The 144,179-nt window shown below is 38.1% G+C and overlaps 1 protein-coding gene across 4 annotated transcripts; it reads left to right on the plus strand.

Moving 5' to 3' along the window:
• The first annotated feature begins 17,748 nt into the window (after positions 1 to 17,748).
• Positions 17,749 to 118,838, plus strand: PTPN3 (protein tyrosine phosphatase non-receptor type 3). Of its 4 annotated transcripts, none has more exons than XM_049830430.1 (26): positions 17,749 to 17,897; positions 28,337 to 28,444; positions 28,602 to 28,659; positions 29,757 to 29,835; positions 31,274 to 31,318; positions 32,240 to 32,292; positions 42,489 to 42,609; positions 46,711 to 46,798; positions 53,039 to 53,127; positions 58,490 to 58,553; positions 63,652 to 63,824; positions 68,809 to 68,943; positions 70,457 to 70,633; positions 81,642 to 81,665; positions 83,579 to 83,777; positions 84,769 to 84,846; positions 85,836 to 85,892; positions 90,783 to 90,939; positions 92,731 to 92,897; positions 95,732 to 95,822; positions 96,088 to 96,149; positions 97,003 to 97,149; positions 99,629 to 99,757; positions 108,052 to 108,197; positions 108,875 to 109,010; positions 112,931 to 118,838. In XM_049830430.1, the coding sequence occupies exons 1-26, from the start codon at positions 17,760 to 17,762 to the stop codon at positions 113,006 to 113,008; spliced, it is 2,799 nt and encodes a 932-aa protein (XP_049686387.1). In that variant the 5' UTR covers positions 17,749 to 17,759; the 3' UTR covers positions 113,009 to 118,838. The 4 variants fall into 4 exon arrangements, with proteins under 4 accessions (XP_049686387.1, XP_049686388.1, XP_049686389.1 ...); XM_049830431.1 differs by having other exon boundaries at positions 92,734 to 92,897; XM_049830432.1 differs by having other exon boundaries at positions 28,617 to 28,659.
• Positions 118,839 to 144,179: the final 25,341 nt, after the last annotated feature.

Genomic DNA, 144,179 nt, shown 5'->3' on the forward strand with positions numbered 1-144,179 from the left:
GCGTTGTTTGTGAACCTGCTTCTCATGCGCTGGCGGGGAATTCTGGCCATGTGGTTAACGAGTTGCTTGAACGTCCGTGTTCGGTTTTAGTGGCAGCAACATGGCACGGTTTGACAGCGTGGGCAGGGGTGTGCTGGGGTTTGGGACCCTGAAGCCACTCTCTTCAGGAAGTGTGGGGACACCCAGCAAAGCTAGGAATTGCTTCCAAACTCAATTTTGGAGCCTAGTTTGTGGTCCAGTTTTGGAGGTGTGCATGGCTGGAAACCAGAGGAAAGTGGCCATCTGAAACCTGTAGTTTGAGTTTTTGAAAAAGGTGTGTTTTACCCAGAAACAGACGCAGGGTTTTTTTTGTTTGGTTTTGAGTTTGGTGGGGTTTTGTTTTTTTGGTGTGGTTGGGGGTTTTTTTTTGGCTCTTAAGTAATGCTTCAAATGATGTCTTAGTTGGCTGTAATAAACCAAAATTAATTTTTATCATTTCTTCCTTTAATTTCCTTTATTTTGGCTTTCAGTATTATTCCACAAGATACATGACTCCTTTGCTCATAAACATTTTTAATCCTTTCTCTACTGCATTTGTAATGAGAGTTGTATTTTAATACTAAATTTCTTAGACTTGGTAACAGTAAAGTTGATGAAGAGGGAACTGGAATAAACTTATTCAGTAGTAGCTGGACTCATAAATTTAGGAAAAGGTGCTACAGCCTCATAAGGACTTAACTTTACTTCACCTGTTTTGATATCCTGCTCTTTACCTTCCGAATGTTTGATTGATTAATCAAAACAGTTAAATTAATATTGTTTTTCTTATGGAGCAAATTACAGTACGAGTCCTCTGATTTAACCTGCTCAAGTAAGAATGCACATAGTCCACATGTATCTACACCTTTCTTACAAGCTTACTACGCTACAGTGTACTAGTTTAATTTTGTATGTCTTTGACAATATTGCCGGTTTTTTTCCTTAATATTTTAATATTGGTGATTGAACATAAAGTCCTTGGAGGTAGGAGGAAAATAGTTTGCTCAACTGTTGTATACTGAAATATGGTTGGAGGCTTGGGGTGGAAGAAAGTAATTAGTATGGCCTGTGACGATGGTTGTGATGATGCTGCTGGACAGAGATGTCGTCTTTGTTCTTCTGAGGTTTTAATTTCCTTCTCTTTTCTTTCCTTCCTCTTCATCTTTCTGGGGATGGTAACAGAGTGAAGCTGAGGAATTGGTCTGGAAGCATTAAAAGTGAAAGCTGACAAAATATTTTATACTTCAGCAGGTCAAACCTTTATCTGTTTGGAAACCAAGAAGTTAACATCTGTATTTAAGTGTAGTAGTGCATGTCTGGCACAAAAGGTAAGGTGCATATGTGATGAGTGTTAGTCAGCTGTCTGTACTCTGTGTATTTGAGTAATGGTGGATAAAAAGAGGACAAATTCAGCAGGAAGAGAAGGCCAAACAGTTGAATGAGATGCATCTGAATCCTTACCCAACTGTGCAGATAACTTTGACTAGGACAAAAAAGCAGTGCTGTCAAGGAAACGTTTCAGGCTCAGCATGAAATCATACTATCTAATAGTTATAAAGGGAAACCCGCAAAAGATGCTGAAATGTCAAAGAGTATTTAAAAAAAAAACCCTAACAAATGCTAAAACCCCAACAAAAAAACCCCACCCCAATCCTGTCTGGTATTTCAGAGTAATTGATGGTCTAAACCCTCACATTTTTTTTAATGGTGCTAGTAGGAATTTTTTAGAAATGAGAACATCACCCATCCTAAATCCTTTTTTTTTTTTGCCTGGCTCTGATCTAGTTCCTTAGGAACAAACTTTTATTCATTATTTTAAAGGTACCAGATAAGTCCCCTCGACTCTCATATATAATTTCTTCTGCACTCTCTGCATTGCTGTCATGCTCGTTACTGTTTGCTTTGTTCCAACCTATCCTGTTATGCTTTTAACCTATCCCGTTATGCTTTTATTCATCCACTACTTGTTTTCATGTCTGATCTTCTACTTATTCTACTTGAAACTCCTTATACTCTTCAGAGCCTGCACTAATCATTGATTCAATTAGCCTTATCGGTTCTGATTTATTTTTTCATTTGAACATTATCTGATATAATAATTTGGAAATTTAGGGAAAGTGGAGTCCTTTCTTTGTGAACACAATAAGAACGAAACCAGGAGGCATTTCTTTTGTGGGTGGGTTGGTTTTTTTTGTGTGATTTTTTGGTGTTTTTTTTGTTTGTTTGCTTGTTTTTCCTCAAGGTTTTGAACTGCTTCCCAGCCAGAGCTCTGCTATGAAGTTCTCTTAGACTTCCCTTTCAAGCATGCTGCTGAGCTCCTCTTTGGCTGCTTTGCATTTGCTGGCTCAGAGTAGGCAACCAGCCTGTTGTTGCATTCAGTCCCCAACAAAACTGTTCTACCGCTTATTCTGTCTAGTCTTGCAAATTGCCTTTACTTTGAAAAGATTCCTGTTCTTGTCATATTGTTTCAAAAGGGGGACTGTACTACTGCATGAATTTACCCTGGTTGAAGGTTAGGTACCTTGCTTATCAGTTTTGGTGAAGTTTTGGCTAGATTTGGCAGTTAATTCCCATTATATGCTGAAGTTGAATCCTCACCCTGTTTTTGCAAGGGACAAACTTGTTTAGGTGAAATTCTAGGTTTTATTAATGGTAGGAAAGTGTATGTGGCATAGGCCAGAATTTGTACTTTGATTCCAAAGATCAGGTGGGGGTTGAGTGCATTCAGCATGTGTAAATATTGATGTCACGTTCAGAAAGCTCTTGTGGGCAAGCAGACCACTTACCTGGTCATGACAAGGTACATTTTGCACCAGGAAAGCAATTAAGATTAAATAAACTAAGCCAAGTATTTTTACACAGGTGTAATTTAGGGTAGGCAATCTGGAATAGGGGTCATTACCTTTGTTACTGATCACAGCACAAGCTTAAATATTAGAAATCTATATAAAGGTTTAGCTAATAGCTTTCAAAATCAAGTTGTTAATCTCCTTTATTCAGTTAATGAGGTAAAATAAGCTTGACAACATTGTTTGAAGAATTGATTTCAAATTAATTTCTCCTTTAAAGCTCTCATGACAATCAGTTCTTTCCAGGGAAATGAGCTGTATTGTTTATTGATTTGCTGTATTGCTTGCTTTTGGTCAATTGACTAGTCTTAAGCAAAACCAGAAACACAGTATTGTGTTTTCAAACAGTCCTTGTTTTGGTGCCTTTCCTTTTAAAATATAGTTTTGGTGTATTGCAGGGTTGTGAAAGAAACACTAAGGAAAGAAAGCATTAGTGGTTGTGGACTTCTGTCCTATTTCTCAGTCCAACTGTTCTGTGATCACAGCTCTGACCTGATAAGGTGCTGCAGTCAACTCCCTCTTTGCCTGTCCCAGCCTTCCCGCTTTAAGTTGGAGGAATTTGCCTGTCGGGAGGCATTCCTCATTATCACTGCCATGCGAAAGCGCCTAACGGTGGGGTAACTGGGAGAGAGATACCCGATCTCAGCACTGTAAGCAAAGCTCTCCCTTTTTTGCTTGTTTCAGTATAAACCACCAATGCTGGCCTAGTGCCTGCATTCCTCTGTAATCGGTTGCCACAGCATGCTAAGATTGCTTTGCAGGAAGTAGATACATATTCTACCTGCCAGCCAGGAATACAAAAGCTGGAATAGGAAGGATTGGGGAATGTCAGATCTACTTGGCAAACTTTGGTTTGTGTGTGTTTGAAAATGCCTGGCCTTGTCTCCTGTATTAAGTGATTTGAAATGTAAAAACTAAACTAGCCCCCAGGTTTAAAACTCTGAAAAATAGAAGCAGTTGCTCTATAGTGGATAATAGAGATGCATTCTCAAACAAGGAGGTTGTTTAATTCTGTAAATTGTGAGGCTGGCTATGCATGGGAGCTTTAGGAAGCTTGTAAATATGACATTCAAGAGACTTGCATTACTTCAGATAGCAACAGGAAGCTTTGTTATAAATGCTCATTTGTTGGATAGCTGTGTAAAAAATGAACAAAACCACCTAAGTGGGCTTGAATTACTTGTGAAGGCACTATATGTCAGTAGGAGAGTTGAAAAGACAACAACCAACCCAAGAAAACGCCAAAAATCCCTAAAACAAAACAAAAAAACAAACCCAAAGGAGTTGAGCAAGCAGCTCTTTACCAAGTCACCTTTCCAAAAATCCCACTCTACCCTGTTCCATTTTGCTTCCCCCTTACTCCAGTCGTGGCTTGCATGGTTCCTGCTCACTGTGAATGCAAGCCACCTTCCCTCGGCCTTCTCATGGGCATCCCCTTCACCGGCCTCAGGTTTCCAGGTTCCCAGTATGTTCCACTTGATTTGGAGTTGGCTGCCAGCTGTCAGAACAGAGCCTGAGCCTGTCCACATCAGTTGTAGCCAATGGAACAGGCAGACTTGTCTCTTTGCCAGTGCTGTGAATTAAAGGTCACATAACTGAGAAAAATAAGTGTATCATTTTGGTAGCTTCGTGGCAGAGGATTTAGAAGGTGTTTGCCTAAAAGTTGGCCAAATATTCTCGCCGACCCTGAGATGGTGGAAGGGTGCTCTGGCTGCCTGGGTCCAGGGAGGCATTTCGTGCTGCCTGGGACCCGGCTGCCCGGCCAGCCAGCAGCTTGTGGCTAAGCTTGGCACCAGAACCATGTTGCATGCTGACCGAGCGGCTGCTTTTTGACTATTTTGGGGCTTAAGTGAATGAATTTGTTGAAAGGGAGGAGCTAACCAAAAGATCATTGCATTTGTGATGGAGGGAAGACACGGGAGCATCTATTTTAGATGAATGTTTTTCAGAATGGTTTCCCTGTGGTGCGGTAAGCTGCGGTTAGTAGGTGCATGTTAATGCTGTAGGGTGATGAAAAAATTGCCTAACAGGGATGTAAAGATGTAAACGTTTAGATTTTGCTGGTCTAAAGCATACACTGTTTAAATGCTCATGGACAAACAGAAAGCACAGATTGTTTGCAAGCTAGGACGTGTCCTGTCCTATGTTTACTCTATTTTTTTCTTCACTGTGTGTAGGAATTGCTTTCTTCTTTTAAAGTGAGGACACCCAAGCATGTGCAGGGATTGGAAAAATGGCTAGCCATTTTGGGTGGCAGTGTTGCTCTTTTTTTGTTTACCTAATCTCTTCATGCAGGAGAATGACTTGTGCAAAAGCTATGTGCAGTCAGTGCCACTGCAGGTCCTGGCAAACAGTTTGATCTTATTAGATAGAAGATAACAAATTGATGTGATTGTAGATGTTTTGAAGTCTCTGCAATAAACCAAAGGGGGGAGAAAAAAAAGGTGTGCTTTGGTAAGCTTAAGATATAAATTTGTCAGCCAGTCATAAAAAGGGAGGAAGATGAGATGAAGATAAAGAGGAAAGAATAGCAGAAAACCGTTCTTCCATGACAGTTGTTTACAAAGTGCAGATGTTTGCAGGCTGGCTTTTCTCAGTATCTATTTGCTTTTTTTTTTCTTGAAGACTTACAAATCACCACATTTGTAAACTTTCTGGAGAATTTCTCCCCCAGTTCCCTCACATGGCAAATAATCTTCATACATGAACCCCTTCGGTTTTGCTAATCTGAATATGTAACAGTTACGATCAAAGTATCAGGAGGTGTTTTAATTTCATGATGTTGTTTAGGTTCTGGCTCTGAGTTGCAAGACTTTTGCAACACATTTTCAAGTTCTTTCCTGTAGTTAGAGAGGTAGAACTTTGTGTAATTCCTTCAAACAAATCAGTTTTGTGAGACTTAAGGATCTTCTGAACTTGTGTTGTTTTGAACGGTCCTGGAGGATAAATTGAATACAACTATAGTGTCTAAAAGAAATTTTTTCTGTCCTTATAGCTTGAAGTTAGGTTGTCAGTTTTAAATTCCCTTCATAACATAACTTTTAATTTTCTGACTGCTATTGTGTTCCTCCTTTTTTTTAAAGGAAGAATTGCTGTGGTTAAGTTATACTACCATTTTATCTTTTTTCAATAGTATTCTGTGGTGAACTGCATGATTTCCAGTGCTTTGTTCCAGATCCCTTTGGGGACCTTTTGTGACCATAAGCTTTATAGCGGAAGTCCTCTGTCATGCTTGAGAGAATATATTTTAAAAGCTCATGGCAGAACATGGATTATAAAATAGATGAAGCATGAATGTATAGAAAACAGTTCCATCATGTTTGAAAATTTAAGGTCTGAAAGAAAAGTCTGGGTGCAGAAAGATAGCTCATCTAAAGAGTGTTTTGTGTTCACTAACACAATTTACAAGATAGGCTTTCTTCTGACATCTGGATGTTTCTCCAACAGGGAAGTTTTCTTGCATAAAATATGGACTGTTTTTTTTTTCTGCCAGTGATGAAACTTTTTCTTCCCAAGTTTGAATGGCACACAGTCCTATGTTGTGTTGAGAAGCAGACTGATTAACAACCATCAATGGAAAACACTGGGTGACAGTGCAAAACTTTAATTTGGCTTTGTCTTGTATTGGATCAAGAGTTCTGATCAAAATCTAGCCTATAATTAAAAATTGCTTAAAATCTGTCTGAGTTTGTCAGCTGAGTACCATTTGCAGCAGAAAACTTTTGTCATTGGTCTCGGTAGCTGTTGCTTGCCTGCTGCTGAGGTTTGTGAAAGCAATAAAAACTGTTTTAGCTAATGTGTGGGCAGTATTAGAAATCTTTAACAGTAATGATGGGCAAATATGCAGTTTTCGTTTTGATGTAGGGAGACCTGATGTTGCATGTGTGTAAGCTTGTGAAGGCATCACTACTAATGGCTTTATTTTATATCTGAATGCTTCAAATAAACCTCAGGCAGCTGGAGATCCCAGCACTTCCAAACTTTTCACAACTTCATTGAATAAAAGTCTAGGTGAGGAGACTTTAATTGAAAACACAAAATTATTCTAAGGTGGCAACTTCACTAGTGCAGGCTTTGCATAGTGCTGTATGATGTTCTGAATTCGCTCCTCTTGCTCTTTATTTTCTATTTGCTTTTCATCCCCTTTTCAAGTGGCAGGTAGATTTCACAGTCTTGATCCACTACTCAACTGTGCCCACAACAAGAAAGAAACCTCAGTCATCTGTAAATTCAGGCTATTTCTCAGGTTTTGCAACAATAACAATGCATCGGTGAAATTCGTGTGGAATATCTGTTTTCTTTAAAAGTGGAGTTAGCTTTCTGTGGCATTAATACTGTCACGGCCATGATTAAGGTGTTTGTTCTCCTTCTCCTCCCCCCTTGGCAATGGAAATCGGTCATCACTGCCAGTAGCATCTGAGATGGCGGATTTAAGCTCCCTTTGGTTCTTTCATAGAAACTCTCTTCAGTCGTGCTATGGAAGTAGATAGCATTGTAACAACAAGTTCTTGAGTTTTTATTCACGATCCAGTTATCTACAGCATGCTGCCTGCTTTTTCCAAGTTTTTAAAAATTATGCTTTGGCAATTACTTCAGTCATGATCCTTGTTCAATTTGGAGAGGAGGAAAGTGACCTGTTCACAAAATGCTGTTAGTGACAACATCAGAAATAGAATATGGACACTTAGATTCACAGCCTTGTGTTGAGTCTATACTCTGTTCTGTCTCTATTCTGTTCTGTCTCTAAAAAACATCTTAAACTTCTTTTACTCTGAAGAAAGAGGATGAAATGTGAGGTACGATAACATTAATCTTGTTGAAAAGAATGAAATGTTTGGTAACTGTAGCTTTGACATAAAAAATGTAGTGTGTTAATCAGAGGCAAATATTATGGAAGGAGTTCTTTTATTGGACTGTCTAATATATAGAAAAAAATTACTTTGGACATGCTGTTGAGGTAAGAGGAGAGGCTTGTTTTTGAAAGCTTTTTTTTTAAACACACCTGTAGGATTTGACTCATAAGAGGTATTATTGCCTGCATACTGTGATTATTTTTTTTGTTTTTATTTATTTATAGGCCATCATGCTGCATTAGCAAATGAAATGTCGTTTCAGTGTAGATCAGTAGTCTTTTAACTTGCAGATAGTAACTTTGAACTGTTGTCCTCTATCAGAAAACAGCACGTCTCAGGTGGGGAACATGATATGGTGACTTGATGCTCTTCTGACATTCTCGGCAAAGTTTTGTCACTGTGATTTCTCAAAAGTGAAATTTCTATTTATTTATTTTACACTACAGGAGGTAGAGATTAGTATTGACCTGCAAGCCTAGTGGATAGTGTGTCATCTGTGAGGATAATCACTGGTTTACTTTAAGTTTTTTTTCTGTGTTTAAGATCAGTAGAAGTAGCACAGGTAGTTTCTAGACTGTTTGACTAGTATAATGCTATGGATATAGTAAACCAATAGAATTTCCCCTCTAAAAGTATGGTTTGGATATATCTGTTTTAATCCTTATAGAGAGCTTTTCCTATTTATTTTTCTGCATCCCTTCCTGAATCTGTAATGCAGATGATTTAAAATTCTGTTAAATTATCAGAACTTTACTTGGCAGTAAAATTGACATGATGGTTCTCATCTGTCATACAATAGTTTCATGAAATACAGTTTATTGCCTGCTAATGGAATGTAAGGTCTTTTTGTATTTAAATTTTGTTATGGTAATTAACTCGATACCTGAGGTTTCAGAATATTTTAGTAGCTTGCCTTTGTAAAATTCATGGTGAATGCTTACTTATTTGGTTTTGAAAATTTGAAGGCATAAATTATTTATTATATATCTAAACTAATGGCATTATTTGCTTACCCAAATACTGCGGGTGTGGACAGAGCTTCGTATTTGTTTATTTGATTTTACAACATGGCAGTTAGTTTTAAAGAAAACTACCTTTGTATACATCAGCCTATCCTGAACTATTTATGGGAAATGTTGGTAGTTGGGTACTGCAACGCTCAGCTTCCACTTTGACTTGGCTTTTCATGTTTTTCCACTCTTCTTCAGTGTTCTTAACATAAGACACTATCAAGCTGAGGAAGGTGAACTTTGACTTTCAATCTGCAGTTTCTAAATTGAGTTCACTCAATGTTGTTTGTAGCCCCCAAAAGGCATTATTTAGGAAATAAATTAGCGATAGCTCTTGCATTTTTTGGTGAGATGGTTTTCTATTGTGCCGAGGTGTGGTTTAAAGCTGAGGCAGGCGATAGAGGAAGCTGTAGAGTTCCTGAATTCTTCGATTGGCACAGTGCAGGAAATGGAGCAATGAGCTGTTACTGCCCTGAACGTGCTGGCTTAAGGTGTTTATTTTATAAATGGATTTATAAAAATAAACATCAAAAAGATCTCTTACATGAGCAATAAAAACTACTGAAAATGAGAAAGCATTACAAGTGTGTTTTGTTCTCATCTGTATTTTATAGTACTTGAACAGTGTAGGGAGCAGGTCTCTGCTATTACTTCAGTTGCTTTTTCCTCCCATTTTTTTTCTTCTCTCGCTCATTCTGCATGCAGTAGATGGTATCTCTGTACCAGTGCTAATCCAGTATCTAAGGTCTAACAGTAGTGCTTCATGCTGTGTAAGATGACACATTGGATGCTGCCATGACTTAGGTGCACGGCTTAATTCTATGTACGTAAAGTAGCATCAGTGAAGTTGGCATGACCAGATTCACACCCTTGAAGTTTGAAGGGTCATTCATACAATCTGGTTTGATCCTTTGCAAATGCAACCAGAGTATTTTCCTCAGAAGTTGGATTAAAGGATGTTAAGAACCCAAGTACTGAAATCGAAGATCAGTATTGTTTTTCTACCAGTAAACTCTTCTAGAATTTAATTACCTTTAGGTTATCTGATTTCAAGATTAAGTTTTCAGATAACCAGTCTTGCTGTCAAATGTGTTGCTGAGAGGCTGGGATGATTCTTTTTTCCCTCCACATGCAATGACTAGGACTATGTAAAGAATCACTATTTTGGCTAAATAATCTCTATTAGCCTGTAATAGGATCCTGTCCTGCTTTATTGCTAGCCAGTCTGTGTCCTCTTCAGTCTTAACAGCAAGAATTGTTGGTATGCAAACCTTTTGAAAAAAGGGGAGGGGGAAGAGGAAGAAGAGAAAAGTTGAAGTAGAGCCTTTGTCTCTAAAACTTGTCTTGGAATGAATATATATATAAAAAATATATGTACAGAACAAATATTTGACATGACTTTCCTTTTTTTTCAAGGATAATTCACTTAGTGTTGTTACACTGTCGTTTTAAGTGCAGGTCTGTTTTCTGTAACTTAACCAATATTAATGTATAGTAATGGTCTGAAGAGAGTAAAGCCTTTTCTGTTACACCTATACAGTATTTTGAGAGTACTGAGTCTGTCATCAAGGCCCTCTCTGCCACCCTCTGGGAGACTGGATGGTCCCCAATAGAAGTGTTGTCCCTAGTCCAGCTGCATGAGTGTATGTATGTACCAGGCAGCAGGATTGAATCGAGTGGGTGGCTTACTGTGCTGCATGGTTTATCTGCACAGGTATTTGCAGCTTCTCATAGTGCTTGCATTACCTTCAGTGTGTTATTGGCTTAGTGGGATCTTTGGGACATGTCAATCAAGATAAAGTGTAATGCTAGAACTAAAACTCCGGCTTATTTCTTCTCCTGCCCACCTCCTCCAGTCCATCTTTGACATTCATGTGTGTTCTTGCTGAATCCAGAGTTCAAAATACCTGGATTTCTCTTGAAAATACTTCACAATATGAGTTTACTAGAGATATATTATAATGGAAAGCTAAATGAAGTGCAGGGAAGGCTTGGAAAGCACTTAACTCAATCTTATACGCTAATTAAGCACCTAACCTCTTGTAGTGGTGTGGGGATTTTTTTAATTTATTCAACTGTATATATTGGATTTTCTTCTTAGAGGCAATGACTACTGAGAATTAGGTAGGTTCCTGATTTCTAGACATAGGAACAATCCAGTTTGTCCACTTACTAGCTTTTAAAAGTAAAATAAAAAGTTAGGTTCCAATTTTGTGGAGGTTAGCAAAGGAAAGAGTATTCACAATTACTTGTGGTTTGGTTTTTGGTTTTAAATCGAAACATTTCTCCTCCTAACTACCTTCGTTGAAACTAAAATGCTTTCAAGTACATTCTAAATAAGCAAATAGAGAGATCATCGTATATACGGTCTACCCTGAAGGTTTATTTGTGGATAAAGAACTGTCAGATGAAGAAGTATCATTATATTTTGCTATGGAAGAACTTTTTTCTTTACTCTGTCCTATACTAGTTCTCATAAATATTGATCTGGCAATACGTACAAGAATATATGTTAATACAGGTATTTTCATACCTATTTAAGGTATAACTTTAAAATGCCTATGCTTATAAATTTTTTTTTTCTTAATGGACTCATTTTCTGTAAAGAATCTCTGCCTGTAAGATCTGTTTTTCTGGAAAACTTAACATGATAACTAGAATGACTGAAACCTTTTTCATGCAATTTTTGATAAACTTCTCAGAATGCTTTGCTAGAGCTAGTCATTATTTATGTGACAGGTAAATAGTGTTACTGTGCTGGAATATATCATATCAATACATCTTATCAATATATGTTAGCCAGTGGAAGCAAATATAAGAAAACTGAATCTTTAATTTTTTTGAAGTTGATTTTAATTTGGGGCTGAAGAGCTACTATTATAATGATATTGCTGTCTATCTTAAGAGTAATGGTTGGAAAACTTGCAGTACTGCTTTGGAGGTTGCGTGTGTGTCTACAAGCATACAAACTTTCAGCATGGATGTTAACATTTATTCTGCTTCTAAGTAAGAAGATGCTGTAAGAGGTCTTTTATTCTTTGTATCTCAATTTGGAGGTATTTTTACACCATTTGGAGGTATTTTTACACCATACACCACTTAATTGATTTTTTTCAAGTGATATGAAGTTTCATCATGTTGTGATACTTCTGGCTTCCAAACTTACTTTCTATATAATTTATGATCAATATGTCAAGAAAAGTTTGTGGGAAATAACTACAGATACGGAGCAAGTGATAACCTGGACACATTGCTCAAAATGAAGTTTATCTTTTACTTTGGTTGTTGCTTTAGTAATGCCCTGTAATTTGTATAGAAACTTGCAAATATTGTATTGTGGTTAAATACCTCACGGGATTTTCCTGTGAAATATTAGAGTGGAATTTTATATTAATGGGAACACATCTAGTTTCTCATTGGGAATGTAGAATAGATGAAGCATTTCCTCCACAGAAGGTAAAAACAGAAGCTGGTTTTCATAGGTGTTGAGTTAAACTTCGGACTTATATTTGGAAAATCTGGCTGGATAATTTAATGCTCACTAAGATGCATTGATGGTAGATATGGCTTTGAGGTGTGTAAATAATTCTTAACTACATGGGAATAATGATCAGAATATAGATTACTACAAAAATTTCAGGTTCACTAGGGTTGTTTTTTTCTGATGATAATTTGGGAGATTATTTTAACCAGCAAATAGGGAAAGCTACTACATGCTAAAGAGCATTTGTGTTGGTCATCTTAGGGGTATACATTGATACAAAGACACTTCTAATTTGTTATACTTCTTTATATTCCTATTTACTTTATTTCATATCTTTTAAATTAAAGCAACAGGTAACCCTAAAATGTAACTGTTATTGAAAGGACATACAAGACTTGGCCGTGTCTTTAGTACTACAGCTTCTTACTTCCTTGTCGGGGTGGTTACTCAGACAATGAAAGTGGGTTAGAAGCACTATCCTTTTAAAAATTACATTTCCCCAGAATCTGCATTATTTATGATTTTCAAAAGCCCAACATGGAACTATATATTTTCAGTCATGACTATAAAGAAACTCTGAGAACTCTAAGAGTGTAGTAGTCCCCTTCTAGAAAAAACATGCATGCACCCACTTGCAGGAGTAGAAATAATCCCTATTTACCCAATGAAATGGTGGTAATGAATAATTTTTTTTTCCAAAACTATTCAGTTATACAGTGAGATTATATATAGAAGGTCCTCAGTATATACTCAGCAAATCTGCACTTGATTTAATTCCTTGGTAACAAACACATTAATGGTAGTTATACTGAGAATCAGGTCATAAGTTTCTTCACCAACAATTCCTAAGTGAGTTGGAAAGAAATTACATGCTGATTTGGAAAAAGTCTTTTTAAAAGTCAGTCTTCAATACAAAAGATGAGGAAAACATGTTATTTTTGTTCCGCTTGACTGCAGCGTTATTGTAGAAGAAGGCATGCATAACCAAACTTGTCCAGAAATGTGTTTAATGTACTTGGAAAACATTAACTTCTTTCTGTAGCTGTATTTGTTGCTCCTGTAAGCCTGTTGCATGGTTCGATTATGGGATAGAATTTCATGTGTTTGTTTTATACCTCAGGGTGAAAATAACTGTTTTGCAGGTGGTTTTGTTTGTTTTTTTAATTAAAATATAACTCTCAACTTTCTGGATTCAAGATGTTTGTTTTAGAGAAAGGGCAATAATTATTAAACTATTCACTTGTTGATAACATTCAAATTTGTCTTATGTTTTTTTGTTGCTTTGTTTTGTGAATTAGCCTCCTGCTCGAGGCTACAGAGCGGGAGCTGGGATTTGCATGTAATGGCTGGTCCTGGTTGCTGGTTGCCAGTGTTTAGAGCTGGCATTGGGGTCTTGCCTGAGATCTTGGTGACCCTCCGCCTATCCCAAAAGCAGTTGCCATTGCAGATTGCTTCATGTGCTTCCATGTACCCTTTTATATTGCACTGAGGTTGATCAGCCATTTCGGTAATCTGGGCCTATTTAAAATACAGATTTAAACGCAGGTCATATATGGAAGAAAAGTAGTAGATCAGGTGCTAATATCGCAGCTGCTCACATCTCTTCTTTTCTCCTTCCCCTGCCCTTTAGACTAGGGATTTGCAGTGTTGTTTCCTCACAGAGTTACTGAGCATATGGCACGTTAAGCTGGGACACGCAAAATGGTGTAGGCCTGTGGCGTGACGCCTGTAAACCAGCTCCTTCAGCAGCTTGCTGTGCGTTGGCAGAGTAATGTTGAAGGCCACGTAGGTGGGAAGTAGAGAGTCTGGCTTTCTCTGCTCGGGATTCCCAGCTGGTGGCAGTTCCCTGGGGCTCGATGAGGCTGTTTGAGCTCCAGTTGACTAATGGCTGTGGTGTCCAAACACTCAGCTGTTTATCCCGGCCTTGGCACAGTTTCCATGGTCAGCTGGCTCCGTCAAGGACAGCTTCAGCTGGGGCCCTTTGCGTGCTGTAAACACAAACCGTGAATTCCGGCTGTGTTACTGGTTTGATTTTACATAAAATTTTAGAAATCAAGGAATTTCAAGTTTTCATCTGTGAACTCAATGCAAATTGGTCACACTAGCAGGTTTGAATTTTTGTGATGGATTTCCGAATTACTGTTTCAGTTGGGGCATCCAGCATATAACCTGAAGATATTAAAATAAATGTAACTGTGAAGAACTAGCATAAAAAACAACCGTAACTTTAATCTAAAACGGACTACCTCTCTGATTTTATAAGGAACAGCAGTATGTAAGTACGTGTTACTGTTAGTTGTTGGATATCTTCTATGGATGTTAGGAGACATACTGTTAGCAGGTTTATGGGATAGAAAAGAGCTGAAGGACATGCAGAAGTTCAGCAATAACGATGCATATTATACGATCTCTGACAGCATCCACAATTCTTGCTATTTTGGGAAAAACTTCAAAATGAAATTTCACCCTTGTCACAGACAGCTTTAGGGTAACATTCCTGTCATCTCTTCTGTCTAGTTGACAGCATTCAATGGAGATCTGGGCTTGGGTTTAGAGAGTATAATATGGTTTATGGGGTCAATGGTTGAATTTCATGTAGAAATTGGTACATAAGAGGAGAAGAAGTGTTAGGGGTTTAAATTATGAAAAACATAGGCGACCATAACCTGAAAATTAAACTTGGCCTACTAAATCTACCTCAGGTATGGGCTGGGTTATCCCGGTGACATGCTAGGCTTTCTACAGAGAGGGACTTTGTTATGAAATGGACCTGTAATTGTTTGTGCTGCTATGGACAGTCAGTTAAATAAAAATCATTGATTTGTTTATTCAGGTTTATTTTTTCACAGTTATAAAAGAGTTAGGGTTTGGGGTTTTTTGTTGTTTTTTTTTTTTGTTTTTGTTTTTCTGGATAGCAAACATATATATAGATATATAAATGTTATTTGTGCTATTTTATCGTCTTTTATATTTGAAGCTTGAACAAGTGAGTAGCAAGACAGTTATATTGTAACACTTGAAAAAATAATGCTCTTCTGGAGGGTGATTAGGATTAGATATCAAAATTTCCGCAGGGTCTCCAAGCATGGCTCATCCTACAGCATGCTCTGTACTCGGAGTGCAGGGGCTGAGCGTGATTTTCTTGCTTTCTCCTGGCAGATCAGGAGCTGAGTACTGGACACTCCTGTGATTGTTGCTCTCTGCTGAAGCCTGGCTAAGGTGGAAGTGAAGTAGAACAATACTTGGAAAAAGGGAATGGTGGGAAGTGTAAGATGGGAAGCGTTGGGGGTGGCAAGTGAGAAAGGTTGGGGAGTGTGAGCAAAAGGGTCAAACAGCATTTTCCCAACAGTAGAGAAATCTACGCTCCAGGAGCATGAGGTGTCGCAGTGCAGACTGAGCCCCGAAGACTGGGCTGACGAAGGTTTGAATCTGGCTACCAAAACCCTTCTTTCTCATTTAGTGCCTGGCCCAAAGTTTAGAGTAACTTTATGTTTTTGCCCATCAGCGGACTAGTGGGTAGAGAGCTATTTCTGCAAGTGAAAAGTTTCTTTTTTGACCTCTCAGGGTGGAAAGGGGAGAAAAGACTTTGTAATATAATTCATGTAGTCACCTGGCTTTTTTGGTAAAAGATGAACACAGTGCTGAATAAATAGTTTAAAACTTAGCTGCTAGAAAATTAAAGAATGTGAGATTGACGGCTTTGTACACAGTCGTAATCTGTCTTCACCTTTTTGTTTGTCCTTGTTAATTAGACAACTGCATGTTTTATTCAGCAACAACCATTCCTGAATAAGAAAGCCCATTTTTGGTAGTAAAAAAAAAAAAAAAGAAAAAGAAAATTAACATACTGTGATTAACTGCAGACTGTATATCAAGAACAATTTCAAAGCAGTAGGGCTGTATAGTGGTTCATATGGAAATACTGTTCAGAATTCACCTAAAGATCACCTCTTCCTTTTTTTCCCCCTCTTTTATAAACAAAAGAAAACTAAAAGCCAAAGCAAACAAACCCCTAAACCCACACCTTTGGGAAAGAATAGGAAAATACTGCTGATCTCCTAGAAAAAAACAAAATGTGCTGGTGAAATAAATGAGTCTTGGCAAATTACAGTTTTGGTTTTAGAAAATATAAAATAGCAAACTATCAACTGGCTAACCAAAAAAAAAAAAAAAAGATACTTGTTGAATGCTTTTGTGTGTCTGACTTCTGAGTTTTCTGTGAGAAGGGAATTGTTATAGCTGCTTCTAAGTCTAGATTATGCATTGTTACATGAGGATGGATCACTGCACTGCTTTGTTGCCTTTGGTGCTCTATACAATTTTGCATCTCATGGCTCTTCATGCACTTCACATTTGCTTTTTGTAGTGATTTGTGAGTAGATATGATGTTTCAGACCTTTAAGTGATTTTATTCTGGATTGTTCAGTTTCTTTAGCTGCTTAAAAGAAAAGCCAGCCTGTGTTTTAAGGCAGATACACAAATAAGGGGAGAATGTAAAACAGTCCTAATGTTGGTCCTGTCTAGCTTGGCCAGCAGTCTAGGAAACACTCGTATTATGCAAGTCTCTTTGTAGCTAGCCTTTAAGTGAGGTATGATTTGGTAATTGGTATGGTAATTAACCTGGAAAACTATCCTCTGCTTCGCTTGCCAACTGGCTTTATGTGCTGTGATGTTAATTGGTAAACTGATCCAATGAAGAGAGGCTTGCAATGTTTACAGGCTTGACTGTATTTAATTCATCACTTTTTTCAATGAATGGCTTTTTTCTGTTTGGTGGGGTTTTTCTTGTTTTCATTTTAAACTGCTTTTCAGAATTTTGGTGTTCATGAAGATTTTTCCAAAAAAAGAAAAAAAAACGAACTCCAACAAAAGGGTGGGTTTTTTTTTGTGGGATGCTCTTCTCGGATATAAATTTCTGGCTTCATGAATTTATGTATGCTAGGCTGTAAAATATTGACATGCTTTTAATGTTAATTCTGGTTGCCTTACATATGGTGTTTGTGTATATATTCCTGAAACAAAATGCTATTTGACAAAACGTGATCTGCATTAACTCAAGACTGTTTTGTCAGTTGAGAGGAAACCAATTTGTTTTATTGTAGTCAATCTTGTATGGTAAATATAGAAATATGTAGGAAATGTATAAAGCGGTAAGGGATTTACTAGTTACAGATGATAAAAACTTGTCTTGACATGGTCTTCCTGCTTTAGAGTAGCTGTTTGGGTTTTTTACTGATTTAAACTAAGGCAATGGCCCATGCCTAGCCTAAGTATACATTGCAGGGGTTACCTGTGATTCTCTTCAGAATGTTCACATTTAGAACACAGAAGCCCCTCTGTATATGCATTTTATGTTCTTGTGCACAGCGTGCTAATTTTACAACTAATTCTTTTCTATAAGAAGGATTTGTTACTATAGGTATTTGGGGTGTAATGAGGTCTTCATGATGTTGTGGGTTTCTCTGAAAAAACAGAGATGAGACAGTGAATTATAAGAACTGTTATTAACCATAATTTTTGTTTTATAGGTTATTCAGCAATAGTTATGAACTCCCGTTTACGAGCCTTAGGTGGGAGGATAAATAACATACGAGCATCAGAACTACCAAAAGAGAAAACCCGATCAGAGATAATCTGTAACGTCCACTTTTTGGATGGCTCAGTACAAAGCTTCAAAGTCAACGTAAGTTTGGAAAACTACTTTTTTTTTTTTTTAATACATAGAAATTTGTTTGAAAGCAGAAGGTTGAATGTGGGACTCTGAGGCATGGGACTTCCAAAAGATGTTGAAGATGTAGCTTTGCCATTACAAATTGCACAATTACTGGTTATGAAATGGATTTATGAAGCGCTATTTTAATTTTATTTAAAGTCAACCAACTGAAATGTCATAAAATCGTGGCATGCAGATTGTATCTGGAAAAAGCTCTTCTGTATCATATGGGAATGATGAAGAAACAGATCTGGTGATCGTTATCAGCTATGAATAAGTAATTCATATTTAAAGGGAACTCCCAAATTTGAATGTGCTCCTCCTTTTCTCCCATCACTGGACTGGTAGTGTTAAAAGGAGGAGGCCTTGTAAATTCCTGTAGTGATGTCAATACATGTTTTCTGACGAGCAAAGATGATGTAAATAGTGAAGACATTGTGGCTTAGTAGGGTAGTCCTGTTCAGTCTTTTGTACTTCAATGTAGTGTCTTTATCTGGGAGCAGGGAGGGAAAGGGGATTAACAGAGGTTTATACCCTACTTTTTGGCTGTATTTTATTCTGTAAATATTTTGGCTTATACCCTTCAGTACTGATTAAAAGTATTTGTTCATTTTTAAATGAAAACAAAGGAAATACCTTCACTCCTCAGTCCATTTTCAGTAGAATTATCTGACCATGCAGAAAAACTGTGGATGAATTTAAGTATAACTGTGATTTTGTGTATATGATACTTGGTTTATCCAATTTACCCTATTTGCGAAGAAGCGTTTTGCTGCGGAAGCTGCGTTGTTGGGTATCTTAGATTATACAGTGCTTTCATATAGGGGATTCAAAACTTCACCTGAAAACTATATTTTCCTAAGTATTATTACAGTTCTTTTTGCAGACTGATTTTATTTTTGAAATTTGTTGGATATTTATTGAAATAGAAATTATTTGCTAGGTAAACAGATGATTTTCATTCTAATACATATGGAATTAGTCTCATATTTTAGTATATATTGATATACTATATATGTATATTTATATTCATATATATTGATATACTATATATGTATATTTATATACATATATATGTGCATATGTATCTATATATGAAATAGCTAAGATTGGTTAGTGGACTACAAGGAGAGTAGATATATAAGAGAAGAAGCAACAGATTAGTATACAACTTCCATTGTTTGTCTCCAGCATGTCCTATAGGATTGCCTTGTCTGTCAATGAGCTAACATAATTGCCCATCCCCTTGCACAAGGCTGCTCTTGAAAAATGAGGAATTTAAAACTTTTTGAAAACTGTGCGTAGTAATATATTCTTCCTTGTAAACAAGCGTTTATGCAGCTTTAGATTTAGCGCTTGGCCTGAAGTCCAGCACTGTACAAGTGAACTTTTGCTTCTCATTTCATCGTTTAAGCAGTGTGTGCCATATGGTAAATAGGAACCCCTTTGAAACTCCAGACCCAGCTGATTTCTCTCTCTGTCTGCAGCATATCCCCAGGCTATTCCTGCTGGCTACCTCCTTCATCCAGGAATTGGAAGGGCTTCCTTTCCTGCAGTTACAGTGCTGAACTGCCATAGGGGTAATGCAGGACCCATTATTGCTTTATTGAAAAGAAGCGGGGACAGTGGCTACCCTGCTATGTTATGGGCTAATGCAAGGAAGAGGTTTACCAGATTTATGTTGTTCAAGTACTGAGCTTTCGTACTTGTACTGAGGGAGCCTGCCCTTATCTGCCAGGATGGCCCTTACTGATTATCTAACCTTGATGTCTGCCTAAGAACAGGCTTTGCTGCACTCTGATTGTGTCGGAAGGTCCAGTTCTCAAAAGGGTTTGAAGCCAGCTGTAGAAAATTTGTATCCAAGTTCTGCTTATGTTAACAGAAAAATTTAGCTTCATGAAGTTTGTGCCTGACTGTGCACGTGCATTTGTTTTAATTGCCAACGTCATTCAGTTTTATCTCTGTGAGCAAAGAGTAACTCAGGTCTGTAGTCAGTCTAGGAATCAGCTAGGCACGTATTGAAGGAAAGTAAGTTTTGCTCTGAACAGATTTTTCCCCACTAGTGAAGTCTTTCTGTGTTGCTTTAGAGAAACTGTTTCTCACATCAAGACATTGATTTATAGATCTGATTTTGCTCCATACTTTATTCATTTCTGGATGCCAGCTCAACAGATAATTCTTTATTTTTAAGAAATTAAATATGCATATCACATGGCATGATTATCTATAAGACAAATTAACAACAATGTATTGATTAATGTAGTAATATGTTATTAAAATGAAGGTGCTTTCTGAAATGACTAGACATAGATAAGATATATGGGTAAAAAGGCATACTATGTCTTGTGAATGTTGTAAATACGTTTTTCTAGTTTTTTACTTTCTCAGTTTTTACTGTTATTGCTGAAATCTGTTGAATTTTTCTCTCCTGTCTGAGTTTGGAGAATTGGAACTGAACAGGATTACCTCTTTTAAAGCATAGGGTAGAGTGTTTTCTGCTTTTAAAGAACTTCAACATATCAGTGGAAAATTAAGGTTGGGAATTTTTCAGAGTTGTAAGTCTGTGGGCTAGTGGCACCTGCTTGTGATTTACGAAAGCTGTAAGTTTGGATATATGTTAGACTTTGAACTAATATTAGGCTAATATTCATGTATACATAAGTATACTTTCTGTTCATAGACAGGATTATACATTTCTACCACAAATAGTGGAAAGTGAATGGGGAAAAGCAGAATACTCAAAGCTTGGCCTTCATCCATTTGATAGCATAAATGGAATTGAAGACTCCTCCCATTCTAGTGACAACAGACTGAAAAATACTGAGCGTTGCTTTGTCATGCAGCAGCTATCTGAACACAGAATTCTTACTGCAAGGATGTCTTTCTTTCAAAGGCATAGAGGGATTATATAGAAAAATAACATCAAAGAAAAAAAATCCATGGCAGGAAGAACTTGAGAGAAATCCATTTGCTTTGGATTTAAGCAAATAGATATTCCTAAGTTGTCACTTCTAATATTTTATTGGCACTGCACAGATGCTCAAGACTAGGAAATTTGAGGTGGATTTAAATTTAATACAAAGATGATAGATTAAATAGTCTAAACTTACAACCTATTGACACACTGGAAAGAACAAAGTATGTATTTTGAAATTTTGAACTAGTACTGACATCTTTAAAATTATGGTAGAACATTCATGGTATCTCCAATTGGAGAACAGGGAGAATAGAGATATGACTTTTCTTTCTGTAGCAACAGGCTCTTTAAAGAGCCCATGCAGCTGATTTTCATCAAACTTTGTTAGCAAACTGCATGGGCTTATGAAACTTTCCAAGTTATAGCTATAGGTCTCTTTATCATTCTGCTAGATGGTACTTTCTTTTCCTAGTGATTGTACCTGTAGCAGTGTGAATGAAAACCAAGTATCTAAAACTGGGCAAAGGAAGAAGGAAGGTGGATTTTGCTTATGGAAATAGTCTGAGGGACTTTCTATCTATTGAGAAGCCTGAAGCTAGCTGCATAATTTGATTCTGAAAATCTGTTCTTCTAAAATGCTTATCTCAAAGAATATCAGTAGCCAGACCAACTGTAAATAAAGATTTAACTTCAAGAGAGTGGTGCCGTTTTTCTCACGGATTTTTGGCTTTGGCAGAATAGTGAAGTAATAGTCTTTGTTGTGCATTGTTTTTATTTAAAGGTGTTTATACTACAGTTTTGATGAATCTGGAATTTGTATTGATGGTATCACAAGGAGTTAATCAGTGTAACTTGTGGTATGTGCTGTTCTTAGGTCATCATTATCAAGAAAGCTCACATGGGAGTACAGACACATTCCACTACATTGCTTACAGTCCAAATTGAAATGTATGTTAACTCCGCAAGGCTGAAATGGCCTTTCTTGTCTTTCCCCTGTAATGTGTTTCAATGTTTAGATGGAACGTGTCCAAAGTCCAGGCAAAGGGTAGAAGGCACACATAGGCTAAGAGTTGGAAATGTTCCTTTTTCAAAAACACATTTGAGACAGACTTGACTGCACTTGGTATCTAGTGTTGCACTTGACTTTAATTATATCCAGGTTTTCTTGAAGCCTTCCAATAAATTTCAGGTGTTTGAATTTTGTGATAAGGTTAATTCACTTCTGTCTCTGATGTTACCTCTGTCATGTTACAGGCTGTAATACATAAGCTTTCCACATGGAGAAAAATGTTAGTTGTTGTTCTAATATATACAGAATGTGCTCACGTACCATGTTTGGGTGTATTTAATAGGTGTATATTGAGCAATAGTGCAAATTTATTTGTAACTTTTGATATAGACATGCAGGAATTTTCCAGTATTGCTTTACTTTGACTCAGTTACCAGGAATGACCACTTGGGAAGTATGCCTTTCAATTTCCAGTAAATTGACTTTTGTGAAGGGATAAAATTTACAGTGTCAGATCACTTCTGTATTGTGTGGTCTTTCTGAGTTGACACTTACGTCTTGGTACCTGTGATTTTTGCTTTTAGACTAGTTGGCTTTCAGTAATAGTGTTTCCATCTAGAAATGAAATTATTAAGTAGTAATAATGAGAAAAGTTGCACGACTTGAAATTCAAAATGTAAGGTATGTTTTTTCCTTCCCCATCGTCTCAGTTAAGCTCCTTCTTCCAGTATTTGAGAAGGAACATGATTGTTGCAACTAACACCAACAATTACTCTTGGTATGTTTAAAATAATGGGCAGGGATGCAAGTGTTAAAGGTTCTTTTTGTTTGTGGATGTGAGTTTTAAAATTTTAAACTGCTCACAGTAAAATGCAATGATGCAGAATTGTTGGATCTTTGTCACTAGGTTTTCCTAGTGGATACTGTTTGATAATACAAGACAGTTTAGTGCTAATCTGTGTCCTTGCATGTTGAAAGAATGGCTGTATGAAGTTTCAGGCTCGCAACAAATATTTAGTTTTATATTGAGGCAGATCAATATCCTCTATGACTAGAAAACAGTAAGGCAGTATGAAATTTGATGATGCCTTTGAGGACAGTGAGAAAGTGATCTGACCTACAGCAGGCTTGTTAGTCTTAGCCCTTTGTGGGGCCTGACTTCATAATAAATGCTGAAGGAAAGAATTAGTGGAGGGGAGATTTTTCCAAAGTTAGAATTGGAATGACTAACCTCGTGTATATGTTTGTTTTAAATCATTTTTGAGGCAGAGGAAATGCAGTGGGTCAAAACTCTGTGGGCTTGGATAAATATTTTGTATGACCTTTACATAGGAAAATACTGTGCTAGAGAGTATGGAATCTGGAAGAGTTACGGGATGGGTAGGGAGTTGGCTCAAGAGGTGACAGCAGATCCTGATGAAAAGGAGATGTTAAAGAGTGTAAGGACATTAATAGGGTTCTTGACTGAGACATGTCATTAGCATGTTGCTATTGAATCTTTTTCAGTAAATAAAAAAATGTAAGGTTTGAGGCATTATTAACAGTAAAAGAGATACAGGAATATGAGGTAGCGCATAGGTTATCTTGAACAAGGAGTAATTGCAGTGAGGGAAATCAGTAGTGTAAACTAATAGCTTTCATAAGATGAGGTAATGTTTTTTTTAAGCTCAATTTTCAGTTGCAAACAATAGAGGAGGAAAACACTGGTAGGCTGAGCTGCTCATGTGTTATCGTGCTGAAAAAGGTGAGCGCTATTATGCACCAGGCAGGAATCTTCAGCCAATGTCAAGGAAGTATTAACAGTGTTAGTCTTGGCATCGAGGCCCACCCTCTGGGGAATGTCATGTGTGGATCCTGGTTACTGGCAGACAAAAGAGGGAAGTTCCAGTAAGGCAGGCATACAAAGTACAACTTGGATGCTCTGCAAAAGTCTGGACCTAAGGAAAGAAAAGGCTGTTCTGTTTATTCTAGCTAAACAAAATCTTGCATGCTCTGAATAAGAGCATCAGGTGGGTAAATAAATTCCAGGAAGAGAAAAGGAGAGTTAGCAAAAGAGCAAATAAATTAGCTGCGTGTAAAATTAGTGTGGAAATTAAAAGAAAGTGTAGCACTTTGTTTCAAGCTCATAGGCATATTGGGACCAAAGGATGCAGGCTGTTTGGTGGTGGATAACTGCTACAGGCTAAGTTAGGAAAGGATGACCCCAAATAGCACATGAGGGCCAGTGGGTATCATGTCTGAAGTGAGACTGAATTTGCAAAAGCTCAGGTGGTGCTTAACTGTGAGGTTATCGTTGCCAGAAAGTGGGGGCAAAGCTCTTGCAGAGGAGAGGGACAGGGAGATGTGCTATATGTTGCACTGTTGTCTTAAAGTGTCACTTTGTACCACTTACCTCGTAGAAGTTAACAAACTGAAAAGGATTACTTGCATATTACCTCTCCTCTCCAAAGAACTAACAGTCTTCACTTATGTTTATGCACTTCTTAAGACAGTGGGTCTTCATCACCCCAGCTTCTAGGCAGTACTTAACATTAAAAATAATGAAGGGGTTCTTTCTCTTCAAAGTCGTGTAGCTTACTAGAAATTAAACTTGACTAATCTAAGTTCCCTAAATATAGCAGAAAATTGTTGTGGCACAGACAGAATGTAATAGATGTTAGTTATGACTGCTTTAAATATTAATTTTTGGCCTATCCCACATAAGGTGAAATATATTTCAAGGCAGATTTAAATGGAGGTGAATGGTGTGTGGTTATGAGGTGGTTGATGCAAAGCTTTTAAAACATCAGAATAAGGGTTGGTACATGTCAGGAAGATGAAGTAAATTCAAAGTCCTTTTCAGGGTGGAAACAAGCAAACCTCTTGGAAATGTTTCTTTTTAGTAGAAAAACTTTAAAATTCTTAAGATTATCTTAAAAGCTTGTGTCATTGTAACAGCATAAGCTAGTGTGGAAAGTGCATAATTATTTTTTTGTCTCGCTGTAGAAGGGCAAGAGCTTTATTAAGTCTTAACTACTTGCTGTAACAGTTATAGGGTTAAGGAGAACTTGGCTCTAATGCCCAGTTTAGCTGAGTGGTGTTCATGTTGTTTTGCCCCCTTCCTATGGCAAAGGGGAGTGAAAATATGATGTGTGTCATAAAGCACTTGACACTCTGTAGTATTAGAGTACACTGTGGCTATGGACTGTATTGGAAAGAATGTCAAAATTCAAAAGCGGTGATGTGACATGCTTAGCCGGCCTCACTTTACGCCTAGATCTCAAAACTGTTTATGTGCAAAATAGATTGAAGATTGTGCAGCTTGAGCTGTGTGGTATCTTTATTTTTAGGTGTATAGGCTGAAAAACAATGGACATGTTAAAACAAAGCCAAAGCCGAGTAAATATAGAGTTTTCTTGCGGAAAAACAACAAAAACCTTTAGCTTTAGGAATTTTAACAACTGAAGAAGACTTTAACAATTTAAAATGACATTTTCTACTTAGCTTAGATTTCTGGAGTGGGTGCTTGATCTAGGCACTGTGGAAGAAACTTTATGCTTTTAATACCCGAGAGCAAGAACTGGAGCCACAGAAAAGTAGTGTTGGAAATTGCTTTTGATAGCAAATGTAGAGAGGAGGAAGAGAAGGAAATAGTACATATGTAGGAAGAGGAGATTAGTACTGGCTGAGCAGCTGGGTTTAGGGTTGGGAAACCCATGGGAACATTGCAAAGAGAACTGCGACCGTTGAGCAAGAATATTGTAGGAGGGAGCTTGCTTGTCTTTACAGGGAAATGGTGAGAAGGCTTAGCAATTCATGTGTGCTGGGGACAAGGGGGATGCAGTTGTGAGAGGGTGGGGAGAGAGAAAGTGAAGGCATCTGAATTGGAATGAAGGACCAGAAGCATGAAAAATGAGAAGGTAATTAGGAGATAACACTGTTGCAAAGAAAGGAGACTGAAGGGAATCAGATGTGTTGAAATTGAGAGAAAATTAGCAGAAGCATCTGCCCTCTGTGATCTTCTCCTGCCCCATTTGTAATGAAACCTGAGATGTCCGAAGACCTTCAGTGAAGTGTATGTCTCATCCCCTGTAATTACTGCTTTTGGTCACAACGTGACTACAGTTGCTCATTTAGCTCGTGTCAGAAGCAAGCACCATAGATGTGCAATTACGCTTCTGAGTTGTGCAGGTGTCACATGCTGTCACTTGAAAGTGTTCTTAATATTCTGCTTACAAAAACACAACCCTGGGGAAACAAATATGATATGTATAGTAAGGCAGTGCTAAAGATGAACGTATTCACATCAGGAAATGCCCATAATTTCAGAGGGTTAAGGTGGCATCTGCTGTTTTCATAGGGCCCTCTTCTGTAGGTATATGCATAATCTCTGATGGCAAATCTCAGTCTTCATAGTGGAGCCCACCTCATTGATGGTGCTGGAGACAACTGCCTGGTAGCTGCACAGCACCGTGGCCGTGTGTGATGAGGAACGCATGGTCCTTATCTGTCACTGAGATTTCAGTTTCTAGGCTGGATCTAGGTCTACGCTATTTCAGAAAAAAAAATTGGTTTTGATCAGTGCCGCGGTTTGCATATCCCAAGGAGCAGTAGCCTGTTTGAAAGGAGGGGAGCAGGAATGTGCAGCTGGGGAGGAAGAAGGGGACAGAGCTGCTGCTTTTGGTGGCAGCACAGACTTACAGGCCTGAGTGGACTCGCATTTATTGCGAGACTTCAACTGTTCGTTGTGGCAGTTAAACAAGATGGGAGACTGTTGGAGGGGAAAGGGTAGTCTCGTACATAGGACAGTCGAGTGTTGCCTATGTTGTTTTCTTCATAGGTGACTTTGCTCCAGAAAAACGCGCACAGCTTTTCACAGGAGGCCAACAGTTGGCTGTCACCTTACCTTGCATCTGGAGCCTGATGTAGAAACACTGAGCATTCAAATCACAAATGAGCTACTAGGAGTTCTGCTCTAGCAGTAGGAAGTGTTGGATAATATTCCATCTTCCAAAATAAGGTAGCTGAGTGGGTGTCTTTTGATTGAATCTTTGTTCTTTTCCCATCTTTTAAATAGGAAGAATGCTTTTATGAGATAAGGGAAGACTATGGAATATGTTACTATTTAAAGCACTCGATTACAACAGTGTGGTACCCTGTTTAAAAAAAAAAACAAAGATAAATCTCTCTTCTGAACAAGACTTGAGTGTTGTATAATAAACAAGGTCTAGACAAAGAGAATTGGGTACAATATTGTGTCCTTGGCTTAAGTGAGCACTTATATGCACTAAGGCTGGGGCCATCCACAAAAATGTAGTCACTATGATGCTTATACATGAAGTCCTTTGTTTCAAGAGGTTGTTTAAGAAATTAAGAAATATAAGAAATCAGAACTTAAATCAGAACTTAATTTTCAAGAAATTTGTTTCAGAACAAAATGCTTGTCTTTTGCAGTCTGAGGTAAATTCATTGTTTTTGCACGTGTGCAGTTTATTTCTGCTTTTAAGAATATTTGGAAGATCATATGAAAAATTAGTTTGCTATATTTTTTGAATAGACAAGATACCAAGCAAACAGGCCTGACTTTTGTTCTGTCCAGCAATTCCATACAAAATAATCTAGACCTAAAATACCACACAGCTTTGCAAGCTATTTATTACGTATTAGCATATTTAGGATTGCAATCTTGTTGAGGGTTTTTTTGTTGGTTTCTTTCTGCGGTTGGGTTTTTTTAATAAAACTGGTTCACAGTGTTCTCTGGCAGAAGTTGATTAATCTGCTCTCCACAATGCCATGGCGTTGAGATACTTGTTTGATTGGGGGAAAATTATACTGTGCTTATGCTCCCAGATCTCCACTGCCTGTGTAATTCCCCAGTTACACAAGTTGTTCTGTAATACGTGTCTTGAGGAACATGTAGACAGAAAGTGGGGTGGCTGAATGGCAGCTGAGCGTGTGGAGGTTGAGGGGCAGGTGGGAACTGAAGCTGAAGAACAGGATCATATGGCTGGAGCACAACATTCTCCTTTTTTTTCCCCTGTCCTAGTGTATACTGACTTTGCTTTTTGACAGCTGATGTAGAAAGAGAGCGGGGTGCTTTGGTGGCGACAGCGGGGACCAGAGCAGCCCCATGTGGCTGTAAGCCATCCTTGCAGGCTACAGCTCAGGAGAACGGCATTGCTCCTACAGACTGTGGTCAAGGGAGAGGTTGTCTGCTTCAAGTTAAACTGCCGGACTGACCTCAAGGGCTCAAGTTCATGTCAATTCGTATTATGAGATTTCACATGCCTAACCTATTCTGGAAAGAAAGCCTCTTTCAAAAAACAACAACAACAAAACAACTTTTATCAAATGTTCTTATTGCTCAGAAACTTTGAACCAATGATTAGCAGCTATTTTTATTCATGACTTACATTTTTTTAAAAACAAATTTATTTCAATGAATTGTGTCTTAAAACGTGTAAGTGTTGCAGAGCTTCACTTCTAAAATTTTCTTGTTTTCAGAAACAAGACACTGGACAGATTTTGTTGGATATGACCTATAACCAGTTGGGTGTGACGGAGAAGGAATATTTTGGCTTACAGCAAAATGAAACTTCAGTAGATTCACCTGTAAGTATAGCAAATAATAAATGTGTGTGCATGTGTATGTGTGTATACATATATATAAACACATATATGCATACACATGTATGTATACACACATGTACATGCACACACACATAAATAAACAGTATTTATTTGTAAATATTTTTAATCCATCTAATAGTTTTTCATTTCACAGCGATGGCTTGAACCAAACAAACCTATTAGAAAACAGTTAAAAGGTAAGACTTGTTTTTAATATCTTGTTTGTAACTGCATAGTCCTGCTTTTCTGTGTTCTTATGACTAGAATAAATACAGTTCTTGTAAACTAGTGCATCCAGATGGTAGATTTTTCTTTAGGAGCAAGTCTTATCTCTGCCAGTGTTTTCAGCAGAGCTTTCTACATCGCTTACTGCTACCTGAGTGCTAATAAGACCGGGTAGGGCACTAACTTTGATGCTGTAATAGCATCTGAGCCTGGCTTCTGAACAGTGTTGGACATCCTGGCCGTGAAAGCAGTAGTCATATTGTGGTGCCAGCAAATTCCTCCTCACAGGGAAGATAAAGAGGAGGGGTTTTGATTGAGGGAAGTGGAGCCAGTTTCATGTATAGGCTCTGGCGATTTCTTGTCTGAAGTAAAGTTAAAAAAATATTGTTTGTTTTTATTAAAAAAAACCAAAAAAAACCAAAAACAAAACCCCCAAAAAAATCCTAACACCACACACTTCCAAGTGCATGTGGTGGTCTAGTATGTCTTGTTTATAAACAAATTTGGGTAACACAGAATGTTTACCAAGGACAGGCTGGCCAGTGTGACCCTGCCAGATAGCGGCTTAGGAGGACTGAGTGACACTGTCCCAATTTGTGCCGTGAAACTTGAGCTATGTTTTTCAGCTCTCTTATTTCTACCATATGCTGTAGATTGCATATGAATTGAAATAAAAATATGTGCAGTTAACATGGTGAACTTCTGTTAATTTCTTCTATTTATATGTAAGATGGAATTGAGCATTATCCCAACTGAGATGCTTCAAATACACTTGCTGCTGCTTTTTCTTCTAATATCTATGAGGCAAAGATAACTAAATAATGCCTTTTATGTACAGTAGCATATACAAATTACTTTAAATGCAAGCATCACAGTATTTCAGAGTATTTTCTCACAGTTGGTGTTGGGGAATCAGGAGAGACTTCTCATGGTTTCTTTTAGTTTCATGAGAAAAACACATGAGATTTCTATGTGGTTGCTCATGTAACTTTTCTATAAATATAGAAATAAAACATCAGGCTCTTTCTTTTTTAAACAAAAATTGATTTGTTCTTCTAAAATATTGCAGGCGGTTTTCCCTGCACCCTTCGTTTCCGTGTAAGGTTTTTTATACCTGATCCTAACACACTTCAGCAAGAACAAACCAGGTAACTTCTGTTTGATGTTTGCTTCCATGAACTAAGAATGTGTAAAGCTCCCCTTTTCCATCTCCACAGCTTGGCAAAGTATGCTTTATTAGGTAGATAACTTTGTTTAACTCTTTGTATTAAATGTGTTTGGAATTGACAGCTTGATGTGATGCTCATAAAAAGATGGCAGTTGGTTTATTTGCACCGTGGATTCCTTTTTTTTTTTTTTTTTTGGAGCCCTTCCTTGCTTGATGTGCTTGCCTGTTGCATTTTTTCTCCTTTTCTTTTCTGATCCCTTAGATGCAATGATTAAAAAATAGGGAAATTCAACTATTAAGCTGTCTGCATGCCCTAAGTCTGTTAGAAGTTTTGTATCAACACTGAGTCAGTTTTTTGAACACATGTAGTAGATTTAATGCCGAGGGCGTGGGAGGGTGGGGTTCATTTTGTTTCAGGAAGAACAGATAACAGTTCTTGTGTTCTAGTTTGCCCATTACTCATAACATGCGAAGATCTATAATGCTGCAGTTTATAGTAGACTTTTAAAGTCTTCTTTCTTTAACCTATGTCTGAGTTTTTGGGGTGGTGGGGTACATGAATTACAAGCAATTTTCAATTAACTTGTGAGAAGGCTTTAATTGAATACTTGTTTTGTTCAGTGCACATGATTTGGAATTTAGAATTCACAGGCACCCATTAATCGGGCATTTTTTGGGTAACATTTTTGTTACATTTTCATTGTTAATTTCAGTGACTTGAGAATATGAAGAGTACAGCATGTTAAATGGTATTTCTTGAAGAAAACTTAGCTATTGACCTGTTTTGGTATTTGCTAATAATGCTGTTGTAAGCTGTTCTGTTGTTTGAAACTGAAATTACTCAAAGACCTTCTCTTCATGGTTCTTCACATCCCAACTCTCCAGTATTACTATAAAGTAACATTGTAAAACACACGAGTAAGAGCAAGACTAAACTGCTCTTGGAGAATTGTTTAAGAGCTTTTTGTCAGCATATGCTACTTGAACTACCTAATGGAGAGTGAGATCTCTCAAGATAGACTATCACAGTTTGGGGTTGGGGGTTTTTTGTTTGTTTGGTTTTTTTTTAAAGTTACATCCAAGATGAATGTTCCTGGGAGAAAGAGAGCCCAGTTCTGTAATGGTTTGGGCTTTGTAGTGTTCGTTGTGGCATTAATGCCATGGTCCTGGAGTTGGCATTAATACCATGGTCCTGGAGTTGTAGTACAGAATCACAAAGACCTTTAAAACTGTTGTGAGAGTGAATGGGTGTATGATTGCATGTTTGTAAGTGGCACTAAACTTTATTCATCTGTTTGTATAGTTTGCTAGGAAATCTAATAAAATAGAACTAATACATGTAACAATTTAAACCGTACCTTTGAAATGTGAAAATAAATAAATGTATGTTTGTTTGTTTTCCAAAAAATCTTTTCTAGGCACTTATTCTTCCTGCAATTGAAGACTGATATTGTGGAAGGAAGGTAATAAGAAGAATCTTCAATTTCTCTATAATTCTTTTTAAAATAAAATTAAAAGAAAGCCTTTTTCTGAGGGTATCATTGCTTTAAAGTTGTACCTTGTGAAATACTGCTTTAAAAGAAAATCAGATTGCTAGGAAATGTCACAAATTTTCACATAGTTCACATATGAAGAACAGTTTAGTAGTCTGTTCCAAATGAGCTGTAGGAGATGTTGTGCATCTGCAGGTACAATGTCAACCTGAGACATCTTTATGCAAGACATGGTGTGCCAGGCATGGTATTCCAAATGTGGGGACCTGCTGTCTACGCTGGTAATCAGGAGGGAGTAGCAAAGGGCCGTTTATGCTGTCATTTCTCATTATTTCAGGGTTATATTCCCTATATGGTGGGCATATATCTAGTGGTTCCTTTGCCTGCAATTTCTGTGTGTTTGTACATTTAAAAAAAAAAGAGGAAAAGGTGGTCCAAGTACTTGCTGCCTAACGTACATTGCCTTTAGGTGTTGGCTTTTTTTCCTCTATGGAGTCATTGGTCATGAGATCAGAGCTGTCTTTGTGCTTGGCACTTGGCTAATTTTAGTGTTTGTGTCTAGTTTTAGATACACCAGACTGCAGCTATTAAAATAATGTCCAGAGCCCCATAAAAATTGCTTCTCCTTTTGCTTTCCTGAATAAGCATCCAGTAACAATATGAGCATGGCCTTTTAGGACTCGTTACTTCCATTCTCTTAAGACGCTGTTACACAGCAACTAGCTTTTAATGTCCAGTCCTAGTGCTTTGACAATCAAACTTGGTAAGAAAAAGATCAGATACTCTTTGAAGATAAATGAGTCTTCATGTACTGAACTAATTGCAGAGGTATTGTTAACAGTACATTTATACAGCCTATGTCTAAATAAATATATTTTCCCCTCTTTCCAGGTTGTCATGCCCCATTAATTCTGCCGTTGTCCTGGCATCATATGCAGTACAATGTAAGTAATAACTAATCATTATTGTGTTAATAAATGTATTTGACCAACTACCTTCTCTGCTGTTTGGCACTGAAAAGTAAGGAAAGATTTCTTTCCTTATCTATTTGTGTGGAAAATTTAAAATGCTACAGGTGATGCTTTGTAAAGAAGGTGCAGGTTATTAAAGCAGCCTTCAGACAGTCTAAATAGAAAAAAGCATACTTGTTAGGTCTGTCAAAAAAAAAGTTGATATAAGAATAATGTTGTTATTACTTATGTCTGCTTGTACTGCTGACAAAAAGAAGGCAGGTTTTCATTGTCATTGGAAACAAAATAATGAAACTTACTGTATGTTACAATAGCTCCGGGAAAGCATTCCAGGGAAATAAGAGATCATCTAGAGAATGGTTAAGTGGAAGGTAAACTCATGATTAAGAAACTCCAATGTTCTTATGTAATATTTTCTCAGGGAATTTGATTTGTTAGATATGTAAAACTGCCTGGCACTTTGCAATACATTTAAGGGGACTCTATGTACAAGAACTCGTATTCTTCTCATTCTCCTACAACTGGAAAAAAGGAATTCTAAGGATGATATTAGAAAAATATCTTCTGTAGGAAAACTAAAATGGACCTGATCCTATCCCTTATAGGCATCCTAAACAGTGAAAGGAAGAAACAGAGGAAGATCCTTCTCATTAAACAAGCAAACAGGTTGAGGGTTTAGTAGAGTTTGTATATTTCTAAAAATGGTTGTTGGGGAAAGCATACTAGAATAGTTGTGTAATTATTTGGCTGATCTATATCTATCCCATTTCTTTACGGAAAGGCTAGCAAGGTCCACAGAAATGATTGAGGTAATTTTTGCTTGAAATAAGGACCAAGCTAAATAATTAAAATATGGTTTTCAAAAGAGAAAGTAATAAGCTGTTGGCCTCTATGAAAATCCCAAGAGGCTGTGAAACATTCACTTTTATGTTTAAGTATATCATATGGTGCACCCTTTTGTTAAATGGAACTTTAACCACATTCAAGCTTAGTAACAACAGTTGAAACCAGAACAAGTTTTCCATAGTAGGCAGCAGTCCCAGTTTTATTGCCAAAGGAAATGTGTCCCTGCTCCCGTATCCCAGGGGCACAGTAGGGCACTCGAAGGCTGAAACACTCTGAACCTTTAGGGCCGCTAAATGCAGTGTTGTTGACCTGATTGTGCTAAAGCGCAAAAATATAAAGGTACAGTGAAGAATGCAAGTATTTTATCACAAAGTCAAGCTTAACATGATTTTTAAAATTAATTATGCTACAGGTAGTATACCCCCAATCCCAAAGTAATTTCTTTTTCCCCTTCAGTTTTATGACCATTCCCTTTTTAGTGCTTTGGATACCTACTAATGCATTTATTTTTACTAAAGGAGAACAGCAGGAGGTCAGTGAGTATTGTGGAAGGGTGCTAGTGTGTTTTAATGGTTCTCTTTCCTGGTGCATTCTGGAATTTCCCATGCAGCTATTTGCCTCATTTTCCTAACTCATGATAATGCTATTATTGCCACTTGGGGGGGGGGGGGGCTTTTATGAAAAACAAATGACTCCCCCCAAAAAAACCAAACCTAAACCTTTCGGTTTTTGCTAGCTGATGGCCTTTCTGTTGCCGTTTGTATGATACCTATATTTATTCTCTGCATCGGCAAAGAATGAAACATTTAACAGAAAGATGTATTCCCTTGAAGAAAAAAAAAAAAAGGTTTTTGTTCTGCTACCAGGTTGTTGGCATTTACCTAAAGAAGATGGCATAGGAAAGACCTTCTGAAATCTGTGTGTGTAGGTCTGCTTATTTAGTCATGTTTGCTAGGATTCTTGTCAACTTAAATTGTTTTAAATAGGGGTTTTTTTGGTGTTTTAGTTTCTAATCATACTTATTAAGAAGGGTTGAAGTTTTTGGATATGAGGTATCTTATTAAAAAGCCATTGTCTGAAGTTGCCATGGATTGGTTCTACCTGAGCTGTGTCTTATTCCTGCTGCTTCTTGGTGGTTCTCAGGCTGCTCTCTCCTTCTGTAACTTCTGTTAACTGTATGCAGAAGGGGAAATCATCATTATCTGACAATCTAATGCTTATTTATTTAAAAGGTGGAGCTGTTGTCACTGGCAGGAGGCTGAGGCAGGTGTCTTTCATTGCATATGAAGGCTGATGTTTATTTCTGCTCTTGCTTTTTAAATACAGTTTTCACATGTGGCAGTTGTATGGTTGACTTTCACAGGCTTTGTCTGAGTTTTGCAAAGGGACGGTTGGTGGTGAAGTCTGTCATCCCACTGGAGTGCTGCTGCTCTGTATTGCCCTTTGCACAGGTGTTTGAGTCCAGCACTGCGGTTCTGAAATAAAACTCTGACATGTTGCTCTGTGCCATTGTGGCCCACCCTATGTTGTCAGGGGGTGCTAAGTTACAGGGGAATACAAGTGGGTGTGAATACTGTGACTAAATAGCATGTGACTAAACTTGATTCCAAGTATGGTTCAGACACTTGAAGAATAAGTTGTTAGTTTATTATCAGTAAATATGCTTTGTGACAGAAATGATCAGTGGATTTTGAAGTCCTGTTTTTAAGGAGAACTTGTTAAGGTGCATTTCAAATAATTTTGAAATCGTTAAGTCTGAAGGATAGTCGTGCTGAAAAAAAATCTAATGATAAATCATATGTTTTGGTTTTTACTAGTGTAAAATGGGAGTGTTGTACAGTCTTTAACATTAAATGAGGGACCTATGCAGTGTTTGTATCGCTTTATTTAAAATATCACAAAGCTGATTTAGCATCACTTGTTTGCTATCATTTTGTGTAGTAAGTTCTCATTTCCAGAACAGTGTTTAAATGACTAGCTATTGGAATGTAAGAAGTCCCATGGGTTTGGTGGGAATATGCTCTTATGTGCATAAATCCTTTGCAGAGTTGGGACTTGAATCTAAAGCACATCAACAAAGCCAACAAAAGGTGTTATGAATACTTCTAAGCTTTCTTTTTCCTGAGCATCATTTGCTCAGTGATTCATTATGACTGGGGTCTTTCTCTTACCTCCTGTGATATTGTTCCCCTCTCAGCTCTGCTTTGAGAACGAGGATGTTTCTCTAGCCCGCTGCTGTCTATCTTTGGGAGTTTGTTCTGGAAGGAGTTGACTAGTTGCTTGGGATTCAAATGGGCTTTAGCGAGGGTGAGGGTTCAAGGAAAGCTGAGCTTTGTGTGCGAGTCCCTCAGGAACTTATGCTGTTCTGGAAACACAAGAGTTTGTTAGAATTTTGGGAACGCCAGAAGGCTGATATCCCGGAGGAGGAGGTGATCTGTAAGACGTAGAGGAACGTCAATAGTAGCTCCACAGTGAGAGTCACACCACATAATTCCCCTATCAACTTTCTTCTTGCCTGACTCTTCTAACTTGCCCTAATTTTGTCCCTCTCTCTTTTTATAGAAATTACATTGAAACCTCAGACTTCCTAATTTACAGACCTGCCTGTTTTCATAGGTAGCATGTGGGGATTTTTCTCTGTGTATGCTCCCCAGCTATGGTTTTTTCGAAGTGAAATAGTGCTCAGAAGGACATCATGTAAGCTGAGAGATTTGCTCAGAGGCCAGTCAGGTTCCTGCTACTCTCTAGGGCAGCTGTAGCCCTTTTGCCTCAGAATCAAAATCAGACTGGATGAACAAAGAGAACTTTGACCTGAATTTCCAGTGTTTGAAATTATTTACCAGATGTGTTGGGTAGCCTGAGGATTGCGTGCATGTCCCATCTGTTCTTCTGAAGCCTGCAGTAATGCTGTTCAGTCACAGGTAACTTTTATCATGTCTTACAGTACCTGTCATCAGCAGTACCAGAGTGTTATCTATGTGATGGTGGTGAAACTCCCAATATAAGAACCTGCTTGGAGAGATTGATTGAAATATGCACCCATTTTCTTCCACATGGTTCACTGTGGTCTGGATTGCTGCTCTTGAGCTTGCTAGCATCTCTTTGTACAACAGTTCTTCTAAGACTGTCTTGATAGTTGATATACAGCAGCTCTCCAGCTGTTTTGGACTGTTTTCCCTTAATTATATTTTACAGTTGTGCTAGGCAAGACAGAAGCCACTTCAGGAGATCATTACTTCGAGTATTGTTTGTCTAGTGTTCTTCCACTATGCCACAAATAATTCTTTTGTATCTGTAACGCTTCAAAACAAAGTACAATGCTGTAATCTCTGGAGTGGAGAACCCCAGATGGGGCTATTGGCCAGTGTTGTAGCTGAAGGAGCTGACTTTCTACAGTGCCTCGTGGACTTGGTATTATTCTTCTGTATTTTTAAGGTGGGTGAACCTATTCAATATTTTTGTGTAACATAACTAAAAAGGGGAAAAGAACAGTTACCCAAGGTCACGGTCCATGTAGTACAGTATTATGATAATGAGTAGTGGTGAATACATGACCGAAGATCAGAGCAGTTTTAAGATGCGTTAGTTCTGAAAAACCACCTAATGTTTTGGGAGTACTGATAACTATTCCCTTAAGTCTTTTATCCCCATGCTTTTTCAAAAAGAATACACTTTGTACTTTGGATTATGCTTTGCTTTTTCAATACTTTTTCTGATTGTGACTGTGCAGTTTCTGAAGTACATTTGAGATGCAGAAATAGTGACTCAGTATAACTTATACTTTCTAATTTGTTTCTTCCTTTTCCTTGTGATTTTTTTGTTGTTTAACTGTGGCTGGATTTTGAGCAACTGATTTTAAATTTTTTAATTTTTTTTTAATAAAAAGTATTACAATGACTGATTCCTTTTTCATTGGAAAGGCAGTGGTAATAGATAGCTTGGAGACCACCATTGTGTATGTATAGTTGGCATTTTTGTCTACAAATGTTCCTTTGCTTTTATTAATGCCTACTTTTTCATCCTGTCTTACCACAAAGTAACCAGCTGTCATAAATGGTCATAAGCAGCTACTTACAGTCATCTCTAGATTGAACTTTTTTTAACGGCTTTTGAAGTGTTATTTCCTTTTACAAAACAGGTTAATTTTATCCACGTGATAGCTAGTTCTACTTGTCCAGTAGGGACATTATGCTTGCTTACTCAGTGGTTGAGTGGGTTAGAGTTCATGCTGTCATCCTTATTTGGATGCAGGTTCCCCTTGTTGAAACGCATCTCCTTCTCTCAAGATCCATTTATGAGGGTTTTGGCCCTTTTTTAAAGTGTTTCTCTGATAACCGTTTTCAACATGGTATCTTTAATCTCTACATCTACATGGATTTTGCTCATTTCAGTGCTCCTTTTTAGCTTCTCTTTAATAAGTGTCTACATTTTTAGATTGATTCTTTGAAACTGAATTCTGCTGTAGTGGATTATTTTTTGATTCCAGAAGCATTTTCATACCTGAATACTTTGTAGTTACTGTTGAGAAATAGTAACTGCTTTAGTGTATGCTCTGAAGTGCATCATCTTTCTTCTGTTCTCTATTTGTGCCGAGAAGCGATGACTTAAAATGTCTAAACTGAATGAACTGTACAGATTAGGCAGTATCTCTTCTTTTTGTACCCCAGTGTCCATAAGAAGACAAATTTACCATTAGCCTGTAATACTGTATTTCACTCTCATCTCAGCACATCAGTCATTACCGCTGTCCTAAATTGGAGGCCAATCATGTGACCCTAACTATATTTTAATCCTGGATTGCAATTTTATACCCGAGGATTTTTACTCCTTGATAAAAGTTAAATTAGTTATATAACTTGTATGCTAGACTTGTCCCATTGTTTGCTTATTTTCTGTTCCACTGAGAACCTGATCTGCTTATGTAATTATCCTCTTTTTAAAACAGGTGACTCCAGTTCACTTCTGTGCTTTATTCATTTAACCTAAATTATTCAACCCTGCAAAAAGTTACAAATTCAATGTGAAACAGCTTGATTTTTTTCCTGGTACACTTCTCAAGTCTTTAGAAAGTTGATATTAAACCTGTTTTCAAGGACTAGCTCTTGTAAGCATTCCTTTGGACCAAATTGTCCATATTATCTATAACTGATTTCCCATCATGCTTGCTGAGAAATGATGCCTAATGAGCCATTCATACATTTGTCTTCGGACACCTGTAGTTACTTGGAATGCCCATATGCAGAAATAGGTTCTGGTATGCAAATTTTTTTATTATTGTTTACAAACGAACTCTTTAGAATTGGTGACCAACTTGTCTTCTGCACCCTGAAGGATATCACATAGATGGGAAGCCAAAATTTGTCACCTTTTAAGTTATACAAAGCTAAAAGCTTATCTTTTCTACTGTTACGTTTTCTGGGGCTGCCTGTAGAAATTGGGACGGAGTGAAATGGTGGCATTTTCATACTGTTAGTATTCAAAAACAACAAAATTAATTTCTAAAACTGGACCCAAACAAATAATTATCTTGCTCATGCTGCAGAAAGCGTGGATGTCAAAAATAACTTCATGTAAGAAAGAACCACAGGCAAATTTAACTTGGAAGGGTCATCTTCAATGTCAGATCAGGTTGCTCATGGCCTTTCCAGTTCAGTTTTGCACTTCCAATGCTGAAATTCTGTTGTCTGTCATCCTTCTGGTTTGCAACTCGAAGAATCTGGCTGTCTTTTTTGCACCCTTCTTTTAGGGTAGTGGAAAACAGAAATGAGATCAGTGCTGCCTTACTGTAATATATAAGCCAACTGACCAATGGTTTCTTGGAAGAAACCACTGAATAAATGAAGCCTTAGTAATTACTGTAAAATTTGTTGGCATCAATGGCTTTTTCTGCTTCCGTATGTGTCAGATCTTCTCTCTCTAAAACTTACCCCCCCCCCCCCCCCCCCGCCCCATCCTTAATGCAGCAATATATCTGGTACTCGAGTTTCTCTTTCCAGGGAAGATGCGTGTGTACCCATAGAATCTCTATTGTAATCTATCAGTGCTACATAAATTCACTTGTTCCTGGTCTTTCCTTCCTCTGTATCCAAATCTTACAAAATTGTGTACTTTTTTTTTCTTCTTTTTAGTTAGTCCTTCTCTTTGATGATTTCCCACACAAAAGTCTTTCTGCTGCTAGGAGAAAGAGGAAAAAAAAAATATACCCACCACATCATTGTAACGGAACCAATTCTTTTTACAAAGTCTGAAGAAAAGATGGCTTGTTTAGGCTTCAGTGAGGCATAGGCGGTTCATATCCTCTGTAAACATATATGATCTCAAGATTTTCATTTGGTTTTCAAGCAATTATAAATTCTTACTGTATTGAGATCTTATAAAACTACTGTTTTGGTATGTCAGCATGGGAGTTCATCCACAGAAAATTATTCTGTGGCTACTTGGCTAGTGCACTGTCCTTTTAGTAAGAGTTATAGAATAAATGTCCTCTTTTTAATGAATATAGCCTTCTAGATGAATCCATCACATTCCCTTCTTTGAAGTCTTTCATATTAGGTACAGATCACTAAAATACAAGAATCTGTTATTCAAATAACTGATTTTTTTTTTCCCAACCCCTCCTCCATTCCCTCTGTTCCATTTTCTTCCATTTTACTCTGTATTCTTTCCCAGTTATAATAAATTAAAGAGCAAATTCTTGGCTAGAATGGAGAAAGATAAAAATATGCTTTTTTCACTGTAACTTTTTCCTCATTGAGTCAGTATCTGCTGGCTCGTGATCAGAGCAGAAGCTATGTCAGGAGAAACTCAGATTAGAAATAGGTCTTTAATATTTCCTGTCCTTCTGCTCTGATCTGAAGAAATCCAGTAAAGAGGTAGAAACCTCATGGGTTTTTGTTCTTACTGAGATCTTGATATGCCCTAACTTTTTTTTTTTCCTACTTGGATAACTAAATCCTGCACAAGAAAATTTGTCTTCCAAGATGTCTACTAATTGGCATTTATAGTTTCTCTTCAACTGTGACAGTTGGCTGGGGAGTTGGAAAAGCAAATAGTACTCTAAACTGCTCCCCTTGTTGACATGACCTCAGGTAGCTAGGAGGAAGAGGAAAAAAGACCAGAGCAACCTCCATTTTTGGAAGATGAGCAAGAAGACTCTACCTCATAATGCATGAAGGAACAGCAGTTGCCCTCTTTAGAGAAGGTAAAACTACAGTAACAATATTTTCACCTAATGCAAATGAAATTGGACAATTACGTTGTCTTATTCCTGGCAATCTGGTCTCTTCCTATTGACAAGAATGTAATTCAAGCTAGCTGCCACAAACCTTTAAAATCCAGACAATGTTTCATAGAAAAGATGGGTTGTATTAACAGCTAATAAAGGAAAAAGTCTTCAGTCAACTAATGTAATTTGTGAATTTGCGTTTTATCTTTATGCTGTCATTAACATACATACTTTGTTCAAAAAGTCTTTACTTCTTGTTTTTATTGTTATTGCCTTAGTCTTGGCAGAGACTTGGACTTTTGCTAATACACAGATATTCCTTAAAATTTTTTCAGTTTCTTGTTATACTTCTGGATCTTCTGTTTCGATTTTTTTTTTGGTTTTGTTTTCTCCTTCAGAGATATGTTATTTGACAGAAGTGTTCAAATACGTGTTTTGATTGTAATGGTAAATATTTAGTCTTTTGCCAGTCATTTTGTGAACTGATTGAAAATTCAGGCTACCTTTAAAAACAAAGGGCTAAGCATTGCAGGAACATCTGCATTCAAAATAGATTACTTAGTATTTATCATTCCACTTTCTCTTGTATTTAAATATTTCCCTGGATGCTGACAATTAGGTGTGCAACTATATTAGCTTCTGACCGCATTTGCCTGGGAATTGTTTTGTATCACTCTGTTTTCTAAGCCAATAGAAATTATGCTTTTTGAATATGGAAATGGCAAATATTAGTCATCCCCTGCGTTACAGACACTCCACAGTTACTGTAGCTGTAAGTTATTTCTGAAGTCCACAACTTCCGCCCGCCCCCAACCTGAATCATTTAAATCACTCTTTTATACTTTGCATTTTCTGGAAAATAATGGTAATAGTATTGTTCCTAAAAGTATGCTCTTTAACTTTGATTTAGTTGAGAGGCTTTCTATGCTGAATTGTTTGCAGTCTATACAAGTACTTTCTTTTGTGTCAATTTACAAGTCTTACCAATAACTGCTGGGAAGATTTAATGCTTTATGATAACTGTTTCGTGCTCCCTAGTGAAAGAACAGATTAGTACAGGTTCTAGTGATTTGTTTAAATGCACCATCATTTGGGGGGTTTAGTCTCTTCAACTATTTAATGAAAAGACAGGTTTTATGAAATATGGGGTTTGAATTACTTAATTAAAACTAGGTAAATTTGTGGCAAATAGGCAAGTACTTTATCTGAAGCAACTGCCCTGCTGCCCCAAACCTTGCCTCTTTATAACTACTAAAAGGTTTGTGTAAGTCTTCCAGGATAGAAACTTATGCTGACCTAGCTTTTGAAGAAAACTTGCATAGACTGAGGCTATAAACTTATGGTCATTTATACTTTCATTTGTTTTCAGATATACCACCAACTGTGGATAAGAATTAGCTTTTATCTAGTAACTATTTAAAAATATCTACTAATTAGTATCATTTTTGAAGGGATGACGTTTTAGGGAACTTTTAGTTTATTCGGCTGTAAAATTACATTTACTTTTGGTAGCAGCTTAGTAATGTTATGTTTAAACCGGCAGTTAATTCTCATGCATTGTTAAGTAACTCCTGTTCAGCTGAGGCAAGATTAACAAGATCAACAATTGATTTGTTAGGACAGAGCCGCAGTTGGTTTGAACAATTTTTGCCTGTGAAGAGTAGATGCTTTCTAAGTGACAGATCTTGTTGAAGACTTCTAATATGTTATAGTCAAGTAAACGTTTATCAAATTGATTTCATTTGCTGTCTCTTACTGAAGCAATTTGGGTTTCTCTAATGTTCCAGTACTGCACATCTGTGCTGACGTGGCATGTAATGCCTGTCTGGTAGTGTTATAGCTTGTGATGCAAAAACTAAAGTACTGAGTCATTCAGTGCCTGAGATTATAGTTATGGTAAGTGTGTTCTGAAAAATATCTTTTTTCACTGATGTTATACAATTCCCTGTGTTCAATACGGCTTTTCTGTTGGGAAATAATTCATAATTGCTGCATTTCCCCATATGTGTATGTGTTTTAATGAGGAGAAGGAATTCCTTCTAAATAATAATCAATTAACTGTGAAAACTTTGTGTGTGTGTTTCTTGTTTCCTAACAGCACAACTTGGAGACTATAATGCTTCAGTACATCATTCAGGATATCTGTCAAATTACAACTTTATACCAGAGCAGAACAAAGATTTTCTTACCAAAGTAGAATCGCTACATGAGCAACACAGGTAACGTTAACTTTTAGTTCTCTCACACCTGTTGAGTTTTTAAAGGAAAAAAAAAAAAAAAGATGATAAAAGGAAAACTCAAGTTCTTGGTAGTTTCAATACAACAAATAGTTTTATTTTATAGAAATATTTTATTAAATTAAATATTTGGTTTTATTATGTAGGTGCTAGACTAATCATATTCAGAGTATGATACCAGTGTGTTAAAACTTTTAAATAAATTTCTAGCTGTAACAACCCGTAGATCAGTTAGCATTGTGTACATTATTAATGGCAACCACCTAGAATGCTGTACTAGATGTTTGGGGGTTTTTTTGGATCAAGGACATTTGACCATTTTTCAAATCCTATAGACTTTTTTTTGTCTATCGGGGGGGTGGGGGGGGAGGAACACTCCAATTAACATTGTGCTTTCTCTCCACTCTCCTGAGTGTAATGTAAAGGCTACAACAGATTATTCCAGCCAGTCCACTGCTCATTACTCTTTCTGACCCTGCTGATTTGTCTCTTGTAAGACTGCAGCTTTAGAATTAGTGGTGTTGATCAGATACTTGCAAGCTGAATGCAGATATGCCAACCCAAGAAATTGTCTATGAGCATTTAGGCAAATGAAATCTGAACTTCTATGGGCTTGTTCTCTCTATATCTTTACTGCAGTAGAGCTAGTTCCTTACTCTCCTAGTTTCTTTGGTTTATACCCTGAAATATCTTTATTTTCATCTCCCCCTGATATTCCTCAACATTTTTTGTCTTCTTTCAGTACTCTCACCTCTCCCTCTTGGTTCTTTACCCCTAGTGGGTTTAGTGAGGTGTTCTGAACTTCATGTGTGCTGCCTAGCAGTCCAGAACATGCACTTTGCTTTGTGACTTATGGGATGAAAGAAGAGATAACCACCGAGCTCTAACTGCAACCATTTCCTCTGTGTAGGTATTAATCTGGACTGCTTTTCTAGCAGTTCATGCTCAGGAACACAACAGCTCAGGCCTCTGCTCCCTCCAAATTAATTTGCAGTTTCCAGTAGGCTCAGAATTTTTTAGAGGGGAACTTGTAGACAGGCATCAATAAATCTGCTTGTCTTTAGGAAGAAGTAATCTCGGAGACCACTGAAGGAAGATTCTGAAGAGTCTTGAAGTGGTTGGGTTGAACTCATGGATTTAGTGCTATCTTAGGCAGAGATAAAAAACTGGTTATGTCCTGCAGAGGAAAGACTAGAAGTTACCATTGGTCCAGAAAAAGGCGCGGTGGGGTCTGTTGGAAAGAGTCCATTCTTTTGGGGGTTCTTTCAATGAAATTGATGCTTTCATTGAGTGTTTTTGGTAGAACGAAGCCTTGATGACTGAGAAGTTTAATTGCTGTATTGGAATTCACATAGGTGGTGGTAACTGAAGTTCTGAATAAAAATACTTGAGCAGACTGGGCAGGGAAAAATGTTTCTTTTTTGTCTTAACACCTTTTTTGAAACTTAGCTCTTCAGGCCTATTAATTTTGGAGTGCAGGGAGAGGCAGACAAACTATTGAATATCCTGGCAGTATTTTATTCATTCTCCTTTGGCATTCATAGTGAATACTTATGTCTGAGATGTGGTTTTGACTAGATCAGTGCCAGTAACATAACTTGACAAGAATGGTTCTGGTGTTTACTAGGCCTTCTGAGAAGGAAAGACGGAAAGGGAGAATTTACCTTCTTACAGCTTGAGGAGAACAGTGTTGTTTCGGAATGAGATTTCTGCTGATCTGGAGTAAATAATACTTGCTGTAGACCATATGGGATACCTGTAAATTATTATCCCTTCTAAATTGGCATTCTTAGATTACAGGATTGCAAAGCCAGCCCTGTAAACATCTACCCTTTTTCATTCTTTAATGTCCGTTCTTTGGGAAACTTTCACAAAGGAAAATTAAAAGGCTGGCACTGCTGAAACATGATACAGACTTCAGAAGCCATGTGATGTCTTGAATGTTGTAGCTCAATGCAAGTTTGTTTTAGCTAGTTTTTATGTTGTTTTGCAAAATCTGAGAAAATAGTTCTATGAACGTGATATGATGCTTTTATATTCCAGATGATGTTTGTTAGCTCTTGAGTATCAACAGCTTTAAAAATCGGAAGGAGACACCAAGGCCTGTTTCCTCTTGCCTGTTTATCTCTCACCAAGTAACTACCGCCTGCTTAGGGACCTCAAGGTTTCATTTCATCTCTAAATGAGTAGGGAGGTGTAACAACAACAAGAAAAACCTAAGTCTGTGCTGAGATACTTTTTCTTGTTGGCCCTTCAAGACACAAGTCTTGATTGGTCTAGTGTAGATGGTGTATGCAAATGGAGAATTAAAAAATTTGCAGGCATATCTTGTTGGTATGCAACAGATGGTACCCCCATCTTTCTGAACAAAGTTCTCGATCAAAATTTAAAAAATGAAAATAATGTACTCTTGCAAACATAGTCAGCATCCTGTTGTATAATAAAATGGTCTTTTTGTGGTGCTTTTCTCTGCCTTCCTGACACAGTGAAAGAGATAAGGTCTACCAATGTTTGTCAAAATCGAGGTGACATTAGTCACTGTAGATGTAGACCTGAGTAAGCACTTTATCTCAGGATTGTGACAAACAGCTCTTTTTTTTTTTTTGTTTTTGCTTTTTTTTTGCAATATTGTGACGTCTTCAAGCCACACTGCTGGCAATGGCTTTCCAGTTCAAGGTAACTTTCAGTTTCATGGAGCATGATGTAGTATTTCCTTAAGTGGCTATTTCAGGGTATGGTATTTTGATGGCCTGGAAATTGAAAGGCTGGATATTAATTCGAAGTAATAGGTGTCCACCATCTGAGGTAAAGCCCCTTTTAAAAATGAGAATTACTGCCTTATGTGGAATGCCTTTGTATCTGGAGTTCTTAACACAATGTTACATCAGCTTTTTACAGGTCGTATTTAAACCACGTTTGATTAATGTAATTTTACACACGTTGTTTTGGAAGCTCACCTAGCAAAGAGTTGTTTTTATCTGCACTTAGTTGCAGATACGATAGGATGATATCGGATGTCTTTTCTGCTTAGATGCGTGCAGATATTACATGCATCCCCCAGCCTCTTGTTACAGCTCCTGGAACGTGCTGTAGTGCCTGAACCGCTGATCTGTGCTGTGAGACCAGGAGCACTGTGGGCACAGCACAATGTCAATAGGCTATGGCAGACTCCAGGTCAGAGCTGCCTCTCATCTGATAGGTTCTTGACTGGTCTTGGCCCTGCAATTTATTGGAAGGGGCTACTTTCATTATCATGCCTAAAGGAATCTTATTTAGGCCACATTGCATTCCTTTCAGATGAATAGTCAGTAGGCAGCATGGGAGAACCAGCTAGGTAGGGATTACTATAGGATTCTTTGGTTTTTAAAACTCCTGTCAGATTCCATGTAGCCCTTCCATGAAGATATATGATCCATTTATTCGAGCTGTGGGGATTTTTGAGTTTTTGCCTCTGACGGAAGAAAAAAAAAAAAAAAAGTCTCAGAATAGTAGAAGCTTTGTAGAAGACCAGAGGATAGACTCCTTGTAAGTCTTGCAGCACGTTTCACATCTGGCAGCAGGAGGAAAAAAAGTATTTTAGGACTTAGAGATTGTACATAAACTCAGATAGCTTTTCCTTGGTAAGTTTCGCAACTTTTAACTAATTTAATAATCTTTTTCCCCCTTATTTTTTTTAGTACATTCCTGCTTCTAATCTTTCTTCTAAATTACTTCCTTCTGAGAGACTATGCAATATAGAATATTTACAGATACAGTTTCTTGCTATAAAAGAAGCTTTTATAGGGGAATCATTTCCTCATCTCTAAACAAAACAGATGCAAATGATTTTTCTGAAAGAACTGGTCCAAAATGGCGAGGGTAGTAACATTGTTTATAACTTGCCTGATTTTTGAGAGGAGTTTAGGAGGGCATTCACCAGTGAAGAACTCGTGGCACTAAGTTAATGAGGTTAATTTGTCAGACACCGGGTTGGGGGTTTCTTCTGTTTTTCTGCATTTGGAATAAATATAATATAATGGTTTTTCTTACTTTTGACTATGGTCCATATATATATATCTAAAAAGTTTTTTCCCCTTCTTTCAGTGGCCTCAAGCAATCTGAAGCGGAGTCCTGCTACATAAATATAGCACGAACACTTGAATTCTATGGAGTGGAATTGCACAGTGGTAGAGTATGTTTACATTGTGATTTTTCACTTGGGAAAAAAAAATTATAAGTCTTTTTTTACATGAACTTAATAGCAGTAAAACAAGTAGTGTTTAAATATTGACTTTATTATGTGTTATTTTTTAATTAAATAGTTGGGTGGTTTACAATAATTTCTGTGTAACATGGGTTCTGGAATTTCAATCAAATAAGCTAGGTCTCCTTGAAAGAGTAACAATGTATTTTTAAGATACATTGTTTCAATACTGCAAAATATTTAACTTAATAAGTTTACTAAAGTTTATGAATGTCTTACCATGAAAGAACATGAATGCTCTGTTTAGTGCTACGATGTAGTTGGCAGGTGTTTTTGAAAGTATACTTTCTCTAAATTTCTAACACAGTGTTAAGAATATAGAGGTATTTTTGTTGTGTTTGTGTTTTTTTTGGTGTTTTTTTTTTATTCCTGTATTCCCTGACTCCAGGCTAAATCTAAGCAGTATTTAACAGTGTGGAAGATGACCACTAAAAATGTATTTGGAACCTTTCAGATACAGGGTGTGCATTGATGATAAGCATGTCCTAGTATTTCACTGGCTACTGTGATTGTTTGATTACACTGGCTGTCTGAGATTAATCCCCCCCACAATTTTTTTTTAATTGCATCCTGGTGTGCAAATTACCATTTGTGCTTTTATGTAATAGCAAATTATTTTGGCATAAAGCTTGTAGTATAAAAACTTAATGAAGTGTAGTACAGTGATTGATTTCCTAAATGAAGATGACTACTGTTTTTCCTAACACTTTCCTGAGATTTATTAATAATCCTGACACTGAGAATTTTAATTAAAAAGATCATCAATTTATATAAAGATGGAAGGGATAGAAAAGGTAATTTTCTTCCTTCAGCATGATGTTTTCTTCTGTTTTTTTCTTTATGCTACCTCAAATAAGCTAGTGTTGCGTTAGATTTCTAAGAATTCCTAAGGTACTCCTGTATAAAGCCACTGTAATTACATTCATATTCATGAAATACAATGCTCAAACAGTAGAGGCCTTTTTTTAGGGATGGGAAAAAGTACACAGGAAAGGAAAGGCAATGAAATAACTGAAGTGATCAAAATATGAACTGTCTGTGCTCATACCATCTGATATGAGCATCAGGAGAGGCAACTGTTACGTGACAACTGTTAAAGGTGATCAGATACCTTGATTCACTTGCATTGGTTCTGGGTAAGTACTCTAGCATATGTGAACAAATTTCTTATGTTGTTGTGTCTTCTGACAATGTAAAAGCCTTCCCAATTTCTGATAAGGTGATTATCTTTAAATGGTAAATGAGCATCTTATTAAATCTGACTTTGTCTAGGTTCATTGCCTGCCCGTTGTGTCATCTTTCACCTTTCTGCTGTATTGACGAACATTTTACTGTCACACTTGAGATTTCCCCTATATGCAGTGAACTTGATCAGTCTATGCCTTTTAATTTCTCTTGTGGCCTAGTATTTTGATAAGCCAACTTAAGTTCCAAGACTTTCTCCATGAGGCTATTTTCTTAATATTCATGGGATGCTGTTTCTGGCAGTTCTTCAATTTCCAACATCCTTCCTGAGTTGTAGGCCACCAAACTACATGCACGATATCAGTGGTGGTCATACCAGTGCCAGAGGATAATTTAGAGTGGGTGCAGACGTTTTCAACTAGATGAAATTCTATTGCAGCATATTGGGCAATTCTATCTGAGTAGAAACACCTTCTGAAGAGACATACTTAAACAGTGTTCTTGTTTACATTTTGTTTTGTTTGCCCCCCCCTGTGCATTGTTTCATATTTAATGACCTGGGGCTCATGGGTTGTCAGAATCTTAGTCATGAGCCCCTACACTGCCAGACACCAAACTGTACAATCTGAATAAACAGAGTACAGATTTGAATCAAAGCCTTCTCTATTCCAGGCTGCTATGATGCAGACTGTCTTGCTACTGTTTCAATCTAAGTTAATGTTTTTACCATAATTCAATTTTTTTGAAGTGTGAAAATATTTGAAGTGGTCTGTTTTTTCTAGCATTTGAACTGAACATCTAGGCAATTAGAAGCTGCTAGGAAGGAAATAGAAAGCAAAACAGAAAATGTCATGCCACTTTTTAAATCTGTGTTTTGATATAAATTGAATGCTGAGTTTTGTTCTTCCTCTCCTTTCCTTATCTCAAAGTGGGTAATGGAATAAGAAAAATACAGAGAAGGATAACAATCATGAATGTTTTAAGCAAAAGCCTTCCGTAGCAGGTGAACAGCATGGAAAACGTGAATAACAAACAATTTTTTACTATTTTTTGCTTTGGTAGTAAGAGATTTAAGGAGCTTCAGTCTCCCTAGAAAGAGACAGGTTTAAGCAAAAGGAACTTTTTCCATATGGCTGCAATTGAACTGTGGGGATTACTGCTATTTTAATGGATGACCAAGGTGAAATAGGTATCAAGAGCAGTTAGGCAGTTCAGGAACAGAATGATTCATTGCAGTCTATTAAACGTACAAAAAGTTTCTGATCCAGGAAATCCTCTAGCTGTAAATCGCCGGAACCTGAGAAGGGGGGTTATTAGTAGAGGTGTGATTGGTTGTCTCTGGAGTTTTGTACTTCCAAAACATCGGTTGGGCTGAATGCCATGAGGCAAACCTTTCAACCAACACTTTATCATTGATTATGCTCCTGAAGGCCTGTAAGAAAAGTGACAGCACTGGTTTATAACAGAGTGGATGTTCTCAGCATTGTCTTCTGGTAGATAGTCTTCCATTTGCTGAGTGCTTTGCCTCTGCTGCAGCAGTCCTGCAGAAGAATACTCCTCAACCTTCAGTCTCATCAGGTAGCCCATGTTGACACTTTTCTGCAGTTTGTAGTGAAGGTTAGATACATCCTCCCCAGTATGCTGCTGCTTTTACAGAGGCTACCACGTTATACCCCTGCTTTGGCAGGGATGTCTGCCATGCTTCCCAATTATCCTCCCCCCGCTTAGTACTGCTTTTAAATCTCACACACACACCCCCCCAGTATTGTCAGATCCAAGTGCTCTGAACAGATCTAGAGGGTACTAGTTAAACTGTGGCTTTTTGAAAGGCTTTGTCTCTCTGGATCCTTATGATTCAGTTCTTCGCTGTTAAAATAGTCTTAGTCCTCTTAGATTGTATATGGCAGAGGAACCAGGTAACACCTGGCTTTTATACTAATGGCCAAAAGAAGCTGCTGCTGCTGTACTGGTGGTTGAGAATGGGATACTTTTGGATAATGTTTCTTGAAGAACAGATGACTATCTAGTTTCCTTAATTTTAATGTTTTATGGTACATAGTTAAATATTTTGCAGAAGTCGAGTGTGAGCTTTCTTTTTAGCAACTTGCTAAATATGAAAATTCTATTAGTGAATTAATCTGAGCTTGGTTTTCATCTGCAAACACTTCTGCTTTTCTCTGAGGATAAATCTGAACTGCTAAAATTGTAATATTCAAAAATGAAATAATGTTAGGAAACTCAGGAGAATGAATTTGATACCTTAAAACTGTATTGAGATTTCTTTCATTCCTAATCTCCTTTTGACTCTGGACCACTATCTCATCTGCCTAATAATTAGTCTGATGTTAACTCATCTTTCATTTTGTACTCAGAGACACAAAGATTTGTTGAATCAATATTATTTCCATATCTGCGAAAATCCAGATGGTAATCGTAAATTAAATCAAATGTGAATCAGTATTTAACTAGCTAGGTGCCTGGCATGATCATTTTTCTCTTTACTTTTTTTTTATTATTATGTCTACAAAGAAACAAGTAAAAAGAAAAATATATGCATCTTGTTTCTTAGTTTCTTAGCAATTTAACAGCATAGATGTTTTGGAAGAGAAATAACTGCACATCTACATCATCTTTTGGGAGACCCTCTTTATGCTGGTCCAAAATCTTGGTTTGGGATTTCTTAGGTTTAACACAAGAGAATTCTTTGTAATAAATAGCATGGGAGATTAGTGTTTTGGACTGGGATGGAGGAGGGAGGGCAGGGAATGAACTTTATTCTGAGAAAGCTCCTGGAGAAAACAGAGTAGTTTAACCTAATTAATCCCGTTCAAGTGTTTAGCTAATCCTTTATTTCTGCTAAATCGTGTAGGTTTCCAGCTTTTTCTCCTAAAGCTGCTTTTTCTTTACAGTATTGATTTTTTTTAAAAACAGGAACCTGGAGTAAGCTTCAAGTGCTAATAATACAGGTTTCTGCCCTGCTTTAGGTTGGCCGTATCATGGCAAGGGCAGCTAAATTACATGCAATTAATCTCCTGAAATACTTCAATTTTCTCCCCAAGTATTAAAATTAAGGGGTGTCAATTCTGGATTCCTGCATTAAGCTGGCATAAACTGGCAGTTCAGGAGCTTCTTCCAATGGAGATATAACCAGTTCCTCTAGCAGCAGTTCTTGGCAAAGTGGGGCAGCAGGTTGCTGACAGTTATCAGTAATTTCAGCTGATACTGGGGTGCCTTGAGTGTATTTGGACTGCTACCTACCTAGTGATTTTCTTTTATTATACTCCCAGAGATAGGACTGGTATTCTTCTCATCTTGTCAGTATTCGGTGTTAATGCACTATGTATTAAATAGGTTATCCTCATTCTCTATGAACTGCTGTGGTATTTCACTGGAGGTTTGTAAATCATACTGCAAATTAGGTTCAACTTCATTCATTCATATGCCTGTATCATGCTTCTGTTCAACTATTTTTAAAGGATTTATGGTAGGCTTTTGACAGTATTGTTAGAGCACGTGCTACCTGTTCTTTTCTTCTGTACCTTAGTAATATAAAGAAATTGGGATCGGACGTACAAGAAAACTGTATTAACTGAGCACAGAGTACCATCTAGAGGAGCAGCTAAGCTACTGAAGGCTTTAAAAGAATCCATTACCTTTGGCCATCATCTTTTACCAAATAGTCTGAAACTACTTTTGAGTCAAACCTGATGTTTTGGGGTTCTACACTTACATGTAGATTTATGCATGTGTTCATCTCTGTTTAGAAATTTGTGTAACATATTAGTATGTGTTGATCATGGAGAAATGGCAAGCCAAGATTTGTAACTTTTGTAACATTAGTTTGGGTTTAGACTCAAACTGACCATTCAGTGTCCTTCCCCCAGCCCTCCCCCCCGCCCCTTTTTTTCTTTTAACTCAAGTGTTTGGTTATATGGAAGCATGTGTTTCCTCTTGAGTATCTGTCCTGGTTTCAGCTGGGATAGAGTTAATTGTCTTCCTAGTAGCTGGTGTAGGGCTATGTTTTGAGTTCAGTATGAGAAGAATGTTGATAACACAGTAGGGGTGGGGGGGATCGCTGCTGCTCCGGGACTAACTGGGCATCGGTCAGCAGATGGTGAACGATTGCATTGTGCATCACTTGTATATTCCAATACTTTTATTATTACTATTGTTGTTTTATTAGTGTTAACATCATCATTATTAGTTTCTTCTTTTCTGTTCTATTAAACTGTTCTTATCTCAACCCATGAGTTTTACTTCTTTTCCCAATTCTCTACCCTATCCCACTGGGGGGGGGGGGGGGGGGGGGGAGTGAGTGAGCGACTGTGTGGTGCTTAGTTGCTGGCTGGGGTTAAACCTTGACAGTATCTCAATACCTATAAAGGATTCTGAATCTATGGATTCATTCTTCCAGTTGAATGTGTTAAGCTAATGCACAGTTTTTGGTTTAGTTAACAATGGATTCAGTTTAGTGTATCAAACATTCGTGTACACGTGTATGTTCCTGTAGCATACTCTCATATGCAGAATTGTGGTCACCTCCTGCCCAGTCTTTGTTGGTAAGACCTTTTTGGAAAAAGTAAGGAATTATTTCCTTTGTCATTTTAAACAGCTTAGAATCAGGACATTTGTGATCAGTTCCTGAAACTCTATGACATTTACCTGACTGATGCTGGGAAGTACTTCAACTTTCCCATGGTTAAATTAATAAGGCTGGACTTGAAAATGTAGTCTGATACTGATCTAAGGAATATCTAGTGTAGTAAGATGGACGTTACAACTTGTTTTGATGAGTGAAAGTTTATAATACCTAGTAGATAACATCAAAGGAACAATATGCATGAGAGAAATCGAAATATGTGATTGAATTTTTGCCTCAGGAGTAGCGATATAAGTATAGAAAACTTGAAAATGAATTTATAAGTAGATAAATGGGAATGACACAAACTTCATCTGTGTTCTTACAGTGTTTTTCATTTTCAGGATCTCCATAATCTAGATCTCATGATTGGGATTGCATCTGGTGGAATTGCTGTATATAGAAAACTCATTTGCACAAGCTTCTATCCCTGGTAAATTCCTTTACTAGTAAAAAAAATATGTCTGGTCTTCTCAATCTTATTTCCATTTGCTTTAACATTTACTCCAAAGAAGCCTACAATACATAAATCTTCTTCTCTATGGGGTATCATGGTATTTCCTTGTGTTGAGATAAAAATGAAACCTGTTGCCTAGCCTTTTAATTTTCTAAGACTTTTGAACTTGTTCAACTGTGTGAAGTCTTGATCAAGTTAATTCATATACAGGTGTGAGTACATGATTAGGAGCACCCTGTGGTCTTACAGATTTGCTGCTGTTATATCCAATAATATGTCTTTAAAAAAAAAAAAACACAAAAAAAAAAACAAAAACAAACAAAAAACCAACAGTATTACTAGTAAAGTTCAACAGCTAATGGTCTGATCATTTTATCCTGTCATTCAGCAAGAAGATACTTGTTCCTTGGAAAAGAAATGTAAAATGAGTTATTTGGAATTTCAGATTTACTGGAACTAGGATAATATAATATAGGCAAATTTTTAAAGGTCATCAAACAAGGCTATATAATGTTAACAAGTTTTTGAGTCTCCAAGGGAGAGACCTTTGCATTATTCTATGATACTGAAAACATTAAAATGAATGATAGTGCTGTAGAACATAATCTCTATGAGGAAGCAATGTGCACAAGAAGTCTAACGTGAATGATGTTAGAAATTAGTTAAGCTATAATTATTTATAGTACTTATGGGCTTTATTAGCTATACCATACTAAAAATGATAAAATAAATTAGAAATTATATGGAGGCTGGGCATTTCATTAAGGTTTTTGGATTGGATCAGAAAGACTTTTTCCCAGTCTTTCTTTTTTAAAGTAAGTATGAACTTGTTTTGTATACTTGATAAAGTATAGCTTTATCATGTTATGCATAATTTCCTCATGTAAATTGTAACAGTTTTTTCTGGAGAACATTTTCAGTAAGATGCTATAGTGTTCTTAATCATGAGAGAAAAGTGCATTTTAATGGGCTGTACTTGTGTTTTGCCCCTTAATTACATAAAAAGATACTTCTTAGCAATATTCCTTAAATACTCAAGTCATTCCATCCTTTCATTATGAACCCATCCTAACAGGTATTTCCTAAAGGAAAGCAATAAAATTGTTTTCAATTTAAGTTTTAGTGGAAAATGTACTGCACAGTCTTTGGATTTTTCTTTTTTTTCTTTGCAGTGAGTGGTGTTTGAACTCACTTGGATGTACTGTAACCATCCTAAATGTATGTCAATAATGCTTTCATACAGCACAGTGACATTTTGTATTTTTCCATTTCTAATGCACACTAAAGTATAATAGACTTTTATCTTTCATCCTTGTGCCCTGAGCTCTGCCTTTTCATATGTTGATCTCTCAGCTTCTTTAAACAGCTGCAGTTTTAAAAAATGCCAGCTGGAGGCATGTTTTCTGTCTTCTGCAAGTCTTGTTCTGCCAATTTAGTGACCTAAGGTATGAATGGATAATAGTTATTCCTGAAAACCATGGTGATGGCATTTTAAAATCCAGGACTATATGATTTTTTTTTTTAGGGAAGGGATAGAGAGATTTATAGCACAAAAGACAGGAAGAATCCACATCTTCCTGTGCTACTTTTACTCCTGGAGAGCACAAAGGAATAAAACATAGATGCTAAAACATCATTTCCGAAAACCTATTCTCATTTACGAAAAGAAATTGAGGGGGGAAAAACCCCACATATTTTTCAGTTCAAATAATTTTCGCTCTGAAGTATGAGGTTTAGGCAGCAATATTTTCAGCTGTCAGCTAATGCAATTGTTCCAGGATTTCCTACTCTCTCCCTAAAATATCTTCACAACTTAAAAGGAGAAAAAAATCACTACATGGGGGTAACTTTTTTATATTTTATTTCTGGCTTCTTGAATGAGTTAGTCATAATTCTTCATGCAAAAATAATGGTCGTTCCTCGCCCCCCCCCCCCCAAACGAGCAAACAAGGAAAGTCACCAAAGCAGACTAGCTTGTGCTGTATTTGTAGTATACAATTTTAATTTCTTTTTAGACCTCAGAGAAGGATATATTTCTGTAATACCTGGAGTTTTAATGTATCTTGGATGTGCTGAAAGTGTGCAGGTTAAGAGATTCCTTACAGAACAGTATATGCCTGAGAATGCAAAAAAAAAAAAATCAGTTAATTGAAATGGTATTTAGGCTTTTTATGTAACATCATTCGTAGTAAGTTTTTCATATGGGCTCAGCAATCTTCACCATAAACGTGGTAGAACTCAAGGTGGCAGCAAACACCACCAAAGCACTCATTCCAAAACTTTTAAGTAAAATACTCTGCAGCATTAGTGGATGACAACAATACAATTCTGCCATATGGTAGTAGTCAAAGGGGACCAAAAGTTTTCAGGAACAGAGGCAGTGAGAGAATACTGTCTTGGCAAAAGGAGGATTTTCAATCAAAGCAACCTACATAAGGAGCTGACTGATCAGTCAGAGGCAATGTAAGTCAAGACAGTTATTTAAAAAATAACTCGGGATTTAACACAGTATTTTTTATGCTCTAGAAGGTTATTCTTGGGGGTGCTCAACTGTTTTGTGATAATTTCCAAATTCATTTTGCAAGTAAAATATTATCTTAACGGCAAAAACATACAAGCCCCCTCTACGTCAGCAGCAGTTAAGGTTTTGTATTAAATGCTGTTCAGTATATCCAGTTTCTTTGCTTTGAAAACTTCAGGGAAACTGCTAGAGGAATACATTCTACATTGCTAGTTACAACTTAAAAAACAACTCGACAGTCTTACATAGCAAATTTTATGGAACCTTTCCTGCCGAATCTTCCAATGGCAAAGTGTAAGACTTACAGCTAAAGAAACATTTTTTTTTCTTCAAGACAAAAATACCAGCTGTTAGTACTATCTGCTATGACAGAACTGCCAGTTTGATCAGAAATGAGTAATTCTGTTGCCCACTAAGTGACAAATCTATTTTGACCCTTGTAAATGATAGGAAGGTGGGACACAAAAGATGTATCAGTATTAATATGCTACAAGTATTGAGCATTTTACAAGTAAACTGTGAAATTTAATGATTTGTGAATGTTGCATAGTCACTGGACAGGTTATTGGTGAGTGATAAGGGCAGCTGAGCCACCAGCTAGAATAAGAGTAACTGCATTCTATTCAGATCATGTTTTGGATGTGGCATCTTCAAGCATTTGTTAAATCTAAATCCTTTGATACCTTAATCTCTTGGATTTTTTTGTGGATTCTGCTATATGCATCGTTCACTCAGTTTGTAGGCGTAACATTGCAAATGATTTTTAGTTAATGTTAAATAAAACTGTCAGATTAGCAAGTGTTCTTTGTCACTGAATTAAATAGGTTTAGTTGTACTTTAGAAAGAATGAATGGAATTGAGAGAGATGCTCTACTTAGAGAAGAGTCAAAATAAAGAGACTTAAACCCCTGATTTGGCTTGAAGTGATTATGTGGTCATGCAGTGAATCATGTTTTTTAAAAAAAGGGCGGGGGAGAGGAGAAGGATTGAGAAAGTTTTGGTGTTTTGGTATGTTGGCTACATTTTGTTCCTGAGTGGAGGGTTTTTGCCTAGTCTGCAAGGTTAGTTTTCTGTGTCCTGCGTTTCTGCTGGCTCTGTGTTAGGATAAGAACAGACTGTGACAGCAGCTGCGTAAGCTGAGAGTGACTACAAAAACTTGTTGAAGTTTAATCTGAGTCAAGAAATGTGGTAAGAAAGAACCAGAAGCATGAAACTTGAGTTGTACTAGTTCAGGTGGAGTAGCACTAGGATTAAGAAAGGTTTTATATATAAATGAGTTGCATCTCAGTAAATACAACTGAAAGTTTATGTGACTTATTGGGAAGTTCAGAATCCAGAAGTTTTAGATGAGCAATACAGATCATTACTCTTTGAGGTAGCAAGTCAAATGGTGCAAGTTTCTCAAGAGTTGGCCTAACAGGAGAGGTGGATATGATTTCAACTTTCCATTAACTTGCACAACAATTTGCCTGGTAGTCAAGAAACAACGTTAATGAAATTCCTGTTTCTTTGTGGTTCTGCAACTGATGGAGAAAAACATTTTCAGAAATGGGCTCACGTTCAGTTTTCCACCTCTTTTGCGTGGGAGGGGATTGTTCGTTCCATTATCTATCTTGTTTGTAACTGGCAAATATACTTTCCTGTGTCAATGAAGGACATTGCTCTATAACTGAAGCATGTATCTCTCATGGGTAGTGGGGAATGAATGATATGCCATTGTCCCACTTGCGGAGAGTGATGCAAAAACTGTGGTAAGAACTGAGATGACCTTCAATATAGTTCATGCTTGATGAGATCTAAGGTGCTGTGAAACATTATCAGTTGACAAAAATATTCTGAGACTTTTAGCAGCAACCTTCCAAACCCCTTTCATGGTGGTTTTTCAGGCAGATATGACTTGATGAGACTTTAAATAGCTTTCCTAATGCATCCTTGTGATTCCTGCTTATCACAGGTCACAGGTTTCTTTTTCAAAAATGTGTAGGTTTTCAGTTATTGAAGTAGAAGTATTGCAGAGAAAACTTAGGTATTTTGGGCAAATCTTGTTTTGCTGTAGGAAGGTGCATGGGTACCTAGAAGTTTGTTTAATTTAGCAAAACGGATAATTAAAATGAAAATTGCTTGAGGTCCGATTCCAATTACAATCCTTACTAATGAATAAATAAATCTTTATTCATACTATGTATATGTAGAAAAGAGATGTGTGGTTCTGTATAAAATTACCACATAAATTATGTAGCAGTGCTAATAATTGAAGTGAAAAATATATTAACAGTTTTCTTAGATTTTGTCCTTTTACAGTTTTGATTTTAAATAAATGTTTGTTTAGTTATTAATGCAAGTACATGAAAATTTTCACATTATGAAGACGATTCTGTAAATTCTCTGGGAAATTTCAGATGATGTATGACCAACCTTGTCATGTCATTAGGGTCTTAAATTTTGTTCCTTTAGTCACAGTTGTCATATGATTCTCAAGTTATACAAACATGACACATTTAACACTTGTGCAGCTTAGTAGAGGATGTCATCAAGTTTTTGCTACAAGAATAGCTTTGGTGGGAGAGAATTGCTATGTAAACTATTTAAAGAGTAAATGAGGAAGAAACTCAATTTTTAAAAGGCCTTTCTTAGCTAAAATTTTTCATTTGAGTTTCTTGACACCTATATGCCACTCAACACAGGAGATGGCTGCATACTATTCATTGAATATTTAACAGCTGTAATCTTTTAGGCTCTATCTATGCAGTATTATTTTTCATTGTTTTATCCCTCTAAACATTGTTTACTATTTCATAGTCTGTTTCTTTCTTTTAGGGTGAACATATTAAAAATATCCTTTAAAAGGAAAAAGTTTTTTATACAACAACGGCAAAAACATGTGAGTATTCATTTATTTTGCTCAAATGGTCATGTTCTATTTTTTTTGCCTTAAATGTTAAGACAACAAAACGCTGATCAAAAGGCTCTGTTGGGGTAACTTGCCTTTGAAATTGTTTTGTTAACTTGTCCTTGCTATTCTGGTCCTCTTATCCTCGGTCTGTTTCCCGTTTTTGTTTCCTTTCCAACATTGAATTCTTCCATATTCAATCTGTTGGACTGTATCTTTCCCATGCAAGTTTCTTCTCTTGGAGATTTGGGAGAATTGCAGATCTTTGTCCTTTCTCCAGTATTTAGTAACCTAGCATATTTCCATGTTTTTGCCAGCATCTGCTGCTTTTTTTCTTTGATGCTATCCCTGCCCTGTAGAGTTCCTCAATGCAGTGAATCTACTAAATGGCTGCTTATCCCATTTAGGAGGACTTTGTGAGGTCCCTTCTGCTTATGGGGCTCAGAGTTCTGGGAGAAAGGAAGGTTCCTGGAGAAAAGGAGAGCTCTGCAGCTGAAAGACATGAGGTTGGAAAAGGGAGTAGTGCACCTCCTGCTGCCTGTAACATAGAGAGCTTTAGAAGTTGGCAAAATAGGTGAAGATAGTTGATAACAGTGATGTAAAATTTTTCTGCTTTTAAGAGTTGTCTTCATAATGCTGTGTGCTTTTTGCAGAACAGTTGTAATATTAGTCTTTTTAATAGGGAAAAAAAATCTGGATTACAGTACTGTGCTGCCACAATATGATCAGATAAATTAAGATATCTTTTTACAAGAGAAACCAATATTTAATATGACAGAAAAAATACAGAAATTAGTCACCAGTAGATATATAAATAATTTAATTCACTTGAGGACAGAACTCGAATGGATAGTAAAAGGTAAGTGTTAACTTGTATGTAAACTTTTATGAAGGCTCTTTCAAGTAGTAAATGATATCTTGAACTGATAGGACCTGTGTTACAAGAATACCTTTTGACTCACATTGATTAAAGGGTCTGCTGAACACGGATTGCTAGGGAGGCTTTTTTACCCAAAAGGAGAATGTTTTAAACTTTTTTTTTCTTTTTTCTTTTTTTTTTTTCTCTCCCTGGCACCCCTGCCCCCCCAAGTTTGGTGGGTATCTTCCAAATTTGAGGAGTGTGCATGTATGTACACATTCTTAATTTTCAGGGCTCGTGGAAACAAAGTATCTAGAGATAGTATTACTGCACTAATGCTTACACACATAGCATGCACAAATGACACTGTTTTCTTTTTTGAGACAATGTGTCCTAAGCCACTGTAGAGGGGTATTATGTTTTTTTGCAACCTTTACGTTTCTAAATATATTGGTTATATGCAAACTTCTCTTGTTCAGATATATTTCACTGTATGAAGAAACGAGGGGATGTCAAACCATTCCACTAGCTTGTGAGTGTAATTGTATTACACTTGCAAGTATTACCACTTTCTATATTTGAGGATTAAAAATTCACTGATAAGTAGTCATTTTAAATTCTAAGTATCTTCAAGTATACAAATGTGGGCAAGCTTATGGACAGCAACTTCCAAATGTGTCTGTGAGAATAAACATAGGAACAGAATTCTCTGAGAGTGATGAGTAACAGTGGTTAGTAAAATGAGTGTCCCTACCGTTTTTTTGGAATATGGAAGAATTGTGAATATATAATAATCTCTGGACTTAAAAATCATATAAAATATGTGTGCTCACTCTATAAAGACTTGACTGCTGTCAAAAATTAAATTTTTCTTTCTGGAGACCTGTGTCACCTTTGAAGAGTGCAGCATTCTTAAAGTTTGTTCCATTAAGCGTTTGATAAATGATGAGAGATCAAGGCCCTTGATTCTTTTAACTAATCTCCTCTTAAGTGATCATAGTTCTTTATTTCATAACCCACTGAGATTACAGTAATGCACACTATATCAAGCTTAAAGAGCTGCAGAACTGTAGGGAAAATAAGGCCAGCCGCATGACCTTTTTTACTCTTTCTCAGTAGATATGGAAAAGCAGACCAGGTGTGCTATTAAATCTCTAGGTACATCCATCCTTGTCAGTTAGCCCCTTTTGTTGAAATTTAGAGCAGCAAGCCTGCAGTACTTCAGTGGTATTGCTTGGAAAACCTTGTTGTCGCAGTTCAGTGGGAGTGAGAAGGCAGCTGGACTACTAGGGGTTTTCTCCAGAACGGTGGGTTGCTTGAGGGGTTTGTGAGGGCAGGTGACTGAAGTGGTGTTGGTCTTTGGATTGATCAGATTTTTGCTTGAAGGTACAGGAGGAAATAGGTAAATGAGGCTGAAAGTCAGGAAGATGGACAACTGTGGGGAAAGCAGAGCTGATACTACGTATTCATAGGCAAGATTTTATTAAAGGTGGTGACGGTGCTGTAACATTTCATTTTTGTATGTCACGTGTAGGTTTCGTTACAAAATCTACAAAAAGTTCTCAAAGGCTATGAATTTGCACTCATCTGAGATGTGCCATGTTTCATTGATTTATTCTTCTTATTTCTCTTACTCCTTTTTTCTTTCCTTATGCCCCTGTTCTGAAGACTCAACTTACCTTATCTCACTCTCTCCCTGCTACTCATCTCTTCTTTTACCCTCCCACTGCTTCAGTCTGTTGATCAGCTACTTGATAGAAGTATGCAATATTTCTGTTTCTACTGAAGAGCTACATAAGGACTGGGGAGCAAGACTGATGAATCAGTGAGTGTCTGATGCTATAAAAGCTCATGATATGTAGACTTAATGAAGGGTGCAAGATTTAAGGTAGGAATAGGAACTATGCTGGTTTACAGGCAACATTTTAAAGCTCCCAGAAATGAAACTTTATTTCCAATGTGCTTATCTAATACTTAAAACCACCTTAATTTTCTGCATATTACAATAGATTTGTACTTGCTATGCTGTAGCTATTTTCAAATTCTCTGTGAAGGGAATAGGCATGCATCTGATGCAAAGTTTTTCCCTGATGTTGAAATAGCAAGGCACTCACTTTAGATATGGAGAGTTGTTCCCTTTACCTTAATGGCCACAGATTTCTCTAATCCTTGTTTCTTGATAACTATTAAAATACTGTTCTTTTGGAACTTGAGTTGAGAATTATGATGGGCGTTAGCTCCTTGGATCCTGCTAGAACTCTCTTAGCCTTTAAAACGGTGCATAGACTTAATAGCACGACTTGCAACATGGCCTGTTAGTGAGCCAGATGGTTATGTTCACAAAAGATTTTGTTAATTTAAAAAATGACTAAGTTTTTCTGAAACTTCTGAAAGTCTTTATCCTAGGTTAAGTCCGTATTTAAACTTTTAGCCCACTTAGAAGATGCTAAGAAGGTTCTGTTACAACAGTTGGGAAGAACATACTTGTGATATAGAGAGCAAAATTCGTTATTAATTTCAAACTTAAATTTTAAACCAGAATATTAGGTGTACTTAATTCCTTATCTTTACTCTATGACTTTTCAGTATGATTGAGACATTTGGATAAACTGATTTTTGTGGCAATTGAAAGACCAGTGCTCCAGGGCAACAAAAATATCTATACACTTCCTTTTATTTGTCTTCTGGACTAGTAAAACACTTCAAGTGGTATTCAACCAACAGACAGTATGTCAGAAAAGCCATTTATCATTAAATCATTAAGCAATGTATGCTTTTTATAATGCAAGAAATTCTGAGTTAAAATTTCACTATACTTGCACATTTTATTTTACATAAGCTTATCACAAGCAACTGTGGCAAACTGACAAAAATTAGTTGGTTCTACTATGCATGAGGCTCAAACAACAAACCCTACTTCTCAAAAAAAGCAAAAACATTTTTTAAATGTTTTAATAGCTATAGTGAAAACATGCCTGAAAGATTGCAATCAGTTAAATGTTTTGCAGTGCCTATGTAAAATCAAGAGGCAAATCCTTTTATCTTTCTCTTGAGATTCTCATTGGTTTTCTAAAACAGTGACTTCAGTCATAGATTCTCTGAAGTAGTCAAAGTGATTGGCAGTATGTGGCATTGATCTCTGATACAGGGCATTTCTAAAATGTTGCCTAGAAACAAAAAGAATAAAAGAAAAATGGATTGAGTATTCCAGCCAAAATGGTCTGTAGGTACTTCCCAGCGGGACTGTTGCTGTGAACAAATAAAAGGACAACGGCAACGACAACTCAAGGTGTTATCCAGGTGTGACCTCTATTTCTCGCTGGATTGTATGAGAAAGAGCTTTATTAGATCTGAGTCCTTTAATAAAAAGGCTTTGCAATCCACCTATCTTATGCAAAACTCTCTCGGGATTTGAAATAGCTCAACAAGATCTATAGTTGATGAGGGCATAAACGTGGGTGGCACAATTGTTACACCTGTGTTTCACTGGCACTTTGGCACTGAAGTTACAAGTAAGAGTTTGCACCAAGACACACAAGCTTTGTATTCTGCTTCCTTTTGATCTCCTCATTGTGGCCTCATGATTATCATCCAGAAAGCAGGACTGGATTTGAACAGCGGTAGCAGCAGCTCCGGTTCCATCACAGCTACTCTCTTTCCCCCAAGATGGATCACTGTTAACATCTTTAGTATCTTCTAAAAAACTCTCAGGCAGATGGTTTTTGCATACTGTGACTCTTGAAAGAACATTATTGAATTGAAGCCTTATGCGAAGAGTTTGAATTCAAGGATTGAGGGGTTTTTTCCTTTCTACGTTGCACCCTTAATGGAATATTTAAGAGTTTTGTTTGTCATAGGAGGTCAAGATCTGACTGGAAACCTGAAACTATATTTAGCTGTTTAATATTACACCCATATATACAAAATCTTTACCACTCTAGGCTTAAATATTTCATTAACACTGTAAGGATTAGAAACTGAAAAACTTAAGTTTTTCAGTATTGCTTGAACTTTTAAAGTGTCCATTTTGCAGTTTAGAATTTCATATAGTCACATATAGTCATATTTTGGCCATCTCCAGCTCAAAATCTCCTATATGCTGATTTTTTGTTTTCCTAAATGCATTTTTCCCATTTAAGCTAAAAGTAATTTTATTGTTGTTTTATGAGCTTGTTTACTAAGTTTGATCTGCTTGTATATATTGAAACATGGTATTTCCTACTGTTACAGAATGAATCCAGAGAGCATATTGTTGCCTTCAACATGTTGAATTACAGAGCATGCAAAAATCTATGGAAATCTTGTGTAGAGCATCACACATTTTTTCAGGCAAAGAAGTCACTACCTCATGAAAAAAAGATATTGTCACATTATTGGACCCTGGGTTCTAGAAATCCAGCAAAGTAAGTATTGTGTGAAAGCATGTTTTGCTTTGTAATTGAAATGGGAGAGTCTGCGTCAGTGATAGTTCAGTTCTGCCCACAGCTGTCTCTCAGTCTTTATGTGAACCATTTGAGAAGTTATATAGCTATGGTTTCAGTTTCTGCAACGTGGTATTGTGACAATAGAACTTTTCTTATAATTTCCTAAAAAGGTATTTCAATATAAGCATGTTTTACTGATATTGTTTCAACTTGCTCTTTCAGTTCAAAAACACTAGAAAGTAAAAATGTCATGTAGGTAATGATCCAACAAGAGAATTTGCAGAACAGATTTGCTCTGAACTGTTTACCCCTTAGTGTCATATACACACTCTGTTTAATATTTTAGGGCAATTTCTGGAGTGCATCATACCAACCACTTGTTACTGACATGGAGATGAAAAATTTTGTCCCATCCAATTACTCAAGACACCACTTTTGTGACATTTCTAATCTTGTATTTGCCTCGTTGGGTTCTGCTGGTCATGGAGCTGGTTGTTTCATGGTGGTATGAAGCTGGGATTGTTCCTTCCCATGTGCACCAACTGGGCCCTAACTTCATTAAACTTCATCTGCCAGTTTATCATCTAGGCACTTGAAGTTGTAATGTCCTTCTGCACTTCACAATTGACCTTTATTTTTGCTATCCTGTGTGTTTAGTATCTTCAGCAAACTTTGTTCACTCTTTTCTCTAGATCACTTGTGAATATGTTGAACAGAAGAGCCCCCAACAGATATTGGTCTAAGACTTCACTACTGATCTTTTTTCATGATAAATCTAAAGCATTTTTTCCTATTCTCTTTTTTATGTCACAAGTGAACAGGCAGTTTCTCCAAGTGAGGACCCTATTCCCTAGATCCTTAGTTTCTTTATGGGTTTAAGGAACCTTGTTAAATGTCTTTTTGAAATCTTGAGTAGATTAAATGACTAGTTTAAAGTGAGAGGTTATACTCCAGTAGTTCTGCTGTTTCATCTTAGAGGCTTTTAGATTTTTTTGATAAGTATCAGTCCCAGTGATTTCTTTTGTTATGTTGATTTGTTCTGTTGTTTCATTTATCAGCAATTCAGCTACAAATGTCATCATGTCGTGTGTCATCATGGTCTCTTCTGTGTCCTGTCATCCCCACCCCCAAGAAAAATTCTGTCATGAAACTTACCAAAAATCTTTCATACTAATAGTGAATGAAAAAGAAAGTCTTATGTCATTATCTTCTCTGAATGAGATTTTGGAGGGTTCTTTGGTCTTTTGATCATCTGTAGTCTCTGTAGAAACCCACTTGTTCTGATGATTTTTGGAAAAGTATCTTATTGTTTTATTTTTGCCTGTGGGATTTTTGCAGTGTGTTCCCTTAACAGTTTAACTTTACATTTAATTTGTCAGACGTGATTCTCTTTTTCCTATTTGGATAAGCTTCAACTTTTGGATGATGTCATCACATTTCAAATAGCTTCCCAGACTTTGGTGGCTGTTTGGCTTTTCATATAGTCATGTCTCTCTAGATACTGCAGAAATTCATGCCAAGTGGACTAGTATTGCTTGTAAATGAAGCAGTTCATCCATGAGGGCTGTCCAACAGTAAGAAGACTGATAAACTGTTATGCTTTCTGCTGGAGTGGAGTTCCATATTTTTCATCTAGTACTAGAGGATAGCTGAAGCAAGTGAAAACGAGTAGTGGTATGAACAGTAATTTAATTTCCTAATGTTTTACAGATCTATATTTTGAGAATTAGATCCTTTATGGAGCGATATTAACTTGTTCTTCCTATAGTGAAGGCTCGGAGGAGGTGACTTTCTCAAAGCTTGTAGGATTGTCATGTCCTGGAGTCCTTTATTTCTCTCAAACTTGCAAACAGATTCAAAATCCTGATGCTTGTATATACGCATGCACACACAGGCATTGCACAGCCCTTGTAATGTTAAGAAAGAAAATGGTATGAGTTCCAAAGGGTACCTGTTTAGTATTGCCAATTTTTACCAAAAATTTGATTACTGACAAATTTACTGTTACAACTTCTTAATAGCTTGTAGCATGCAGGATAGCTCTCATTGTTGAACTAAGTTACTAAGAAAGAGTTCTTTTCCAGTGGTTTCATGTTCTGAGGCGTTATCACTGGTGAATTGCTTATTTAAGCTCTTAAGGAATCTCTAGGGAGAACTGTTCATTGTAGTACCTTCCATCAGGTTAATTATATCCTCTGTACTAATGCATTCTTTGGCCTTATTTACGCCAGCAACAAGCATGAAATTTAGGATCTACGTGAGGCAGAAATGACTTGGCAACCTTTACTATCAGAGACTGCTAAAGTACCTAAGAAGCAACAGGAATCTGGGGAGACTTTCAGTAGTTCCTATCAACTTGGTCACTGTCACTCAGCAAATTATTTTCTCCAACAATTTAAGAAAAGGTGTGAACAAGCCACTTCCAAGGTTATCAGCCATGTATTGAAAATTTTACTTTCCTACTTATTTGTGATTGTGGAATGTTGAAAGAGACAACAAGAGTTTCCACATTCTGTTTCAAGGATGGCTCTGAGCTCATGTGGAAGCTATGAAACAAAAAAAGGGATTCTGTATTCTCCCTTATGAAAGGAAACAAAATTTTGCATTGAGTAGAACAAACAAACAATAAAGCCAAAAGCAACCAACCAAACCAAGAAAACCACAAAACCAAACACACACACAAAAACCCCACCGACCATACCATGTAACCCTGGAGGTTTTAAGACTGACTTTTCTTCAATAGTTCTTTTCGGCCAACTTCCGTCAGCTTTGAGGGAAGTTACATTCAGGTTTTACCACCTTAAGTATCACAAGTTTTCCTCTGGAATTTGTGGCTTGCTTGTACTATGTTCTTTTAACTCATGTGAGGCAGATATCCTAGCATTTACTGCATCAGTTCAAATAGTTAAACTCTTGCAAACTGTTAATGCAATTTCTTATTTGCACATCTCTGTGCCCTTCTAGATTGTCTTAGCTTGAGGTACTAGTGGAATTCCATTTAAATTAGGCTGCTGAGTTGTATAAATCACCTGTAAGCCTTATTCTAAGGAAAGGCAGAATCACATCTCAGATTGAGAGGTAAGTTCATTCAGTGTTTCTGGGCTGAATGCTGAGTAACCTCTCCTATGCACATTCTCATTCCTCTCTGAAAAGCTAAAAATGTACCTATTTTTTCACAAAGGATAACCTTGGTAATACATGGGAGCAAGGAACTGTCATGTCAAGATATTACAGCCCATTCCAGAAAAGCATTGGCAGCCTCTCCCTATGTTTGCTGAGAAATATCCTTGTATTTGACATATAAAGAGCAGCTACTTGGAGTTCAGGAGTTTGTTGTGTAACTTAACTGAAATATCTAGAGAATATATTGTCAAAGTGATTCTGGGGTCAGGGCCAGGGCTTTGGCTTCCATCACATGAGTTATGTTGCACCTCAAAAGTCACCCGCATTGGAAAATGCATGAACAGGTACTTGTAAAAAAGGAAAGCTGGTGAAGGCAAAATATGTGGAATTCTTCAAGACACCTTTTTTATAATACATCCTCTTTTTCCACTCTCCCTCTCCGCTCCACCCATGTAAGGCTTCTTAGAACTGTTTTTGTAGAAGGCCAGAGTAGCCGGTGCCTTGTCATTGGTATTCAGGAGACTTACAGAAATAAAATGGATAGTACAGGCAAAAGCTTTTCCTGAGATCATGGTCTGTGTGTTTAGTAAGCTTAAAAACATACATGGGTAGCTGGTTCTGATATGTAGTCGCTTCATGTTAAGATTTCCTTCTTTGTTTTTTAAACCGGGAGAATCTTTAAAAGTACACATTTAGAAGGTGAAGGAATTAATTTGCTTTAAAATCATGAACAAGATACGTAAAATACTTCAGAATATAAAAAAATGTTTGGGTTGCTTTTTTTCTTTTATAAACAAAAAGGAGTACAATGCAAAGCATACATATGGTTTGATATTGGCATGAGTAATATCCACAGGATAAACAACTCTTTTGTTTTGTTTTGTTTTTATGCTATGTAAAATTGAGACATTTCAGCTCTATAGTAAAGTCCTTACATGCTCTGCTATCCCAGCTGCCCATTAGGTACAGCTCAGGACGTAGTGAGCCGAAGGTGATTTCTCTATAACTCATAACTTGCTGCTTTTCCATGAGAAATCCTAGGCTTGTAAACTTGAGGATGAGCAGCTTATCTCTCTGCTTGTCTTGTGGAATGCTGTGTAAAAAGATACATAAAAGTTAGTTTATCTCAATTTTGATCTACTTAAAAAAAATTCTTTATGCTGTATAATTCCGTTAGCAAGGTATTTTTATTGCTTTTCTAGCGAAGGTTCTGGTTCTGATGCAACCCTTATCTTGTCAGATTCTTGTCACATGAAGCAGTCCAGGCTTGGAGATCTTGTTTTCATGTCAGATCTTTCTCTAATGGTTTATTCCTATAAGGAACACATCACTCCACGTGGCTTCCTTCTGGAAATAGAGTGGTCTGGTGTAGCTCTTATTTGCTGAGGCAGCAGGGAGATGGTTAAGGTAGTCCTGTGCTCAGTGAAGCCATTAGTGAAATGTTACCTCTTTATGAGTTCTAACAGGGAACATCTAGAATCTTTTGCCTGTATTTGAACCATGTTTTGTCTGGCACTTAGTTCAGTATCCACAGGACACACTGAATTTCCTGTTTTCCCCTCCATCTTCTTAAACACAATTGGGTTAAAAATAACTCCCAGAAAAAGTTATTTTTACTGAGGCTTGTGATTAGAATTGTAGCAGGGATTAACAGTTTTATTGCTACAAGTGAAGGACAGCAACTGCCTCTGCGAGAATGCAAATGTGTAAGTAAGGAAGGGTGAGCACAGGTGACTCTTTAAAACACATGAATTATAAAATTGACTTTCATAAGCATATCTTATGTCATTTAAATTTTCTATCCCAAATAATTCACATACAGTCTTCTATTTCTTTTCAGGTCCGTAAACAGCCAGTACTGCAGAAAAGTTATAGGTGGAATGGTTTGGAACCCGTCTATGAGACGATCTTTATCTGTTGAGCACCTAGAGACCAAAAGCCTTCCTTCTCGATCACCTCCTGTTACCCCTAATTGGTAAATCCAGTTTCAGGCTTTCCCATGCCTTCCAGCTTCCTACTTTTTCTATTTGTATGTACTCTAGCTGAATAATTAGGTAGTGTGTACTATGTATTTAAACATTGTTATTCTGAGAATATATATGACAACAGGAGAAGAGTGGGTGTCACTTACCTCAACTTTAGCAAGGCTTTTGATACTGTCTGCCAAAATATTATACCCAAGTTAAGACATTACATTCTGGAAGGGTGGACAACAAGATGGTTAAAAAAAAAAAAATAATGGTTGGATAACTGGACTCAGAAGGGAGTTGTTAATGGGTCATACTCTACCTGGAGGCCAATAACAAGTGGAGTACTGCAGGGATCTATCTTGGGACCTGTCCTGCTTAATGTCTTTATGACCTTGAGGAGGCAATGGAGTGCTTGCTCATAAAGTTTGCATACAACACCAAACTGGGGGGATGAGTCAATAAGCTTGGGGGCAGGGTTGCTATCCAAAGGGAGCATGATAGTCTGGAGAAATGGGCCAATAGGATCTGTATGACATTCAGTGAAGACAAATGCAAAGTACTGGGAGGGAAGAACCCAGTGCAACAGTATTGTCTGCTATGCAACTGTCTGGAAAAGAACCTGGTAATCTTCATAGGCAGCAAGCTGTACATGAGCTATCTGCTGTGCCCTGGCAGCAAAGAAGTCCACAGCAACCTGGCAGTATTAACAGAAGCATAGATGGTAGATCAAGGGAAGTGACTATCCCCCTTTGCTTAGCATTCATTAGACATAATTAGAATGCTGCAGCCGCTTTTGTGTCCACTGATACAAGAAAGACACTGACAAACTGGAGCAAGCTCAGCAAAGGCCACCGGCCACTAAGGTAGTCAGGAGGCTGGAGCACTTACCCTATGAGGAGAGGCCGAGACAACTGCACTTGGTCAGCCTGGAGAAGCAAGGGTTTCCCAAATGCCTAATAAAAGCCTGGGAACACTTAGGAGAAGGCTAGCTAGAGGATGAGGCCAGGTTCTTCAGTGTTGCATGGTGGAAGGATGAGGCGACAGGTATATGTTGAAACACGAGAGGCTCTGTCTGGACATAATGAATGTTTCACCACAAGGACAGTTGAGCAGTTGGTTGCTTAGAGAAGTTTTGTGGTCTCCACCCTTCAAGTTTTTGAGATTGGACTGGATAAAGCCTTAAGCAGCCTGCTTACTCAACCTCAGTCGACCCTGCTTTGAGCAGAAGGTTGGACTAGATGACCTCCATAGGTCCCTTCCACTCTGAATTATCCTACGATTAGAACTTTAACAATACAGGTAGCATATTAGAAGAGGGGAAAAAATGAATCAGTTCAGTGTACTGATTGCCTGGTATACCATTTAAAATGTTTAAAAATGGATTATTTAAAGTGAGACCCATAGGCCTGTCATGAAGATTTCAGGACATAGATTGCAATAGGATAGAAATTTCACTTTGGTAAAGTTTTATGAATTATTCCGATCTTTCAACTTGTGCTTGTGTTCCTTATTTCTAAGGCGGAGTCCTAGACTACGTCATGAAATTCGTAAACCACGACACTCATCTGTAGATAACCTTACAAATGAGATTAGTTATATTACTGAAACGGAGGATGTTTTTTACACCTATAAGGGCTCTCCAACGTCAAAGGACAGTGATTCAGAGTTCTCTCAGAACCGTAGTCCACAGAGAAGGTAAGGCCTTCTGCAAAAAAATCATTGCCTATTTTGTTTTTTTTTAAAAAAGCAAAACCAAATAGCTTTAGTATAAAACAATCATCATCAGTTATAATATTAAAATGAGTTCGAACAGTTTTGTGTTTGCATAAGCTTTATTTTGACAAATTCCTAAACTGCAATTGCCACGATACAAAATGACAAGTTAAAAACGAACGAATCCTTCATCCCTAAACAATATTCAGTAGTCAAGTTCTCAGTAAAATTAGCGAAGCTATTAAGGCACGCCTGTTCACATCTGTAATACCCTATTTCCTAGTAGCTTCTGCAACCCCTTCCTACCTGTTGTAAACTCTTTCTTTCTGGGGGGGTGAGTGGGGAGACTTATTGAACTCTTTTAAGATTTGACTTAGGTTCCATCTCATCAGCTCAGTATCGTCAGTTGAAAGAGGTACTGCATTTCAGTAAACTCAAGAGCATAATAATGCTAGCAGTCATCCATCTTTTTCTTCCTCAGAGGAGCTGTAGATTGCTAGTGTAAAGGCAGTCTCTGCTTTTTTGCCTTGAGGCATTTTTGCTGTATTCCTTGAGGACCAACTTTGTTCTCCCCTGCAGCAGTCTAACCACTGCTAGATTTGCTTCCGGGGCTTGAGGCACCTATCTTTGTGCACCGATTATTTGTTTGCTCATGTATTTCATTTTATGTGTGGCTTCATTCTTATCTTACAGAGGCATTTCTTAATGAGTAACTTCAGATTAACACAATATTAACTTCAGGAATAATGTACAAAGTCATTGATTGTTCAGTCTCAAAAAGAAAACAGAGCTACTTTAAAACTTTCAGCCAGGGAGAATGCTGTGTATTAAAATGCAGCTTTCTTTGTAACGTTACAAGAGGAAAATGGTTTCTAGTGATCCCTAGTAACTTTAAGGCAAGATGTATGCTTTTGAGAAGCGATGTATTAATGGAAGATAATAGGACTCACCTACCTCCGTGACAGTGTGCAGCTACTAACTGTAGCTTTAAACTCTGGATTTAAACTGTTTTGTTTAAGTTTTAATACAATAATATTGTTACTACATTACAGCAGAGGTTTCTATGAAAGAAGGGGAAAATTGACATGTTGCATGCTTATTTGGAGTTTGTCACTCTGGTCTTTTAAGTTGTTTTTCTGTTTTTCTGACGAAGTCAGATGAACCTTAATACCGGTAGTATCAGTAATAACCATGATAATATATAAAAGTGATGCCTCTGGATGTTGTGAATAGTCATACATAGGAAGCCATGTCTTTCCTGTGTTTTAACATTTATAGATTATACACTTTTGGAAGTATTTTCTGAGTAAAAATAATAAGAGGCAGACCATAAGAGGAGATGATGAGGGTATAAGCTGTAGACAGAAAACTAACTTGCCGTGCTGTGTTTGGTGACTGGCAGATTGTGTCCTCCCAGTTAGTATGTTGTTGTTTTTTTTCTTTTATTTTCGTTTTTCTTTTCTTCCCCTGTATTTTTTTCCTTTCCTCCCTGTTTCACCTATCCTATGCCTACTGAGAATGGAGTGGGAACGCCTGCTTTTATGCTGCTTTTTAGACTGTGAAAATAGGATGGTCTAAATTTGAAAATAACACATTCATTTATTTTCTGAGCACTAAATGACTATGCCGTATCTGAGTAATATCACTCACTGTGGAGAAGCTTACTGTTATTACCTCATGTAAACCAAATTTTCTATATGTCTCATCCCCAACGCATTCTTGGTTTCCTGGGTATGTTTATAATATTTGATACTCTGCAGGTAACTGAAAAAATGCTTGCATAAATCTGATTAAATTTGAAGTGTGTGTTTTAGAAGGAGAATGCATGGAATGAATGATCCTTTGTTGTATTGACTGCTAGACTTTCATGAAGTACAATGATCATTAATACTTTTTAACAATTGAGGTAAAATATACACTAACCATACAAATAAAAAAAAGTTTCTTCTCTATGCTGAAGTTTTCAACAGTTTATGTTAGTCCACATTCCAGTTTTTCTTCTCTTATATTCTTACAGTAGTCATTACTTGCCTCACTCCCCTTGCTGAAAGATGTAAAGTAAAATTAAGTATATATGTGTAGTAAAATCTTTCTTTCCCTGAATGCTTTATTGAATGAGGGAATCTTACCCTATCAGCTAAATCTGTTTTAGAAGAAAAAAGTTTAACTTGCATATCTTCAGTATTAAAGATGGACACTTGTGCTGAACTTTTGCCAGACTTGAGGAATATAAAACACCTTGTAGTGTACTGATAAGTCTTTTAAAGCCAACTTGCCCATTTTTGCCGTGCTGGTCTTTAGTAGATTTGAACTGACAAAATTGAAACATGTTATGGAAAAAAACCCCCAGATTTGTAATTTCAGTATTTCTTTTTCATTAAGGGAGAGCCAATAGTAGCTTCTCATAGTCCTGCTAATATATGTTGTCTTTAGAGGGCTGTCTTTTTACTGTTTAGCCTGCTGTCTGAGACTGTCAAAAAAGGTGTTAGTTAATGCTAATTATAACTCTGAATAGCTTTGGTATGAAAAAAAATCTGAAACATTTTTGGAGACCTACTAGCAAACAACTGTAAGATGCTGATTTTTAATTGCTGAATTGTTGTCTGGGACCTCAAATCTTAATTATAATCATGCAGCTGCTTGATTTTTGTAAACTAAATATGTTCACATCAATTTCTTTTACAGTAGCTGAAGCTCAAGACTGTGCAAGCTGCAGTTAGCACGGGATATGGCTCTTTTCTATTTTTCAGGCTGCCATCAGAATTTCAGGGGTGGGGAGATAGTTTTCGCCTGTTTCCCTTCAGCCCCTCAGTAATGTCTTAAGTCCTTTTTGTCAAAATGGCAAGTGGTCCGAGATAGACCTACCTTCAAATTGATCTGTTGTGGTACAGTGCTTTTTGAGACAAATACATAGGTAAAACTCCTATAACAAGGCTTGCTGTATACATAATTCTACCAAGGCATGCTTGGAAGGAACCTTGGTGGGTATCAGAACTGCAGAAGCCACCACTGTTGGCAGCGTATGTACAACTGCATTTATTTCCCTTTACAGCTTTTTTTTTTGTCCTCCTGACAATACCAAGTATAATTATTTTCTTAATTGATTTTTTTCCTTGCTGTGTTTACTCACTTAAGGGAATCAATCGAGTTCTATTTTCTTTCTATAAAACAGTACACAATTTAGAAAACAAATTATGTGGAACAGCTCTTAGTTTAGAGAGCATAAAACATATCAGTTGTTAACATTTCTTCTTCCATTTCTTTAAATATATTGTACTGTATCAACATGTCAACACCTAGAACTATGTTTACTGTTAAGTACTTTAAATGAGCATGCTGGAGATGAGGGTCAAGAATATTTTGTCAATTATTGTATTGTTTCTCTGAAGAACACAGTGATTGTTTTAAAAATGTGCTTTGTGTGAACATTCTACCTCTTAACTGAAATACATGAGGTATATCCTACAGGCTGTGACTGGAAAAAAGAAAGCAAATCATGCGCATAGGTGAACTACAGAAAGCCAGGGCAAGCTTGTGATTGTGTTTGGTGTATCTAGACTGATGCTACCCAAATTATCTAAGGTACTTTCACACTCAAGTACAATTTGAGACTCATAGTAAAAAGAAGCAATTTTTCTCTCTCAGATTAGTGTCTGCAGAAAAGATTGGAGCTGTCTATTACATATGTATTATAGACAAAAAATTGCTCTAATCCCAAATTAACATATATTAAACAGAGCTTTATTCACAGGGCATGAATAGGTTTGCCTATCTAAGCCAGCTCTCTCAAATCACAGCTGCACACAAAACCTGTCATCAAAGACAGTGCTGAAGAGGACTTCAAGAGGACTTTTGTTTAGCCCAGGGCTCCCCAGCCTTTGTGAAGAAGCCTCCCCTGTCAGTTCTTTCTCCTCTTTGTTGCATTGCTGCTGTGCATCTCATCTGATTGCTACGGCCACTGAAAAATTAACACTAACACAGACATGGAGCCCACCCTGAGCCTTCTGAAGTCTCATAGGTTGCTTTCTGTGTTATACCACACTTTGTTATTGGCTGTGCCTCACCAGTTCAGAACAGGTAATCCAGTCTATCTTCTGACTATATGTTGTACTCCCTCTGTCACTATATTTATCCCACGCCTACTTGCATATGCACATGATGCTAATATTATTTAGGTTTTAAAATTATTTCAAGAAAAATATTGAGATAAAACACGCTAATTAGTAAGTGTACTTGTTTGATAACTGTTTTTTCAGTTAAAACTGGCCTTCCCTGGTCTTGGCTTCAGGCTACCTGGCATAAGCTCGTCCTGACCATCTACTCTCCTGACAGGTAGCCTGGATAGACCTCCTGGAAGAGGTTGCCTTCAAGACAAATATTTCCCTTTCAGTGTAACAGCTTTAAACCACAGGTGGTTATTTTTAAAGGCAGGCTGACGGACTTCTGCAGGGAATTCTTTTTGATTGCAATTTTTACTTTTTTTAGCCTGGTATATTACCTGAAGATTACCACTGTTGCAGTCTGTCTTGATAAAGGTACCACTACGGTTTCCAAATCTGGGATAAGGAAAGCCTCACTGGTGTAGAGGAACAAATCGTTGTTACTGATTTGCCTTTCTGTGACACTAATGCAATCCATATGCCACTGTGTCACTTAAGGGCAAAAGGCTACAGTGAAAATGAAAGAGTCATATTGAAGTATGTGACATGGTTTCAAGACCAGGTTGGGAAATTCCAAAATATCATTGATGCAAGCGGTAACCTTCAAAACTAAGTTGTCTTCAAGTGGGGCAATAGACTGATTACATTTTGGAATTAGGTACTCTGACATGCTTGGTCTTGTATCAGATGTTAGGTTTTGTCTTGAAAGACTGTGCTGTCCATCCCCAGTGCAAGTTCTGGTTCTTGGTATTGATATCTTTGGGGAAAAAAAATAAAATAAAATGTAACTTAATGTTTATCACGCCCAGTAGTTCATGTGTAGGATTCTTCACCAATGAGCTGCTACAAGAACAGAAAAACACTTGAGAGAAACTAGCTTACCCTTTACCTTCAAGTAAATAAGTGAAAATTTAAACAACTAAAATGAGTTTGTTTGTTTCCTTATGTTCAAGTATTTGATGTAAATTACAAATCTGAAGATTTAAATGTTTCGATAATACACATTTTAAACACTTGGTAAATTTAAAATACCAAGGTCTGCCATGAAAACACAAAGACATGTAACCAAGTAGTATTTAAGGAGCTTTGAATTTTAATTTTCCCTGTATGTTCCTTTCCTTATTCTCAAGCATCTGCTGGTGCCTGAGGTGTGATACAGATGTTCACACTTCACAGTGCAATGAGAAATGAAAGTGAATGAATGAATGACAAGAAATGCAAACTGAAAACCACTGTGTTGTTTAATGATCTTAACCTCAGAGAACCCATCTGTGAGAAGCTGCATGGTTTTCCACTGGTCACTAAGAAAAGGGAAGAGTATCCTCCACTCTTTCCTGTTCATGGATTTAAAGTTTTAATCCAGTTTTGTGGGAAGACCATGCGTTATTGCCAACACCCACACTTGCCCCAAGTGTTGTCTCATTAAACTAAGCTGGTGTTTCTTTCAGACAAGAAGGTGTTAGATGCAAAAAACGGTTACTGAAACAAACAGATTTCCTTGTGGTTCAGGATAACCTTATTCATGTTACCTGTGCAGGACCAATTTCTCCTTTACATGAGGAGCAGAGCTTATTTTTGACCTTGTAAATTCAGGTTTAATGTCTTGTGCTTTTTTAAATATTTTTTTTTATATTATAGGTGGAATTGTTTGGAGTGTTAATATAGCTATTGCTTGCCCTCTCAATGACTTTCTTCATAGTTTTGAACACACTTTTCTGAGTGGGAAGGGTACTTGTTAGTAAGAATATATAAATTTAACTATATATATAAGGTGCTATCTTAAGGGAAAAAAATAACTGGATTATTGGCTTAGAAAAGTAACCTGATAAAGCAGTGTAGGGTCTTGCTACTTGAACTGTATTCAGTTTCTCTTGTTCACTCTGTAATTAAATAAATCAACAATGTCTGTCTGGTTTGGAACAGCAGACTGTGTAGGAAGTGTTTTGGTAGTTTTTTAGAGTAGACTCAGTGGCCTGACAGGAAAGATTAGCTGTGAAATTTTCTGTTTAACCAGAAAGAAGATTACTGTAAAACACATTTCTAAGTGACAAGGTATAGTATCAGTCGGTAAGAAAAACTTACTGACAAATGAGGCATTATAGATCTTATATTTAGAAAATTGGTGAGATGAATCTGGCTAATTATTCATAGATAAGAGCGTATGATATATAAGGAGATCCAGGAGGCTGGAGGATGTTGAGGAGGGGTCGGTCGCACTGTTGCCTTACTCTGCCAAAAGAGGGTTATCAAGAACATGGAGCCAAATCTTCTTGGAGGTGCACAGCAAAAACATGTGAGGCAATGGACACAAGTTACAGCAAGGGAAATGCTCAAAAGGCACTGGCAGGGGGACAGAGGGAATCACACTGACATTAGTTAAGCCCTCATACACATTGACAGAAAGGTGGAGGTGTTTCCATCCTTGGAGAACCTCAAAACACAACATGACAAGGAACTGAACACCCTCATCTAACATTGACGTTGGCTGTTCTTTGAGCAAGAGTTTAGGTGATCTCTCAAGATCCCTTCCAACCAAAATTACTTTGAGACTACAATTCTACTTGTGAAAAATGCCACGTATTCCTGCATAAGCTTTTCTGTTTAAGTTAAATGTGCTTGCAAAGCTATAAACCTCTTTAACTTATATTCTAAAACTATCTTTTGGTGGTGATGTAGATGGCATAATGTGTACAGTTCCAGAGTTGGAAGGGAAGGAAATGAAATGATGAACTAGTATACAAAAAGGAAATTCACTTGCACTGTGCTATGAATTTCTGGAAGTGCATATACACTCCTGGTGTAAGTGTGATGCATCATCTGGTGAAGGTATTGCACTGAAAATAGATTTCCTGAACGTATGCTGCATTTGTTCAATTCTTTCAGTTTACCGTTTTGATAGACAATAAACTGTAGCTGCATAGTGAGCTTTGGTAAAGGTACTATGGGAACACATCATTATTTTAACTTAAATATAATTCCTTTTGCAAAGAAAATTTTTAAAGCATTACTGTTGATAAAAGTACCTTCCAGATGTATACAGCCAAGTCCTAGTAACTACTTTCTTAGTAGAAAATGGCAAATAATTTAAAAAAAAACATTTTAAACTAAGTTATTTATCCTTAGTTTTTAATCATACGCAGACATGATCAATTCCTTGTTCTTACAAAACCTGCTGCATTTCACAAAAGTCCCTTGTCCTTGTGTACTTCAGTCTTTCTCAAGGAAGATGTCCTTCTCATACTAGACAATGGGTCTAAGAGGTCTAAGAACATTTCAGTTAGTTTCAAACTAGGCTTTTAAGACTACTAGATTTTATGAGTTTTACTGTGCTCTTCCACTCAATATGCATGAAAGTAGTACATGTATATATTTTGCTTACATGTAAACCTTTCTTTTTTAAATATATATCCCTATTAAAATGTACTACGCTTTCCTTGCCAGTTCAAAAAACAATCATTTTGCACCCAAAAAGAAAGCCTCAAAGTTGAATTCCAAATCTGTGATAAGGCAAATTTTGCGGCATGCCAAGCAGTTGCAGAGTATCAGAATGCATGAAAATTTCAGAGAAAGTCAGTAAACTGGAATATGGTCAATAGAGGCAATGCAGAGTAACTGAAAGTATCCTTTTATGGATGATCACAGCAGCATACAAATGTGAATGGAATTTGTAGAAAATCACTGAAAAACTTGCATATACCAAAAAGTCCTCAAGTTTTTCCATAACGGTACTCTTAAGTATGCAGCGCAAAGAATCTAAGTGGCCTTCTTACACAGTTGTTCTGTTCGTAGAAATGCTGAATATTCTGTATCTAAATTTCTCTGAAAGGCAGCAAAAAGGCGTTGCTGCAAGTATCTTCCACTTATTTGGCTTATGAATAATAATCCCAGTTTTAATGGTCAGTTCTCAGAAAAGAGGTGATAATGGAAGTGCTGGCACATACAATCTCCCCAGCCCTGCAGGTGTTACAATAAATGAAGCTTTAAAAACTTCAGGAACAGCACAAGGGCAAAACCTACAGATGTTTCCTTCATTTGTTTGTAAAGGGGGAGTTTTGCTACAGTGCTATTGTTTCAGTTGTCCCTTTTCTCTTGGGGTTTTACTCCGCTGTAGTTTATCATCCTCAGTTCTCAGCATAGCAGAATTCCCTGGTAGGGCCCACCAAAATGGGGAGGAGGGGTCTTTCCTTAAGACCTTTTCTTTCTGTCTTCCTGGCAGAAGAGAAGTGTTAGACTTTTCAGGGAAAAGAGTTTTATTATGAAGTTCATCGCTGACAGAGCAAACCGTAGTGAGTGAAAGATTGAAATGGCATCATTTTAGATATATTGTGGAGTAAGGAAGGGAAACTACCTGCAGTTTTAAAGTGTTTGCTTGTTAGCTGCACCAATGGAAAGCTTAATTTCCTTGCAAGGAAGGGCGCTCTTTCTCAATGAAAAAGTTGAATGGCTGGTCTGGTGAGTATTGTCTTTTATTGACTTAAAATATGGTCCTTGTCATATGCTGTGAAATGAAGAAGATAGGTTAGTAAAATGCGGAGTACCGTAGAGCTAGAAAAGATCATCTAGTCATTCATGTTTAAGGCACTTTATGATATTGGTGAGTAATTAAATGTTAGAAATACTATTTAACTGAGTTGCAGAGCAAAATTCTGCAGCTCTAGCATGCTGAGCTACTGAGGACTTCAGGATGACACAGCTGATGAATTTTTTTAAGCCTTGAATTTGGTCACTTTCTAGGTCATATTTTTTTGTTACCTTCTTCCACTTTAAAAGGTTACAGAATGATTCAGTAACTCTTTCAGAGCTCATATGTTTGAATTCAAGTGCAATAATGTAACAGATAAGCCTTCAGCAAATACTACTAAGAATTTGTATCCTCCATTTAAGTCTCCAGATGTATTACTGAGATGATGAAAAATTTGCTGTATGTTTATACAGAGTATGTGAATGAAAGCCCAAGTTCTTTTTTTTTTTTTTTTTTTCTGTCTCAAATTACCTCACTCTATTGGGAGGAAAGAGGGGAGATAATGTATTGAAATAGGGACATTGCATCATTTGCATCACAATTCTATGTGTGTAACTTTTTGGTGAAGCCTTTTGAAAGGGTTAACTTACAGCAATTTGAATTCTATACAGAATTTGGTAATAGAGCTGTAGCTCTACTGTAGCAAAATGTAGAAAAGCTGTACAGTTTCATTGTTCTTTGCCTCACGAGGAAATCAATAAGCTTAAACGAAAATAAATTCAATGTTCCTCTTTTTAGCGTGCCTTCCTAAGGAAGGCTTATGTCATTGCACTGCCCGTCCGCCTCTGTTCCCACCTGAGAATGTTTGGACAATTGCGGTCAAATCTAATGTAGGAGTCAAGTTTTCAAAGATGCAAAGTCTTCTACAAGATTAGTGAAAGTCAGTGACTAGGCAGAAAAAAAAAAAAAACAAACTCAAACTTAAACTGCCATTCTCCTCTCACTGAGCAATTACAGTACGAGTTCAATGGTTGTCTGTTCTATTTAGATGTGGGCTGGTCAGGCAGCAAGTGAGTGTATGTTCCCAAAGGATCTGCTGTGCACTGCTGGCACTTCGGGGGTAAAAATACTATGGGGACTGCAAACAAGGAGAACCACAGGTATATGTGGGAGAATGGGTGTCAGTGGAATCAGAAGGGGGGCATGACTGCATTAAAAAAAGAAGTTTAGTGCTTTAAAAAAAATTAAAAGTACACAGAACCCACCACAAATTCTTAGGGAATCAAGCTTCACCATCTCTGCCTCTCAAGGGGGAAATGCTACATATTGTAGAATACATGTAAGGAAACTTAACCAGACTGATACTGCTGCTGTTTTTACTGTAGTTTTGATGAAACATAGTACATAATTCTTAATATTGAGTTTGTTTTAGAGAACAATAATTGAAAATTTAACTGCATACTGTGAATTGTCTCCTATAATTTGGCAATTCAACAATTCTACATTCAAACCAAAGTAATTCATGTTTGTAATTTTCCAGCATGGACTTACATCACTCCAGGTTTTGTGGACACTGCTTAATTAAATTTGTAAAGCTATCCCATCTGCCTTAAACTTACTTTGCTTTGCAAGCACCTTTTGGGAAACTTTTACTTTCAAATTTATCTTGGTATCATGGCTATTGTTTTAATTGATGTAATAGAATTTAGCTCACTGTTTCAGGTGATTTCTGACGAAGCTAACTGAATGCCTTGGAAAATGCTATGTACCGCAAATTTTGATTTCTTTTCCCTGCTAGATTGTCCTCATCTGTGTAACCACTTGTGCTTTAGTTATGCTTCGTCCTAAAGTTCTCTGTCAATGTCTGTTCTGCTCTCACATGATAAGAATAAATGTAAGAAACTTCACGCTTCTGAAGCCGCCTATGCTCATTTCTTGTTAACTGTACATAAAGATATTGCCATGTTTGACTTTTTACAAAATACAGTCAGTGATGTCTGTAGTCATTGTGATCCACATCGAAAACCTTCTTAAAAGATGTAGAGTGTCTTGCTAAGTAATTGCCTCTGTAAGCTCCTAAGTAGTTTAAGTAGCAGTAGCAGATGTGCGTTGTCTGTAGTTGGGCTTGTGCCAAAAGTGGAAGTGAGCAGTTAGAGCTGCCCTGGGATTTTTGTTGAGTGTTTCAGAAATTCTGTAATTGTCTGATTCAGACTTTCAGCAGAGAATTAAGTATTCTTTAATCTACCATGAGCACACCTTCTGGCTTTTATGCAGGCTTTGTTAATTGTTATTAGAATTTAGTTGTTGTTTTCCTGAAGATTTAACTTATGTTCATTTACTGTTGTTTTTGTCTTTTTTTTTTAAACAGGTCATCTGAACAAGAATCACCAAAGTGAGTTTTCTTTAAACTTCCTACTATATAATCTCTAGTTTTAAGAGATGTAATAAAATACAAAACTTGAACTGATTTTTCAAAGTAGTGGTCTTGTGTGGTTAAAAGACACAAATAAAAGAAGATTGTAAAGATTTGGGGGGGGGGGGGGGGGGACGGACGACAAAGCTTTTGGATCAGGATTTGTAAAATCTTAAGTCCTAACAGAGCCCTAACCACTATTACAAAGAACTTGGTTAAAAAAAGTGGTAGAAGTTTAATGATACAAAAATCCACTGGTAATCTTATCTGGTAACTCTTCATATAGTGCCAGAAGGCATTAACTGAAATAATTTGTCATATTTTTCTGGTATTGTTAATTTTTTTTCTACACTGCAAAAATCATTATGATCTGTAATCTCAACTTGTAAGTGAAATGTTTTTTCAAAATTCCTATGTTCTGAAAAACTTATTAGGATGTTTTTACATATACAATGTTCCTCCATCATCCTCAGAGGAATCATGAAAAGTCCTGGAAGCTATCAGATGAAAACACCGTTTTGACAGTATAATTCCTTTAAGTGTCATTATAGTTCACTACTACAAAGTATTTTGAAATTGTTGAGCATGCCAAGTGAATAATATCTCCGAAATACTGAAAATATATTTTCTCTAATAACTGAAAATTTTGCAAATGTTGCACAAAACACTTCATTCCCATTGCCAAGTACATGTAGTATAACTGAACGTCAGAAATATTATGGCGTGAATACATTTGCTTGATGGCACCTTTCAGAATGTTTCATTTGTTGTAGTCAGATTTCCACAAGCCAAGAAATAAGTATTTGCATTATTAAAGTTTGCTGCAATGCAAGTCCTGTATGTTAAAAGCCTAAGCTACATTCCTCTATAGTGTAATATTACTTCTTCATTGACAGCTAGCAGCGACTGCTGCAAATGGTTCAAGTAGCTGGGACTGGTTTTGCCATACACAGCGCTGTATGTTAGTGATAGGAAACTGTGGCTGACCTATACCTGAGCTTTCCTCAGGACAGAGATTTTCACAAAGTATTATGTACTATTTAGAAAGAAGGAGCAGTTAGTTTGTATGGTATCTGTGAGTTTGGTCTAGTTAAAGAAGGGGTTTAGTTGTATTAGAGGTCTGCATTTCATCCTTTTCACAAGAGGGCATGTAGCTAAATGAGTGTTTGAAAGGACTTGGCGCACCACCAGGCAGCTCGGCCAATTCTAAGAATAATTGAGGTATTTGATTACTGACTTTTGTTATCCATGAATTTTAAGGTTCTTGAATCACTAGGCCAGGTCTGCACCCCAGTTTAATTCTGGGTCCTTCTACGTGGTTATAACTACCTCAGTGACGGAATATATTAACTAACTGTAATTAAACCTTTCATTGTCACTTCATCTCCTATTTCTTTAACAATTTACCATGCTTTTCTGCACATCACCTTCTCCCAGAGGGATAAGGTTGAGAAGGCCCTCATAAGAGGGAGGAATGGAAAAAAAGTGCTTTGCAAGACTGAGTGGAATCACGGCAAAAGCTTTTCATGGGTAGGATTGGCAACTCTGAAGTGCCTTTCCCCTGGGGTTCAGCTCTCTTCTTGTTACTGCAATTTCCTGTACCACTGCGCCAGTGCTGTTCACTGCTAACAGCCAAATATTTTGCTAAAAATGTTTTTGCTACTCTAATTTTGGGGGTTTTTTTTCCATTCTTCTGGATGTTCACTGATCAAACATTAGGCTTAGCTCATATTCCAATCCTGTTACCCTTCGCTTCAAGAAGTGGTGTTAAATCTAAGCATAAAGTTGGCTTGCTCTTTTAACTGGGCAGTGCATTTGTGTGTTTTACGATTTAATCTAAAAATCTGGATAACGATACCTTTGTAATATTTATTTATCCTTTTTAAATGAAGGAATGTATTGGGAAACAGTCCAACGCGGAGTTCTCTGACCCGTATCTCACCTAAAGCCTTGGCTCAGTCTCCCAATGGAGTTGGTAACATTTCTGGCTGTTACCCGTTGGAAGGGGTGGATAAACCGTTCTTAGAAACGTATGACAACGTTACAAAAAGTAGCTCAACGGAAGATTCCAGCCAGTACTACTGTGATAAGGTATGTTCAGCTGTGTGCTTTTAAAGTCGAAACTAGTCCTGAATGTAGCTTTGAACTGTAGATTAAGAATGCACGAAAATTGTGATTATATTTTAGGATGAGCATATTTTATGCAGTACTAAGAATAAATCTTGTCTTGCTACTCCAATTTATCCAAGGCTGTGTACGCAGTATGATAGGCCAGCCTGCCAACTGCATTGATTTCCATAGTGTCCAGGCTTCCAGAAGCAACTGTAGGAGAAGTTCCTAGTGGAATGGGAATCCTTACATGATTAAATCTTATTTTCTCCAAGTGGAAAGATCAGATAACTCAGTTTGCTATATGTCTTGATAGCAGGCACAATTCTGCTTTATCCCAGGCATCTCTTCTTCAGGATGGCTAAACATCATCCTTTGAATTCTGCACTGACTAGAGAGCAGCTGCTTCTTGCTAGTGTTACGGTAGTGGATCATTCCTCCCCTTTCTCCAGCCTATTCCAGATGGGTGCTAAGCAGCTTCCTAACCTGCCTGTCCAGTAGCTGCTGCCAACTTTTAATCCTCCTGTCTTGCGGATCTTTTGCAGAAGATACCAATACACCCATTTACAGGAGAAAAATTGGAGAAAAAGTAGTCACTTCATAGTCCTTAGAGTAGAATTGTTTCAAATATGTTGCACCTAACAATTTTTCCTTTTAAGTCACCTTTAGTAAAGACAACACATTGAAAATTTTAATAGAAGCTATCAATTGACAAAGCTAAGATGAGAGTAGCAGTGTTAGGACGGAGCAAGCAGTGAATATATTTGCTGTTATGTGTGTTGCTATTTTTACAGTTTAAAAGGTTACAATCATGAGTATATTCTGTAACATTACCTTCTTCCTATTTTAAACATGGATTTACATAGACTATTCTGGTTCAGCACATCTAAATTTGAATGCACTATTTTTTAATTTGCTGCTGTTTTCTTTTAAAAATTAGAAAAATTCGGGGTTTTTTTTTTATATATTGCAGAATGACCTAATTGAGGGAGATTTACTTTTGGTGCGTATCATACCAGATGAAGATGGGAAGTTTGGATTTAATCTAAAGGTAAAACAGCAATCTTTTAGTTATTTTTAAATGCTTTATAGACATACTATTCTTCGACTTTATGATTATTTTTCTTTTTTAATGCAATGCTTTGGAGAAAGCAGTATATTCTACAGGAATTTCTTATGGACCAAGAGCTTTTAAATGTGGCAGCCTAATCCTTAAATGCTAAAGCAACATTTAGAAATAAGCCCGTAGTAGTTCTGTGGGTTTTAGTTGCATATACTATAGGCATGGCACATTTCCAAAGCAGACTGCCTATTTGGCTGCTTAAATATGAACTTGGAAGCCTAATTTAAGGCATCAAATTTTGGAAAACTGGACCTTTGTATTATAAAACAAGTTAAATAGTTTTTGCTATCCAATTGAATATATCCATTAAAAAGTCCTATTGGAAAGGTGAAAATTAATTTATGAAGGAAATAGAAATTACTATTGAAATTCACTATTGTAAATTTTTTACCTTTCCTCACTGAAATTCCATTTAAGCAGATACAGTACTGTAAAGTAGCCATAATGTCAAAATTGAGGCAGAGTTTGATCTTTTCACCTTGGGCATTTATTGGTGGGGCAGTGATAGAAAGTCATGTAAAGAGAATAAGGGCGTACAGTTGTCTGAAAATTTGATCCTACCTGATCCATTGCAGGTCCATCAAAATGGCTAAGAACACTGTCCACCCTGCAAGTTCAAATGTTGAATTGAGCTTGCTTGAAGGGTAGGGTTAGAACGAATGCTGCATTTGATCTGTTTATTGCCTATTAAAATGTATGGCCAAGCAAAGACACTGGATCTATTTTACTGGAAATTGGTCGAATTAAATATGCTACCCCCCCCGCCATTCACTGATGAAAATTCAATCTTGCCAACTCTGCCTATAGTGACGGAGCATAAAGTTTATATAAAAACAAAGAAAAGTGATCACTTGTTTTAAATGCTGCTTATGCTTAATGGTATATTTATCGTGGTTGTTTACTTGATGTTCCTCTAGGGTGGTGTAGATCAAAAAATGCCTTTAGTGGTATCAAGAATAACTCCAGGATCACCTGTAAGTAAATCTTTAAGACTCTTAATCCCTTCCTTTATTACTCCATCCACCACTCAGAGGTCCATACATGTAGGACTTTGGACACTCATTACCAGTATCTGACCACAGATGAAAAGATCTGGAAGTGTTAGCCAGACAAGATACCAGTAGAAAGCATGTTTGTTTCCCCCCTCATCTCAAAAAGTGCATCTTGAACTGGAAAATGTTTGATGAGGGACAAGAGCGATGACTGAAGATATGGAACAGTGTTCATTAAAGGAGTGAGTAGTCTCATTTCTTTAGAAAAAAGAACTAGTTTAAGGGAGATGTAGTAGGGATCTGTAAGATTAGGAGCACTGTGAGCAGGGAATTCCAGCAGAAGAACTACAGGCCACCAACTTAAGTTAGTGAAAGTCAGGCTCTTTATGCTTAGTGAAGTAGTTATTCATGCATAAGATTGTAGACCTGTGAAACTCCTTGACAAAGGATGCTCTGGTTAAAATAATTTTGTGGATGTTCAGAAGAGGACAAATACTTGGGAGAAAAACCTGCTGACAGTTCTGAATACACAAACCACAATAGATTGAGGAAATCCTTAGGGCTAAAAGTATTGATGGGATGGGAAAGTACTTGGCAGGGGAGAGGTGTTGCAGAACAGGTTTGCTCTGTTCTTATTTTGCATGGATTTTTGCTTATGGAAATATTTATGGACTAGGTGGAACGTTCATCGGAATCGGTACAACCATTGAATCCTCCTGTTGAATTGTGAAATAGTTCTATAACATCTTAGTAACTTTTTTCTCAATAATTAGTACATAAATTTGTGAGGACATACATTATCTCAAATTTTTTTTCACTCTTCTTCTTCCAAATTGTATTTCCCAACTCTCATAAAATAATTTCAGTGCACACTTGATTGGAAATACCGCTGATGTAATCCTAAAAATCCAATGTTCTCTGCATCTTGTAGATTTCTTGAAATTTGATAAGCAGTTACAGGACCGATATCTAAATGTTGTGATGTAAATCAAGCTAAAACAGATCGTTTGAGAAGTTGGTTTTGCCACATTTATGATTTATGACTTATGCAGTGCATAGCATTCCTTTATGAACTGCAATAGTTATTTGAATAGAGTAGTAGTAGGAAATTATCATTATAACTTAAACTCACAAAGTGAAAATAAAACTGTCCATAAAACGTTTCATGGTCAACCTAGTAAACTTCTTGAGGGTGAGTCGGGATACTGAAGTTAATGTAGGGCAAACGGGCTCATTCCGCAATCAGAGAATGAAAGATGCTTCTCCAGAGGCAGTGAGTTACTTTGGCAGATTCAGGTTGTCTCCTGGAAAGTATTGATCTGGGTTTTTTTCTCTTGGATTGAAAAAGGACTGGACTTCTAACTTACACACTTCATTTAAGTGTCTCCAATTAGTGGCGTAGGCATAGATGCAAGTGACAAATTAGATCTGTAGCCTCGCTAAGCCACCAAGCAAGCAAGTTATCAAGGGTCGAGGAATAAACTGGAAACAGTTATCCAATATGATATACTCAACAGCAGCATTAAGAAATCATGCCATGTTACAGCAAGAGGAAAAAAAAATATTATTTTTAGAGCATAGCAGTATTAACATTGATTATATTGTTTTCCATAAACTAAATTTCAGCTGTTCTTGGCTGTTTAATGAAATGTAGCTGATACTTGAAAGTTCAAGTTAAGCAGTCTATGGAATGCATTTCTACATTATTAGGTCAATGATGCCTTTCCTTCATTGTATTTGCTACAGTTTTAACTTGCTCTAGATTCACTTGTTACCCTGTAAGTTGTCCTCAGGGATGCTGTTTGGCAATATTATTTGCTATGATTATTTCTCAGGTTTGTAGGTTATTTTTTGCCCCTTTCCTATGAAAAGATCTGTTCTTTGTGGAGGAGGGGAAGCAAATCTACTCACCAAAATAAGGCAGTATTTTCTCTTTCATGTCCTAAAGTTCTTTTAAAAATCCCTGTCTAATACAGCAGCAATCTAGTATGCTGGGAAGATTGTAGGACAGACTAGCCAAAATTGTTGTGGGAGAGCATTACATATAATCAACCACCATTTGTTTCAACTGGGTTTTTTTGTTTTGTTTTTTTTTTTTTTAAACTAAAATCCTAAACTGATTTCTTTTTTCCCCACAAACGGTATTAATGTCCTAAGGTGCTAAAGGAGTCATTTATGGTTTTATTTAATAGTGCTTGTCGTTGAAAAATGATAGGCGTGCTTCTTGGAGCAATAATTAGGTGATTAGCATAAAATGAAACATTGGGTGTGTCAATAGGACAGGAAGCCTTTGACATAACTAATTGTCTGGAAAAGCTCAGTATCTGAAAAATCTACAAATTATGCTTACATAGAAGGAATTAATTCTCCTTCAAGATATATTTTATGTAGTCAGATGATTCAAGTAAGAGAGCTGAGGCATTAACATGTCACATGATTAACAAAGTTTCTTTGCGCAAAGATATTAATCTCCTTCTGTAATAAAGAATAATAGCTAGCAGCCAGATAAGAAATCTAAATTATAGACAAATATAGGAGATCAGAAACCATTCCCTCCATTTTCTTGTTGACTTCTTGACTCTCCTAGACTGACCTGATATGGTCTTTATATCACTTATCTTTTCAAATAATTATATTTCAGAGAGAATAATTTATATCTCAAACAGTAATATTTCAGAGTGATTAAATCAATCATTCATAGTTGCATTCTTCAGCCTTGCCTTTGTAAATTGTACAAAATATGGCAAGGCAGTTTTTAGGGAGCCTTGAATACCTAGATAAATCAATGTTTAAGAACACCATGGTTGTTCCTAATTCCCATTCTTTTTCTGTTTACATTTGGGTTTTTCATTAATCATTGTCAGTCTTCCCTATCCTTCATCATTTTCTTCCCTTATTTCTTTTAAAGAAGTTGGGGGAAACTATTCCTTTTTTAAATGTTTGAGCAGTTTTTCTGCTTGGAATTTTTTCCTCTTAGATACATCTTTCGTTTCCCTCTCTTCTTTATTTTCTCCTTTATCTGTTTTGTGGCACTCATATAAGTCTTAAGTTTTCTTTCCTTTTACTTTATTCTCCGACACAAGTGACTCCCAATTTATTTTCTTCTTCATATCCTTGCCTCTGTTTTCTTTTTATTCTGCATTTTTCTTCTTGTTGGTTCTTTCATTAACACTTCTCCTTTCCACCTGTTCCTATTTTTCACTTAGTATATAGTACATCACTGATAAACTTGGTTTATGAGCCATCAGTGCAAGGCATAACAAGGACTGGGTCTAATTAGAACATCTTGTTCACATATGGGGGGTTAGTGATGGTTTTATGATAGGGCTAATAACATTGGATGAATAAAGTTCAGGGAACCTGTGCTGGCATTAAGGAAATATAGAGAACACCTACGACTAGAGAATAACACTAAATGTCTATGACTTATTTGTATAACAAATGAAATGGACTATATATAAGTATATCAAGATTCCATTCTTGTGTCATTGAATACTTCCTAGACAAAATAAAACTTAGAATAGCAATGAAAATCAAATTGTTACAGTACTTGACACTCAAAGGTTGTAGAATCCTGCACATTGACATTACAGAATCACAGAAGGTTGGAAGGGACCTTGAGGTCATCTTGTCCAACCCCCTAGGATGACCTAGGGTCAGTTGCCCAGTACCATGTCCAGATGGCTTTTGAATACCCCAAGGTGGGAGACTCAGCAATGTCTCTGGGCCACCTGCTCCAGTGCTCAGTCACCCTCACAGTAAAAAAGTGTTTCCCGATGTTCAGATGGAGCCTCCTGTGTTTCAATTTGCGCCTGTTACCTCTTGTCCTGTACTGGGCACCACTGAAGAGAGCCTGGCTCTATCTTCTCTGCACCTTCCCTTCAAGTATTTATATACATTGACAAGATCCACCCTGAGCCTTCTCTTCCCTAGGCTAAACACTCCCAGCTCTCCTAGCCTTTCCTCATCCAGGAGATGCTTTAACCCCTTAATCATCTTTGCAACATCATCATCATATTCTGGCCATAGCCCGAATTGCTTTGCAGTGGCCTTAGAGCTAAGCATACTATGAAGTGTGGCAAAAGAAAGCCAAACAAACCCTGGAGTTCAGTAGTTAATCTAAATTGCAGTATCCAAGACAAGACATAATGTAAGTTTTCATCTGAGATGGGGAAAAACTTGTCTTAGTGTTCTCTGCAGCACAGGTAGCAAAAGAATTTGTCACAAATGCAGGGTACTTGAGCATCATAGGTTGAGTATTTACCTGCATCTTCTTGTTAAAACTTTCAGCAAGTGAAGTGAGGAAGACTGTTCTCTATTTGTAGATATCATTTGATATCCACCAAACAAGAATTTTATAAATAAAAAAAATGTGAAATGTGCATGGATTTCTTTAGATTTTAAAAAGTACATGCCTGGGGAATGTCATGTCACTTAAATAATGTTTATCAGAATCACACTTGGACTTCTCGGTATTCACTGCATAAAAACTGAAACGTGTTAACTTATGTGCCCGAAACACTTTTTCCAGAAATTCATTTGCCAATGGCTATAACCAGGGGTTGTTGAGACTTAGAGTCTGAAATTTAGATCTTTAAGAGCAATCTGATGATGGCTGTTTGATAAATACAAATCCTTTTTATAGCTATCAATATGCTGTTTGAACTGTTTCTCATCTTCATTGTGAGGCTTTGAAGGAAGAAAGACAGCTTTAGGTCTGAATCCTTTGATAGAACTTCTGATACAGAAGATGAAACCTTGTCAGGAGAACTCTGAAGACTTTGCTTACATGATGAGCATAATATCTTGATGTGTTCCTGCTTACATGACTGGATGCAATGACATTAATGTGTTTCTTTGGTCTTGAAACAGGCTGATAAATGCATTCCAAAACTGAATGAAGGTGATCAGATAGTATTAATTAATGGCCGAGATATCTCAGAGCACACGCATGACCAGGTGGTCATGTTCATAAAAGCCAGCAGAGAATCTCACACGAGAGAGCTTGCACTTTTGGTCAGGCGGAAAGGTAACTGGGCTAATTTTGTTCACTTTTAATGTTTATGAGACTGTTGCTCTTATGCTTGGTGGTATACCCTTTTCTGTTTACTTAAATGTGTTCTCAGCACACTGGGAATAGGTCTGTGCTAAAAAGTAGAACTCCCTGCATTTGAATTAGTAGTGCAAATAGTTTTAACTGTATAGGTTCTTAGCACTGCAACAAAGAATCTATCTAGTTAGAATTTCTTTTTATTTAAGTCTAAAAATCTGTGAGAACAAATAGTCCACTGCAAAAGTTTGTGGTTTGTTTTTTATTTTGAGTGTTGGGGTTGTTTTTTTAAATATAGTATAATTTCACAAATCCCCAATTGCAGGTTTGCAAATACCCCTGGGCTGTTCCCCAGCACAATTATACAATGAGACAAGTTAAATAAGCTTCTTTTTTCTTTTCTTTCTTTCCATTCTTACAATAGACATTTTGTGACAATACTGAGTTTGACTTGTGCTGGCTACTTGCTAAACTGCTGCCACCAAACAGGAGACAATCTCTGAAATATGCAGGATCCTAAGCCTGCATATTCAAAATATGGGGAACCCATCCAGCTTGGTTCTGCTTGCTCTGTATTGAAACACATGCAGATCCCAAGAGCTTTCAGATGATGTGAAACTTCTACTTTATTATTTACTTTCCTGAAGAGCTGTCGTAAGACCTTAACACACACAGTTATGGAAAGGCTTTGCACGGAGTTTCTGATTACATTAAGACTTAAAAATCTGAAGGGATTATGCATCACTGGGAAACAGGACAGAATAAAACTGCCTAAATGATATATACTTCTGTAGCATTTACTTTATTTAAAATTTCTTGTTTCTAGGAAGACAGATGGACTCCTGGTCTTGATTGCTCTGAACAGTCCCACTCCTATTATTGTAGGACTTTCCATTGGTTCTATGCAGTTTTCAGTCTTCCCGTAACTTTTCTAGTCCCCCTCTTATTTGCAGATAAGAGAAGTCTGCTCTTAGTTAAAGATAACCTGTGGCCCCATGCCAGTTGTTTGTATAGGCATGAGTATGAAAAGCTCCCCTTTTTCTGAAGTCGGGCAGGTATGAGCCATTCTGATCATTGCAGAGAATAACCACAGCTGGACATATTTGGTGATACAATAGCTTTCATAGAGATAGGACTGCTGTGTAGATTAATTAATATTTGTCATGTTCTTTAACATGTTAGCAAGCTATGTCATAGAAAACTGATTAATACTTTTTTTGTTGTTGTTGTTTATTAAGTTAGTTACTCCAATGTTAGCATTTGAAATTGCAAAACATAATTCAATTGCTTCTCTAATGACAAGGGAGTACAATGTAAGTATGTTTGTGTTTGTTTTGCTGTTGGGAGTCCAAACTTATATAAGCTTATTACAGAGATATTCCATTAATTATGCTCTAAACCTTCTTAGGCAAAACTCATTTGTTTTTTACCATGGTGGATGTTGTGATTCATTAGCCTATTCAGCAGTTCATTCTGTAAGACAAGGTTGTAGCAAAAAACTCTTTGTCCTTGGAAGTCAAGTTCTTTGCCCTCATAGATAGGCACCTTGAGGAGTTGCGTTTTCTGAAAGGTCATAAGGATATTTTATTCCTAGTAGTTTCTACAGTAATATAGTACATAGAGAAATGCAGTTAAATGTGTTGCGGTTTGCTTTTCTGAGGCCTTGGCTTTGCAAACTTTGTTGTTCTTGCAAGCTGGTAAACTTTAGTATGTGTTGCAAACACATTAATGCTGTACGTAACAGACTTTAATTTTCAATACGTCTTTCAGTAGTTAAACAGTTTGTGGAGCCTAAATCAGAAGACGAAGCTGACTCCCACAATCTCCCAGAATCTCTTCTTCCAATCTGTTCCGAATACGGTGGTGATACACTGGAGGAGTCTATGGAGCAGCTAAGAAGAGGGCTGGAAAGTGGGACTGTCCTTATTCAGTTTGAGGTAGGTAATACTCAACTCTCAAATGCCATTAACATAGACCAATAGCTGTGACCAGCAAGTAATGTAAGGACTTAATTAATTGGAAATCTCATTGCTCCTGTTCAGTCTTATCTCAAGAGAGCAGGAATGTGACTTGCCCATTGTTTTCACCCTTCACTACTTAGGTTAGGGAAGAATGAGCTATCAGTCTTGCATTAAACATCATCTGCTGAGAAAAATGTGGTTTAATGAACATGTTTCTAGCTCAAGTAGCCAAAGATCACTACATTGGTATTTTTTTTCTTATTTATTTTATTGAGTAGAATAGTGGCATTTTGACAGAGGCCAGTCTTGTACTTTGCTGCTTTTTCCATGCTGCTCAGTGCCATTTCTAAAACAGTTTTTATATCTTAAGTTAGGGTTTCAAGTTCTCACGTGTTGCCTTCTTTCACGGAATAACAGTAGCAGCTTGACCATTCCTCATCATCTGCTCTTAGAGGTTGATATGAAAGTGTTGGAATGCTAATTTCCATTTGCAGGACATTTGTAATGTCCAGTTCTGTGGTGTTTCTCCCTGGTGATCTAAAACTCTGATGGTTACTTCTTGGGCAGATTACTTCATAGGTGAGATTCCCCTATATATATAGGATGAGACTTTGAAGAACTGCTGTATAGATTAATGAATTACTGTTTGTCATGTTCTTCAATGTGTTAGCAAGGAATGTCATAGAAAACTGAATAATAAGATGTTTTTATAGTTTATTAAATTAGTTCTTTCAGTGTTAGCTTAAGAAATTCCAAGAGATAATTTAGCTGCTTCTCTAATGGCAAGGGAGTACAGTGTATGTATGTTTGTGCTTGTTTTGCTGTTACGGTTCCAGACATTTATAGTAACTTTGGAGAAACCCTGGTTATTATGATTTATAAGTTTCACATTGTTGAGTTCTGGAGTAACCCTTTCTGATGCTGAAAGCTTGTAGAACAGCAATACAATTTTTCCCCATTTTGATATTTTTTCCTTCATAGTTTTTTCAAATGCCATAAGACTTGATGGTGGAAGCTGAGGAGGTGTGGTATTCCTTATTGTATAACCACTCTTTTTATCAGGTTTGTTTTGTTTCCAAGATTTCAGAGTTAAGATTCCCCCTTTTTTAAGGAATTGTAGACTATGGTTCACAGCTGCTTTCCAAAATCCACAGCACTTATTGCAATGCAACAATAGCAATAAGCCTGTTGGCTATTGAAACAGTAACTCAAAAGATATGAACTAGTCTTTTAACTCTGAATTGTTAAGCCATTGACTAAATTTGTGCACAAAGTTCCTGTAATAATCCTCATAGAACATTTGATCCTTTATGACTTTTTTTCCTGAGAGAACTTATGAAAGGATATTACTGCTGTTACAAACAAGCACAAACCCTTTTTGAAATCTAATAAACTAGGGGCCAGCTTAGTGGCCTTTCATTGAGTTCGCTGTTGAGTGATCTTCAGAAGCAGATACAATGGCAACATCACCTCATCAGTTTTGGTGGCTCTCAAACTCTCCATTCACATTAGTAAAATAGTAAATAATTAGCCAGTAGAGTACGAATAATCAAGTTTTTTCTAGAATATCTTCCTCCACTTAAGCAGAGTTTAAGAAGTCTGTCAATGGCAAATGACTTTTTGCCAGGCAACAATAATGAAGCTCCAGAATTGTTACTTATCATTATTCTTCCTTGTCCCCCCAAAAAGCAGAAATCACAACTTGGCTCTAGTAAAATGGAACTTGAGTTATAACTGATAGAAGCTGTTTGGTTACATATATTATCAAGTTCTCTTTTCTGATGGCTTGTTTATGCTGTTCAAGTTGGAAAAATGTGGTGAGCTGTGATGCCAAGTCTTAGGATTCAGTAAATCTCACAGTAGAATGAACTTTTTGTGTGTTCTTCCTTTTCTCTCAACCGAAGTAGGGGATTTTAGCCTCCTGTTTGTTTCATTCCATTTTATGTATGGACCCATATTCTAAATCTTCATTAAACATGTGAGATGAAATGAGCTCTTTGGCAAGTGTTTAATGAAGTATATAAAACTCTGGCACAGCCAGGTAATTAACTTAGTTGTGAGTTGGTTTCATGTATACGTAATACAGAAAAACTGTACTTGTATAATTATATTTCTTGATTTTTTGTTGTTCGTTTTTTCCCCCCTCTGTACCTTTTGTTGTCTTATACAATGCACTTAATGCATTTTGACCTTAAAATTTGGTTATACACTTGTATGCCTACATTTACTCCAGATAAAGTTTGCAAGATAGGGGTTGGCCCAAAAGAAAGGGAGCCACATGTTAAGAGATTGCGATACATTGAAGCTTTGTTTTTTTCAGGTAATCGGAGGATTGAATGTGGTAGGTTTAGTCCAGAAAAAAGTTTGTCTGAGGTTTTTTGTTACAGTTGGTTCCAGAAAATATCAGTCTGCAGCTATTTTTTTTTTCTTGTGATGTCTTTTATTGCTCACTTCTTCCACCCTTAACTGCTGTTTTCCTACTGGCCCGCAGTTTTATTAGAAAAATGCAATCTTGCAGGGAAACAGTTTATGACTCTCGCATTTCCTCTTTTTTTTTTTTTTCCTAGAAATTCCTCTAGAGATGATGATGGGCTAGCAATAACAGAATTTCTTGTCATGTTAAATACAAAAAACTCTCAGGTGAATTTTGCAGATGGTTAGGAAAAAGATTAAAGAAAGTAACTTCTGATTTTTTTTTTTAAATTTTATTTTATTTTTTCAGTCTATGTATTTTCATGTGAATCTATTTAGGGTGTACATAGCATAATCATACCCCTCAAAATCCTACCATTTTGCATTCTGTTTTGCAGCAACTTTACAGAAAGAAACCAGGGTTGGCTGTTACATGTGCAAAAGTACCTCAGAATATGGACAAGAATAGATATAAAGATGTTCTACCTTGTGAGTATTAAGCACAGTTTCTGCCTTTTTTGCCTTTTCCTCTAAATGATAGCTTATAAACTGTTGTATTGAACTTCTTGATTAAAGATTTCATTATATATTCAAAGTCATATAATTGTTCATTTTATTTTCTAAAGGGTAACCTATTCTGGTTTGTATTTTGCTGTTTGCATGTCTGCAATTCTTCGTTTTTTTGATGTAGTAGAAGGGAAGCATTGGCCCTTAATTGCTAATTTTATTCCTTCTGGTTTTTGTGTGTGTGCAGACGATGCCACGAGGATAATATTGCAAGGGAATGAAGATTACATTAATGCAAATTACGTGAATGTAAGTCAGAGACCTGTACTTGCTCCCTTTCTATATTACAATAGCAGACTAAATTTAGCCTTTTTAAGGAATAAGGGGGTTTTATTTAATATTTGGGGAATTAGCAAATGTAAATTATGTAAAAATTTGTAATGTAAAAGATGAAGCGTCTCCTGTGAAACAAGTGGCCATCCTGATACACAGTAGATGCAATCAATGTGGTATGCACTGTAATATGTGCAGAGTCATCAACCAGTAAGAATTGTTTTACCTTTCCATGTACTGTAAATGCTGAGGTTGTCTTAGAGCTTAAAACTAAGCCTTTTTCCCTATAGAACCACTTAGGGCCTACCAACTATGCTATGAAGAGTCCAGAAGATAAACCAGAGCCCTGATTGTCCTAATCATGTGTGTAGGCTGGGAGACAGGGAAAAGAGGGGAAAATATATAGATGTTTGTCAGATACTTAAGTTAAACGCCTGAACCACAGAATCAACTATTAACTTACTGTGTCTAGTATCAGGCAATAAACCGCTTTTGCTAGTGTACCTTTGATACACCTTGCCATTATTCCTAACCAAATACTAAAGAAAATTTGGAAAGCTTTGCAGTTTGAAGTTTTCAAATACATTTTCACTGTTTATCATCTTTTCCTAGGTCAGCATGAAGGACTATAGAATCTATAGTATACAACTGGTTTAAATTAAATATTTAAAGATTTTTCACATAATAAATTGTGATCTTGATCATCTTATTACTCAGCTTGCCGCCTTAATCTTGCCTCAAACCTTCCTGTTTGAAAGAAATGCTGAATTAAAATAGTACTTGACTAGTGAGAGCAAACTTTACATAGGATTTTTCTTTCTCTTTATAGATGGAAATTCCTTCTGTGGGCATTGTGAACAGGTACATTGCTACTCAGGGGCCTCTTCCACACACGTGTGCACACTTCTGGCAAGTAGTCTGGGATCACAAGTTGTCACTGATCATCATGTTAACAACTCTTACTGAACGAGGACGGGTAAGTGTTCAGGTTCTTTGTATGCTGAAGAAATGTACTGTGCCTTTAAATTTTTTTCCCATTGTTATGATTAAATAACCCTAAAATAGGCCAGCTGATTCTGCTGAATCATTTCTGTGAAGGCCAGGCTTTCTGAATTACTTAGAGGAACAGATACTCTGCAACATTCTTTTTGTTATGCTGCTTTGAAAATAAACCAGCTGTCTGATAAACAGAAATCACTGTATTGACTTCATCTTGTTGATCAACCAGGTACTATGTGCTGTCATTTTTTTCCCCCTGAGAACTGGGCTCCATGTGGCCGTTGCTTTCCTAACAATTCAGCAGATGCCTGGAAGCAGGTTGAGCAAAACTTGTGCTCTGGCTTCAAATAAGAGCCTGCTGTTGGAGTATTTAGTAGTTTTAGCATGCTGGTGGTCAGAATTAAACCTGCTTGCTTTTATTTATGTTGTAGTTTCTTTACTAGAATTGCTTTGATAATTCTTTTAATTCTGTTTCAATAAATTCTAGCACTCCATTAATTTCAGAATAATACAGTGAAAATTAAAGCAGTATATGGTGCATTCTGTTGTACTTTGATTTAACATATCATTTGTAGCTTTAAAGATGAAGTTTTTAGATTATTAATGCACATAAAGGGATTGGTTTTGAAGTTTTAGAAGCTGAAAACTGCACAGTTTTTTTTAGGAGGTGGAGGTGGTGACTTCTATATGCCTTCAATGTAGCAGCAGAGTGGTAGGGATCTGAAGATCAGCCTCTTACTATCAGCAGCAGAAAACAACTATAGGGAACCATTTTCTCTCCTGTACACGGAACTGTTTAATCTATTCTCTTTTAGAAAAGATAGGGTATTTCATGGATATAATTTTAATCTTGAACTCCACCTCAGCTCTCACTTGTATTTTGGTGTCCCTCAAACTGCACATACAGTACATCAGGTGCATTTGTGTGCACGTATGACTTTGCTTGTCACGCTTTGGTAGGCTTGAAGGTTAAGCCATTATGGCCTTGCATGAAACCTGTCTGAGGCGGAGGGCAAACTACACTTCCCTGCATCAGTAGGTATGTTTCTGGGCTTTTGTTTATAACTTCAGCATTTAGATACAATTAGTCATTTAAGAGATCTCTGTCTTCAGTCTTGCATCTGACATAGAAAAAAAAAAAAAATGCATCTCTTTGACAAATGACACGCACATGAACTAAAGTTGTTCGTCAGTTCTTCCAGCTTCTGAGCTCAGTTTTCACTAGAAAGTGTGAAGGGCAGCTTTCATTATACGACCAAATTACTGTGGATTATTGTGCCTGCAATAATTTTCAATATAGTATTCTTGCTACTAATGTTTATAGGCATTATTCTGCGTTTTAAAAATATGTTTGCCTTAAACCACAAAATACTATCGAATGGAAAAAATGAAGACTTTTCTCCCATTCAGTGAATTCCTGCCAAAAACCAAAGGGACACATAGCTCTTAGTGGCCTGAAAACTAATAGCCGAGTTAGGGAAACAATCTTTAGAAGATTGCTAGGGTGACTTCATTACCTTCACCACTTGCTTTCAGGGAGAGGAGAAAGGAAACCGTTCTTACAGAAGCAGCCAGACAAGCACCAGGCACGCTGAACTTCTGGAGGGCGCGTGTTAAGGGGTGACAGTGCTGTTGGGTATTCCTTTTCCTGCTCCCTCTTTCTGTGCAGAATGAGTTCTCTCTTAGGGCCTCCAGAAATGGAGCCTGCCTTGCTCTTTCCCTCAGCTGCAAGACTGCAGTGTTGGAGTAGGGGGGAACAGACTAGTTCACTCTGCTTTCTGCATTCCGGCATGATCTTGCTTCAAGGTTTAAGAATAACTCTGGTTTGAAGGGACCTGTGGAGATATCTGGTCTGCTCCTCTCTGCTAGAAGCAGGGGCAGCTCTGAACTTTGTGCAGGTTGCACAGTATCATGTCAGTTAAGTTTTATTTCCATGGATGGAGATTCCACAGCCTCATAGGGCATCTTGTTTCTATGCTTGACCATCCTCACAGAAATTTTTTGCCGACTTCTAATCAGAATTTCCCTTTTTGAATCTTTTTTCCAGTCACCTCCCGTCCTTTCATTGTTAGCTTTCAAGAAAACTGTGGGTCTGTCTTCAGCCACCTAATAGAATTTGTCCCCTACACTTTTCTTCTGAAAGCTGAATAAGTCTATCTGTTTCTCCTCCTACATTATGTCTTCAGAAGTCATTTTCGCAATTGCAGATAAGTACCAGACAGAAAGCATCTTGCATCCCGTTTACCTGAATTTTTATTATAAATGACTAAAACGTTTATAGAGAATTTAGTCTATTTTGTCATGCTATTTTCCAATTTAGATGTAAACACCTCACAAACAAACCAGAATAGATTTTTATACTGCTCCTTCAATTCCCTGAACCATAGCATTGGAGGGGAGACTGGAAACAGAAGTGCCTGTATACCATCTTGATGTTTGCTTAATTTTCTTTACAGACCAAATGTCATCAGTATTGGCCTGATCCACCAGATGTAATGGAATATGGCAGCTTTCGTGTCAGATGCCAGTCTGAAGATTGTACGATTGCCTATGTTGTTAGAGAAATGGTGATTACGAATGTTGAGGTAAACACCTGTTATCTTTAATTATCCCCAAACAAGCTGAATGAATACATGTATAGATAGGTAGATATAGACTCTGTGTCTGAGCATGTACGTCCCTGTGTGTGAATATAAAAGTGTGTGCATATATATACACATTTTTAGAAAAAGAATATTAATATATTATATTAATCAACATAGTATGATTATTTCTTTAGAGCTTCCCTAAAAACATACTTTCTGAAGTTCTATAATACATTATGCCATACAGGTACCGTAATAAGCTTCATAAAGACGTTTAGTGCTCTTCTGTAAACAGTTTTGCAGTCACTGACTCTTCACAAGTATTTTGATTTTCAATGAGGTTTTTTCCTAAGTAACTATGCTCTTTCAAGGATGAAATATGGGTCACTTGGTTAATGGCACATGCAGCTAGAATAGCTAACAAAGTGAAGCGTAATAATGTTGTTTTGAGAGAAGATGCAGAATCTCACCAGTTCCTCTTAATTGCCTTTAGTTCGATTTTAAAAAAGAAAAAAAATCCTTATATATCTCAATTGAAATGTGCTCGATTTATGTAAGGTACTTACATACCATAGCTGTTAATACTTTATGCCAATTGAAGGGTTATACAGCAAAGAGAAAGTTAAATACATGGAATACTTCTTGTATATCAGCTTGTGTTGTGAAATCTATGTTCAGATCGCATCTAGACTTCCCACAACCTGAATATATGGGATGTAGTGTGGCTTTTGTTTGTAAGTTGTCCTACATTTCTTATACAATTCCTTCTCATCATTTTTCTAAAATTCTATGGTCACAAACATTTTCTAAAAAGATGAAGGGTTTGCGAGATCATAAGATACATGTGTGAGAAATCACTGTGTAATGATCACATGCTAACTTACAGTTCTAATACTAGTCAGTTTTTTTAACTTCTGCATAGTTAAGTAGATTCTACTGTTACTAGAATTGCTAGTAGTAAGAAAAAGAAAATGTCTGGTTTAAAATGTAACATTTAATTGATGTTCTTGCAGCAAGATGACCCACGCTTTAGTCTTATAAATTTGTGACTGAATCTGTCACTTGGCAGTGCATCCAAATTTGGTTTAATATGATTAAGACTTCCTTTGTAATCATAAACATGTGAGATGCCAGTACTTTAAGGTCTTTCAGTTAAGATGGTTTACAGTGTTTCAGTTTCTAGCTATGAGAAACCATCCAGTCAGGGAGCAGCATGATTTTTTGGTTCTGTTTTTCAGCCAGTTAATCTGTAAGTGATAAACTTGAATGTCAGCACAGAAGAAATGAACCTCGTTAAAGCAGTACTGAAGAGTATAGGTAGACAAACTTTTAGTCCCTGTCACTCAAAGTAGTTGATTGCCAATTAACTTGGGTTAGCTAATGCTTCATGTAAACTATTACACTTTACTCTTCTCAAATACTTGTTCTTTTTCTTGGTTAGTATTTATCAAAACAGTACGTAGTTTTGCATAAATTCACCAGTTAACTGTATTCACTACGTGTTTTCACTTCAGGTGTCTATTTACTAGCATGTGAAAGTCAAAATCCTAATGAGAATGGGGCAGTAATTTTTTTTTTAGTACAAGTTAATTCTTTTTGAGTTCTGTGAGAATATAGTGTACTTTTGTAGACGTGTTAACAGATGTGAAAGTTACAGGGAACTTCAGCTGTGCGAGTTGTCTCATGATAGCTTTCAGCTGAGAACATACTTTCTAATGCAAAGGCATATGCTTGAGTAGATTTCATCTAGGTTAGACAAAAGCATGCTAAAGTTAGTCCTAGGTGGATGTGTGTTTGCAGTAAGGGTAAGGTTGTTTTGGTGTGGGTTTTTTTTGGTTTTTTTTTCACTAAAGGCAAGTTTACTTGTACACTTAAATAAAGTGGCTCCACTCAAAAGAACACTGAACACTGAGCTGTCTATACAATAACAACAAAAATAGATAGCTCTGTGTGCATTTGGCATTTCAGATGGAAATAAAAAACCTTTGTAGCTTGTTAAAACATAGTGAAAGAACTCTCTGAAACACTGAAGTATCTCCTAGGTTTACATGTCATTTGAATTGCTTTCTTAAAGCTGACCAAATGTATTCTATAGAAGGCACCTTGTGTTTGAGTAGACTTGGCAAAGCTTTATATGTACTACCTCTCACAGATATTGTTATTGTATTCTTTGAAGAATACATAAAAAGTCATCTGAATTCAAACCAGGGTTTTATTATTCCCTGAACTAATGTGAGCGTCATCGGACTGGTCTTTTTGAAGACAAGTAGCTTTTAATAGTAAGATGGATAAAGCTTCCAAACTCACAAGAGACTTGCTTTCTGTTGGAACGGCATATTTGTGAAAGACTTTCCTGTGAATTAAGTTGCATAGGTTTCAAATCTGCCTTTAGGGGAAAATAGCTCAAAAGAGAAGTTTATGAAATGATGCCCTTGGCCTTTTGTTCATATATGTTCAGGAGACTTGATGAAGAAGAAACTTTTTAGGATTTTTCTGATGCAGTTTAACTCGGTACTTAACTCGGTACTTCTTTACCTGTCATTGAAGATCAGCAAATGACTACAAATGTGTGAAATATTTGTAACCTTTCTAAGCCTCATGAAATGAAATAAGCATTAATTTCCTGCCTTCTCTTTTCAAGACCAAGATTGAAAGCTATCCTGTAGAAAAATGAAAGAAAAGCAAATAAAGCACTAAGTTTGTTTTTTCGAGGTTGGGTTGGTTTTGGTTTGTTGAGGTTTTTTTATTTTTTTAAAAAAGCTTCAGAACATTTTTTGGGCACCAGAGCAAACAGACCAAAGGAAAGAAATTGTGTAGTGTGAGTGCAGAATTCATCCCACAGTACACTATTTTGTAAAACAAGATAAATATTTCTTTTTAATCATTGAAGAAAACTTTCATTCAGTTTCCTTTAAGATAATTGCCTCGCAAAACATCAGTGCTCATTAAATCTCACTGATTTCATCCGGTTATGTTTTGAAAAAAACTCTTTTGCTGCTTTCCCTTGTTTAAACAAGCTTTATTCTTGATTTCAATTCAGTGTGACTAGAACCCAGCCATGGAACTTAGCAGGGCTGTGGAGATGATGCCTGCTGAAGCATATTCCTCACGTAAATTTGAAGAACTGTAATTTTGAAAGTTTGGTTTTTTCTTTATTATGCCACATCTTACTTAGTTGTTGCCATACCTTGTTAGTTGTTTCCAAAGTGCCCTGTCATTCTCCCACCTGCTTAGTTTTATTAACTAAACTAAATCATTCAAACAAAAAGGAAAAAAAATCAAGATGTTTAAAAATTGATTGAATTTCATCCTTTAAGGAAAAGTTATACCATTGCTATAATGAATGAGGAGTGAACAACGCAGGTCAAGGTAATTAAGGCAGTTGCTTGTGTCATGGAGTGGACTGTTTAGCATGATTGTGCAGACAATGGCAATGCAAATAGAGGGATTTGGGGAGACAAGCTTTGTTTCAATTTAAAAGCTATCACTTTCCTTGGACATCACGATGATGGAGGCGATGATTTGAGGAAAAACAAAATAAATTGATGCAGCCATTCAAACAATCTGAAAATTAAGCATAAATTCATTTTGTTAAGTAAAGATGTTGCTGTTTGCTGAGGGGAGGAGGTAAAATTGCAAGATGAAGAATGACTGGTATCTTTCTGCTTATGAATGACCAGCATGTAGGCCTTCTAGTGACTGTGTTAAATTGATAATAGAAGAAACAAAGGCAGCAATGTAAATAACTATACTGCCAGCACTTTCTGCTATAAACAGCTGAAAACAGGATATCTGTAATTTTTACACATCTTAATTGTTTGGGCTGAGGCTTTCCACACCAGTTGTCTTGCTTGCCAGATACCTGTCATACAGCAGTTTGTGGAGGGAAATGTTGAGTTTGCTCATGTTAAATATTCTTAGATTGGTTCACTGAAACTTTTGCTTCTGCACGTTAAACAAGACCTTGTATTTTCTCTTTCCAAAGAAATCTATGTAAATTTGACCACGTCATAAATGTCTTGAACAAACCTGTTGCACTGCAGAGGTATTTTAAAGGCTTCTCTGAAAAGCGTCTGCGCTGAACGTGTTCTATTCTGTCAAATAAGCATGATAGAAGAGAACGAGTTGTTTTTGAACAGTAAAAAGCTGAAGAACAAAAGTAGATTAAAAATGTTATGGCAAGGGTGTACAGAAGCATAATGAGGTGGGAACAGTTACCCAAAGAAATGCCAAATGCCACTGCCAAAGTATCTACTCTTCAGAAGCTAGGCTTTAACCCTGATCACTGAGTCTCAGCTTTCAAGGTGTATTTGTGAAGCTTAGTAGCAAAGACCATACCTTTTCCTGCTTAGAAGATAATAGGACCATTTCAAGGTTAATGTAGTTCTAAATGGTGAAATTTCTTTCTTTTTTTTTTTTTTAGTGAAGATTATGTTATAACTTAGACCAAAAAGGACATTAAATGAAAAGGTGAAATGCAAAAATCAGTTCTTGAATTTTAAGAAAAGTCAAAATGAAGGTTCTTTCAAGCCTAAATTTCCTTCTTGCTATATGAGTGTTATCACTCTAAGCTGTGTGTGTTATTTTTCTGGAGAACACAGGGAGAGTCATTTTAGAAGAATTAAACGAGCAAGCCTGCCTTTTGATGTAATTATAATAAGCAAGGCTGCAAACTGCAGAAAGATGGTCTTGACAATGATATTGTTTTGCAAGTGTTACAGCAGCCGTTTGAAGCTTTTTACCTCTGACAGCCCTATACTTTGTCAGGAGTTCCAATCCCAATGGCATGCTTACTAGAAAATATCATGTGTCTTTTACCCTGTGTTTTTGAGTGAAATCTGTGATATTAGCTTAACCACAATGAAGTTGCTTTTGCAGTAAGATGTCTTGAATTTGCACAGGAGGGGTAGGTACAAGCACATCTTTTTTTGGCTGATACCTTTGCTGCAGCAGCTGTAACCGTTATGAGGACAGTAACAAATACCTTGGGACACATATGATGTCTTAGACCTCTGTAGCTGCGTGCCAAGTAAATGTGGGTCAACACCTTGAAGCAGCTAAATGTTGGCCAAGTGGCTGATGATAAACTGGGCAAATTACATAATCTAGAAGTGTCACAGGAGTCTAAGTTGTTTGGACTAATTCTTTTCAGTCCACCATTTTTAAGATGATTTGTGGAAATATGAAATATATAGATTCAATTGAAATCAGTTCATGTGAGCGCAAAAAACATTAAATACTTTTGGAAAAATAAGGTGTACAATGTCAAGTTAGCAAAAATAGCAACTGGGACATAAGCAACTCTTGCTGTCTCACTTTGTGTAAGTTTAGACTTATAAAACAGGACTAATATAGCCAGATTTCATAAAGATAAATTCTACATTTATCAGTCATTAGGATGCTACAATAATGACTGTCATTGAAAACCTCAGTTCAAAAAAAAAAAAAAAAAAAAAAATTTTGGAAAGGATTTAAGCTGACTTGCAGAGAATAATGGTTTGGGGAGGAACTTGAGCATAATGAGAAGCTACCTCTTATTTTCCATTACCAGGTTTGTACAAAGTAGCAGGGTCTAACAGAAATAGTGTGTCTAAAAATAGGTATTGTTAATAGGACATGTACAGTGGGGCTAACTATGGGACCAGTAACTTTAACTCTAGCACTTTTTTAATGTATGAGTGCTAGATTGTAGTGACTATGGTCTTTTAATGCAAGTTATTTCCATGTGTGGTGGTATTTGACTGTTTTCTGAATTTAAAAGCTGACTTTCATTACAATTGTAAAGACTTGAAGATTTTATATTAAAAAAAAAAACAACCACTAAAAATAGCTTAAAAGAAATCTAGACTTTATCAGAGTACTGATTTGATATCTTCCACATGAGACAAAAATATTAGAATTAGAAAAACTAGTTCTAACCTATATGAATATAACTACTGTTTACAATAGGTTTAACTTACTAATAAAAAAAGGAAGTATTTTAAAATACTTCATCTTGAAAAGCGACTGATGTAATGGTCAAGGTTTAACAATTTGAATCGTCTCAAAAGAGCTCAACCAAAAGAATCAAAACTGATTATATCAAAACACAAATACCTAGAAAACTATACTGAAGCTTGAGGCATACCTGGAATAATTACCAAACAGCTATGTTGATCTCTAGGGCTGAATAGGGCACGTTACAGAAAATGATCATACCAAAAGAAGCAGCTCTGAGGACTATGTGCATGCTCTTACAGTGTATTCTTATTCTGAATGCCTTATGTAACATGCTTGTTGTACTTAATATCTACGAACTATTTAAAAAAAAAAAATGCAGCTCGCTATATTTGAGCCTGAATTACTGATAAGTAAAAATTAACTCTTTCCTCTTTTCTGAGCTTGTAAAATGGCTTTTGATGCTACAGATCACTGCCGGTGGTTCCCGGGTGTGCCACTGGCACTTAGCCATGAGGCATGGCTAGAAGTTCTTGATGCACGTGGCAGGTGACTGGATACTCACTCCTGGATTACTTTAGAATGAATCAAGTCCTTGTTTCACCTGAATGCTGTAATTCAAATGTCTCTGATTTCAGAGAATCAGCTCAAACTCTTACATGTAATTTTTGCATTTATCTCATTTCCCTTTTGAAGAGGTTCTAATTAAGCATGTGCAGATTTGCAGAAGAGGACTCTTTAACACTGTTTTCTTGTCATGGTTTTGTGGGGTTTTTTTCTATCTGTGGCATTGCAGAAAAATTTAAACTGTAATCATTTGGTCAAGCTCAACTACATAATGGCAGCAAAGCTGAGTAGAAAAAGGCCATGCTTTTTCTTGCAGAGATCCAAGTCATTGTGGGGTCTTTTGACCACCTGCATGATAGATCCCAATGCAATTTGTATTATAGCGAGCTTGGTCATTAAGGTTAGGTTACATTGTCCACTTGGGCTTTATGCTAGACTTTTTAATTGTGATTGGTCAGGCTTTATCTTTAAGAAGCAAAGGATGAGCTGTGGTGTTTATCTTCATGTCCCTGGAGGCAATTGTATATTTCTGCAATGACTTTGACTGGAATAAACACGTTTCCTAGGACTCTATTTGGTATGTAGGCAGTAGTTATTCTGTCTTCTGTATCTTACTAGCCTGCTCCCTCGGAGTCTAACCACTTCCTCAAGTGGAAGAGGAAAGTAAGCAGGTGAAGGTATTTAAAGCAGGTCATATATTTCAGTAGTTGTGCACTTAAGAGAAAAGGGGAAAAACCTCTTAAAGTCACTAGCATCATGAAAACATTCTTGGATGGACCACTAGGGAGAGGCCAGGTTTTATAGACTAATACAGTGATAAAGGAGATTTTTATTTCAGTAGTATGTCAAATGTGAAGTCTAGTAATGGACATCGATAAAATGCAGCTAACAGTTTAACTGTTGCTAAACGTGTGGAAGAAATAAAGGAACATGAAAACTCGTCTCGGTTTGTAAAGAGCGAGATCCTCATTGCGTGATGCAGCAGAGCTCAGGAGTGTCTTAATCATTGGTAACATCTGTAATATAGCAGTTGAGCCCAATCTGAATGCAAAGGTGATTGAGTGATTTCATAATCAAAGCTAACAAAAAGCTAAACTGAAAGAACTTATGTAAAACCAGATTTTTAGGTATAATTGAATGAAAAAAGAGCTCTTCGTACAACAGAATCTGTATGGCTTCCATACAGAAAAGTATCCTGTGTCATACAGAAGTCACTCATATGTACAATGAACACCTATGTATGAATAACATAGATATTGTTTTCTAACAGAAACCAGATTTAGCAAATGTCGCAGGCAACTTTTTATTATAACGGAATCTGTAAGAATGCAGACATACATATTTAGAATAGTTTGTGTAGCCCCAAGACCCTGTTATTTTGATATTGTTCTCAATAGCTCTTCTGCTGGTTTTAGCTGTTTCTTCCAACCTGTTCTAAACTATTATATAGTACTATTACGCATAAATCTTGCAGCATTTTACCTCGGGTGAATCACTGATGTCAAGGTATAATAGGTCAACAGTCAATAAACTCAAAAAAATTTAAAATGTGTTTAGATCACAGAAGTTAAACTTGATACCTGATTTATTTAGAAAATGTTATGCCCTTTGCATGCTTTCTAAGAATTACATGTTCATATGAGAATCTGAAAATGACAAACGTTTTCTATATCACATGCATCTTATAGCATCTGCAGAATACGCTTACTGTGAAAAGTATGACTTGTATTTAGCAATCAATACAGGAGTCATGACACTGAACACTTTTTGAAAACCTTACTGTATTTTAGACAGAACAACAACACACCGTCACCCATCTCCAGTATGTCGCTTGGCCTGATCATGGTGTTCCTGATGACTCCATGGACTTCTTGGAGTTTGTGACCTGTATGAGGCCAAAGAGAGTAGAGAATGAGCCGGTCCTTGTTCACTGCAGGTACCTGTGTTTTAAAATTCTGGTTATAGGTTTGCTTCAGCCATAGAATGAGCATTTGCTTTGAAAAGTTTGTCTGCAAGACAAGAGATTCCTTGAATGAAATGAAAATGTGAAATTGTGCAACACCAGCATTCACTGTTGAAGGCAGAAGCACTGGTGGTGTACCTAAAGGATGAGTTTCTTTTCTCTCTCTCCTGCAACTTTTTGGTGAAATGGCTTAGTTATGTAATTATCACAGAGCTGATAATCTGCTATGTAAGTTGTTCTCCATTTTTATCCTCTACCACTGTTGTAACCTCGTTTTGAATGGTACTGCAAATTTTTTTTTCTGCTGTTCATGTGCCTGTCAAAAAGCAGTCAGTTAGCTCTTACCTTTTTTTAGTCAAAAATACCACACCAGTGAATTCAAACTTGTAAGCAGTTATAATTGTTAAAAATCCATTTACCTTAGGAGAGGCTTTAGTTTTATTTACATAAAAATTCTTTTCTTTTTAATAATTGCCAGGAAATATTACTGAAGTTGCTTTAAAGATAAACTTTGCACTCTGTACTAATTTTATTAAGGTCTTCCTGTAATTTCTAAGGCTATTTAGCATCCTAGTATTAAGACTGTGATATGAATCTGGTGCATTGCAAAAACCTAATTTTATAGACTATTTTTCTGTTACATTTCACAGTGCTGGAATCGGTCGCACTGGTGTATTGGTCACTATGGAAACAGCCATGTGCTTAATTGAAAGAAACCAACCTGTTTATCCACTGGATATTGTACGAAAAATGCGAGATCAGCGAGCTATGATGGTGCAAACATCAGTAAGTGATGGAGAGGAAACATCATTTTCTGTATATATGCTGCATTTGTCCAGTTTTAAAACAGATCCAAAATTTTTTAAATGATCTGGTTGTATGAGTTTTCAGTTGCCATTATGTTTCACGCTTCCTACGTTTATCGTAACATAGCATGGTGGCAAAGGCTGCTTTGCTTGTGAGGTGTGTATTTAACTTTTTTGTAAAGATTTCTTACCTTGCCATTAAAAGATAATTGATTTCTATACATTGCAAGTCATCAGAATGCACAAAGTCAGACTTGCACAAATAATCTGTTCATGTTCCTTTGCCTAAATTCTCTGCAAAAAGCTAGAATATTTTTTTACTTTTCATTCTAGTACAGAGCCTTATAGGAAGTTATTAAACTGAAGGTAAAATTAAAGGGTTTGTGGTATGATTTGAAGAGAGGGAGTGGCTTTTCAAGAGCCCACTTTAGGAGTAGAAATTCGATAGGAACAATATAAGTATTTTTTTCTAAATTTTGCCACTACTCCAGTCTGGAAAAAACAAAGGGCAAGAATGAAATTCAGGAAAACTTGGGTAGTATCAATTAATGAAATATGAAAGTAGAAGGTGATTTTAAGACGGAAGTGGCTCAAAGACAATTTGAGATCATGAGGGCAACTTTGTGTCAGCTTTGGAAATGAACATTAGAGATGAAGGATGAAGAATGGGAGGCTCTCCTTTCTTGAGTACAGGTTGGATGACAAAATATTAAGTGTGGGTTATCTCAGAGACCTAAATGCCCTATGAAAAATGGAAGTAAAGGGGTTTAGACCCACAAAGTCAACAGTTAAATTGGGCATTTCTACCTCTCGTCTTCAAAAGAAAATGTGTTTCCACTTGATCAAGGGAAGGAAAAAAGTTACTCGAGAAGACAAATTCTATTCATTAACAGATTAATGACTGCAGAAGCTAGCATTATGATTGACTAGATGGGGGACAAGTCTTGCTTTATCAGAGAGTGTGAAAGCGTCAGGAATTACGGTTGCTTATGTAACATTAGAGTGCTCTGTGAGCAGAGATTGTTCGTGCACGCTGCTGGCGGTCTTGTTCATTGCATTAGGAGTGCACTCTCTGGAAGTGCATCGGGACTGTATGGTGGAGGAGGGAGCTGTCTGAACAGTCCCCTGCCTGTTCCTCGCGGAAAGGGAAGCCGAGCTTATGACAAAGGATGTCATGAGATGAGAAACACTAGCCTCACGTTTAAGGAAGCTGAATGTTGGCTTCTGAACTTGTACCTCTCTACACCCCTCAGTTTCTAAAATGAACTGAGCAAGTTCAGGCTTAAATTTTGTAGAGGTGGTTGTCTTTTTGAGAATCAGACATGAGAACCTAAAGTAAACTTCAGCTTGCCAGAAGGTCGAGTCCCTCTTGTTACAACAGAAATCAGCAGGAATTGTCCTTGTATTCTACAGTTTGATATAACTGAAGAATATGGGGAATAGTGATAAGTACACTAACAATCAGACCCGGAGTGTGGAAAACTGATTATCTAAAACAGGATTCTTTACCTTGTTTGCTGTATTCCACAGTTCACTATCAGCCCAATCAGGAGAGGGGTGATCTGTAGGAGCAATACTGTGAAACTAAATTCACTTCTTATTTCTGAAGTATGCAAATACTGTTGTGAAAAGCCAATGAGCAGAATTGGCATACTGTGCTGTAAATGAGACACAGAAGCAAGCACTTGACTGTGAGAAAACAGAACACCAAAGAGCTGCACATTAACATTTTGATTCTATCCTGGGTGCTCTATCGCATTCCCATGCCTGCATTGCAGCTAGCCCCACTGCTCATATTTTGATATTCAGCTTAGGGCTTCTGGGAGAAGCCATTAGGGATTGTTGTGTTGTAATAGCCTTGCCTGAAGCATTCTCAGCTGCCCTGTGGGGATTGTGTGTGCGCTCCAATTCTAAGATGATACACATAGCCAGATGCATGTTGTGAGTTAATATCAGATAGGGCATACTCAGTAAGTAAGAATGGACTCAGAGCTATTAACTGGTCAGTTTAGTGTCTGCTGTTAGTCATGAGACAGCTGTCATTTCTCAAAGACCTGTAACTTGGTCATTGGGAACAGCCAAACAAAAGCTTCGACCGAAATAATAAAGCTACAACAAAATTTGTGTAACCATATGGCCCTTCATTTAAAAAAAAAAAAAAAAAAAAAAAAAAAAAAAAACCTAACCATTATCTTCCATTAAAGAGAAATTAGAGATACTAAACAATACAGAAAGCAGTGCTTTAGGACGTACATAATAGAACTAGTTATCAGCTCAGTGAGCAGTAAGAATGCATGCAACAGATAAGAGCAAAGAAAACAAGTAGTCAGTCTTAGTCAGAGGAAGCAATGCTGAAGTGCTTGTTCTTATTTGTTAGGTAACTTGATCACACAAGATAACAGAAGTATTGAACAGAGAGCTAAATATCACACTTGGCTTGTTCAGGCAGTAGAAATATGCAAATGACAATAACAATGAAGAGAAAAGTCAAGGTAATTAAGAAAGACAAAAGAACAGAATGATTTTGAAGGTGGGAGTAATTGACTGAAAGGTTGAAAGAAAAGGCAGGAAAATCAAGATGCAGAAAATTAATTTCCATCCCCCAGTTTGCCTTAAGTTTTTCTGTACTTAAGAGAAAATATATCGCAGCTTATGGACAAGAATAACATCCCCAGCTACTGTTGTTTAAATGCAACCTAAGGTCCTTCACAGTCCAAGCATTATCTTTTAGTCCTGTCCTTTGGGAGATATTGGGAGAATGTTTCCAGATGCTCCTGGAGAGGTGATGAGAGCTGACATACAAGGGCAGCTGGGAGAACATTTCAAAGATATAAAAAGGGATTTAGAAAATGTGAAGCTGCACTTCTCTGAATACATAACATAGAGCTTTGGAGAAAGGTGTTCATTTTGGGGTTTTGACAATAGTGAAAAGTACTTTTGGAAGAGAGGTATGCTTTGATCTTTGTAAGTTCATTTAAATTTCCATCATCTTGTGTTCTCGGCGTTGTTAGTCACAAAAGTATTTTCAGACTGTGTGGAGTTTTAGTTCTGCACTAGTCCTATTGCTAATGTCTCCCTGTATCACTCTTCAGAAAGAGGCTCACAGGCTAATTGCTTTTAACAAATAGGTACATCACAAGATCATGGAAGAAATAATATTTGTAATAGTATAATTCAGAAAAGAAACACTAAACTAATTGACGAATACTTTTTAAGAACGAAATAAGCTCAAAATGTTGGGTGACAGAACAATTAATGTGGCTGCTACTCTTCAAAAATATTCATTCTAAAGGTTTTGATCCCATTCTGTTACAAAAGATGTGTGGTCTGATTACAAATCGAAAATAAGGTGACTCCATCTTCTGCAATACTGTAGGTGGTTTAAAAAAAAAAGTGTTTAGCAAGGCAGTTGGGCCTATATATGGTAACTTTAAATGCATTTTTGGTCATGTAACTTAAATGTGCCGAGTAATATGTAACTGCAGGATTGGCAAGGTTAGAATACTTGTAATAATCAAGTAACTACCAAGAATATAGAGGAGATGTATAAAGAACATAAGTAGCTAGTTAAACTTAGTCAGAAGAATCACATACATTTGCATAGCTTTTACAAATAAATCCTATTTCCTGAGATTTAAGCATGTGTTCCTTTAAATTTGGGGATGGTGTTTTCCTAAGTGTGAGATTTTAAATGCTTGTCCCTCAAAGAAGAGTAAATGTTACCTCTGTTTACTGTGAACACACCTAGGAGAGTTGGATTTTCTCCTTCCATTTTTCTATCTCCTCTCCTGTCATTGTCCAGGAGAAAGGAAGCAGTGGGACTATTACTCCTATTCAATACTACTGTATAATCAGGAGTTTAATTAACCATCCGTAAATGTTTTTTTCTTTCTTATACAGAGTCAATACAAATTTGTTTGTGAAGCTATTCTTCGTGTTTACAAAGAAGGATTGGTTCGACCGCTGGATTCCAGTTAGCACAGCAGTGAAGGATGAATTCTTTTTTCCCCTAAAAAGACTGCTCTTTAACTAAAGCAAGGGCTTGTTTCTGAAGGCAACTATAATGGACTAGAAGCCCATGAAAAGACAGATGAGCACATTTGAACTGTGGCACTTTAAATTTCTCAAGAAGATTGCTAAATCATGTATAGTATAACAAAGTCATGTAGATAAATATATGAGAGCAATTGCGTGTAATATGCTTTATTCACATAGACAACCATAAACAATCATGGAAACCTTAATATATGTCTTTTACTGCCTTAAAACACCCTTTACTTTGGAAGTTACAAAGGTCCTTGTGTTTCCTTTGAAACAGCAGAAAGAAAACTCATAGTATTGAAAAGATTCAGCTTAAGAAGGTATTTAGTATCTTTGTATTGTATAAAAGCTCATTGAAGGTGAATAGTTGTAAGTTTCTTATTGGGATGCTAAATATTCATGGAAATGTAACCTTGACTTCTAAAAGGCTGACAAAGAGCTTTAAAGGCTAATAATGCATAACTACTGTACATTAAGAGCTGGGAAATTAAGTATTCAGATACCATAAATCTATTAGTAAGTATGCCAGCTGTTGTAATATGCTTCCTAGAAATCGCATCTACTGTATGTGATGTGCAAAATAATGCTGCATTTAAGCATTTATGCAGATGGTACAATCTACATCTTCTGTTGATCAATTTTAATTGCAACTTGCCCTTTTAACAGTGACCTACTTCTTACAGTTTTAGTTATTGTACTCCTTTTCTGTTTCTGATGTCTATCTCCTTTCTACTCGTTTTTCACTGCTGTTTCTATACATGGACTGAAAGTATTTTAATTTAAATCGAGGTTTAATTCTCTGTCACCTTTGTTTCCATGTGTATTTATGAGTTTCTAGATGTAAATGTGGATTAGTGTTGCACACATGTACTAGACTTTTGACTTACTGTATATGCAAAGTAGTCTAATCCAATACTGGAAGAAAAATTACTACTGAACCCATCAAATATGTTGCTGCTAATTCAAGGTGTGAAGCTTATAAGGGCACAGGTGTTGCTAGTGTTCAGATGGTGATAAAATGTTGACTTGCTGCCCTTCAGCAAAAACTGCTCTTATCCAGTGAAACACGACTCCCTTTTGCAAGAGTTCTGCGCATTTACTGTGTTTCTTGCTTTATGGAAATGCAGCTAAATTGACATGAAGACTTACGTGGAAAGAGGGAATGTATTTGTACAATGACGAATAATTCACCCTAAGGTACACTGGTCTCCATTTCATTTCAAATGGGAGAATTGGACTTTCTGAACAATATAACCACATTTGTATGATGTTAATTTATTTTGTGTGTGCTTTTTGATTACCCTGAGATAGGTCTGCATTTTCGGATAGTGTTTAAAAAAAAATTATTCTAAGAGACTGTTTAAAAATCTGTTATTTAAAAGATTAGTCCTAAATAAGGAAAAATTTTTATGGGGCATATTAGCTGGGTGTTTATATGTGTATAAAAGAAAATTAGATAATTTTCTTTTTAGATATATATATACACACACATATTCAGATATATTTTAGAATTATGGTTTGTATTATGGATATTATCATTTATATCTGGAGTTTCATTATAGAAACTACCACAGCTGTACAATATGCATCTCTAATGTTACCAGAAGGTTATGGTTTTTTCCCCAGGAGATAGCTGAAAAGTGAATGTAGGATGTGCTGAATTGCTGACTCTTGTCTTCTGTAGGCTTGGTCCTTTCTTCAAGATTACATTATTTATTACAGGTAAAGATGATACCTGGTTACTATTGAGTGATCAAAAGAGTTATAATTGGAACGTGCAGGGTAATTGGCAACATGGAAAGTGTCTTGGCTTTGTTAGGTTGAAAGGTGAATAGGTTTGTGCTCCTTCTTGTATACTGCTTTCCAGATTTCACTTTCACTGAAGTTTTTGTAGTACTTGGGATCATTATCCTCTTGCTTGATTGGGCACGGATTGGAAGGCAAGAAACTGTAACTGGTTCAGTCTTAACGTGCTAAACTGCATCCAGTCACTCAATCTGTCTGTGACTCCAAAAGTAAAATGATATTGAACATTCACATGTTGCTTGGGAAGCTTTTTTTGAAAAATGCGTGTAGAGAAATGTTGTACAAGTGCAGGCTGCCTGCTGCTGTTAGAGAGAATATTGACCAGTGAGAAAACCTCGTGGCTCTTTCCCACATGAGGAGTAGTGGGCACTAAAGAATCTGTGCCCGCTATGTGGTTAACGAAGGCCTCCTTTTTGTTATGTGTGTGCCTTTCTGTTAAAACATCTCTTTTTTCATTGTGTTTTTTTAAGTTATGTTGTGCCCAGGTCTCGGTCATCCCTTGCAGTTGGCATGACTTGCAATTAATAGTTTGTGAAGAAGAGAAAAAGGCAAGGAGCAAAAAAGCAAGAAAATAAATAGTAGGAAAGTATTTAGAGCACCTCTCTGTGACATCTGTTTCTTTCATGGAAGTACTTGATTAAAGTTACGGTTTATTTGTGTTCAAGGTTATTGTTATATTCCTATAGCTATTTATGTTTGTTTGTGTTGAACATGTATTTACCAAAACACTGTAAACGTATTCCTTATATAACTCCAGCCTCAAGATACATGGTGTAGGCTTGGCTTACATTAGTATGTGTGTGTTTAAATGATGATGGTTGTATTGTGACAACAAATGCTGCTCTCGTTCCGGTAAACTTAGATGGTTTCGGTAATACCATTCATGAACTCTTATTTGGACTTTAATAAGTTGTTTGACATTGATGGCCACTAAGAGACTACTCAAAGCTATAAAAATAGTAATCTCTGTAATATTTGATTTATTTTTTTTGTAAAACCATAGAGAAAATATTAACTACGCAAGTATCTTGTAGTATTGTGTCCATCTTTATTTCAGTCTTGCTGGGTTTTGCACATGTACCTGTACGGTCCATAGGGGAGAATGAAGGGGTTTTTGTCTTCTCTCTGTAGTGTGTGATGACTTTGCACTGAATAATGTATGCCTTAGATCTGATCTTGCAGTGAAAGCGGAATTATGAAAACATCTTCTTAATGCTGGCTTTTGTTTCCATAAGAATTAGGAAATTAAAAAGACACAGAGTTGATTGGGCTTCTTTTTTTTTGGTAGCAGTTAAAACTCCTAACACAAATTTTTTAACTGTCAAGCAATTGACAAACAGCAGAAAATGCTGTGAAGTCAAGATTCGGTATAACCTTCATAAACAGTTTAACTTTGGGTTTTGCCTGTGCTTGTGTGATCGTGACAATAAGTATTCAAAATTTCTAGCATGGTGGTGGATGAAGAGGGAGTAATAAGCCTTTGAAGTTTTCATCACTGTGAAATACACTAACATTTATCCTTCAGAACTAAACAAATTTTAACTAAGTGGCTTTATATTTGATACAGAAGTAACTAAAATGCCTATGCACAGTGTCTTCAGAAATATCACAGGGGAACACTTCTGAGACAGAGGTGGGAGAGACAGATCTTATCATGTATGGAAAATAAGAAAAACGGTGCCGTAAACCATGAATGCCTTTTGTGTAACACGATGTATGAAATATGAATCATTAAAATACAACCAAACCTTGAATAGTGGTGGTGTTTTGAAACAAACAAATTCTGTAATCCAGGGGTTTGCTTTCAATGATCCTGTGTTTTAGGTGTTGGTACTAAATTACATGCAATCAAAATGTACCTAAGAACTCAGCAATAGCTCTTTGTGTACTCTCATTGTTTTTAATGTTTCTCTTTTTTCCCCTCCTTTTTTACACTATGCAACACTTGGTGAAAAGTATATCTATATTTCAGAAGAACTGTAGTTCTGAAGTATCTAATGAACTATGCATTTGCTTTATTACAAGCATAATATGATACCGTTTTACGACAAAAGTTCTCCCCTGTAGATAGTGTTCTTATGTGTCAGACTGAATGCATAAATGGTCCACTGATTGAATATGTTGAAAATAGTCACGTATGGTTCATATTCAATCAATTAAAATTTAAACATAGTTATTTCACTGATAATGGCTTTATTGTTATTGCTTTATTGCTGAAATGTAGCATCTAAGTGCAAGTTTATTTTGCTCATTCACATAAAGCCTTTACAGAAAGAGCATGTGCTGGGAAATGTTTGTATTTCAATTGGTAACCTGCAATTAGTCTACTTGGTTAAAAGCATTTATCAATTGAAACTGTATAGAAGGTAAAGTTGTGTCATTAAATACTTTATTCAAAGGTAGTTGAAAGCCAAGTGAATGATTAATTCATTATATAAACCATAATGTTTTGATTAAGTGGATTCTCTTGCATTTAAGTTCTGACACTGATAGTGTTAAGCCATCTCCGATGACTGTTATAACAATAGTATTATATTAACATTTTAAATATAGCAATCTAATGCAATATGATTTAGTTTTAGTGTACTTTAACATATTTAATGTTCCAGTTGTTCAGTAGCTGTACAAGCTTCAAAAAATAGTATCCACAATCACTGAAACTTGTAATCTTTTTTTTTTTTTTCAAAGAAAAGTAAGTTTCACTGAATGAAAAGGAAGGAGTAGCACATGATATTGATGGATTTAACTGTTTTTTTTCAGCTCAGACTAACCCTGTGACAGTAGTGGTCTGATTTGACCACTGATATAAAGAGCAGTTGTTAAGGACCAAGAATATAATGGAAAAAGCAAATTGTGTGGGCTGTTGACACTGTTTAGTTTTAGCTATAGTGAAGAGATTAGTAACTATTGTCTTTTTTTTTTTAAAGACAAACTCATCTTAAGAGGTGACTTTGCGATTGCAGAGTAGAATGTGCCTTTATTGACTCTCCTAATTTTGTTGCAGATTAGTTGGATAAGAGACTTGGATGAGAGTCTTAGGTTGTGTATTATTTTGAGCTTAGTTGCAGGTTTTGCATCTTCAATGAAATTCTTATTTAAAATATTAAAGCATTGATTTTAATAGGCATTAATGAAACACTTCGGTTTACCGTTAGTTGCTCAACATCTGTTTTCTTGGCTTTCATGATGTTGCTTCTTGATTTGTCATTGTTTTACCTTATAAAACCACTTTGAGGTTTCCCACAGCTGTAAAACTGGCTTTGTTGTAGACAGACCAAGTGATGTTGCTGTTGTTTAAGATATGTTACTTGTATCTGCTGAAGGTGCAATGTGGTGGTCAGACCAGCCTGAACTGAGCTCCTCTCTGAGGAATTTAAACAGTGCTGCTAACAGTGGTAAAAATCATAAAGATATTTTGAAAAAGCATGTAGGACATGTTTTGTTGAGGGCAGATAAGACCTGATTTTTATTTAAAAAAAAAAAAAAAAAAAGTGAGAAAGAAAATGTTTTTAACAGATAAGGTAGGGGTAGGAGAAATGCAAGATTTTTTTCCCCCCTTTGCAGAACACTATCTCGTGTTTTAAATGCATCATTTATTTTGGAGCAATTTCTTTAGTAAAGAGCCCTACTGTTGTTGGGATTTAATTTTTGTCAAACTTACCTAGAAAGTAATTTTAAGGTTTTTAAGTTGAACTTTTTCCTCATTTACCGCTTTGTCCTTTTAAGTGACATTAAATAAAACTGAACTCTTTTCCTTCTAAAAATTATTTCGGCTGTTTTAATTTGGTGTCTTTTTCTGAAACATAAATGGAACCCGAATGTGGCTGGGTAACTAGTGAGGTTGCCACGCATGGTAAGAGGAAACGGGTGCTTTGCTAGATCTATTAAATCCATTACCTAACATCAGTTACCAACTGAAACCAGTCTAGCATCGTATTTCTATCAGCCTTTTGCAGAATAACCATTTTGTACATAGGCAGTCTTTGGAGCTTGCTCTTCCAAGTGTTGGGAAGTCTTCTTGTGCTACGCTAGAATTAATGCTTTAAAAAAACAACACTGAAATCTGAATCTTCAAGTAAGGAAGGACTATTTACCAAAACCTATACAAAACACGCTTATACCTTTAACAAGGGGAAAAAAATAGTTTCTCTGTAAAAAAAGAAGCAAGCTGCTAGAAGTGAGTGTCGTCTTTGCTGTGGCTGCATCTTAGGTAGTCATAAACCAAACTAGTTCTCAACTAGTAAGCAGTACGGCCGCTAAAGCACAGAAAAGTCGACATTAACCTAACCGCCCCATTAATTTCTCAACTTTCTCACGAAGAGTTGACGGCGATCCTGGCTCACAAGTCCTTGCTGCAGAATGGAAGGGGAAAGGGCTTCCTTCCTTAGGGAGGAGACTGGAAGCCTGCTCAGTAAATCAGCAGTCTATATTGACCTTCGTGAGGTTGTACTTGTATTATCTAACCCAAGCAGTCCAGTTTAAAGTACAATCAAGTGTATCTATATGAGTTTGCAAGAACAGCGAAGGCCTACATTCACTCCAGGGGAAAAAAAGCTCAGACCAGCAGTGTTAATTTTCAGGGACTACATTTGCTTCAATTAAGCAGCAGGTCAGCATGGTAGCAGTTGAGTTATTCTTGATCAGTGCCCTTCTAATTCAGAGTTTCGCATGCTTGAATGAAAACCTGGTGTAACTTGCTTTCCTAGTTTTTAACAGAAATTAAATTACTGTAGAAGGTAGGTGGGGAATTAGTATATGTGCTCAAATGTAAATGTATTTCAAATCCAGATTTTGCGAAATAAATTACAAGTATCAGTGCTTATATTCCAGTGACCTGTGCAGTGAGTACGAAACATAATTTATTTAGGTTTTCACACTTCATTGTGTAACCTTAATGGAGAAATACAAGATAAATAATGGGGACAAGTCCTACCAGGGCTTTGAAAATCTGCCAGGCATTCATAATAATAAATAATGATTGGTTAAAACTGACCTTCATTGCAACCGACACAGAAATGTACTTAATAGTACTGGAATGAATTGCATAACAGTTGGGAAAGCCAAAGTTGGGGGGGTTGGGGCTTTGGGGTTTGGTTTTTTGCAAGCTTTGCAAAAGATTCCACTATTCTATTCCAGTCACTAGGTTTTTGTATTTTCATATACATTGAGTTAGCGTTTTTTGTCAGAGATGTAGGAAAAGCTTGGAAGATACTATCCATGCAGTGAGTCTGGCTATTTTTATTTTTTTTATGGTTGTTTCTGTAGCACTGTCTAGTTTCTTCTTCTGAGATCTTAGGTGCCAGTGCATTAAAGGAATAAAAGAATGTATTTGATGTATTTGGAAGGTAAGGATAGAGTTTATTTTGTATCTTAAGCTGTACTTTTCTTTTAAATCATTTTAAATGTAAATTGATGTTGATATTACAAAGCTTAATTTATTGTTTAAAAATGTAGACACTTCTTGAAATGAATGTATCATTTTTCTTTTTTATTTTTATAGGAATAAAGTATTGGTTAATGTTTTCAGTATAGTTTTCTTGGGTTTTGGAACTGTTTTGAACAAAATTATTACAGCCACCATTTTATGCTTATTGGTTATATGGCTAATGGTGAAATAAAACATTTTTGGCTATATGGTTTTATTGTGGCTTTATTCAAGAAGAAAATAAGAGTTGCATAAAGAAGTTACTGACCTTTTTAATCCTTTTAAAAAAAATCACACATGGCTGCAGCTTGAATTTTATCTAAGCAAGCAAACGTGTGGCAAGTGTCTGCTCAGTATAGAAACAGTGTGGGGGGGTTAAACCATGATGCTTTCATAAAGAGCTTGCTGGAGAAGTAAAGCAACAAAGGAAGCCACCAATTCTTAGGAATATTTCACTTGCAACAGTTTTTATAAAAGAGGATTGTCTCGATTAATTAAACTAATAAACCTTTGCGCTCATGAGATACAAGGCCACATAAATAACTGTTTGAGTGTGGATTTTCTTTTTTGCTACTGTGTATAAAATGCACAGACTACCCTTCCTTTTGGGATTCCCTACGTCCTCAAAGGTACTCCCCAGAGGTGTCTGAGCCGTCGTATCTTCTGCACCTTCTGTTGCTCCAGGGTGGTTGTCACGTTTTCACAGCAAACCAGAGCCCACAGTGATGCTGTTCTTGAATTATTTTTGTTTACATGTGTATGTAAAATGCAAGTTTATAAGCTTCAAAACAGAAAACACACTGAAGATTGAATCTAACGCTACCAGATGGATAGAGTATTGACCTTAAAATATGTTTGGGATTCAGTTAAGAACTGCGATGGTTGTTAGCAAGCACTTTTTGCTGTTTACAAGACATGGCTCTGCCTACTGATTAGTCTTTTTAAGCTTGAGGCCAATAACCCTTCATGGTGAAGCTATGAATTGAACGAAATCTTGGTGAAAGTACAAGACCAAAACCAACCATCTGCACAGCTCAGATACGGGATACGCATGCAAGCTGCAATCTCTTATAGGTGCATAGAAAGCTACCAAAGTGAAGTTTTTGCTGGAAATCCATATGAAACGGCTTACAGAAAGATGGACCACCAGTGTCTTTGCAGCTTGTTAGCAGGATGGGGTGCAGAAGTGCCTTTTGGAGGAGGTGAAGTAGACTCCAAGCCTGTGGTTGTATCGTCAAGACTTGCGCAGCTGATTGCTAGTGGGGAGAACAGGGCCTTAACGTGCCTAGTGTTAAGGGTGATTTCAGACAATGCGAAGCACCAAGGTATTCCATTCCTACACACAAGGCAATCCTTTAAAATCCTTACGGTACCGGCAACCCCACAGAGGAATGGGGTGCTCTGCCAGGAAGCCAGGAGTATGGAAGAAATGTCTTTAACTCATGTCAGGCAAAGTATGTACGTCAAACTGGCATTTCCCGATATATGTATTATTTCCATGCATAGGGTTTTGGTGCCATATCTCAGTGACACCAAAATTTTCAAGCAGTGGCTCAATTTGGCTTATGTTCCTTATGCTACTCACAATAATTTAACAAATATCATAAAAACTATAAAATAGCCAGTTTCAACTTGATTTGGGATTAAACTGCCTTTTTTGGGTCAGTCCTAGTGTAATGTAACTAAATTGATTTCCACGTACTAAAAAATAGACAGGTAATGATATCATGTGTAAAAGCTAATCTGCTAAGAAAGCTCGTCTTTTCATTTGAATGACAAAACTGAAACTTTTCCATTTGTTAAAAAGAAGGGCCATGTGAGAATAACTGCAAGGTGTTTGGGGAGACGGACCACTGCTGCTGATCTCTGGGTTCAGAGCCAGTTCACTTTCGCAGGTCCGTCTGCGGGGATGAGGGACATCGGCATTTCGCTGGAGCGTGCTAAAAGGCCGGACTCGGTGGAACTCGCGTGCAGTCTCGTGTGGTTGTCTGACGCTGCTGGTGGGGAACTCGGACACCTGCAAGACCCTGTATTTTAAAGCAGAGGTATTCTGATTTATTTTTCCTCTTTCATTGAGTTTTCCATCCACCCACAGAAGATGCAACGTTGTCTGTAACGGGAGCCTTTAGTTCTTCTGTGCATCAATCACAATTTAAAAAATCAATAAATCTGGCACCGACAGAAGAAGTTTCCTGAGCACTAGCGCTGTGTCTCAAGCACAGCGGGTAGGTGTATGCGGGGCATTAAGGTTGCACTGGCACACGCGATGGTGTGGGGTAAGGTGTCGGTAGTGCTGATGGTAATCCCAAGATGCGGAGGGGTGCGTGGAAAACAGCACCCTATACATCAACGTACCCCACAGAATACCACAGGAGTACTTACTGCTGATGGGTTTGGTCCTACTTAAGTTTAACTTTGGCCCTCTGAGCTTTCTGTGTCAGTACAAAAGCCCTGAGGTTTTGGACCTGATAAATTCTCATTTAAAATTAAATACTGGATGTTACTCCTTGCGAGCTACAAAGAGATTTGTTGTCCTTTTTGAGTATGTGGGTCCTCAGCTTTAATCTGGATAGCTTTGCTTATGCATGTTCAGAAGAACTAATGCAAATGTAACGTAAACGTAGTACAGTTCTGGAGCTTCGCATTCATTTATACAGATTCCAAGTTAGCATAAGCTTGCTGGTTTCGAAAGCGGCCAATTTGCTTATGTATAATGTATAATACTTGGCCTAAAAGGACGTAGTGACTCCAGCCTTCTGGTTACATGCCAAAAACTGAAGTGCCTTTTGCCTTCGAAGATACTTGTTGCTGTACCCAGACTGGCTGGAAGTGTCATTTTTTTGTTCAGAAGGCTGTATTATTTTCACCTGTGCTGCTGGGCTTTTTTTAGTTTAAGAAATACTATTACGAGAAGGTCTACTCCCTTTGCTTAAGTGTTCCTCAGAAATCTTACTGCTGGGGACACTCGCTTTTTAATAGAGAATGTCATTTTTGTCCTCGGCGAGAATTGCTCGCGGTAAATTTACTGAGCTATCGCACCTCTGCCGCTTCTGTAGCTCTGCCTGCCGCATCAGACGAGATGTCGGAGCACGGGCCGGAGTCTGTAGCTGTCTCAGGCACGCAGGTGGGAATATATCACCTCTCTGTAGGAGCTCTTCCTTCCACGGTGTGAAAAACGAGCTTGCTTTTGAAGAGTAAAGCAGGAACCGAGGAGAAGCGGAACTTCCAGCTCGAGTAAAGTTAGGACTGAACAGAGCCTAGACGCTAGGCAGAAGGGCCAGAAGGACCAAAGTGTGATTAGACCTTCTGCAGAAGCAGGAGGACGACAATTTGAAAGGAGCTGCTTCCTCCTCTTCCTTTTCCCTTAGATTTTTACGAAGGAGAAAGAGGCAGTTTGGCTGCAGTCCCTGTGGCGGGGGAATGCTACAGCCAGCCTGAGCCTCCTTTGGAATGGGAAGGTTTCTTCCCTCCCGTAAAGCCGTCTGTTTTTTCAGGGCCTGGTGCAGGGCATACTGTTATTTTCCTGCTTTTGTTCTCTGTTACTCAGCTTGAGAGAAAAGGCAGTGAGGACTCGGAACTGGCCCGGTTAAAAAAAGGGGAAAATAGTTTAAAGCTCCTGAGCTGTGTAACTAAGAAACATCATCTTAGCAACTGCTACTACAAGAGGAGTCTTAAAGATTTGTTTAAATTGCATTACTTTCAAATACTGTCTCTTTCTCTATCAAGTGGATAGGAAGGGGGTGTATATAAAGATATATATATGTGTGTGTATGTGTGCACATATATATAAAATCAAACACACGAGTGAATAACTAATGTAGCTCCAAAAAGGACAGAGAAGGCATAAATTCAGTTTGGCATTTCAACCATAAACAGAATTAAAAAGGGGGGAGTCTGAAATGAAGATGGCAATACAGGTAATTTAAATAAGGTATAAATAAGGAATGCTTTTTTCTACCGTGCCACAGCAATCTTTGTCCTAAAGTGAAAACTTCATTCACGCTATTGAAAAAAATCCATATATAACCTGATTTTATTATTTATATGTATAGTGTTTGCTTTTGCAGATTCCTGTAATACATGCATAGATTTACTTGTTCAATTAACACTGAATGTTGCTTGGTTTATTGCCATCTGTCTAAACTGTTTGCTTTTTTGTCATTACGAGGTTATGTAGATTGAGGACTTTTTTAAGGCTAATGACTTAGAAAAGTGATTTCCTGGTATTTGAGGGAGTTTAGATGGCAGGGATAGGAAAAATAAAATATTTTATGTAGCTGCGATTGCATTCAGCATATATTTTAAGAGATTGACTTACATATCATGTCTTGCTTCCTTAATCAAACCACTTATTATTGGAGTTTATCATCTGATACAATTAGGGCGCTTGATGCTGCACAAATAACGATCGAATGCACTCCCACATCCAAAGGGCTTTCAAGCTAGTTCAGAGGAGAGAAAAAACAGTGTATATGTGCACAGTCAACCAAAACGATGGTATATAAGGAAGCAAGTGTATGACATCCTCCTTCTAGTCAGGCTAAATACGGGAACAAGTAAACGTACTCTGTTTTATTAATGGCTCAATAATAAAAATGAGCCCGCAACTAATTTTAGCAGACATTTTAGGAGCAGAAGTCGAGCCATGTGAACTGAGAGAGTTTCTGAAGCATCCAAGTGCAAAGGGAATGGTGTTGCATGGAGCCTGGATTATCTGAGTAGAGCCAGCAAGAAAGATGAAAGTCATAGAAACTGCAAGTAAAGCGTTGGCAACGTGCCTTGAGAGGAAGCCCACATAGTGCAGAGCATTTCTGGAAAGAGAATTGAAACTCTGGGCAAAAAAATTGTTCTCACTGTGATCCTATTGCTTCATGGAAACAAGATCTTGGTGGAACAGCACCAATTGCTTAAAAAGTCCATACCAAAAAAAAAAAAAATTTTTACTTTTCTAATGCAAGGATCTTGTTAGCTTTCTTATATTCCCTATTTTTGGGGGTGGGGAAAGGTAGCAACAACTGAACTGTGAAATTTTGCAGAAGATAATACATTTTTTGGATAGCCCCCAATGGACAAGGTACAGTGAACACCTCGTATCTTGTTGCCGAGCCAAGTTTGGTTTACAGTAGCTTGCGATGCAGTTATTTATATCCGTTCTCCAAATAGGTGAGGTTAGGCGCAGACACTGTGGTGCTCACAGCCACAGAGCAGAATTGCCAGACCAGGGAACTGAATTTGCAGGCTACTTTGTGGTCCTCTGTCCACGCCAGGGCTGACGCCAGCTCCCAGAATGATTTACACATGTTCCATAGGATGCTTTACCTGTGGAAATATATTCTGTGGAGTTCTGCACCGGAGAAGTTTCACACTAAACCCAAATGTATTACTGGCTGTAGCTGGTGGTAAGGTAGCAATAGGGTTGGGTGGCTGCATCAGGACTAAGCAGTTTACGAGACAGTGAAACATTTGGTTCTCCCAGGATGATTTTTTTGTCCCTTTTCTTGAGCGTAGCCAACTCGGCATCGTCCTGAAGAGAAGGGTTCATCTCCGCTGCACCCTGCTCCCTCTCTAGCAGCGACCGTCCCTTCCTTATCCTAGTTTGCTCTCCTCTATCACTCGCAACACATGTGCCTCCCCTGCGCACACAGCATGCGGTGTTAAATTCTGGTCATGCTGAGTGGGTAGAAGTGGGTGAGTTGCTGTTGTGCTGGAACAGATGGCGTCTGCAATGCAGCCACCAGTTACGTGTGTGTGCTGTAGGTGGTTGCTAAAGGAAAAGGGGATAATTTAGAGTTTCTGTTGAAAAGGTTTGTTAGTTTTCTCTTATTTGTTGGGGGTGGAACAATTGGAAAGCTGAGGTCAGCTTGGTTTTTCTCAGTGGCCGGTGGTTGTCGGTCGTTTGGCTTATTTAGGTGAGGGGAACTTGGTGCATTGGGCCGAAGTAACACGATGGGGATGGTGAAGAAGAGAGAAATTAACTGATTCTTTACTCATCTCTTGATAATTTGCAAATAGCCAGGTTTCTGGACCACAGTCCACAACTTCCAAGCGTTCTTACCTTCCTCTTTTATGTCCCCATCGCTTCTTGCAACTCAGGTCGCCTGCCGCTCGCACCTTCCCTGCCCAGCCTGCTCCGACAAACCAGCCCTCCTCCTCCTTTCCCTGGCAGTGAAAAGCCTGCAGCCACCCACCACGTTTCTCCTCCCGTGGATCCCCGAAATCTCTCAGTCTCCTGCCTCTTCCCTGAACTTCTCCAGGCCCACACGCCCCTCCTTGGGCAGCTGCAGGGCTCGGAGGCTTTTCACCACCCGGTCCCTGCCCCAGGGGCTGGCGTGCCATACCCCTGTCCTTGGAGATACCCCCCACCCCCTCCATGAGAGGATGATTTTAAGAAAGTGCAAAGCAGCCCTTGAGGGCGACGGCTGGCAAATCACCCCAAGGACGCTGGTGACCTGTAATGGGCCACTCTTGTCCCGCAAGATACGTCCCATGACGTCCCAGTCAACTCAGTGGTGCTGATGGTTTTCCTTCAGGAAGGGCGTTAAAGCTTGGTTGGTTGGGTGGAGGTTTTTTTAAGAGGTTTTTTCTGGAGTCATAATGAATATCTTGATAAAAGTATTTTTTGTTGCAGCGTCTCAGTTGTGGTGGATATGGGGTTTTTAGCTAAAGAGATTTTAATCTACATGAGGGAAGATCTGGCAAAGCTTGGAGGAGGAGGTAGAGTATTCATGTCCAACAGCTCGCAAACCATCTTTTTTTGTACGAAACAAATTGCAGATGTCCCTTGAAGACCTGTGGTACCAACACAGTAAGTGCTGAATTCCCTTGTTCAGCTGTGCAGCAAAAAATCTGACTTCTTGGGAGTTGCAACTGAAGTTTTCCTGCCTTCTCAGCAACATCGTACTGTAAGTTCCTGCCTAATAGAATTAGAAGATAATTCACATATGTTGTATAGTTCACAGCTTAATTTTTCATGCCGAGTGGTGTAAGGTATTTACCAACTGGTTTAATAGATTAGATCTCTGCCTGCACCTCCCCACACTCGGCTGTGTGTGGATGGAGGCTGACAACTCTGCCTTTATAAAAGCGTTCCTTGCTCAACCCCGTGACTAATGCAGATAATTATTTTTAAAACAGCTCTGGATGTCACTGCAGTGCGCTTTCATGTGCGCGAAGAAATGTGTATTCGCATTCATCTGGCATTTGTGAACCCCAGGGTGCTGTGTAAATCTTACAGTCTGGTTTAAAGAAATACTTTGTAGGGCTAGCGTCACAGCGGGGAGCCAGCTCGTGTGGTCTGGCTATCCAAAGATACAAAACAGCAAGTCTAAAATAAATAAATAAACATTAAAGGGATCTCATTTCATGGCATGTTATTAAACTCCTGTACTCCTGAAGACCCTCGAGGCTGGTCCGTTTCACATGGCAAGCGATTATTTCTCCTTTCCAAACCTAGCTGGATGTGGAACAAAAAAGCCCAGCTCAAAACCGAAACAACGGGGGGGGAAAAAAAGAATAAAAATCACAAAGAAACCCCAGGCTTCTCTTAGGTTTTACATTCTGGTATGGCAATGGGTTAAAAACTAGATTGATTTGATGTGATCTTTTTTAATGAGTTGGTGATGGTGGTTGCTTGTATCTTGGTTGCTTGCTGCATGTTCACATATAATTAGATAATTTGTTCCAGTGCTTTTTCTAGGAATTGAAATGGAAGCCACTTGCCCTATTATCTTTGGACATTTCAGTCATTTTTTTTAAAGATGAACATCTTGCATGTCTCTTTTCCCATTATCCAGTGCCATTCTTTCTCCAAGCGCTCAACGAAAACTTGTAGCGCTTTTGACATGTTCCCCCGCGGGCTGCCGAGCAGCCTGGGAACGTTTCTTCAGGTCTAGGCAGTTAAATAAGCTTAGATGTTTTCTACCTTACCAAATTACTTTTTGGGTTGCTCCTTTTCTGGTATCATCTTAGCTCTTCCACCCCTTCCCTGGGCGTCTTTCTTCTGCCCAGCCGTGTCCTAGCTGGATCCTTTTTCGGGGAATACTAAAGCAAAGCGGCATTAATTGCTCTGCTGTGCAGTGCCAGCTGCTCCCTCCCCACTGAGAAGTGATCATTATTGTCTTGCTAATACATGAATTTACATATTTTCCTGTTAAAGTTACTGTGCTCTGGGCCTGTTCGATGTCTTTGGCCTTTGATTTTACCCTTATAAATTCTTGCTCTTCTGTCACGCTTCTGAATAATTTACCCTATTTCCTATTTTCCTTATTCTTCTCAAGTTTCAGGCTGTTGCATAGCTCCTGACAGAGCCAAGTTGCTCTCCTGCTATGCTTCCTCCGCACTGGCACAGCACGCGTGCGTGCCTTTAAAGCTGTTTCTTTAGAGACCTACCCATCCTCCGAAACTCCCCCTTCCCTTTAACTTTTCAGAAAATCATTGCCATCATATCCCAAAAAGCTCTTGAGCTTCTTGCCGCTTTCATAGCTTTCTGCTGGGAAAGGAAAAGGCTGCCAAAGTCTCCAACTAATGGCTTAAAAAAAAACATTTTTACAAAAAGGAAGAAAATAAATTGAAACTGCCTACCTGATGTTCTTTGGTAGCTGACCTGTAGCAGATCTCTCATGGTGTCCCATGCTGCTGCTTTCATTTTCATTACGAAGTAGAGACTTCTAAGTTTATCCTTGTGTCCGGTCAGAATAAAGATAGGATATAAAAACAAATAAAATGATTCATTGATACACCAAACTACATTTTTCTTGTTGGCCCTTCCTAGACAGCTATAAACTTATTTCATAATAGTCCAGTCATATGTGTCACCTAGCAAGCTTTTGGCATTCTAATTACTTTCAAATCAATAACTTCAGTTCCTTTTCAACTGGTCTATTTGTTTTTTAAAGGAAAGTTTTCCACAGAGTGGTTTTATTTTTAAAATGAATAAATAAGAGAGTAAGTTTTGGTAAAAACCTTCTAATCTCACAGAGATTTGTTTTTATGGTCAAATTTATTCTAGGAAAGTTGTTTGCTTTCTTTCTGCTCTCAGTGCACACGCGATCTGGAGCACAGAGGGAGTCTGATACAAAGGGTTGGGAGAAGCATCTGTGTGTACCGGTGAGGCAGGGAAAGCATGTTTGTGTCGGTGATAAGTGGACAGTTTTGAGAAAGAGGAGGGATAGTCCATATTTAACAAAAAAAAAAAAAAAAAAAAAAGAGGGGAGAGCTTGGACTTGGTTCATCCATGCAGCCCTTTGAAGAAGCACGCAGTAGATGGCTTGACATGAGTTCAGTTGACACCTGAGATTTCCAGCCATCCTAACGCTGCTACAGCATTAGCTCGGTGGGCGAGCTCCTCGGAGCACGTCTGCTGCCGCTTGCTGAGAACAGAGGGAAAAGCCTAACAGCGCTTGTTCTAAAGGCTACCCAGCAGAGATGAGAAGCAAAGCAAGCAGTTTTCCTGCATTTTCATTATTTAACCTCTTCCGTTTTGCAGCAGCTAAGCGCAAAACCCCAAAAGGTTTCCGAAGAAGGTTATTGTGAATTCATGGGGTTAATATCTTTTTTGCTTTGCAGCTCGTGGCATTGATTAGCTGAAGTAAAATGTGTTATCGTGACATTTTATCCCCTTCCTTGAAAACGGATCGAGGTAATTGGCAGGTTGGGGAAGTTGGTTACCTCAGTTGCATGCTGCTCTCTTGACACTTTGGGCCCACTTGGATTTTATATGTGATTTTTTTAAAAATTTTTTTTTTGCACATCAGTATGCGACTCGTAATGAATCAGAGAACAAGATGGATTTCTGCAGTCACTCTGATTACATCTTTTCCCTCTTCTAGTGGTGAAGCGATGAGCAGAGCAGCAGATCCATGCCCTAAAAATGACTTGCTGTCCGACCCTGAGATCCACCTGGCCTGTCTGCCGTCGATTCCTTCTGGATAAAACAGGAAGATTACTTTTCTTGCTGTTTTCAAAGTACAAGGTAGTATTATGAAGGCTGAGCTAAATGACTTCCATTGACGTTTCTGTCGGACAAATCGGGCTTTCGCAGTTCTGGTGTAAAGTGCCTGCTAGCCACAAGAGTAAAGAACTTCTCGCTACGAAAAAGAATACATCCAATAGAAGTAACGATTTTTAGGCAATCTAGATGTCATAATGCTTCCTGGGCTACGTTTTAGGTTTTACCAGGCAGCCTCCCTGGCCTGACATAGCCCGCGGGGAGCAGCAGTCTTCCTCCTGCCCTACGCCCAGTGAGGCACGCCTTGCGTGAGCCTGACTGGGAGCCCCAGTGTGCAGAAGAGACTGGGCTCAAAAATGACAAACCACAGCTCTTATCAGGCCCTCGGTGGCGCTTAGAGCTAAAACCACTCCAGTAATGTTTTTTTCATCCCCACTTTCATCTCATTTTCCATGAAAACGATTAACAATGCAGCTTTTTTTCATCAAATGTTTTCCCCTGGGCTAGAAATTCATTTTCTGCCCTCTTGAAATTCTTGTTTGTTAGACCCCAGGGGAGGAATGCAATATCTGAGCCAGGGATACTGAAGTAGCACATGTACAATATTCTGACAAGCAATAGAAAAGCAAATCTATTGTATTTGCATCTCGCAGCAGCTGACGCTAATGTGCAAAGCTAAAATAAATCCAAGCAATATTATAGATTTATGATCAATACTTAAGCAAGTTGTTTACTTAGTAATCAGAAAGGCTAATGATGATTAGGTCTGTCTGGAAATACACTGGCCTGCAATAAGTAACATTTTTATCTCCTCGCATAAATGATTAGATCTGAAAGCACTGAAGGGCTTAAAAACTCAACAAAATCTTTCCTTCAAGCTGCGTATATGTTTCTGGATGCCTTCGAGGCAGTCTGTTGGGGTTTTTTTAAACAGTAGTAAGTGCATTGGAAGCGAAGCACGTTGGAACACTTTTGCAAACAGCGATTTGAGAGAGAAAAGCAATGAACAGAGACAATCCGGACCAGCAGTTTTGGCCTGGCACGGCCGTTATCCGAATTAACTGCCAAACGCCGTGCGGGCAGGGGTCCGTGTCCCTGGCTTTGTACGTGTGCCGAGAGCTTCCCTGGAGCCCATGTGAGGGAAGGGATGGCCTCTGCGTTCCCTCTCCTTCCCTCTTTCCTTTCCGCTCCCGGTTGCCGCCCCGCCGTGATTTCTCAGGAGTGGTTTCTAGATGTTCGTGGTGTTTTAAGACGGGAGGGCTGCACGTGTATCCTGAGGTAGCAAATGCGGGGTTCCCAAAATCCCTCAGTGCTCCTTATTTTCCAGTCTTTGTGCAGTTTGCACCTAAAACTAGAATAACGCTGAAGGAAACGTCTGTAATTTGTAAGAGCAGGGAGATGAGTGGCTCCCACGGCAGCGTGGCACCCATACAAACGGATGCTCAAAGTGCCCAGCTTACGATAAGTGCTTAGACGAGCTTTTTCCCACCTGGTGGAGCGGGATGCCCATTTCTCGACTACAGATGGTGCCCAGCTTGATGAAGGGGCTCGCTGGGGTTTCGCCCAGCCAACCCTCTGGCTAGAAAAGAACGAAGAGAGGAGAGACCCGACCCTCCAGGGTGCGACAAGCAGAGCTGAGCCCCGCAGCGCGGACAGTCACCTCCATGAACGGTATTTGGGGCTACCGAGAGGATGCCGAAGAAAAGCTGCTGGCAGGTAAAGCCCACCCGTGCTTTGAGGCTGGCGGGTCGCAGCGTTAACTCTTCTGTGAAGCTAATCAGCAGCAATCAGCGCTGGCAAGAGGCAGGGGAAGGCAAAAAGTGGATGTGCTGGGCCAATTGCACCTGGTAAGCGTCAGAAACCAGCCTGCTGTGAAACGGTCAGGGATTAAAATGGCTATAAAGGGTGAAGCACGCGGGTTTGCTACTCAAGAGGATTGCTTTCGAGAGCAGAGGCTGCTTGAAATGAGGCAAGAGCTGGCACTCCAGGCAATATTGGAGATGGTGCTATGGCCACCTTCAAGCTCGGGAGCTGGGGGGGCATGTGGGAATGCAGAAGGGGGGCAACGAGGCGGCAGCAAGGCAAACCTCTATTCATCATTTTGGGAGTAGCTCCTGCCGATCAGCAGCACGGAACAGCCTAATGTCCAGCTGAGGCTGCCCTGAAACCTCTGAAAAAGTTTGTCGTTTTGCTGCGCCTGAGCACAGCACCTGTGCTGGTGGAGCAGAAGCGTAAAGGATATTTGTGTGTGTGTGTGTAGCCTGTGTCTGCTGTCGGATTGGTGAAGGGAATCTAGTTAATCACAGAAGCGATGCAAAGTTTTTTGCCTCCTTTGGTCTCTGTCAGGTGCTGCCAGCCCAGCTGGTACAGTCCCCTGCTCCAGTGCGCCGGGCTTGGATGTAGCTGGGTAAACGTTTTCCATTCCCATGTATTATTCGCTGTAAGATTTGAATATTTTATCTAAGGCAGGTTCTTGACATTCACTTTCTCTTCCTTCCCCTTTCCTCCCCCGCCAGCCCAGGGAACAACTAAGGTGAAAACATGAAGTCAGTATCAAAATCGGCTCCTGCGAGCAAGGAGGGTGAGAGATGCTGATGGAAGCTGGCTGTTATCGGAAACAACTGTTGTATGGAGAAGGCAGAGCTGGGAGAGATGTAAAAAACCCTTGCGTTTGCTTTGGTGCTTAGAAATACATAGATAATTTATTTCTGGGAGGAGAGGTGCCACCGCTGGGGAAAGGGATGCAGGCAGGGAAAACATCTTCTCTGGGAGGTTTTCTTGCATTAAGTATTTTTTAATCTCTATTTCTGCTGCGTGTATCATTTTGGTACTTAAGAGGGAACGTACGCTCAGCTTTAGGAGAGTGGCTGAAAGGGGACGCGTTTCCCTACGGCTCGGCTTACAGCCAGCCATATAGGCTGACTTTAGTGACTGCTGCTGCTCCTGTAGTGCTCGGGAGGGAGCTCCGTCACCGGGATAGGAGCTGGACGTGCCTCTTGATCCCCTGTAATCGTGAGAATTGCTAAGTGGTAAATGCCTCTTGCTGTGCCAAATTGCCTTGTCGCTTGTAATTGCAGGACCTTCCTTGGAGCAATGGTTAAGCAAAGGGGATTCTCAGACGGTGGGTTTTACACCTCTCGCTGCAGTCTCTGCCACTTAATGTGATGCCTTAACTTATTCAAGTGGGAGGCTAGAACAAGAAAATAACCCCTGGAAGGCCCTGCAAACGGCCAACTCTAATCAGAAAGGTGGCCATGGGCTCATCTCCAAGCTCCACTTGACTGGAAGCTGTGTCCTCAGGAAAGGAAGGGATCCTAGAGGCTGCCCAACCTAACATGTGGCATCTCTCACACTTGTTTGTAGCCCTTACTTATTTGTGGATCCGAGTCTGCTCTCCAGAATCTCCCATACTTGTCAGCTTGAAAGTACCAATCAGCTTTATAACAGCCTCCCAGCAAGTGCCCAGGAAAATCCCAGCGCTGTGGAAGCTAAATAGCTTGAAAAAAGCAGAGGTTTTTGTTGTGGGTCTTAGGCAGCCCCTTTATTTTTTTTGTTAGTCAAGATGTTCAGAACTGAAACGATCTGCTTTGAGAAGCTGGGTTTCTTTCTCTTACTGGGACTGATGTTATTACGCTATCCAAACAGTAATCATCAGCATTTCTGCAGTACCCAGGACAGATTTCGCTCCATTAACATTAGCAGATGTCACTGGTGGGTTTGCTGGCTCAGATGCAAATGGAGGAAACCCACCCCTCGCTTGGTTGCCCCATGTAAAGCAACCGGTACCATGGCAGACCTCTGCTTTTTGGGGCTTGTTCTCCTTTCAGAGACAGTGAGCATTTTAGGCTGCATACTTTTTCTGGCTGTATTGTGCCAGCTGGACAAATACACTCTTTTTTCCCTCCCCCCCCTTTTGACATGTTGCTGGAGATGAAGATTTGCTCTGTTTACAATTTTTGTGGGTAAGGTGGAGAGGTGTGTGCTGCTTTTCTCTTTTTTTTTTCTTTTTTTTTTTTTTTTTCATCTTCTTGACTTGTGCTGGGGCAGCTGGTCTTCTGGAGCGTGCACAGTCTTTAATTACAGCAGTTGTCAAGTGTTTAGACTGTGAGAAGGTCAGCTCGCTGCTGAAGAACCTAACTGGTCTTTGGATTTTCCGCAACTGATGCAGCACCAACCACTCTTTGGTAGCAGAGGTGGCCGATTGCAGGAGATAATTCATCAGTAATTTTTGAGGGCTTGCATCACCCTCTTCCACTCAGCATCTCCTCTGGTGCCGCTGTTTCTCCCAGGCACTGCTGATATCTTCTCTTCCCATTTTTTTATGTCTTCCTTCACCCAGCAGACCCAAAATGAATCACAGAGCCTCGGTCCAGCTCCTCAGTACTGAGGGTTGTGGTTGTGTGGGTTTTTCTAGTTACAAACTCTTTCATTCCCAAGCTGCCTTCACGCTTTGACTACAGGCTTTGCTATATAAACACTCTTGATTTTTTGAATTGGAAAGGATTGCAATGAAAAGCTGAATGTTGCAATGGCCTTACTTCCACAGAAGCACAAATAACCTCTTGGAGGAAGGAGGAAGGTAGCACGTGACAGAATCGCAAAGCTGGTACGTTGTCCTTCAGCAGCCCAGGTAACTGTAGGTGTCTATGTAAATGTTCCAGCCTTTCCACTTGGAAAAAAAACTTCTCCTTTTCCTCCTGGCGCTGGTCCAAATTGTAGCAAGCTTCTGGATCAGCTTTCTACTAAAGCAAGCTGGGGTATCAGCTGCTCAAATCCCATCTTCTTTTATTTATGTGCATTTACTAGCTTTAGAGCAAAGGTCATCCCAAGCAGTGTACAAAGAAACCCCGTCTTAAAGAAAATTCATCCTTATGAGCCCAGAGTTGTAGTTTTGCAGGTTTCCTCTCTAAATACAGAGAATAAACCTCAGAGCAAGCTCCCAGCTTCATGCCACAATTTCTCTCAAAATAAGATTCCTTTATTAAAAAACAAAAAGAAAAAAAAAAGAAAAAAGCCCCAATCCCTAAAACTACAATATTATTTTGAAGATTAAAAACTTGCTCAGAAGAAATAGGCAATCTAACAGGGCCACCTAGTGATACCACCAGCAACAAGGTAGAGCAAAGACTACGGCAGATCCCAGCCTAATCGCCAGTCTGCGGAACTGGTACCTACGTTCCAGGCACTCTGGGGTCCCCATCTGAAACTTTGCTCGTAGGTCTTTTTTACAGCACCTAGCATAACTGGGGCACCTGGTCTGGATGGATTAGCGCTGTTTCTAGATAGAGGAAAACAATCATGAGTGTTGTGAAAGAGCCTGCACCGGGTCCCACCTTTTCCAAAGCCCAAGATAACACATTCTCTGCAAGGCAGAGTTACTGTGTTGTCCCAAGGAAAAATTATGACTAAACCCAGTTGCTTTTAAGCTTTTTTTGCTTTTTTGTTGGTTTGTTGGGTTTTTTTAAGGCTATCTGGCAAGCCATATAACTTCTTTATTGCTTTTTCTGCCTGATTTCTACATGCCTTTAAAGAGCTCTGTAGTTAGCATACTGCAGTCTGCACCTTTGCATAAAAAGCCCGGCATTTAGCTAAGCTTGAAGGAGAGCACTTTATTTCTCCTATCAATTTCCCTACAGCCAGGTGCACCTCATCTCTTGACTCGTAAAACTCTTAAGTGTGATAGCGTTCATGACAGAGGAAGCAAGCAAAAGCCTTGAGACAACAGAGTTAAAATATTGAGCAGATTGACCAGTTCCTTGCAGAACCAGCCCACAGGCTGTTTAGCCAGATGCTGTGGTTACCTTTTGCAGGAATACCTATGGGTAAGATCATCTTGCCTACCCACCCTACAGGTATTTGTGGGGGTGCAGTTATGTGCCCACGCAGTGAGTTAGATAGGGATAGGCGGTGAGGTTTTAACCTTTGCAGAAGTTGGCAAATTGGCCTAACAGAGCTTTAATATATATTTTCTGCCAGGAAAGAGCTGGGTCAGGTCAGCCAAGGCAGTCCGTTTGGGCAGCCCGCTGTTTCCCGGGACCGTGGGAATGCGTGCGTGTGTTCCAAGGAGCAAATTCGGTTTTGGCGACGTTCTGATGAAGCACACACCTCGTGTGCAAGCTGCCTTCATTTAGCACCAGCGAGGGGCTTGCAGCATTTACGCTGAAGCATGGGTACAGCTGTGCCAGAAGACCCTGCCTCTCTGAAGGGTCTTGGAGGGTTTCTGAGGCACGCTAAAGCTTGTCTTTTTGCTGCTGCCAGTATATCACATCATTAATGTAGGAAGGGCTCGATGAAAATTCATTCAGCTTTCCCTGTGCCAGCCATTACCTTCACTTTTTCTATGACTCTCAGCTCAGACAATAGCATAGGTCTGTGAGTTTCACGTTTGCATATAACTTGCATAGATTTGCAAATGGAAAGGTACATGTGTCGTGGGCTTTATTTGAACATGCTTTTAATTAGAGGGAAATTGAAATGAAACAGTCTTCAGAGCCTCTTGCTCCACAAGAAGGCAGAATCTCCAAAAACTATCAGTTTTGCTCTATGCTCTGACTTAGCCTGGCTACACTAATATTTATGGAGGAATATTACATTTGATCAGTCATTTTTCATTACTTAGAACAAAGTTTCTGTTACTAAGTCTTTAAAAAGAATTGATTTTTTTCTTTTTTTTTTTTTTTTTAAATCTGAGGTTTGGTCCTAGAAAGACCTGCTAACATCCCTTTGGTTTCCTAACACCGTGGGACATGCTAGATCACTATCCATTTTGTAGGACAATGAAAAGGCAGGGATGGACGCTGACTGATTTGCCCCAGACCAGTCCAACGGCAGTGTCGGGCAAATGACCTGGACCCTGACTCTGTGGCCTGCTCTAGAAGCTCGAGCAAGACTCTGGATCATGAACAGATTAACTCTCATCAAGTCCTCCCAGAGAATAACCTTTTCTCACGCTCCTCTGGAAAATGATGCATCTGGCCAGCTGTTGTCTGGCATGCACAGTACTAAGCATGATATATGCTTTTGTTTTCTGTCTCTTGTGTGAAATGCTGCGTCTGGGCTCTGGGATCTCAGAGTTATCCGAACATGTCCAAGGTGCGGTGCCAAGGGACCTTCTGACCTCGGATGCTGCACAGCTGAAAACCAGCATCAGTCACAACTTCTCCCAGTAAGGCTTTTTACCGGGGCGCCCAACATATAGTATTCACAATATTCTAAACGCCAGTATAATAATCCAGATGTGTGATTCCAGATCAACTTCAGATGTTTTGTATCAGAACAGCCTAAGTTTATTACTTTGTCCTCAATTCATTCAGCTCTACATGTGGTAATTAGGCATACTTCCAAGCACTGAATTTGCTAGTTAGTTGACTAAGTTCCCCATAGCCTGATGGGCGGTAACGCAAACGCGGTGCACGGATCGCGAGCATCCCTGCTGGAGGAAGGATGGAAACGCGGCATGCCGCAGCTATGAGAGGTAGGGAATCGCCAGATTTCTGGCGTACTGTCCATCTCCCAGGACCATACGGAGTTCAAACAGTGGTTAAGACCTATAACTTCCAAAGCAGAGAAGACCTTTGACCCTCTTACAAATTAACTGTCATATATTTCCCTTTCAGGGGTTTCATTCCCAAACATCAGTGCTGCTTTTTCGGTGGTAGTAGGAGATGCCGCTCCTGGATTGTTGCTGTTCACGTAGCGAGACAAAGCCAAACCGTTTGCACCCAGGGATGTGCCCAAACGATGCAGCTCCCACAGTCGGGCTCTGGCCGCACCAGGAGCGCCAAGACCGCGCTGCGTCGTGGGCAGAGGAAAGTCGATCACAAATCCCCGTGAGACGTCTTGGCGTTGTATCTTAAATGAGCTGTTGGACTCGGGCTCGAATGTTTTGGTTTCAATTTATTCCCTCAAATGCACTATTTTTCTTTGCCCTCCAGCAGGCGGCTGCTCTGTTTCTCCCACGCCAGCACACCAGTGGGTCTGCAACCTGCCCAGGCAACTTCATGGGTGGGCGCCTGACTGGGTGTCGGGAAGGTCAAGCCTTGGATATAGGTGCACGCAAAGGCTTTGCTGCGATTGCACCTCTTGCCAGAGCAAAGTTTGGGGCTTTGGTCAGCCACAGGCTGAGGTTATTAAGGAGAGATAGGTGCTAACAGAGGTCTCTCTGCTAATGGAGGGTGGTTTGTGCTTTTCTGTTGGCTTCCAAAAGAAGCTTGAAGCTGTTTGACACCCTAGGAGCTACGGAGGCGCCACGCTGATGGGTCTTTCTGCTCCTCAGAGCTGCGATACCTTGAAAATGGGCTAACAAAGTCACACTAATTCCGCTTCTTCTGATCAAGTCGGCAGCCTTTCTTGCAAAGCTGCATGTGCCATCTAATAAAAGTCTGAATGACCTTCATTAGGCCAAGACGTTTTTCTGCAGCGATAATCCTAGGGGAATTGCAGGCTCTTCTTCGCATGTATAACACAGCAGAGTTGTGATGTGGGATAGGATGTGCTATAGGCAACCCAGCAAGCTATATGACCCTGGGCTTGCAGGGAGGGCACATGAGAGTGCAGCAAAACCAATATAATTTTCTTCACAGTCTGTCTGACCTGCTGCCCTGGGTACATCGTCAGCTGGCTTTCCCACCCGGCTAATTGCAGAGTTCCGTCTTCTCCTCCTGCGTTTCTTGTTACACACGGGAGATGCATTGCAGAGAGGGTGCTGGGGGAAGAGCCCCCAGCTGAGGAATAAGGGAGAAGCAGGAGGTCAGCAGCACACGTACTGCTACCACGAGTTTCTGGCTCCATCCTAACAGGGCTGAGCTGCCCCGTATTTGCCCCATTCAAATTTGCCCCATGGGAATTCCCATGGGGATTCATTTACCCCATATATATCCCCATGGGGATTCATTTGCCCCATATAAACTAAGGATGGATTGTCACAGGAGGATGCTAACACCTAGAATACATGTCTGGGTTTATAAGCAGACAGATTTAAAGAAAATAAATCCTTTGAAGCAACTTGCCCAACCCGTTCTGAATTTGGGGGGGGGGGCTGGTTGCTGGTTTCCTGTAGAAAGCCTCTTCTCTGCAGACTGATGTATCTTGAAAAGGAAAAAAAACAACCAAAACAAACCCAACCAACCCTAAACATAGTTAGCTTTAAAAATCTGCCCCTGGTCAAATCTGTGAGACACTTTCAGCTTACCAAGGCCTCCCTGGTACGGCGTATCAGACTGTAAAATGTGGGGCCAGCGAGCGCACAGCGTAGCTCAATATTCCTGATAGTCCTGCAGGTGTCCTGGGCGCTGGCCCATGAGTTGGGGAAGGATTTTTCAAATGGTATGTGAAAAAGGGGCAGAGCTGTTTTTCCAAAGGAAGGCAACAATGGAAAGCGAGCAATAAATCAGTGGTTTGACCTTGCATTAACTGCGAGCGGCTCCAACTCCCGGTGTTCGGAAGTGAAAAATGAAAAAACTTTTCTTTCACAGGTCACAGAGTAAGTGCAAAGAAAGCTTTCCTGGCGGCCTCAAGCAGGTGGGAAGGTGTTCATGCCTTGGCAGCCATTCCCCTGCTATCACATCCAGCCGGGCAGCCCCATCTGGAAGCTAGTCAGAGGGAAAGGACTTGAAAGAGTTGAGGGTGTTTTTCTGGCAAAAAGAGCCAGCTCCCTGGCTGTGGCTGCAAGCGCTGTTCACGTGGAGTAATCACAGCCTTTCACTTCTTCCTCCCGGCACAAGGTCATCTCCAGGACATGTCTCAAACCGAAGTTTGGTTTTCTCAGGTACAAATGAATAGTTTTTAATATGCTCCTTTGTGCTTTTGCCCTTTTCTGTTTGAAATTTACCTGAAATGCTTTCACATGCCGCTTTCGCAACATAGATATACAAAGGAAAACAGAAGATAGGAGGAAACAAATTTATCGGGAATCTGGTCTGAAGTCACCTTTGTGGAAACAAACAACTGGATCAACAGCATTGCCCAGAGCAGTAAAAGATGTTAGATGGTTGCATTTGATGGAAAAGTGTTTTCATTTAGCCATTCAACAGAGTGAGCCCAATGTCAATAAAAACCAGTCATTTAGAAAATAATTTCCTTCACTATGTTTGGAAGCAGATGTGCACGCACATATGTTTGTGTTGACTGTACGTATATGCCTCACTACAGCATTACTTAATTTTCTTACTGTCTTTCACCTGCATATTAGCTCTTTGCCTCCTTTTCTAATTAATCAGCATCTGTAAATGTCATGAGCATGTTATTCATCCTTTCCAGGTCACTCGTGCAGATGTTAAATGAGACCCATCCTACAGAGGATTCCTCGCTGTAAGCCTTTGTCATGTCTCCCTTGACCTAAGGATTACGTATGAACTTGCCAGGCAGATGGCTGAAGATTCTCTATGGCTGTTATCTTTGTGGGTGAAATATGACAAAGTAAATTTCTCTTGAAAAGTACCTTTCCCGCATCTCTTCTCTCGGCATCCTGGGCCCTCTGAACCCTCCTGAGGCTGGTAGGGCTTAGCAGCAGAAACTTTTGAGGCAGCATTGGTCCTTTGCGTTTCTCTGAAGATAGAGGGGACGTCTAAATCATCACAAAATCTTGTGGGACTCACACGGTTCTCCTGTGATACCTTCAAATTCTGCCTCAGCAATATTTCTCACAAAAAAAGTAAATGTAATTTGTATGATGAGCTAGATATTAGTAGAATACTTTTCTATCTCATTCTGTAATATTTTGCTTCCTTTTAGACTTTTTTGTTTGGTTTTGGCTCCTGACAGATTGTCCAGAGATTGTCACTAAATTGTCTATTAAAATGCATTGGTGTCTATTCTGAATTGATGTACTCAATTCAGTACCTAGCAGCATTTGGAAACAGTTAAAATTGCATATACTTAACCTGACAACGTGTTGTCTGGTTTTCCACCTTTCTTCAGTTCCCTGTGGAGTACACCCAGAATAGTTCAGTGTCATCGGCAAATCTTGGAAATGAAACTCCATTTCAGATAATGGAGAACTGTTCATGGACCTTGGTGTATTCAAGCCTTCTCTCTTTTTTTTTTTTTTTTTAACATTCATGTAACAGTTAATTGAGAACAGTACAGCTTCAGTTTTAAGCCATTGTTTAGGTGTTAATGACAAACTAGGAAGTCATGCCCCGCGTAGCTCTGTTATCCTCTGTACCCGTGACCTCTGGTCGCACCCAAAAGACTCGAATGTTTCTTGAGTGGAAGGCATCTCCTGTGCTGATGGTAATGGTATTCCTGGTATTAACCGCTTAAAGATTTCAAAACCAGCTCAAGAAATATTTCTGTTATTTTTCTAAATATTTCTGTTATTTTTCTTTAAGCCAGTGGCGTAGGACTTTTCCCAAATTGCAAATATCCAAGAGCTGATTAAAAAGCCATGGACTCTCCTGACCCCATAAGGAATGTTTTGTAATACTTTTGTTATGCAGGTATTAGTTTTTCTTGAGCTATGATGATTTACGGATACAAGATGATACTGTTTTCTTTGTGGACCAAAAGCTGTATATTTTTTTGCAGGAGTCAAAAGTTCCTTTGGGCTTTATCATGTGCTTTAGGGATGGGTTTTGTCGCTACCAGCTTTGCGATGGTGGTACTTCTCATCGGCTGCAGTGGGTCCCACTGCTGTACGCTCACCTAACGTCTTAATGCGATTGCACGGTTCGTGACCGTTTCTTGAGAAGGCTGGATTTCCTAAACGCATACAGACGAGATGTGGGTGGTACAGCCAGCTAAGCTGACATTTATGCACAGGTAAGTCCCTGTTTGCTCCTGGCTAGGAAAAAGGCTGTGCAAAATACTACGACAGTGGCAGCCTCCTTTCACGCTCAGTTTTCAGAAATAGGCTAGACCACAGCTCCTTTGCCTCTGGTCCCCGAGCAGATCTCCGCCGTGGTGGGGAAAGAGCAGTGGTGTCCTCAGAAGAGGCGATGGCCAGGAATAGCTGCACCTTGTCGTAACCCCACAGCCCCCTGCCATGGGCACCGCGTGTTGCGTGTTACACGTCCCTGCCCTAGAGAAGAAACATCCCCGGATCAGCAGATTTTGGTGCCTGGCAAAAAAAAAAAAAAGAAAAAAAAAAAAGCAGTGTAGAGCTGTGTGAAAATGCCAAGTAAATGAAGACCTCTTGTCACAGGCAGAACAGTCTTGACTTGGGGAATTTCCTTTCATTTAGTTCAGCGCCACTTAACATAAACTTTTAATAACTGATTTGGCTGTTGAGGGGGAAAAAATAAGATGCCAAGTGATAAAACAAACGCTGAGGGAAATGCTTTTCCTCCCCCTTCCCCAGGCTGAGCTTCAGTCCAACACTTCTCCTCCCCCTTTCCCAGTCCCCAATTTCCCAGTCCTTATTTTCACTGCGTGTTGCCCTCGGTCCCTCCCCGTCCCTTGGGTGAGGTGGCAGGTGACCCAGGAGGTTTGGGTCGGCGCGCAGCGGTTTTTCTCTGCTGACCCGTGCCACCCACCGCTCCTCTGCCTGGTGTGGGTCCTTCTGGGTGCTGCACCAACCCTGGGGTTCAGGGGATCCCCGCCAGCTGCCTGCTGGAGGGTCCCAGGAGGCAGAGCTTGCTCAATCCTCTGCATCGCTGTTGTTCCACCCATAAAAGACCTCCCCCCTTTCCTTGGGCCGTTCAGCGGGAGCCGCTCACAGGCAGCTAATCCAGCTGTTTCTTCTGCTGGTCTCGGCGTCCAACATCCAGGAGCATCGTGGTTTCAGCAAGTGCTCAGCCCCGGAGTCTCCAAGTTTTTGACCTTCAGCTATCGGGAGCCGGGCGTTCACTTATCTCAAGCTCGTTTTCCGAAACTTATCTCTGTTGAAGCATGGCTTTTACGTTAGGCTCTTGTTTGAACTATTTTGTACTGCTTTGGGAAAGGCTGGCTCCGTCCTGTGTTGCTCTGTGTTACTTTAGCGCAGTGCTTGTTGCCGTACCCTATTTTTTCTGGATGGGCTTGGAAAAGGTGGTGGCAAGTCTTATACAGAATCTAAACCTTGTACCTTCTTTGGCTTCCCCTCCTGAGGATTAAATCACAGGGAGAACCCACAGCGAAGACATTTGGAGCAGAAGTCCAGTTTGTGCCATGTGTCTGTAGCGGCACACTCCTGAATCCTTTTTCAGCTGAAAACCATGTATAAAATAAGAAAAAAAAAAAAAGAAAGGAAAAAAAAAAAAAGGGGGGAAGGACCCCCCCGATTTTCTCAGCTGTATATTAACTTCTGAGCTGTTTACTTACACATGTAATAGCTTGGGACCTGACTGTGCTGCAGTCATTGAACTTCATCTTAGGGATGAAATGAAAGTTGTTTTCATGAAAAATTTCTTTGACCCATCTACAGGCGAAGTCACTGCTGGCCTTTTTATCTTGTCTTCACATCCTGCTGAGACAGCAGTGCTGAAGCCAGAAATTGTTGAAATGAAAGGGTTTGCTGTCTGTTTTGTCACTGTAAATGGGTTGTGGAAAGGAAACATTTGAGGATGGTGACTCCAAAAAGTCATCCCAGGATTAGTTTCTGATGCTGGAGTGCCAGACATCTCTTAAAATCAGCTCCCATAGCCCTTGGAGATGGTATTTATGGCAAACAGAGCCAACGTTAACTTCTATGTGCTTTGCTAGTAACACAAACACTTATTTTCTGTAAACTTTTGTCTAATTTTTTTGGAAGAAGTTTGCAGGGAGCAAATAAAGAATTTTTAATATTATACAACACGTTGAGCTGCATTTAGCTATTTGCTCCTGGTTCTGCTCTTTCAGTTGCATAAGCCATGGGAATAAATCAAACCTCTTTTGAAGAGGAACACGCTCCTAGCCCTTAGAAAAGCTTTCAAAATAAAAAGTATACCTTGAGAATTACTTAAGAGCACAAGTAGCAAGAAGTAGCACAGACCTGTGTGACACTTCCCATTCCTTATACCCAAGGAATGCAA

The sequence above is a fragment of the Accipiter gentilis genome, chromosome 27, assembly GCF_929443795.1.
Source record: "Accipiter gentilis chromosome 27, bAccGen1.1, whole genome shotgun sequence".
In the NCBI taxonomy this organism is placed as follows: Eukaryota; Metazoa; Chordata; class Aves; order Accipitriformes; family Accipitridae; genus Astur; species Astur gentilis.

Bases quoted from the DNA above. Each gene is read 5' to 3' on its own strand.
- PTPN3 (XM_049830430.1), top strand. From the start codon at position 17,760: ATGAACTCCCGTTTACGAGCCTTAGGTGGGAGGATAAATAACATACGA. The intron at 46,799-53,038 runs GTATGTTTACAT...TTTCATTTTCAG, and splicing joins TGGAATTGCACAGTGGTAGA to GATCTCCATAATCTAGATCT. The intron at 96,150-97,002 runs GTAAGTCAGAGA...TTCTCTTTATAG, and splicing joins TTAATGCAAATTACGTGAAT to ATGGAAATTCCTTCTGTGGG.